This window comes from Panulirus ornatus, chromosome 68, assembly GCF_036320965.1.
Source record: "Panulirus ornatus isolate Po-2019 chromosome 68, ASM3632096v1, whole genome shotgun sequence".
NCBI lineage: Eukaryota > Metazoa > Arthropoda > Malacostraca > Decapoda > Palinuridae > Panulirus > Panulirus ornatus.
The window spans coordinates 8698382-8802826 of record NC_092291.1 but is presented as its reverse complement, the minus strand read 5'-3'; the positions used below and the strand labels follow the sequence as shown (position 1 = coordinate 8802826).

General features: G+C 40.0%; 4 protein-coding genes across 8 annotated transcripts; 2 read left to right on the top strand and 2 right to left on the bottom strand.

Annotated features, from left to right (window-relative positions):
- Positions 1-1273: 1273 nt before the first annotated feature.
- Positions 1274-4985, bottom strand: LOC139747389 (uncharacterized). Its single transcript, XM_071659678.1, has 4 exons — positions 4768-4985; positions 2733-2799; positions 2370-2543; positions 1274-1975 (listed from the first exon to the last, which is right to left on the bottom strand). Exons 1-4 carry the CDS (start codon positions 4838-4840, stop codon positions 1741-1743), a joined length of 549 nt encoding a protein of 182 aa, XP_071515779.1. The 5' UTR covers positions 4841-4985; the 3' UTR covers positions 1274-1740.
- Positions 4986-27084: 22099 nt separating this feature from the next.
- On the top strand, positions 27085-41263 carry LOC139747387 (inositol monophosphatase 3). 3 transcript variants are annotated; one of them, XM_071659676.1, is made up of 8 exons: positions 27085-27128; positions 27507-27583; positions 27890-28113; positions 30205-30351; positions 30939-31104; positions 33079-33230; positions 34395-34515; positions 34940-41263. In XM_071659676.1, exons 3-8 carry the CDS (start codon positions 27928-27930, stop codon positions 35194-35196), a joined length of 1029 nt encoding a protein of 342 aa, XP_071515777.1. In that variant the 5' UTR covers positions 27085-27128; positions 27507-27583; positions 27890-27927; the 3' UTR covers positions 35197-41263. The 3 variants fall into 3 exon arrangements, with proteins under 3 accessions (XP_071515777.1, XP_071515776.1, XP_071515775.1); XM_071659675.1 differs by lacking the exons at positions 27085-27128; positions 27507-27583 and adding an exon at positions 27621-27714; XM_071659674.1 differs by lacking the exons at positions 27085-27128; positions 27507-27583 and having other exon boundaries at positions 27730-28113.
- Positions 41264-46379: 5116 nt separating this feature from the next.
- Positions 46380-77525, top strand: Syx13 (syntaxin 13). Of its 2 annotated transcripts, none has more exons than XM_071659536.1 (8): positions 46380-46481; positions 49526-49667; positions 50354-50469; positions 50610-50772; positions 59933-60067; positions 68795-68927; positions 69383-69465; positions 71591-77525. In XM_071659536.1, the coding sequence occupies exons 2-8, from the start codon at positions 49542-49544 to the stop codon at positions 71690-71692; spliced, it is 858 nt and encodes a 285-aa protein (XP_071515637.1). In that variant the 5' UTR covers positions 46380-46481; positions 49526-49541; the 3' UTR covers positions 71693-77525. The 2 variants fall into 2 exon arrangements, with proteins under 2 accessions (XP_071515637.1, XP_071515638.1); XM_071659537.1 differs by lacking the exon at positions 46380-46481 and adding an exon at positions 46605-46664.
- Positions 77526-79614: 2089 nt separating this feature from the next.
- LOC139747344 (uncharacterized) lies at positions 79615-92816 on the bottom strand. 2 transcript variants are annotated; one of them, XM_071659538.1, is made up of 7 exons: positions 92577-92816; positions 91633-91796; positions 90571-90747; positions 90293-90358; positions 87567-87669; positions 86404-86511; positions 79615-81972 (listed from the first exon to the last, which is right to left on the bottom strand). In XM_071659538.1, the coding sequence occupies exons 1-7, from the start codon at positions 92628-92630 to the stop codon at positions 81805-81807; spliced, it is 840 nt and encodes a 279-aa protein (XP_071515639.1). In that variant the 5' UTR covers positions 92631-92816; the 3' UTR covers positions 79615-81804. The 2 variants fall into 2 exon arrangements, with proteins under 2 accessions (XP_071515639.1, XP_071515640.1); XM_071659539.1 differs by lacking the exon at positions 92577-92816 and adding an exon at positions 91976-92352.
- Between the last annotated feature and the right edge of the window lie 11629 nt (positions 92817-104445).

Genomic DNA, 104445 nt, shown 5'->3' with positions numbered 1-104445 from the left:
GCAACACGACAACGTCAGGATTCCTCGGTCATGTAGGAACCTCCTAGTCTTCCGCAAGGCTTCTGTACTCGGACCTGTCACAAACACCACTCTTCTAGGAACATGTGAGTAGTTACAAGGACCAATTTCATCAGTCCTGAGGGTAACTTTTACCTCAGGAGGGCCCCCCCCCCCCCATCTCCTCAGCGTTCTCTGCCATCATGCAACTTTTTTTTCCACATTCACATACTTTCACCAGTCACAGGCGCACAAGGGCTGGGTGGGGAGGGTGGTGACCCCCGGCCGTGGCACAGACGGTGGTCAAGACAAAACGTAAAATCATTTTATGTTTGTAGATAACTTACGCTGGTTGTTGATGGTAGCCGTGAAAGCCACTCCCACAGCTTGAACCAAGACCTGGTGCTGGGTCTGCTGTTGTTGCTGTTGCTGCTGCTGCTGCTGCTGCTCTGTGCTGCCATCTGGCGCTGTTGCAGCTGCCATGTGGCGCTGTTGCAGCTGCCATGTGGCGCTGTTGCAGCTGCTATGTAGCGCTGTTGCAGCTGCCATGTGGCGCTGTTGCAGCTGCTATGTAGCGCTGTTGCAGCTGCCATGTGGCGCTGTTGCAGCTGCCATGTGGCGCTGTTGCAGCTGCTATGTAGCGCTGTTGCTGCTGCTATGTAGCGCTGTTGCTGCTGCTATGTAGCGCTGTTGCTGCTCCTCTTTATCACCCACGTCTACACTCTATTTGAATTCTGTGCCACAACTGATTTCTTTATGCCTTCCATCTTTTCCCCTCTAAATCTTTGGCCGTTCGCTCATTCAGAGCAGCAGTTGTTTGCTTGCCTTTATTACTTTCCCTTTACAAACGCATTATGCATCACTCTCAAAAGACGTAACCCAAAGGAAAATTCTACCTATCAGAAAACGTAATCTGGGAGGTTCAGGTTTGTACTTTTATCTCAGGGATTTACCTGGTGGTGAGGTTCTTCTCGCTAGAGTTTCGTCTTTAGAGTCTGGACGTCTTCGTGATCTCTCTGTCTGCTGTGGTTAGGAGAGATAGATAGATAGATAGATAGATAGATAGAGATAGAGAGAGAGAGATAGATAGAGAGAGAGAGAGAGAGAGAGAGAGAGAGAGAGAGAGAGAGAGAGAGAGAGAGAGAGAGAGAGAGAGAGAGACGATGGCGTTCGCTGACAAGAGTGAGATGCTGTCAGTGAGAGGTCAAATGAAGTCCTGTAGAATTCTACACGAAACAAGTCGTAAAGTTACAATAGGTGGGATAAAAAGGTGCTCTTTAATTTTTTTTAAGCATTTTTTTAAGTATTTTTCAAATTCACAAAAGTAAAATTTTTGATTGTGCTGTCGAACCGAATGTCTACTTAGCAACGTGCAATACAGTTGACCCCGGCAATGTCCGACACCCACACATCCTACGTGCTAATTTGTCTGCTTCACGAACCACTTATTGAACCAGTCATGGACCACTCATGAACGAGTCATGAACCACTTATGAACCAGTTATGAATCACTCATGAACCAGTCATGAGCCGCTCATAGACCAGCCATGAAGTTTTCAAGAACCGTTGATAGACAACTCATGAGGTCTCATGAACCAATCGTGAACTACTCATGAAGCAGTCACGAATCACCTAGGAACCACACACGAACCAGTCAAGACATGATCGACGGGTAATAAGAAAAGATGTGTGTGTGTGTGTGTGTGTGTGTGTGTGTGTGTGTGTGTGTGTGTGTTTTGACCCTTATTGATTTCCCGTATTTGGCTTATTCTTGGGCTTATTGGGTGTGGGTTTCTTTGTGGGACTCCTGATAGGTTCTTGTGGGTCGATTTCCATGCATATCCCGACCTCCACTGACGGAATCTGGCCCTCTCCACACTCCAAGTCACGGGTGGTCTGGTAGACTGGGTACCTGGGTATGATCAGGTCACCCAGTGAGGTCACCCTAGTAAGAGGGTGAGGGATCACGTCCTGGCACCTGCGGAAGGACAAGGAAATAATCCAAAAGTCTTCCATGAATTTCAGTAAATTGTCAGGTACAAGAGCAGCTAATCTGGTTATAGGATTCAGAGAGAGTTGTGGAAAATGTTCAAAGTGTTTTCACACTAAAAGGCACTATAGCCCCGCCACTAGGTGGTCTTGGAGAGCTAATGAAATCTCTCTCGAAAAGATGTAAATAAACCAGTAGGTCTTGACCTACATGAGGCTCATAGATGTTGCTAGAGAAGGTTAATGTGCTGAGGGAGTGGGAGAGGTCAGTCGCCACACCAAAACGTAGTGAGAGAGAGAGAGAGAGAGAGAGAGAGAGAGAGAGAGAGAGAGAGAGAGAGAGAGAGAGAGAGAGAGAGGAGGGGGCGGGGAAGGAAACTCACATATTGAGTGCGAGGTTGAAGACCTGTCGAGGACCACAGTTTGGGGCGAGGAAATACATTTGCCTTGGTATAGTGGGCACCACGCCGGCCTCCTCCGAGCCTACCACACTCTCTTCTGATGACTGGCCCTTGTCCTGCCGAGCACTGAGGGCCTCCTGCAACACCGGACGACACCTGCAAACCGTAAAGCCGTGTTACATCCAAGCAGCCGTGATTGTCCGTCCACAGCCATGATATATTCCCATAACCATGTTACACCCCAATCACTCAACTACAGGTGTAGGTGTACGTGTGTGTGTGTGTGTGTGTGTGTGTGTGTGTGTGTGTGTGTGTGTGTGTGCCACAGCAGGTGTAGGGACTTACCTATATGGGTATACAGGGTCGTCACCAGCCAAGGTGCAGTCCAGAGTGGTGGCTCCAGCCGCATAACCTGTAACACAGACCGTCACACATCACTACAGTCTCCTGTGATACATACAACAGACCGTCACACATCATTACAGTCTCCTGTGATACATACAACAGACCGTCACACATCACTACAGTCTCCTGTGATACATACAACAGACCGTCACACATCACCAGAATCGCCTGTTATGCTGTTCGAATCCCTATTTCATCAGTACGATTATATTCATCTTTTGATGGAAATGTAATGAATAACATTAATCATTATCATAATAATGATGTGGCGCGGTAAAACACCAATAGTTTTATAGTTTTAGCATAGTTTTGAAGAGCCAAGTGTATTTCTGACGGAAATACTGCAAACACCTTTACCTTCAACTTGTCTGTGTTATGTTATTTCTCATCCTGTACTCCTGTCCATCCTTCACATCTACACAGCGTACAGTGTAAACATGAAGGAACATGGGAACACCACCCATTCTCAATATACACTTTTTCCCGTTTTTTTTTTCTTCTTGTCCTTATGAACCCACCCAACCACTGACTTCCCAGACATTTTCACCGCTATTTTCCTCTCTATTCAGTGTCATAAGTTTCTCCGTGTCTGGGAAATTCGTAGACTCGATTTGTTTTTCTTTTCAGAACCTTACTAGTTTTTCTTTCCATTGTGCATACCTGGTCCAGAAATGCGCCTCTCCAGGCGTTCCACTGCTCTCTCTCTCTCTCTCTCTCTCTCTCTCTCTCTCTCTCTCTCTCTCTCTCTCTCTCTCTCTCTCTCTCTCTCTCTCTCTTACTGTTCCTTGTATATTTTCCTCAGTTTCTCTTCTTTCTCTGTCTCAGTTTACGTTTTCCATAACCGAATTCATCTACGCTCATTCAAATTCATTGTTCCATCTCCTAGACTAAAAAAAAGAATAAGTGTAGTTTTCAGAGTTAGTGCCTCATTCCAGGAGTCCCTCTGGAACATTGCCCCATTCCATGGGTCCCTCTGGAACACTGCCTCATTCCAGACAATTTAGTGTTAAGCTGTTTGATTCTAAGCAGTCATCTCGTACAGCGCATCATTCCAGACTACTTTTTATGCTGAAAACAAATCTGGGGTTGAAATATTGTTTGAGGGTCATTAAGGCCTGGAATTTAATTATTACCTCTAAGAGATTATGTCATTATTCTCTTCGCATTTACTGGGTTTCTGTTGGCTAGGGAAATTGTCATATTTTCCCCGATTCTTTCGAACATGGAAGCGTTTCAGTGCGCTATATCGCAAATTTGAAGGAATGATTTTTTTGGGGGCAAAAAAAAAAAATTTGGAATTTTTGGAAGTAAAATAGATTTGCTTGAAAACCACAATAAAGGTATATTTTTCACGCTGAATACGAATTTGGCGTTGAGATATTGCCTTGGAGTGGTGGTGGGTGGGGGTCAGTAAGGCCTTTAATTCAATTATTACATTTCGAAATAACTGTCACTATCAATTTCGTATTTACTGTGTATCTGTTGGCTAAGGGAAGAATTATGATATATTTTCCATGAATATTTCAAGTACAGAAGCGTTTCAATATGATATAATGCAAGTTTGAAATGAATAATTTTTGGGCTAAACAAAAAAAAATCATGCAATTTTTGGCATTTTTTGGGAGGGAAGCAGATTTTCTTGACAATCTCAGCATAAGGACTATTTTCCATGCTAAATACGAAAGCGGGAATGATATTTTGTTTTGAGGGTCGTTATGCTTGTAATTAGATTACTAAATTGTAAAGAATTGTGCCATTTTTAAATTCCTATTCATTTGGTATCTGTCGGCTAAAAAAGAAAAAAAAATTGGAGATATCATCCATTAATATTTCAAGTATAGAAATGTGTCAGTATAGGGTATTATAAGTTTGAAAGAAAATGTTCCGTGGGCTACAAAATACACACACACACACACACACACACACACACACACACACACATGCAGACATTCCTATGATGCGGGTCAACACTCACCAGGAAGCAAGGGCGCTGGGTTGGCACTGACGCAGATCAGACAAGCCAGGAGCGTTGTCACGGTGGCGTACATGATGCTTCCTCTGCTGCTGCTGCTGCTGCTGCTGTTGAAAGAGAGTAGGGGGTGGTCCTCACACCTGGAGCTGCACTGTATGCGTAGGAGGGAGAAGGGTGCTGGACGGACGGGCGTCAGAGCACAACTGCATCAGGTTCCAGCGGCGTTGAGCCTATATGTTAACGGCAAAGGGGTCTCCCCTCTCCCTGTGCAAGTCCCCCGCCCTCCCTACGCAACCTAGTGGCGTAGCAACCATGGGGTAGCTTAACGTTTGTCGATCACACGGCTGCCAGGAGGGGTACTTTCTCTGGTATGCTAGGGGTGAAATCAGGTCATCCGATGACCTATTGAGATGAGAAGTACCTTATATTGTTATGGTTCTGGGTTATCTATCTATCTATCTATCTATCTATCTATCTATCTATCTCTGTACTCGAGGTTACACCGCGAGTTAAACAGTTGACTAAATAAAGTACAGTCTCGTCAAAGAACTTTTCGCGTCATTGGAGTCCATTCTTGTTCCTGCTACTGATTGTAGCGCAGTCTCTGAGCTGCAGGAACAACCTAGGAAGAGGGTCCTGGGTGACAACGAGCCTCTTCTTGTATTTAGTGTTTCCTCACCTCTGGTACGATCTTTGGTTGCCTTCCTCTACACCTTCTCCAGCAATTCAAGCTCTGCCTTGACTGCTATGGCCGCAGTGGCAATGGCTACTCCAAGCATGTCTGATATATGGCCATGCATAGCCATCAGAACATTTCTCAGCCTCCGTATCCACGTCCTTGAGAGCAAATTTGATGTTGACTCATAACTAATTTGCTTTGTTAGCAAAATGGTCTGGATGTGGTGTTCTGGGGGAAAGCTGGGGACTATGTTAATCCTCAGGTTCCCTTCATATATGATGAATTCCTACGCTCTCTCTCCTGGAAAACGGCGGCCATAGTTAGGCGTTTCACTCTGCCCTGTCTTCTTCACTTTATACTTAGGTTGAACTTGGCCAGCCGTGCTCACCAGAGCTGGAGCCTTGCCAGGTCTCTGTGCAGCCACCACACTCCGGAAGACTCCAAGGTCTTGTGTTTTCCGCGTTATGCGAAGATACGTAGTCAGGTATGATTCCATTTAGTCCCTCTGGATAATCGTTTACGTAAACCAGAGATAGCATTGTGTGTGTGTGTGTGTGTGTGTGTGTGTGTGTGTGTGTGTGTGTGTGTGTACCACGAGTGGCCAGATATGTGATGGTCATTGACCTGAGAACCTTCAAGCCACCACGTGATCCAGACCCGAGCCACAGACGCCCCCCTCAGAATCGCCTCCTGGAGGAAGGACTCACCTACTTTCTCCCATCGTAAGACCTCAGAAACTTTGGACTTCTCCGTGGCACGCGGTCCACCGACGCTCAACCCACAGCAGCAAAAGGGGTCGACGCCCAGCGGAAAGATGATATGTAAGAGTTACAGACACACGAAGCCAAGCCATTGTCAAAGACCTGACACCAGATATCGTATGTAGACGGTGTGGGGGAACATGTTAGCAGTACACTGAACACCGTATTGATAAATGTCCTCATCTTGCCAACATTAAGGTCGTCTGGCATCTGACCGAACCTAACCTAACCTCTGTGATTGTCAAGGGACTTGCTGTTGTCTATGAGGTTATAATACTAACCCTTCCTAGAGTTTGCTGGTGCCAAGAGGATCGAAGCGTCTTCCATTACTGAATTCATTGTCCTTGATATTACCTACGTATACTGGTTTACGATGAACACTGTACATGTGCCCATAAGAAGCGGGAACGACCAACAATTCAACCAGTAGTATAAATAGTGAAGTGCAGTCGAAATTAGTTCCCAGACAAGTATCCATTACACACACTCATCGTGGAGGGATATCCTTCAGGAGTTTTGTAGAAGACATCAGCGACGCGAGATGAATGTTTGAGTATCTTCAGGTATTGGAGTGATTTTGCCTCTCTGAGCCTCATCTCTATTTAGGTTGGGTTCAAGTTATCAGAGGCTGAAATTGTCGTACAGACGCCGTAACTGTCTCACATCGTGAGCAAGTCTCGCACTAAGTGTTTTGATGGATTGCTGCTCATTGATCAGGGGATTGTTCTCCTCCTTCCTCCTCCTCATCAGCCAGAGTGGAACCGAAAAGCTTCCCGTTTCATTAATTCTCCCGCCATCATCACCGCCCCACAACCATGCCTCTCTGTCCACCGTGATGGTGTTGCTGCCTTCTACGTGTTTCTACAGGTATCATTTCTTGGCCACTTGCTCTGGTGAGCTGACTGCACGCGTTCCTGCCACTAGGTGACTGGATCTTCAGCTGCTTCCCATGGTTGATGTGTGGAAACTGACCAGACGAGGATTGACCGCTGTGATTTCGTCATTGTTCCCTCAGACAAAGAAACTGTGGAATCTTATCTTATCTTTCGTCTATCTGGGGAAACTATGATTAACAATTTCATTCTATTTCTCATATTTCTACGTTTCTTTTCACCCGAGATGGCCTTGATTTTGCCCTTGCCATGAGGGTCGCTATATCTATCTATCAGTCTATATCTATCCCAGGCCTCATTTCTGTGAAAGTATCCTTGTGTTATTCAGGACATACCGAAAGGCTCCTGCTGTCCAAAGCTGCGTTACTTCCAGAAGCAGCGGAATGTAGACTCCTTTGGGGATGAAAAGTTCTTTCACGAGATTGTATTCCTAATTGTACAACCTTGTTAAAGGTGTCTTTTCATTTGCGATGTAACCTTGAGCAGGCGGAGTCCGGTAACACCCACTATACAGACACACACACACACACACACACACACACACACACACACACACAGAGGAGCCTCCTTAGTGCATCAATCTACCAACCCCGGTTCGAGTCCCGAGCATTGCATCGGGCTAACAGTCAACGCAGCTGTTCATCCCTCCCACTAAAGCTGGTCGATGAATGGGTACCTGGCGCAAACTGGAATGTGTATGTGTGTAAGTATACAAGGTTAAACCATGGTATACATCTATATGGATAAGAGACTCTAGGCAAAACCTATGTAAAACACACGAGTGTAAAACACACAAATACAGATCACACACACACACACACACACACACACACACACACACACACACACATACGTATTACACACTCCATCCTTAATGTTCACGTTGCGTAAAAAAAAAAAAAAAACACGCCATTTCAACATGACAAAAAAAAAAAATCTTCCGCTGATCTAGTTAGACAAATTTGCATACGGTTCGAGAGTTTCAGCGTATATGTAACGCTAGGCCCGGGGGTGGGGGAAGAGGGGGGAGGGAGAGGAGGAGGAGGAGGAAGCCAGAGGCCAGTGTAGAGGTCATTGACGGGGTACTAGCGGAGGTAAGAGGCCAGCCCGTCGACCAATGACCTCTGGTGACCCCCCCTCCTCTAGGGGCCCCAGTGCCCCAGGCAGGGTCCAGGGCACGTGTAGCGGTCTAGGTCCTTATGAACGGGGTTAAGGGCTAACACCGCCATACACCCACCCACCCACCCACCTTCCTCACACCCAATTATCTTCCAATCTGGCAACATCTCCCCAACCACCACTGCACCTGGTCAGTTCCCCCCCCCCCCCCCAATAGCACCCATCCCGCCAGGAGAGAGAGAGAGAGAGAGAGAGAGAGAGAGAGAGAGAGAGAGAGAGAGAGAGAGAGAAGAGAGAGAGAGAGAGAGAGAGAGAGAGAGAGAGAGAGAGAGAGAGAGAGAGAGAGAGAGAGAGGAGTTGATGTTGTTAACGTGCCACATGACGTCAGAAGATTCACTCCATCGCCCCAGTCATTCTCCCCCAACGTAGCCTCAAATTCAAATATATGTATGTAAACATATATTTATATTTTTTTTTGAACGCAACAATGAAAGAATGTTCTTGATTCCCCTGCATCTCTCGTGCACACACGTTCACCCATTCCTTAGAACGTCAGTCAAGGGATTGGAAGCGATCAATACGTCTCCCTCAACTATCAGAGCCGAGATCCGATCCGTTCCTCATCACCCACATGTGAACGGCAGATGCAGCGGCAAGGCGTCATTCATTACGTCACCGTTGCGCCACATCGCACGGAGGGACTGTGACGTCACACCCAGGGGTAGCCTGAGGGGGTATTATGCTCAGTACAGGGCATCATGTCCGGTGGAGACTTTTTATTTTTTTGCAGTGTTGTGAAAGGAGGTAACCTACTCCGCGTGATTTTTAAGACGTCATTTTTATTTCTTCACACCAAACCGATCCTTATTTCATCTAACTTAAAACACATCACCTAAAATAAAACCTAATATATCCACCTTACCATCAACCATTATAATTTTACATCTAAACAACCCCTCCTTAATCCAACAAGTTAAACTAGGCAAATCTAATCGAACCACCTAACTTAACTCACTCAAAAAGCGATATATGATACGAAATTTGACCATCCGACCTAACTGGCCACTCCTTGCCACACACGTGACGTAACCGACCGAAAAAACTTGGCCCCGACCTTAAGTATTACCGAGTGTTCAGCAACGTCCTGCCCAGGTACGTTCTTTTTTTGGGGGGGTTGGGGGTAGGAAAGTACCCCATCCTGCCCCAGCCATTTCCTCAGGAAGTACCGTGGACATCATGAGTGGCCTCTGGTGGCGCGGCTTCCTGAAATGTACTTTTTGACAATCCAGAGTAGATTAGGCTTTTTGGTTTTCATCATTCTTTAGATTTAACGTTTCGGAAACGCCAAGATCGCTCAGAATGACACACACACACACACACACACACACACACAGAGGGGTACATCCTCGTTAAAACAACCTCTCGCCCCAAAGGAGTCCATCATTTCCCTGCTTCCTGATTGTAGCGCAAGCTCGATGCTGCAGGAGACCCATGAGAGATGTCCTGGGGTTGTATATTAATAATAATGATAAAAATAATGATAATAATAATAATAATAATAATAATAATAATAATGATAATAATGATAATAATGATAATGATAGTAGAAACCCATGGGAGGGGTTCTGGGGTCGTACGATGATATAATAATGATGATATACAGTGATAAAGTCACATCCTTCATGAAAAACATATACATCAAAAACAATAACTCCTCCATCCAAGGGGCCATAACCTGGTCCTTCGGGAACAAGATGCAGTAGACTAATGTGTTCCAGTGTGGCCAAGTGTATAGCCAAATGTGTGGCCATGTTTGTGTCCCCTCAGCAATGTGGCCACAATCAGGTGTGGATGCTTGTTACAAATCACACGTTCTCTTGATGTTTCTCACGTGTTGTGTGGGAAGCTGGTCTGCTGACGAAGAGGCTACCAGCCAGTCAGAAAGAACGGACAGACGGATGGACGGACGAAAGGACGGGTGGACAAAAGTACAGAGAAAGTCAGGATGTCGGGGAAAGAATCTGAATAGAGATGTCTCTCTTGCGATAATGATACTCATAACTAAACGAAAATGACTTCGCCTGAGGGTAATCATGTACGCATAAGCAGTAAGGACCAAGAGGAGGCCCTTAGAAATCGAGTTTATGTAGCTTGATGAGGGAGTGTGGTGCTGGGGGGTCGCTTCACCCCACACCCCCAGATGCACCACATGAACAGAGGGACTGGGGAAGGGCATCGTGGCTTGTCCTGATGCCGGTAGCTTGGCTTCGTGATCCTACAGGAGTGTGTTGGAGACGTCTCTGATGTTCCCTCCCTCACCCCCAAGCAAGGAAGGTGGTGGTGGAGATGGCTATGGTCCTCCAACGGTCGGATGGTGGTGGGGAGATATACCTATTTCCTCCAACACATGCATAACAAAGAATGCCACTCTCCTCTAAGGAAGTTGTTGGAGATGTCCTGCTCCCTCCAGCAGTCGCATGACGAGGGTTCCTTCTCCCTCCCTCACGAGAGACAAGGTCGTCAACAGGGTTTTCCTCTCACCCATCCATTCTCCCTCTCTTATATGGAGCTCTCACCTAACGAGGTGGTAAAGACCTATGGTAGATTTTTCCTCGCCCTGTGAGGAGGGTCACTCCCTTGGGTATCAAGGACGCGAGGTGACTCACCCTGAGAATCCAGAACGTAAGCTGGCCCCTCCCCGGGGCGGGGCAGGGAGGGGCGGGGCATCCTCGCCTGCCTTACGACTATTAACAACCCCGTGACGATCCCTGGGAATTGCCCTACATTCTGAGGTCTGAGGTGCAGGAGTGGCTCGGGCTGGCGAGGCAGAGGAGGAGGACGTACCGCCTCGTGGAGATGGTGGATGACGCCACTAGATCACAGTCAGCGCGGGAGGATTGTGTTCCCGCCCAAGATGAGGTCCGCCCGTCACTCACCAGCCCCAACAGTTCTGTGGTATGGGACGTCTTCGCGGTTTGGGAAGTACCCCGCATTTTTGGAAGTATGGGAACTTGACTCACAATATCGGATCAGCCCAATAATATGGGACTTTCCCAGTAGTCTGGTTCAGGCCTCCTAATACGGGACGTAGTCTGGTACATTCCTCCTAGTAAGGGACCTACTTCATAATATGGGACTGGCTCCACGGTATGAGATGCCACCAAGATATAGTTGGGCACGCCATCTCTCTATCATTCCTCTAAACGCCAATTTTTGCACTTCGAGAGAGCTTAGTGGTTATCCCTACGCGGCTTCTTTCTCCTGAGACGGGAACTGCTTCGCTGGCCATGATGCCTCCTATTGCGCTGAACGCTTAACGTATATCATTGGGGCTGAGATGGAGTCTAACATCCCTTCTTCCATTCGTTTTTTCTCCTCTGGTTTCTGCCTTATGAGGGGCAAAGTGTGCCGGGCCATGAATCTCTCCCTTCCTCTAAATCCTACGCCGTTCTCATGAGTGTTCGGTCGTACCGCCGTGCTCAAGGGTCGCACTACTGTACGTAATGGGTTAAGTTGCTCAAGCTTGTATGTATGCCTTATATATGAACGTGGTCATCATTAACGCCCAATACTATGGAATATGTTTGTCGTACAAAGTGATGGTTTCGTCAAAAGACGTTGAAGCAGATGAAGCCTCTGTGTTGTTCTGAAAAGCCTCTATCCCCTCTGTGTCACGAGAGGCGGCGGCCATGGGCCAGATTCATTCCTGGACCTCATGTTCAGGAAGCAACAGATATACTGTCACACGAGTCCAGTGAAGGATGATCTCATTATCACGACTGGGCGAAGGTCAAGGCGCTGAACGCCTCGTGAAGATGAGCCAGTCTCTTGTTGTCTACGTAACTAAGGGTTAGCACACCAGAGGGTCAAGACGTCTTCATCGCACAGCAGCGCCACAGATGATCCCGACCATCACAATCTGGTCATAATGAGTTTTGAAGAGCATGATGTCCCTCGATTCATCTTTGCCTTCGACATGCAGCTAGTAGGCACTCCCCCCACCGCCCTTTCTGTTTCACTGTTGTCCCTCCTGGCAAATTACCTACGCCCAGAAATGTCCAGTTAGTATGCCGTCTCTATGAAGTTCAAGTTTCTTGTCCCACTTGGCGTGAAAGGCTGCAGGGGTGAGGGTGGCAAGTGTGGGGGGGGGGAGGTACCAGCCACCGGTCCGTGTATATCGAGGGGGAAGCCCCGACTCGCATTTTTTTTTGTGGAGGTTCTCTAATGTAACCTTTGCGCCATTAGCATTCAGGGAGCGGCGCATCTACGTCTTGTGCACCATTATAGCTCAAGTAACTCACACTTGTCCCTCGTTACTGCCGAACTGTGTCGTATAAATAGCATGGATGCTGTATTGTCGACCTGTGCGCCGAACAAACCTCACAGGTGTTTTTATTTTCGTCCTGTGTCGTACAAAACCGTAAACTTGTTCTACTGTTGTCCTCTGTGTCATGTTCCTGTAACATTACCAAGGACATACACCAACCACGGTTATGCCACGGTGAGGATTGGTCAGTAAAGCAGTTGTTGATCTCTGAGGATATAAGCAAGTAGTGCCAAATACCCACCACGGCTGCACGGCTGTAGACTGTGAAAACAACCATACAGGTGGCCTTGGCATAGCTATGGGTCCTTGAACAAATCTATATCCCCAGTTAGAGTGGTCGAGGAAATGCCGGTGAAAGGAATAGTTAGAGAGATGTAGGGTTATTTCACTCCCTAGCGTAACACAAGGCAAAGCTAGAGGCCAACTTCCACTAATACCTTTTTCCAAGGTGGTGCTATCCTGCAACGCCTCACCTTTGGATGAGAATACAAGGAAGATATCATTTGGTTGCTCGCTCAGCGTAGCTCGACTATACATATAAAAGATAAGTGGGTAGAGGAAATGAATGAGATGAAAGTGTGGAGAGAGAAAGATGTAAGAAACATTATGGAAGAGGAAAGCGATACACAAGGGAAATAAGACTGCCTTGCTTGACAAATACGTGTTTCTGTCAGTCTCTCTGCCCAGCATGGTGATGGCTGCTCGCCAAGGAAACGAATCAAAACTTAGTCGTTCGATCACTCACGTCTTTACAGACCCAAGTCTAAACACAGAGCAAGGGTACCTATTCCTAACCGCTGCCTGGGTGGGAGCATCACTACCTATCCCCCTAACCACATTACTGCCACAAACACCACACACACAGGCATCCTGGGTCGCCCCAGGTTCACGATCGTATGTCTTTTTATCTTCCCAGTTCTGTTTCGAAGACTCAGTTTTGTAATTCACGGGGTTGGTTATCCAGTCTTTAGACCTGTCGACTGCCACGGTCTTTTAAGCTGTCCTCCTTAATTTATGACCACCTGTCATAAATGTAAACGCCTTTTCAGTTGAGATGACTGCAAATCTATTTCCTATTTCACTTTATATACTATACGGCCCTTGAAATACGTATCAGCTGCTTATATCGCATGTAGGTTGTTTGTTGACCCACCAGTGGATGAAGCTGGGTCTATAACCCGCCCCCCTCCACTACCTCGTTAGGGGCAACTATGACAAAGGTGAACATAATGTAAACTGGATACATGTAAGTCGAAAATAGGTCAAAGTAATTTAAATGCTTATGCAAATCTAATCTAATATATATATATATATATATATATATATATATATATATATATATATATATATATATATATATATATATATATATATATATATATATATATATATATTCTTAGCAGTAACATTTTTTGTAGCATTAGTGACTTCCATAAATTAAGTTGATAAATACAATGTAGTGATAGTAAATTAGGTTGTAGTAAATGTTTAGGTCAGGGTGGCGCCCGCTGTACGATGTTCGCCACTCCGTGGGAGAGTAATGGACGACCAGTGGCCCGGTTTGATAACTGCACCCAGTCCTCATGTGTTGCTCACCCCTTGAGCACGACGAAACGGTACGATCCTTAGGTCTAATGGCTTGACCTCACTGGGTAAAGCCGATGGCTTGCCTATCATCACCAGAGATCATACCTCAGTGCCTTAAGGTCGTAAAGCCGTGCTCAGGGGCAATTGCGTCATCCTTAAGCGTTGCTCCATCCTGCAGAACAGGTTAAGCTTTATGCATTTACCAAACTTCAGAAGTTCTCTGTAATCATGACTACGATGCATTAACCTAACGTAACGCGTCTCCTCACGCTGAAATCGGTCATGAAATTTAAAATGTTACTTAGAATTCACACATTGAATATAAGATCGTTCGATTGAGACTATACGATATCTGCTGCATACATACACTTACCATCAGGTTTAACCTAGAGCCATTCCATGTTTCCCAGCCAGCGGCGACAGTCCGGATGTAGTCATGACGAGGCTTCGCATCTCACCCCCGTAAATGTGGGATAATTTTGTCTAAACCGTAACATTAGAATGTTCCACTTTCTTGTAGGGGGGAAAGTGAGATGGTCCGACGTACTCCCAGGGTTACTTTAACTTTTAAAAGTGCGGTTCGTACCGTCAAAATTCCCCTTGTCCCACTTGTCAACAGAGATACCAAATAGCCTGTCATTTACAGTTGTGTTTCTTCCGATATTTAGGGTAATGGGCGGCTCTGTGGGGCAGTGGGAGGGGTGACCCTGCTGCTGACACACCAGCGTTATGCAGCAGCAGCAGCAACACACGCTTCCCGCCACCAAGTGTAACTCGGTCTCCGCTACGCCAGCTTACGTAACCTTACACCACGTATTATCATATCAGTTATCATCATAGCATATCTCTTTTCATTGTGGTCATATCAAATATCATTGCATCACCTTATCATTATCATCGTACCAGGTATCATTGCATCACGCATCATTGTCATCATATCAGATATCATTGCATTAATCATCATAATCATATCAGATATCATCATGGTACTCTTCACTGTTGTAAGACATCACATCTCATAAACACCTTAGACAGATCTTGCAAAGGTCTCTGACCTAGCCCCTAAAGGCACGTCAAAAGACGTACTCGTGGAGTTTATAATTCTAACACCAGCCAACTTGCATTAGGTTCAGATCCCAAAATTACTATCCATATATATATATATATATATATGAAACTACCGTACGGCGACGTCTACACACACACAGCGGCAACATACAATGGCTGGATAACCTAAGAAATCCAGAATCCTCTGCTGATACACAGGGAAAAACAAAAGAGAAACGTATTACTTCAGCCTGACCTAATTCTGTCTACATAGTTACATGCGCGCGCAGCTGCGCCGCTGACAATCCCCGGCTGCCATCTCGCGCACAACTTTCTCGTATTATTCATTGCTACAGTTCCCAGAAGTTACCAATTTATTCATTTGTAAAACCAGTTTTGAAATTATCGTGATTCTTTGGCAGAGAGTGACGTGAAAGCTTTCCTCTACATTCACAGTGCGAGAAATATATATCCTCTGATCTACAAACGGAAGAAAAGATCCCTCTGCAGATATTAATGTAGAAGGAATCAGAGGAATTAGAGAGGTGCAAAGAATTTTGTTTTTGTCCAAGTGGAGAGAACCAGATTTAATCGTATTTGCATATGTTAATGTAAGTTTAATGTGATGACTAACTGTAATACCCACCGACTCATTCATTTAAGGAAACATAGACGTCGCAATTTCATACATTTGAATTACTTATAAACTCGAGCCCTCTCATCACCTTTCTCACCAAGTTGAAGATTCGCCACACCTTAGCCTAGCCCGGAGCCATGTTCTGTAGGAAACTGTTTGATTCCCATTTTCTTTCGGTTATATCATTACAAAACTATGAATATAGTTCTTGATTACTGTGTGGAGGAACGGGCTTTTGGAAGCTGAAGAATTTGGAGGAGTTTATTAGATGAATGATGAGGAACAGCAAGGAAGAGAAAGATTGATAGGACTGGACTTTCCCCAGTTTTCTAGCCAATATCAGGTTATCTTTATGCAACCAGCAGTGTATTACGGGGCGTAGGGAGACCTATAGCCCGATAGTTTTGGAGAAGGGGGGCGGGGGGTCTTGAGACAAGAGAATCTGATTTTCCTTAAGTTACCCCAGGGTTCGATACCCTAGGGGTAGGGTTGAAAATAAGGGATTCGTCTTAAATCATTCCAGGGTCCGATAGTTTGGGGCTCTATGAATGTCCCCTCATTTAAAAGGAAGGAGCAAGGAAGAATGTTTTGGCTCAAGGACCCATAACATCCTTAAAAACATGCCACCACACAATTCTTCTGGAAAATTCTGAAAAAGATGAGTTACACGTAAAGAGAATACCATTAGCTAAAAGGAATTACAGACATTGTCATCCTAATTATGTTTGTTTTTAAGACTATATCTACATTAATAAATGTAAGATGATTATATAAAGAAAATGTCTGGTTAGAAAGTCCAGACACATTTCGGTGTCCATAAATGCGATGAGACATCCAAATTACAATGGTATATTCCGGTATGGTGAATGGTAATTAATGACTGATAGTTATAAGTCAGGAGATGTTTGGTGATTACTATGATGGCGACGACTAGAAAGAATAATCGAGGTAGGAATGTTTATCGCTTCCTCTGTAATGGATGATTGCAAAGGATGTTCCAAACTTACTGTAAGGGGCGAATATCTGTACAGTAATAAGTGTTTGAGTGTCAATTTTAAGAATTTGACTTATGGGATCTTTTTAAAGGGATTTTATTTTTGTTAAGTCAGATGAATATAGACTATGATATTAAAACTGAGTCACATCGGCGAACTAATTCCATGGTTACTTATAATCGATCTCGCGTAAATGTAGCTTCGTTTTCACACTTTCTTTCTCTCTCTGTAATGGATTGAGGTCAAGTGAGGCGGATGTGCAAGGCGTCCGGCCAAAATAGCCAGCTGGCTACATAAAGCCATCTCTGAATTGCATGATCCTAGGCTGTCCTTTGCCACTCAGGCATCAGTTGATATGAGGCATGTCGAGAATGCACGCCATCCTTGGCGTGGCTCATTTCATCAGACTACTGTAATTTATCATCTTGCCTCTGGTAACAAGTTTGGACGTCCAGTTGTTAGTTTTTCTTGTTTTAATGATATAATCTGACTGGTCAGGAATCTAAATGATAGTAGCTCTCGAAATCAGGGTTACGGATTTACCGAAAACCTGCTTCCTCCATTTTATATGTGGAGGTCAGCCAGACGAGGAGTGGCCATTATGATGCCTCTTTTCTTCTATCAGTGAAGCTGTGGATATCGTCTTTTTCCTCCTATGTCTCTGCCTCGTCCTATAATTTTCCCACGTTTAAGAATCATGTCTACAAACACCTCAGTGAGGAGCTTCAATCAGTTTTACATTCGTTTTCTCACTTTCTTCCTTCGCCGAGATGGCCTCGACATGCCCATGTTTTTACCCATATCACGTTTGATGCTATGATTGAAAAAACACAGCCTTTTAAGCTCCATTTATAAAACCACTAAAAAAAATGTATAACATTTGAAACATCGGTTTAAAACAACAGCCTTAGGCGGAGACCGTTTCATTATATATGTGGCACGAGATGCAGCAACACAAGTGGGGAAAAAAAAGAGTGACACTTCAATCCAGTTCGTAATTCATGAACTGTGTGTTTGTTATGCTCCCTGAAATGATATCGAATATAATCATAAGGAAAGCCTTTGAAGGGAGGTAGCTCCTAGAACTGTGTTACGAGGAATAAAATGGGGGGGTTGGATTTTAGGGATGGGTCTTTCATAAAGCCAATATTTGTGGCCTGAGCTTGCCAAGGAAGAAAGAGCGAATCTGTGATATAGATGTTTTGTTCTTACACTGACTCGTATGAGAACAAGATTGCGTTTCCAACGTATAAGAAGCAGTTAGGAAGGGCAAAACTACATAAATGATTCTGGGTCAATTCGGAACTGTTACCCTATACTTCACTGCGTCTTTAAAACCATGGAATAGTCTGCATAATACTTCCTCGGCAAAGGAAGAGGAAATAGGTTCCAAGTCCATTTAATCAGCTTCCGATAGACAGATTTTAGTGTGCTACTTCTGACTTACTTGTAGAATCTGGCCCTGTGGTCATAGATTCAACACCTTTTTTTATGAAAGACTCACACACCACATCACGGAGGTACAGGAAAAAGTTTTCGACTTCATACTACAGATAACAAGAAAATAAATTGCGACCCAGTTGGTTGTCGTGACAGATCTCCAAGAAAGTCCCCCCCCCCCATGAGTTAACTACCCTCTCATGGGTGATGGAATAACCACAGAGTTCTGCAGAGAGAGATTACAAGTGTGAACCTTTCCATTTACTTGCGTAATGGATCGCCACATGGAAATGAAGACATCAGAGAAATTAGGTTAAATTCTTGTTTACACGTATGCCATTATGGGCAGTGACGTACATATAGATATTTACCTGTATGAACTGTGCGACCTTTGGGTACGACAGAACGACCTTTAATTTCAAACTTTACCGGACGAGGAATGGCCGAACCCACCCACGTACATATGTATATACATAAACGATCATACACACATATATACATATATATAGATTTCAACGTATACAATATATATACATACACAGACATATACATATATGCACATGTACATATTCATACTTGCTGCCTTCATCCATTTACGTCGCCACCCCACCACACATGAAATAGCATCCCTCCCCCCCACACATATACACACACCAGCGAGGTAGCGCCAGGAAAAGACAAAAACGGCCACATTCGTTCACACTCAGTCTCTAGCTGTCATAATGCAGCGAAACCACAGCTCCCTTTCCACATCCAGGCCCCACAGACCTTTCCATGGTTCACCCCAGACGCTCCACATGCCCTGGTTCAATCCATTGACAGCACGTCGACCCCGGTATACCAAATCGTTCCAGTACACTCCATTCTTTGCACGCCTTTCACCCTCTTGTATGTTCAGGCCCCGATCGCTCAAAATCTTTTTCACTCCATCCATCCATCCACCTCCAATTTGCTACCTCGCAAACGCGGGAGACAGCGACAAAGTATAAAAAAAAAAAAAAAAAAAAAAAATATATATATATATATATATATATATATATATATATATATATATATATATATATATATTCAATGACGAATAGTGGAGAAATTATAATAGTTAAGTAGAAAATAATTGATATCACACGTTTAGAGGATGGAAGACAGAAACATAAAAGAAATAATGATAAAAAAAATTAGGATAAAGTCCATTGTGAAGGTAAGGACTCGGTTACTCTCCTACCCATGACCCAAGAAGAACCACCCTCGCTATTTGCCTTATTAAGTACAATGACTGAGGGCCGATGTATGGAGGTCAGACGGCTAAAACTCACTGCACTTTCACCTCTTGACCACTAATACAGCCGGGGACAACGAAAGGTTTATGTCTTCCTTCTTCAATTGTGGAGACACGATGCGATGTGCGTGTGGCTGACCTCAAAAAATCATTTAAAACTAAAGATATATAAGGCGGGTAAACCACCATAGTCTTGATAACCACATTTTGCAAGTCATTGGAACTTTAAACTCCAGAACGTCAGAAAAAAAAAATAAATCCACTTCGTTTGAGCTGTCTCTAACAATCATAAGCTTTTGTGTGTACCGAAAGCCTCGTCAACACTCTCCATAGCCTGGGCTGGGCCGCGCCGCTCAGCCTCCACATTATATCATGGTCGTGTAATATGATATTATCCTACTTTTAGTGAGGTCGTTGGTCTAAGTACAGTGCGTCTTCTCCCGCTTACAGCGCCCTGCAATTTGACGACCTTCACCACGGCATAGACCGTACATCAACCACTGCTGAATGTTATTATTATCATTATTAATATTTTAAGTTAAACTTTTCTCAAAGAAATGTCGTCTGATTTGTATGGTTGTAAGACTGTAGCATCATCGTTACAAGTGTCATATATCTGAATCGAAAAATCTTGAACACTCTCAAATAAGAATTTGTAACAGGCAATCTATAAAACACTTGAACTTCTTTGAGGTGTTCAAACTAATCCTAAGATTATACACGTTCTCATAGTTTATGTAGGTTAGATTATGTGCCCTCCAGAACAAATTAGAAGGGAAAGAAAAAGGATGACGGGAAGAGTGCAAAAGATTAAAAAGGAAATACATAGGAGTTGGGCTGGCCTCCTGCAGGAGACGATCTCAACCAATAATGAGATAGTCTAGTTTTGATTACTGCTTATAGTCCGTATATTGAAGACAGGGAATAGAACAATCAATCAATATATATATATATATATATATATATATATATATATATATATATATATATATATATATATATTGAACCAGGGTATGTGAAGCGGCTGGGGGAAACCATAAAATGGTCTGCGGTGCTTGTTAGTGTGACAGGAGTCTAGAGAATAGATGTGAGCGAATGCGGCCTGCATATCAATTTGGTTTGCAGACGGTAGGAATTCGCTAAGACTTCTTTTTTTTTTTTTTGTCTGCCCTCTGCAGCCATCGATAAAAAGTCACTCTCCAATATTCTTGAGTGCCCATATATGCAGTGAGAGCGTGTATGGCCTTAGAATTATATTGACCACTTGAAGAATATATTTTTTTCCGATCAGAGTCGACGACCTCATTGACCCTGGAAATAGATAGATCTACAGCCCAAATAGCTTCTTAAATTCATGAAAGTCATTAATCATGTAAACCATAAACCTACGTCATAAAAGAGATGACACAATAGGAGACAAGCCGAAAAAAAAAATAAGATACTGACTGGTTCTGCTGTTGCTACATTATTAACTGTACCTAAATCTTAAGGCGAACGACTTATCTGCTGTTCATTGAGTTCTACGAGGCTGTACTCTGAGACCAATGTTTTTCGTTTGGTAGATTTATAATAAAGATTTACGAAGATCATATAGATGTATTTTTTTTTTGTCGATGACGCCAAAGATTTCTTTTTAGGAACTGTCCGGAATGAATATGTTCAAATGATAAGCCGTGAAATATTACAAGTCAGGGGAGGAACTTGTTACCCTTGAACAAGCCGTGTTCCTGATGCATGGTAGCTCTGAGGGTGTGGTGGAGATTTTGGAATTAACTTTTGCAAGCATAGGATGACGACGAGAGAGTGGCAACTTTTTTTTCCTTGTCTAACTTAACCTACTAAAACGTAACTAGCTCAGCTTAGCCTAACCTGAACTAGCTTTGGTTAAAAGTTCGATATCTTCATATTAACTGCTTCTATTTTCGTAATATCGTTCACAATCTAATGTTGATGCATTTAACATTTGACGTAGGAAACATTTTCTTATGACCTTTGGCAATTGATAGCCACCAACCTAACGACACGCATGAATACATTATGTAAAAACTAACCTTTATATACCTACTCGTTTAGACGTAAGCATTACAATAATATCCTCTTAAGCAGAGTTTTCTATATTTTTCTCACACCCACAGTCGCTTACTTCTAATCCCTCTCCTGAATTTTTACATCATTAATAACGAATAAACCCACGTATTTGACAGTAAATACTGAAATTCGTGTTTATAGATGGGTTGAAACTATATATATATATATATATATATATATATATATATATATATATATATATATATATATATATATATATAATTTAGAGAATGAATTTAAGATTCTGGCTTCATCTCTCATCCTAATAAATAACTTAGTGTCTTCCGTCGATCGTCGCCCGAGTCGGCTAACACCATCGCAACATTTGATTTTTCTCTTTCTACTCTGGTTTACTGTCATTCTGCAGCATTCACTTCCATCGGTTGTTCACGGTACCGTAAGTGTCCTTCATTTTCCACAATGGTGCTCTGGTATGTTGGTATGCGGTACTGGCGACAAGCGATCTGCTGCTCATATTTCGAAGCTTCGCGGGCCATTGTTAAGATACCGAAGACGCCAAGCTTCACCACGGCGGCTGGCTTGGCTCGGCGCAGCAACTGACTTTTAAACGAATCACATTTCTGGTATCGTCTTAACGTAAACACAACCTTTTGCTAAATGTATGCTACCTCCAATGATATTTATTATCAAGATTCAATAATGCAAATAGCGTTAAGTAATATAAGGTTACCCCTTAACTTTACGTATTATCGGTTTTCATTGATGAATAAGGCGTGACAATAAAGGTAGCTTAGATTCATTGTTGATTTTATGTCATGAATCCTGACTTCAAGACGAAGTAGATAGAAAAACAAGAAAATAGAAGTATTTACATTCCTAGCAAGCACCTAAGATCATGCTGAACAGAAGGCTGAATCCTACACGACAGACATGGAAGAGAAGGAATAGGATAGTTTCCATGAGAATTGGACAATCGCTGCTTCGGTAGTGGGTGACACACTTCCTTCATGAGACAGGAGTTTCTCAGTGCATACTGTGTTTTTATTCTCATTCCTGTTGCGTATCTGGACATACTCTCGTCCTGCTGTAGAGAAGGAGGCTACTAAAACTTCACAAAGGAATAGTTGTATGAGCATTGTAGGCGTGACCTACAAGAACGTCCGTCAGGTTGCGTACGTGGCGTAGTAAAATTGCGTCAAGCAGCTCATGTGCTTTTCTTTTAGAAAATTGGAATGATTATTCAGGGTTCTTAGCACTATCTTTTGTTTTTCAAGTATTTGCAGGTGAGAGTTGCGTCTTGTACGTCCTTGTCGCAACACCAAACTTGACGTAACTGGGGGTACGTTTATCACACTATCAGTGATATGATATCGAGGTTCGTTGACACTTGAATACCCTGCAGTCGGGGAACATCCCTGCGTCTGGATCAGCTCAAGTTTATCTCCAGCGTTAGCGGCGTCGTAATGAGGAAATGACGTCATGAACCCAACATTTGATAGCATTAGCGCCGGAGCCAGTGACGTCAGTGGTAAACTAACGTCGTTCCCTCTGAACTCCTGAATGAGACCATTAGGGCACAAGCATCTTTATCCTGGAGCAGTGTTTCGGCAAGTAGGTCACGCCAAGGCCCCTAGACATGACGTCTCAGACGTTGGCGTAGTTGGACGGAGGTTCGTCAGCCTGGCGTCGGTGGCGGCCTGCCCTACGTCAAGCCGCCTGGATCCAGCCTGTCATGCTGGATCACAGGGGGGACACGTCAGGTGGGAACGAGGACTCCGGCCTGTCGTACTGTACAGCATGTTGACGTGCGGGTGGTGGTGTGTGGCCAGGTGTGTCACACTAGTGGGCCATGATAGCCCGCCCTATGTTGATGGTGACCCATGCTTTGCAGCGGTGAAAGGTTGGATCAGTACTCCCTGCTGTGCCCTACTGAGACCTACTGTGCTAGAACACAAACACAATGTCTAATGTCTTGTACACCGTCACCTCTTTTACTTTTCTTCTTTTTCCTATTTCTTTTTTTTATGTTTATGTCGTGTTTACGTCAATTCCCTCAGTCGTGCGCCCCCCAGCAACGGTCATTGGACCAATTAGCGGTCCAGACGTGCCATTGGCTGGACCTGCACCACGCCTGACACACAAGAGGTTTGCTCCTCGTAAACAAAAAAGGGAAATTCTGAGATCGTTCAGGTACACATTGGCCGCCTTACGCCTTAAATGGTAGCCCAAGCACACACATACACCGGACCATTGCCAGTAATGACACACCCAAGAACGGGGTGTCAGTAACAACAGCCCTTGCCAAGCTTTGTCCTGACGAATCTTTGTCAACACACACACACACACACATACACACACACACTACGATTTAACGTGGGTCACATGCATGTTGAAAGCAAATGCGGTCTTAGTATAACCCCTGATATTTGAAGGTGTTTAAAAAAAAGTGGTAGGTAGTTATTACTGGATGCTGACGGTGAATCTAGCAATAGATAACTTTGAAGTCCAGTCAGTCAGATTTAGAGGGTAATGTAGGACTGGCAGTCCGAAAACCCAGGGCCATGCCTATGTATCTTGAGAACATACGGCGAACCTGCAGTAAAGGATCATGCTAAAGGCAGGAAGAGAATGAGTCTCAAAAAAGTGAATCGTCCATCGGGAATGAACACAACATTACACACTGGAATAACGCAGTTGCTCCCCAACCCAGCAAGCTAACATATTATTCAAACAGTAACAGGAAACATATTGTGTCCAGCTGCCGTACGTCACGCCTACAGCACGAGCTGTGGTCTGGTTCGTGCATATCGCCCCCCCCCCGTCGCTATGTCTGGGACTTCCCTACCTGGATGGACGTTGTCGGGAAAGTTAACTTGTGTACTATAAATACACCGGAAACTTACAGTAACTTTTCACGTGTGATATATCACCGGAAAGAGAACGGTGCTTTTGAAAGTATGACGCGCACGTATATGGCTTGCCACAATAGTAACTTTTATATGTCGAGTTTCAAAACACATCAGGCTGGGAGGAGGAGTGGGGCGAGCGTGTCAGGCAACGGTAGCGTGTGACGGACGGACGCCCCCCCTCTCCCCCTTTCTCTTGAGCCAGGTGATGCCACTCATCTGGCAACATCCTCTTCCTCCTCAGTGTTGCTACATTGTTGTGGTGGTGCTAGGAGGAGGAGGAGAAGGGAGAGGCAGACAGAAGAAAGAATAATTAATGAAAGAGATTCTCAGATCGGCATTCTTCCGGTCATTGTTGTGTAAGACCAGCTGGTCGAACTTAATGGACCGGTGGAACTGACTGGAGATTACCAACAGGTCTATATGAGGATCAAGTGTTCTCCTGGCACTGTAGTTAAAGTGGACTCATTTGCGGCTAACAGACGAGACAAAGCTTAACACCAGACTCTATGCATAACCTTCTAGATATCAGGGGATATAAATCGGTTGAGTTAGAAAAGTCCTAGTGATACTAAGACCATACACTCTCTTACTGCATATCATATGGCCCATCCCGATCCCGTTTTTGTTTCCTTTCTTGTTTAGACATTAATGTATGAATGAACTCGAGAGGATAACAAGTACAAACTTGCCGTGTGTAGAGGCTTAGATCATTAGGGGCAGAAGAATGGAAGACTTTAGAATTAATCCTTATCTATGACAGACCGAACCTATTCTAATGCACTGTACACACGACTTGGATCTAACATTATTCATAAATGCCATGACCACTTTAAATCATCCTTCTTTTGAACTTCAGAATAATGGACTTTCATGGGTAACATGAACAGTTAATGTATATGTGGTCTTAGAATTAACTTTAGGACCAGATGGTGTCAAAAGACATCTCGTTTGGTGACCTTATTGATCCTGGCAACCGATACGTGAAAAGCGTACGATGCCAGATACATATAAACGCAGGGTAAAAAATGAATATATCAATCACAATGAACAGGTATTTTTTGTGACTCCAGACGATTTATTATCATTACTAAACAGTCATATTCCAGTTATATTTGTGGCGTCGCCAAATTCAAATTACCTACTCTGTGGATTTCTTTTAAGACACTGAATAATCTGGTTGAGCACAAAAAGTGAAGAATCACCGTATATCATGTTTCGGCGTTTACCAAAAGAACGAAAATTACCAACTAAAGTGTGTCATCAAATGTTTTCGTTTTCTTAGCCATAGCGAACAAAGAAAATTTATAACATTTAGAATACCTTTTATAATCTATCACCAAAGTCGTCTTTATTCACAAATGGACATAAATTATAAATTTGGAAAGAGTATGATAAATTTTCAGTTATTACTTGTAAATATAGATATAATGCAGCAAAATAACCAACAAATATCATTTATCAAGGAGTCCAGAACGTTTGCAGCAGGTAGCCCGGTAATAAGAAAAGCCTGCTTATCAATGAGAGAAAACGGTGTATTTCTAAGGATAGCCATTTTAAAATACATCACACCTTTACTGGGTTACCCGGCACAATTTTTTACCAGGAGATTCTCTTGAGAGGTCAGAGGACAAGGTGCAAGAAAGATGGGGTACAATTTTTGTGTATTTCTTTGTTCATACTTTGGAAATACCTGCAAGGATTTATATTTCAAGAAGCTTGTGACTTTAATATGCGTTTGAAAAGTTTATGTTGATGGGTCCCCACTAGCTTAGAACTCTCGCCGTACTGTACAGTTGGTTACTAGGTTGTTAGGGTTGAGTGAATTGTCATAATGTTCTCATCACAACAATATTGAATTTTATCGTATATCAAAAAGCAACCAGTGACAATCATGTTCTTAAGACTATCATTGCACCTATAAACTTGATCTAAACGGGGAACATCATGAGAGAATTACTTACCCCTGAGAAATGTTGAGACAAACTTTGCACAATGCTTGTTTAATGGTGTATGATGAGGGTTGATATTGCAATATTCCTGTGCTAACTTTATCTGCAGCATTATCGTACTTTGAACATTCTATATAATAGATTAATGGAAAATGGTGTCAAAAAGTTTCTTAATGCGAACTCTTTTCCTAAGTGTGAATTAAGAACCATGGATTTTTTTGATGGGTGATGAATAACCATTAAAAACTTTGCATGAATGATTTTATCCTATAACGTTTGTAAAGAAAACTAAAGGCACTTTTTTATACAAAATACTCTACGCAGTACCATTACCAAGACACATTTCTCATTAGCAGTACAGCCCACAGCACCAACCTTTGCAAATTAGCAACATCACAGCTACAGCATCACAGCTTGAAAGATGTCCATCTACAGTGTATAGCAACAATTATAAACGCCTCTCTCTCTCTCTCTCTCTCTCTCTCTCTCTCTCTCTCTCTCTCTCTCTCTCTCTCTCTCTCATTTGATTCGTTCTGTGACTAAAAGTACATCCTGCATTGTAATACAACAAAGCAAGCAACCTTAAGAAGTTAATGGAGGAATGTCTGGTATGTCGTAACATTGTGTTGTCGATGAAGAAATGAAGTAGGAACATTATTACGTCAACACCCATGATAGTATGTTGACAACACAGCAGTGAGTATTTCAAACAAATTAAAGACATTTGTTGTATATGCTGAAAAATGTGTTACTTTAATTATTAGCTGCAGTTCTGTGTTTAGCATTTTAGTTTATAACATATTTCTGAATATATTTAAAAGTATCATCAATCTTTATGTAAATTTGTGATTAGTGAACACTGGGATAACGGGGATGGCGGTCTATATTTTTTCTAACATGAACAACGACCCCGAAAAGAAAATTCTCTGATAAAGATGTAGATAAGCATAGCTGTTGTTCCATACCAGAAACAACTCTGTAAAGCCTGGGTTGAGTATAGTATGGTCATATGAACTTTTTTTGTTCTGGTTGATGATGATAATATCTAAAAACCATGTCTCTAACCATTCCTAGGAAACAAAGTGTGGCCGGGATCCACGCCATCAGTGTCGCACACTTGTGTCTGGCAGACAGCTGATCGGAGTTGTCAGGTAGGAATGGCTGAATTATGACACTTGCTTCATTATACAGGTGTTCCATACACTTAATGGTTTAATTCATTAACTCGTCAATATCTGTAGTCAGTGCGCCGTGGTGTTTCCTTTAGTGTGAATGGGAGGAGGTATTATATCCGTTTCATTTGTGTTGTCCTAGTGTCTTAGTGTAGGAGGAAATGAACACAATTAGTCAATGAGTTACCTCCGTTGACAGAGTAATTGCCTCCTTAATTCGTGTGTTGTTGAAATGCCAAAGTTTTCAGTAGGTGACAGCTGAGGAAATGACTGTTGCCGTTGCAGATGAGAAGTTAGTCTGGGCTGCCAGCAAAGCGGACATTATGAACCTGGGAGCAACCATAAGAGTGAACAAGTTAGGTCTTGGCACCATCATTACGGTGCTGGCCATGATAGTCATGCTCTACAGATATGGAAACACCGCAACACTGGAGAGAAAACCGGCCATGGTCAGCCTAAAGAGCATGTTGTCAGCGGCCATAGATGCAGCACAGCGAGGCGGGAGAATAGTGAGTACACTTTCTCATTACAATTAGTATATTTAGTTTTAATACAAATTTTGTGAGAGTTTAGTTTAGCCCTGCATTGCTCTTAACTTTTGATATACTGATATTATCCCTCAATGATAATACTTAGAGAATATGATAAATATTGGGATGCACAAAACATTAAGACAATAATAGTAAGGGTTATATATATTAGGGAAAATTTGGATTTAATAAATGGAAGAGCAATTAACATACTAATTGAAAAATCAACATATCACTTAATCTTCGCAGGAGTCTAAATTTTCCTACCGTTCAGCATTCTAGTTGCCATATGCCAAGTCAAACCCACGATTGAGTGTCGCACAACTGCCTCCTATTGTCACCTAGCAAATAGACTGAGCAGCCATGCAATGCCGAGCAATGAACTAATTTAATGTTTGTGTGCTTCTGCTGTATGATTTGGGTATCAGGTCAGGTTACATACGAAACTCATTGGTGATTTTGATTTTTTTATGAGGCAGTTTACCTCGGTTATTCATTAATTAACCCCACATTTTCTTTGATTTACTTAACCCTTACAAATATTGCTTTATTTAGTATTGTTGAGTTAGATAATGCTACAAATCGTGTTTTCCGAGCTACTGTATTCTTTGAACATTACACTAGCATTATGGAACAAAATCACACGATTTCCAGATTTAATAGAATATGGAGCCAAACTAAGACTTTAATTAATCTACAAAAAAGGGTGCAGATTTACTGTAGGAGCAACACAGAAGTAACCCATGGAATTAGAAGGGCATATTAGTGGAATCGAAACAGTAGTAATCAGGACACTGATGAAATATAGTGAGAGTTTAGTTCGAAAATAAATAAGGTTTGAGTGGGAGGACCATGATGATTGGGAAAAATATGGTTTTATTGTAGAAGTTGGTGAAACTCTTCTGAAAATCAACAAAACCAAAGGAAACCACCTATTGTAATTTTCAGTGCTACAGTCAAATTATATTATGAATGGTGAAGAATTTTCACCAGAATTAGTTGGTGTTGGCTTGATGTGATTGTGTGGAAGCATACACTTGATGCACAAACATCCCACCAAGTAGATGGACACAGGAAACCAGAAAAATCACAAATTTTTTTAAGTGTGAGATTTTCATAGATTTGGGTGGTTTCTAGTGCTCTAAAGGTGTTCCTTATACCAGAAGGGGATTTGCAAATAATGTATGAATTCTATGTTGATTGATCTCATATTTTCCTCAGTCTTGATAGCCCATCATATCAAATGATTTGTTTCATACTTTATAATGAATTCTGAAGGAGTGGTCATGGCAAAAGAGTCTCCACTTATCCCTGTCCTTATATGCCTCCCTCGCAAACACCATTCCACCAAGTAAAAAATCACTTGCTTTGATTTTGGTAATCCATTTGGATGTACAGTTTGTCTTCAGGGCCAGTTCCTTCAGAATGTAATTTCTCCATAAAGAATGAGATTGTATATGTTACCTTTTCATTAAATTTTCAATGTAAAAAAATACTGGTGTCCATATCTGCCATTGAAACAGATTTGGACCAGTGTTTTGAGGTGAAAAATGTTTTTTGTCAAAAATTTATGAAAAATTTGCTTAATTACAATTATCTAGTAACTGCCACACTGTATTTCAATAAGGACAAGTGATATTTAGAAGTATGATATTAAATGCTTTGTTTATAGAGTTCTAGCATCATTTGCTCCAATAAGAAAACTGTGCGTTGGTTATGGAACTGTTTTGAAATTACACTGCAGTAGCTTTGTGTGAGATAACTGATTGTCATATATTGAAAAGAATGATGAAGATGCTGGGTATTTAACATGTTATGTATAATTTTATGGTTTATATCATTTCATGGCACTAAAGTGAGAGGACAGTTGGTAGATATATTTTACTGTTTAAAACATTGTGTACCTCACGATATTTTTTGTTGGATCATTGCTGTGCAGTTTTATGTTTTATCTCTGTTGGAAGACATATGATTAATAATGTTAGGATGACCGTAATGGATGAACTTAGAAGATATTTGGAGACTGCAATCAATCTGTTAAAAGAGTTGATACATTTTTTATGTTTGCAGGTGTACCAGGTTCGTGAAGCTGCAGATATGCATGAGAAAAGCAAGGGAAAAACAAAAGAAGGTGCAAATGAACCGGTTACAGATGGGGATTTAAAATCTCACTTGACTATGTTTTACTCCCTCAAGAAGGCCTTTCCTGGAGTAGATGTAAGTAGGATATTATATATGTGTGTATGATTTTTATAATTAACTTTGAGTTAGGTAGTGTCTGCAACAAAAGAATAGTAGTCTCAATTTCACACATCCAGTCTAGCTATCATTGTATAATATACTGAACTAGAGACTATGGTCCACACCTAAGCTGCACAGTCTACTCCAAATTTTTCGTACGTAGCTTCATGTGCCTTCTTTCAGCCAATTGATAGCATAATACCGCATCATTCCAAGTCATTCTGTCCATCACTTGCATCTTGTCCTTGTGAATGCTAAGACCTTAGTATCCCTTCTTTCCTCCATCCATCCTTTCCTCCACAGTCTCTCCCTTCCTTTTGCTCCCACTACCTCATTTGGTGGTAAAATAAGATTGCAGCTCCACCAACTGTTCTTGTAATTTCCATATGTCTGTGCTTCATAGACACATTGTGATTACAAGGAAAAGGACAGGTACAGTACATTATTTTGACTTCACAATCCTATCTCATGGTTACCTACCACCACATTACAGTGTGTTTTCATTATAACACTGTATAGCACTTATATGGATATAACTTCTAATTCTTTGTATTTTTCTGTAGATTATATCTGAGGAACATGATACTGGCAGTGTGGATGTGTCATCTGTAATGCCAGCCTCTACATTCAACATGGAAGTTAGTAGCATCATAACAGATGACATCCTTGTCCCCATCCATGATATTCGAGTCTGGATTGATCCTCTTGATGCTACCCAAGAATATACAGGTATGGAATGACTGTTCTGAATTAATATTATAAAACTGTAGTAAGGAACAAAAGATTTTGTTGTTTTTCACAAGATGACCATATAATAGTGTTACCTTGGAGTGATATAGTAACCTTAGTGTTTTGAAGCCTTAAGTCAAGGTTAGGTGAAGTATTTATTACCTGTAACCTGGAGTAAGGGAGGTTAGTCTATATGCTGCTATGAAGACAATGCTTGGTATTGTTTACCACATGGCATTAAATTCAGTTTATCCCTTTGAAACCTCTTACCTTCCTGAATGTTCAGACCCAGATAACTCAATGTCCTTCCAATCCTCTGAGCCGGTCTCTCTTGACTCATCCTCTCCATATTTCCAAACCATTTTCAGCACACCTTGGTCTGCTCTTTTTGTCAAAGTCTGCATGCCACCAACAGTCTCTCTTATATTGTCATTTCTTATACCATCATCCCTCTTCACACCAAAGATTATCCTCAGGTGTGTGATTTCCAAAACAACCACCCGCTTTTGTTCCTTTGCATTCAGGGCCCAAGACTCATACCCATTCAACACTCAGGATTACTATACCATGTCCCTTCTTTTCCCTATTGGCAGTGACCTCTCCATCCTCACACTTTATAGTGGAATCAGGAAATTTTTCCCCCCCTGTGCCACTTCATGATTCTTTTCATCTCCTATAGTTCCACTAATTGCCATGACCATTGTTAGGTATTTAAAGCTCTACTTTCTTGGTTTTCTCCAGGCATACTCGCATTCACTTAAATCTGTTTTGTCCTCTACTCAGCCTTATTACCATACTTTTATTCACAGATCAGAAGACGAGGAAATGCAAAGAGATTTGAATATTATTTATGAATTGACTGAAGTTATGGAACAATTAATGGTACAGGTCACCCCTCGTTAATGTCTTTGTTGAGTTCCTGGAAAGTGCAACTCTAAGGAAATCCATTTTTCCTTGAAGAAGCTATTTATAAGAGCTAGTTACTTTCTTTAGGAAAATTTTGCCCATAAAAGACAAAATAGTTGTTATATAGGTCATGTACATATATAGGCATAACTTTGGTATAGTAACAGGATGAATAACATGAATGCTTTCCAGAGGTTGTTGTGATGTTGGCTTTTATGAGTGGGTAGAGATGAAAGGATGAGTGGTAGAGTTTGGCAGATGAAAGACCAGGTTCACTTGCTTCATCTGCATATGAGACTGAAAGAAAACACATAGTTAAAATGGGATTGATGGACACATATAGCTTCTCTTCATGCTTTGGTTTGATCTTGAAGAAATTTTCAAAAGATAGTTGGACTGACTTTCTTGTCTTGTATGATAAATGCCTTTATGACAGTAGTAATAGGAGCTTTGAAATTGTGGTCTTTCCTAGAATCATCTCTGCTTAAAATAGTTATTTCTTTGATTAGATAGAAAGCTTCTGACATTTGTGATCCTCAAGTGTTTTGATCCTCAACCATCTCTCCATCTTTAGTTTCCAATATCAAAGGGTAGCTCAGTAAACTATTATTGAAAAACTTAATAGCTGGGTCTTTACTCTTATTTGAGAAGCAATCTAAGTTCTTGTTTACATTGCATATATTTCCATATCCTGTATTGTAAGCCAGCTACCACATTCAGAATCTTTAGATATTTTGTTTACAGAGTTTCATTACATTTAGTTGTGTAAGACATTCAAGGAGTTTTATAAGTACACTCAAAAAGATGGTTTGCTGTTCTTTTTTTGGAGCTGTTGTAAGTTATTTCTGTGAAGAATATTTGTGATGAGGAAGATTTATTTAAAACATTTCACTTACACTGGAGTGAAGTGAAGGATGCATAGAAGCAGTAATAAGAAAAGTTAATGAAGATGTGAGTTGGGATATTATGTGGATTATTCTTGTTCATTATTTACTAACCAATTTTCATATGCTTAAATCTTATAAACACAATTGTAAGTTTTAAAGCAACATCAAATATTTCATTCAGAGAACCTGAGAGAATATGTTACAACAATGGTCTGTGTGGCACTGAGAGGTTATGCTACTATTGGAGTTATTCACAAACCCTTTAGTAACTTTACTGCTTGGGGCTGGGCTGGTAAAGGTGTCTCATCAGAGCTTCAGATGTCAGTACCTCAGGTAAGTGTAGTTTACTTTTTAAGTTTAATGTAATTAATGTGCATTCTTTGAGAACAAATAACCATATATTTTCTTTGTTAGGGATTGTCACTTAAAAGTATTAGAGAATTATTGGTAGTTAGGAAATCTGGAATCCCAGTTTACTTGGCTTTATAGACTATTTTATTTGTCGTATCCCAATATATTACTGTATATTTTTACCATATATGACCTAGGACCCCTTTATGGGGCTCTTACAGCTTTAAGGCTGCACTATAGTCAAAAGAAAGTAATTGATGGACTCCCTTGGTTTGAGAGAATCCTAGAGGAGATTGTACTCTGTCTTGTAAGCTAATGATGATGCATGCAAGTTCAACAGAGTAAATATATGTGTATAAATTATCCTACTACTAGTTCGGTGTTAGTGGCCTCTGCCTGCATGAGGTTACACAGCAAGGGAAATGTCACCTTTGGTAAGGTTGTATCATCATTAATTGATGAAATAGAATACAGTTTCATGAAAGAATTTAATGCTTCAAAGTAGTCATACTGTCCCTGCTACTGAGTGTAGTGCAGCCTTGAAGCCGCAAGAGCCCTAGAGGTAGGGGTCCTGGGATTACGTGATGATTATGTTACAAGTTTGCTGTTTCCTGTGTAGTGAGGTAGTGCCAGGGGTAGATGAAGAATGGCCTCATTTGGTTACTTCTTCATTTAAGGGGATTTTTCATTTAGTGTCTGATTGACAAAACCTACTTTATCAGTCTCTTGTGTGATAATCTTTGAGACTACCAAAAAAAATATCCATAATGAATCAAAACTTATTTCTTGACAGCATCACATGAACACTCAATCCTTCTTAGTGTTTGGCCTTCCTGTAATTAGTGTGTTGGAGGTGTAATTACACTTGAATGAGAGATTCTGGTTTGAATAGGCTAGAGATCAGGTGTTGAAACCACTTGTATTTTGTATATACTTTTGTTGTTGTTTAAAGGTCCTGTCTTTGTCATCTATTGATTTTTTACATTTTAACCATAATAAGAAGCTCTACTTATTTTGCTTTTGGTTTCACAAATATGGAATTTTTGAGAAATATCATGGTATAACCAAAATCCTCTCATATTTTGAAACTGACGAGCTGAAATAGGGAAGTGTCACATGTAACTTTCAGTTTTTGCTTTTGAACAGGGAGGCCCAAAAGATGACATTCCACAAATCATTGTGTCTCGGTCACATGCTGGTGATGTTGAAGGTTTTTCCAAGGCTGCATTTGGGGAGAGAACTAAAGTTATCCCTGCTGGTGGTGCAGGTGAGTTAAAAGATGAGACTTGAATGCACATAATATCGTTTGCTGTCTTCACCTAATAATTCAAGTCCTTTACTTTAGGTACACTTTTATTGCATACAAATGTACTTTCCCTGAAAGTCTGGATAACATAGTTATAGTCCTGATATGATAGTGTCTTATAAGCTTCTGGACTGTCTTAATGTTATGCAGTTGTTAGCAAATAAATGAAGTTTCATTGCAGTATGTTTTGACTGAAGTGTCATGACTGGTGATAATACACAAACATGCAGAGCGACTTGTAGTGTTCAGAGTAGCTTCTTCTTTTCTGCCACTTCTGTACGGGAAATGTTTCAATGGCTGTTTAAAAGTTGAAGAAATAAGTTAAGGACATAATAGATGAATATTATGTACTTTTGTGGAAACCAATTTATATATTCTATTCTAGGTTACAAGACGCTGGCAGTCATTCAGGGAGATGTAGATGCTTATGTTCATGTGACCTTGATTAAGAAGTGGGATATCTGTGCAGGAAATGCTCTTCTAAATGCTCTCCATGGCAACATGACAACATTAGATGGGCTATCAATAGACTACAGTAGCCGAGAGGATTACAAGAATGAAGGTGGTGTCCTGGCCACACTGTATTTACATAAAAACTATTTACCAAAACTACAAGAGCTCAGAAAGAAAAAGCCACATTAAGATAATATTATAATATACATTGTTTAAACATTTTTTACAGAAAAATAACAAATTCTGAATTATTTGAATTATTTCTATTTATGCAGCATTTAATTTATTTTTAGTGATGTAAGAACTTTTCTTTAGGGTCTGAGTAAATCATGTATAATTTAATTTAACAGTTTGAATTATGCAAAGGGAATGTTTTTTGTTTGTTTTTTAACAAAGTCCATTAACATAATACTAATAGCTACATTGATGAATTACATGGTAGGACAAGAAATTGTTGGAATACAGTAAAGCATAGAGGATCTATTTTAAACTAGAGCTTTTCACAAATGAAAGTATTGTTTGTACAAATAGGAAATAATGTTAAGAAGAATAGTCTATTTTAGGTTGTTTTTTGCAAAATACGTTTGATCCTTAAATGCTGGGAGACTTGCAATAACTTGATTGAAATAAGCACCAAAAGCAAGGTCCTCATATTTTCTGTTTCTTAGTATAAAGTGAAAGAAATGTATGTAAAGTGAAGGAAATGTCAAAAGAAGTGAGCTGTTATACTTTATCTGGCCATGGTTATCAATGAAGTTAACACCTAGATCACCATGGAGTGGTGAAGAAATAGAGTAAGGTTCTGGAAGGTGTATATCATTCAGATTTTTTATTTTCCATTATGAAATGAGAGAAATATGTGTAAAGGTAAAGGACATGTACAAAACTGTGAGTTAACATTTTCTTATATGGCTGTGGTATGATAGTCAAATTAACATATAATCCTTCAGGGAAGTGATAAAGAAATGGTGAAGGAGGGTGTGCATCACAGTCTGAGGCATAGCTGAATTGCCACTAACAATGCCTGTGTTGGCCAGATACTTCGGTAATACCTGATAAGCATACAGATGTCGTAATGTTGGCACTTAGCTAAGAATAAGCCTTTGAAGATTAATGCTACTAATACAACTCCCAATATTCCCTTGACAGTCAGCTGCGTAAGCCTCCCAGCATTTAAGGTTTAATAGAGTGTGCTGTTCAGTGAATAATATCTTCATTTTGTCATTGTAGAATTAACTTTTTTCTTGTTATGAAGCACTGATTTAGCTTCATTACTATGGCTGTTTCATGTATCTTATCAGTATTGACTTGTTGAAAGCTCGGAAGCTTTAACTTCAATTGTTCTTCCTCATAATTCATATCATGTTATGCCTCTAATCTCATGTATGAGTTTAATGTAATTAGGGATTCCACATTCAGAATGGCTAAGTGGTGGTCTCATCAGAATGGCACTAGGATCCACCAAGTCTTATTATATTTAGTAACTAGGCCATAATTCTTTATGTACCACCTTCTTTTGAATATGAAGACCATAAAGTATGAATATATGAATAAGTTGAATATATCCCTCCAAGGGACAGCTTCACAGACATTCCATTTATTCTTTTCAGAATTATTTCACAGTATTTATCTTGATTTTATTTAGAGATGGGATTGTGTTCAGTACTGATGATTACTGAATATGGTTTACCTGTGTTGCAGTTAATAAGCCATTTTGGCTGTGGGACCGAAATATCTGTGCAGCTAATGTCCAAGTGCTTTCATATTGGTGCAATAACATTTGTTGAATGATGAGAATATTGTCTGAACACAGCTTTAATTTTTGTCTGTATAATGATTTGTAGTATATTTATACTAGAATTTTACCAAGTGTTTCCTATCAACTTAATATCAGTAAGAATATGCTTTTCAAAGCTATGTATTCAGTGTTTCTCCAGACTTAAATTTTTCTGTTTGGTTCATGGAATGCAAGTAAGAGGGTCTTGGTACCCTTACCAGAAAGATTCTTGACAACCATTCATAACAAGGCGCAGCCAAGAAAAGCAAGTTACTGCCCAGTCTGTCATTCCTACCTGAAACTGGAAAGCATTTACTCTAATTCTGTTTTAGCACCAAATCACACTCAGGTCCTCTCATTCACATGCTGCTATTTCTCACTTGTTAAGCCCTCCATATGCATATCCCATGAATATTTCCTGTATCCTTACTTCAAGAGAGTGTAGTGTACAAACCTCAATGATGGGATATTGGTAAATGACTCACACAATAATATCCTTGCTTATTTAACATGTCTTCAGTCATGATCAGTTTATTCTTGATTTTGTAAGATGATGATGAAGAGAAGCAAAGTAAAGCTGAGATCTATAAGGATAGTGAATCAGGCTTCACTTCATTTCAGCTCTTGCTTCATCCTCTAATCTGATTACTACAGCACCTGCTGCTAATGTTATGGATCAAAATGAAATAGATGAGCTTTTCTAATAGTTATGCCTTTGTATAGACGAAGAAAACATAGTCATGTTTCACTTTGTAGGAGGGAGAACATTTTGTCTTTCTCATTCGATTTCTTTTAATTCTTTTCTTCTTTCCAACTGTGAGCACCTTAATGTTGGGCTTTGACGTAACTAGTAATGTGCAGTTCAAACACCTGCGGCATTGAGGGTGTTTTGAAGATGCATTTTTGAGAATGGAGTGAAGATGTGTGTTTTTAAGGGATATGTAAAGGTGCACTTGTCAGGAATGAAGTAGATTTAGGTTGATTGGAGTTGTTTAAGATGCATTTTGTCTAGGGTTAAAGGAATTTAGGTTTATTGATGGTTTTAGGAAGATGCATCTGGTGTGTGTCTCTGTAGTGAACATGTTGGTAAGTACCTAATTATAAGTACCTACAAGAAGATTTTGCCTATAGGCATATCTTGCTCATTAGATGATGTTTTTTTTCTGTCTCTGCTGCCATGCACATTACATGAATATCAGTCCTAGGTTCATCAGGAACCAGCTTTCAACCACTAATGCAAGTTTGTAATGTTTTCTTATTAGTTCCACGTGTTTCTGCTTTTGCATGGTTGTATGTTGACTTTGTTTCCATATTAGGTATTGAACTTGAATTTTTTATATTTCGTCCCATTATTGTAGACTTGTTAATTTGTTTCTTTTTGGTGAGATGCTCTTACCCCAAAATGTTGTCCTTTTTACCTTGAATTTGCTACCATGTGTATATTATCATATAACTTTTTTGTCTTCATTTTAGGCTGTAGATTTCAAAGTCTGTCAGCCTCTTGTAATAGTTCTTATATTTTTTCCCTCAGTTTTCTCTTTGAAGTTTTTTGAATGCTCCTTTACTTGTTTACATCCACTTGTTTGGATCATCATACAGCACAGCAGTATTCCTTCATAAATATACATTCTTCACCTAATCTGCACATGTATTTATCATATCTGTGGCATACTTCAGGGTGACTGCTTGCATTTTTCTCTAATATCAAAGAGGGACCTGAGTAGGAGTACTTTAATTCATAATTTGGGATGATTGTAGATGCATTGATTGAAGTACTTACATTCTCCTCCAAGGTAATTTCTGCATGCAGTTGCAGTGTTTGGTAATTTCTGCCTGCATTCCTGTTGTTTGCATCAGTTGTTGATGCCTGGCTATATTTCTCGTGTCATTTAGCTTCTTGTTATCCTTTGACATTCAGTCTGAATTTTTAAAGCTGATTTTTTCCCCCTTTAGATCTCATGAAGTTTTCCTTCACTGTGCTCCTTAGTATTTTTTTAACCCTTCCCTGCTGTAACCAATTTCCTAATTTTCCTTGTCTTGACTTTGTTCCTTGTATTCCAGGTATTTTATTTTTATGTACATGATTTTTCCTTCCTTGTCTATTTTAATAATTTTGCTTGTCATTATCCTCTGTGTGCCTGTCATAGTTCAGAAGTATCCTCTCTGTTTATCATTGATCTGAAAATTCATGCATAACAAGTCCACAGTCCACACATCTTATTTCTGATAATATATACTTGTCCACTATATTCCTTGTTTAACATGTTCATTTATTAAGAGGGTGATTTTCAATTTTTTTTTCATAAGAATAGCATAAAGATTGTATCTTTTATTATATTCAACTGGAGAGAAGGCTTTTTGTGTTTTGTGCACCTGATTATTTTTGAGAGCCTCAGCACATTACATCATACTATTGTACCCATAATTTTTTATTTGTATAATAACTTTCCTTTGCATGGAATTGCAAGAGAATTAGTCACTGTGTCCCTTGCACTCATTAGCCCATGCTTTGCTAGTTATGTCCTGTTTGACATATACCTTTTGTTTACCTTGCCATTATTTTTGTAGATAGGGAGCTGTGGTTTCATTGCATTGTATGAGCTAGATATTGGATGTTAAAAAAAATGAGGCTGTTCTTTGTAACATACTGGTGCTACCTTGCTACATGGGAAATGTGGACTAGTATGCAAGAAAATTGAATCATGATAAATATGAGGCAGAGTCTTGCTGAATTGTCCGTGTTTTATGTATTTGTGTAACCTAAACCAGTGAGAGTTAGCAGCCAGCATATTTGAAAACATTAGCCGAGAAAGCCCATGGGTTCTTTTGTAGCAGTGTGTGCATGTATATGTTTGTCTGAGTGTATAAGTGTGTGGATACATGTTGTGTTTTCACATTATATTTTACACATACTAGATTTTGCTCAAGGTTATTGGTGTACCCCTTTGTATATATGTAGTTAATCAGTTTTGTGAATATAGAATGTATTTGATATTTTGCAGGCCAGGTCCATTCATTTAAAGCTTGTAAACATGTTGCATTTGATATTAATGATGTAGATTCATTTTTTTCCTCTTTACATATAATTTGCAGCCCTTTAAACTTGAGCATACAGAGATCTCTTTTATCTTGTCTACAAAGTGCAAGACAAGCTGTTCTTGTAGATGTGACACTGTCTTGGTGTTACTATGTTGTAGGTCTGTTTTATATCTCCTCATTAATATGACAGAACTGAAAGTTTATGTAAAGAATTCTATACCATGAATGCCTATTTCTACTTTTTTGCTCGAGTTCTTACTCAGATTTGGCTTCCTGTATTCTTTATGAAGGGTGAAGGCTTATTTTGTTTTGAAATGATTGTCCCAGACTGCATGTGCCTTGGGCATCCAGCTGTTGGACTCTTACCCAATCACATCAGTTTTTATGGCTGAGTTCTTCGCGTGATTGGTTGTTGAACTGATATATGTGAGAGGTTGTGTTGGCTATGTTTTTTTTAACTTTCATGTGCAAAGATCAAGCAGTTTTTCAGGGGACTCTAGATTCATTTTATGTAGTATGTTGGATTAACATGTTATTTTTCACATAGAATACAACTCAGCTGTTTTCTGTATGGCTAGTATCATTATTTGTTGGCACCATGACTGGATTCCTTAGAACAAGAATCACTGTGTACAGTGATGAATGTAAAATTGTTACATGAACCAGATGAAAGTTATCAATGTAGAGGAGTTGCTTTGAGTGATGATTACTGCCAAAAAATGCATAGACTTGCAGTATTTCGTAAAGGAATTTGTTATATACTGTGAAGTGAGGATATAAATCTTTTATGTATATATTCACACAGTAGCACATAAGCATAAACATATCATTATGATGAAACATATTCTTAATTATTTTCATATGCTCAGACCCATTTTATGATTGCTATGTATTTTGTTTTTTATTTATCTTCAAATACATTCTCATTTCTCATTTATTCATTATAACAGCAATGTACAAGCAAACAGCTACAGTTTCCAAGGTGACACTATGAGTGTGCATTGATTAAATACAGTATGTATAGGTATGTATTATGAAGACATGTTAGAAGCTTCAGTAATATCTAGCATCCTAATAATGGTGTAAGATTCAGATTCATGATGGCCTGTAGATGATTCTGAATATCTGAACAACTTTAATTTTGTCTGAATAATAGTACTGAATTATGTAAATTTTTGTTATTACAAAGCAATACACAGTATAGCCATTTTATTGCTTTTGGTATCTTGACTGTTGTAATAAAGTCATTAATGCTTTATGTTGAGAATTTCTATTACTGTTAATCAGGTGTGTTTTGCTTTTAGGCATGTATAGATTTTATTTTTTTAATGTGTATACCTCATATTCTGGTAGAGCATTTTCCATGTACTAAGAGTGATAAATTCTAAATGTTTTGTATTCTACTTGTTGTTTGAACTGAAATTAAAATTTTATAATGTTGGCAGTATTTTAAATGTTAGTTGTTTTCCTCTTTATGTTTCATTAAATGTTAGTGAATATATTTTCTCAAGTTTTCTGTAAACGACATACAAGTTTGGTTCTTAGTGCTGTGTTATGTACAGGGCAGCATCTGCGCATTTCATTCAGGCATCCAGTAACTGAATTGCAGATGATTTCAGCAGGGGTAGGGTTTGACTTGGCCTCGCTGTTCATTGTCTTTAAGGTAAGGTTATAGAAATGATTTAAGTTAGATGAGATATGCTGGAAGCATTTAAGCATTTCATAGAATGAAAAACATAGTAACATTCAAGTGCAAACCCATTGAAATCTTATAATACATTTTTTGCAATAAAGAATGATAAGGTGACCACCTTGCAGGACAGGGGAAGTGCGTATCTTAGGACAGAGAAGGATTATTATGAGATTCTTGAGAGCTAATTGAGTGATGGATTACCCTTGTGAGTATAATGCCTTACAAGTATAGGGAAGAGTTTCCAATGATGTATTATATTTACCTATGTATAGTTCATTTGTTCTAACTGTGAATCTTGCAAGTGGACAAGGCATACTACAGGTAAATAAATCTGGTGACTCATGACATGATGTTTTCAAGTATGGTACATATCACTTCAAGTTCTAGGCTGCAAGTATTTTGGTAATCTTTACAAAATTGGTACCATTGGAACGAATAGGATGGGATTTTATGTGTAACACCTCCTATGATAGTGAATTTTAAGTAAATCTTGCGACACTGCATGAGATTAAAGACTTTCATAGGTTTTCTTTGCTTAGATATAGGGATCAGATTACTTCATAAGGTGATCTGATCTACACGGGATTGTATTTTCCTTTATTTACTGCTTCCTAAATTCTGTTTTCCTCTTAAACTGAAGATCCCCTCCTGATAACTGTACCAATATCTAGTTATCTGATATTGAAAAATTAGTAAAGGGATTGAAAATTGATATTTCCACCCTCTTGAAGAATTGTTTTATTACAGTTATCTCCCGTCCTTACCAATAATTGCTTTAGTTATCCATTATATCTTATTCATTTTTCTGTAAGTAATATGTTCATTTTTGTAAGTTACATTATCCATGGTACATTACATTGTTTTGAAGAATCTTATTATCCTATGTTATGAAATTTTGTTTATCAGAGTGTAAATAAATTAAAAGTATATATTCTTACTATTATTACAAATTATGGAAGGACAAGACATATGTAAGAGACAAAAGAAAGTAATAGGAAACATTTGTATTCAAGAATAGGAAAAGTGCTGGCATTTGTTTACAAATGGTGAAGGCCCAGCTACCTCTCCCCATCCCTCTCTAGATCTGGACTATGAAAAGAATGATACAACTCTGTTGGGTAAATCTATTATGTTAATCAGTACACATCTCAGTTATTTCAGATACTTATAAAATTGAGGCCAGTATATTTTCCAAAGATTTGTGAAGTAAGATCGAGTTCAATGTATTAAGAGTAAAGCATTTTGTTCAGAGAGAAAGCCCATGTTTATTTTTGCTATTGTATATATTTGTAACTTTTTACCACTGTCTTTGGTATTTGACTAACATAACAAGAAAGGGAAGACTGGTTATAATTACGGCCGTCAGCTGTCAGATGTTAGCCAGATGGTAAGGGAATTTGTCTAGCCTTAATCTGTCTGTTAACAGAAGCCATCATTTTAGAGTTCTGTATTAATGGGTCTATGGGCTGATTATACACCCTTTGATGTAAGGAGTGGAGGCAGTACTTATGTATTGGTAATATTGCATTATGATATATTTTTCATCTTTATTTCAAGTATAGAAGTGTTTGAATATCTTATCTTTCAATTTTGAAACAAAAGGTTTTGGTGCCAAAAAATACCATGAACCTTCAGTTTTTGGTATTTTTCTCAGAAAAAAAGATTTCCTTTATAACCTCATTATAAGAAGTATTTTTCATGCTGAATACAAAACTGGTGTTAAAATAATGTTTTGTCCTCTTTATGACACTCAATTAATCTATTAAATGAAGTCAGTTTTAAAATATTTGTGTTCCTTTGCATCATATTTACTGGGTACGTGTCGGTAACTAAGAGCATTGTGATGTATTTTCCATGATTATTTCAAATATAGAAGAGTTTGAATGTCTCATGTTTCAATTTTGAAACAAAAAGTTTTTTGAGCTAAAAAATATCCTTCAATTTTTGTCATTTTTCTCAGGAAAAGAGATTTCCTTTAAAAACTCATTATAAGAAGTATTTTTCATGCTGAATACAAATCTGATGTTAAAATATCATTTAGTCGTCTCTATGACATTCATTTAAGCTGTTAAATGAAGTCAATTTTAAAATATTTTCTGCTCATTTGCATTGTATTTACTGGGTCTGTATTGGTAACTTATAGCATAATGATATATTTTTCATCTTTACTTTTAGTATAGAAGTGTTTGATTATCTTATCTTTCAATTTTGAAAGAAAAGGTTTTTGGTGCCAAAAAATACCCTGAACTATTACCATCAATTTTTGGTATTTTTCTGAGAAAAAAGATTCCTTTATAACCTCATTATAAGAAGTATTTTTCATGCTGAATACAAATCTGGTAATAGAATAACGTTTAATCCTCGTATTGACACTCAATTAATCTATTAAATGAAGTCAGTTTTAAAATATTTGTGTTCCTTTGCATCGTATTTACTGAGTATATGTCGGTAACTAAGGGCTTTGTGATATATTTTCCATGATTTTTTCAAGTATAGAAGTGTTTGAATATCTCATGTTTCAATTTTGAAACAAAAAGTCTTTCGAGCTAAAAGATACCCTGAAGTATTACCTTCAATTTTTGGGAATTTTCTCAGAAAAATAGATATCCTTTAAAAACTCATTATAAGAATTTTTTTCATGTTGAATAGAAATCTAGTGTTAAAATGTCGTTTAGTCGTTTTTACGACATTCAATTAAGCTGTTGAAGAAAGTCAGTTTTAAAATATTTGCTGATCCTTTACATCGTATTTCCTGGGTATTAATGGGTAACTGATGGCATTATCATATATTGTCATGATTATTTCAAGCGTAGTGGTGTTTAAATAGTAAAAATTTCATTAAAAAAAAAATTTACCTAAAAAATATTTCTGGCATTTTTCTCAGAAAATAGATTTCCTTTAAAAACTCACTGTAAGAAGTATTTTTCATACTGAATACAAATCTGGTGTTAGAATATCATTTAGTCGTCTTTATGACATTCATTTAAGCTGTTACATCAAGACGACTTTAAAATATTTTTTGCTCCTTTCCATTGTGTTTACTGGGTATGTATCGGTAATTGAGATCATTATGATATATTTTCGAAGATTATTTCAAGTATAGAATTGTTTGATTATCTTATCCATCAATTTGAAAAGAAACAGTTTTTTGAGCTAGAAAATACCCTTAAATTTTTGGTATTTTTTTTTCAGAAAAATAGATTTCTTTTGATTTTTTTTTTCAAAAGAAGTGTTTTTCATTCTTAATACATATCTGGTGTTAAAACAACGTTTAGTCCTCTTAATGACACTCAAATTGTTAAATGAAATTCAATGAAATTGCGCCCCTGGCCTGACAAAAAATGTACGTACAGTGGATGTATATAACAATATTTACAGCGCAATTATAAAGTGTTGAAGAGTTAGGCCAAACTTGAATTTATGTAAAGTCTTAAAGACTTATTTGATCAAAATTATAACAAACTCTTAAGACTTATTTGATCAAAATTATAACAAACTCTTAAGACTTAGTTGATCAAAATTATAACGTAGAAGCGGCAATGCAACTGATAGTAGCAAAATATTCCTATAGTTGAAAAGTAGGCGAGTTTGTTTTTTATCTCACAAAACCAAACCGTTAAAAATGTCAATTGGTTAGCATATGTTAAAAAACAAACCTGTTGAGTGGCGCCCCCTTTCAAGTGGCGCCTAGGGTTCCTGCCATACCCTAGATACGCCACTGTATTGTGACCAACCGAATGCGTCTTGGTTGCAGAGGAATGTGGCATTTGTGGAGGAGGGCAAATGCCAACTTTTTGAAAAGAAATGTAACCTTGTAATTTTAGACCTCTTGGATGCAGATATAATGAACATTTGTAGAAAATTTAGTCTGGAAGACGTCATTGTTCTTTACTTGAGATGTCCAAGGAGTATAGGTACCTGTGAGTCATTGATATTGTTGAGAATAAAGAATTAAAGATTCAGTTTTTTCATTTATTTTCCTGACTCGGGAAAGAGAAGAAACATGGCGGTGGTATGCCTTCATCCAATCATTGCCGATTTTTTTGTAAGTTATTGGAAAGACGAATGATTTATAGGACACACAATGTTTTTATCGCAGATGGAAGGAAGATAAGTTTTTCGGAATAGATCGAAAGAAAGTATTAGAAATATTAATAGATCAGTTGCGAAAATAGTGCTTGAGTTAAAGATACAAATAAACAAATCAGCATTCGTAATGCTGTACAATTTATACTAAAAGTTAGTGTAAGAAGATGATGGATAAAACCTAATGCAAACTTGTCCGATTTATGAAAATTTTCCTCATGTTTGTAGAGAATAGGCATGCATTATGACTGGCTACCGGTGTATATCGCCAAAGTAATGGTGACAATAAATGCTTCTAGCGGAAAAAAGAAAATGTATGGCGGACTTTGTTGAGGCCCCGAATCGGAATCAGGAACAATGAACGAATGCATTTTGGTCCGACCATCCGGATAATGATAGAGAACCCTTTTTCATATAAATATAACTAAGGAGGAGATAGTATTCTTGATATAATGGCTACTGTATGTTTATCTATCATACCCGAAAACATGGATATATATATATATATATATATATATATATATATATATATATATATATATATATATATATATATATATATATATACATATATATATATACACACACACACAAACGACAATATTTACCGTCAGCATATTATATTTTTTCCTTCTGAATCAGCCAACAATATTTTTTTACCCCCATTTCGTAGATGATTAAAGAGATCATCTATATGAAAAAGATCCGAAAATAATTTTTTTATTAAGTGGATACACATTATTTATCAAAGCTTTAAATTCCTGATAATGTTGGTGGGGGATAACAGTGTATGGGAGGGTCAGCTGATTCAAGGTCCCAACTTGTAAACTTATCGCAAACAACGAAAGTTAACACTTCTTTGTAGTTTTTCTTTCGCAGGTATGGTACCTCAATTCATGTAAGATATGAACGTAACGTATAAAGTCGCAAATAACTCATTACATGTGATGAAGGTGTTGTTATATAAGTAGTTGTGCACAAATGGTAATCGCATTGTTTAATCACATAGGCGGTGGCCGCATGGGCATCTAGGGAAAAAAAATACGTTTGTGTACAGGATTCGTAAGTCATATTGACTTTAGTTTGTCACTATTGTTGCACTGATAAACCATGAAAGAGGAAGGACTTAGAAGCTGGGGTTAATTGGGGTTACACCAGTGATAATAAGAAAACTTCTTCAAGGATTGGTCCTCCTCACCCTATGCCAGCCAGCAGGGTTGGGGACCCATGTAATATTACGCTTAATGGATACCACAAGAGACTAACGAAAGTTCAAGAAAAGTATATTTATTGACTTATACTTAATATCAGTGGTTAGTGGTGTAGATGGGTGCTGATTAGATAACATGACAAAAGTAGTTCAACCATTATAGATAAATGATAGTGGGGAGGTTCGTAAAGATCAGGGAGAACGTTTGTTGATAATTGTTGTTGTAGGTAAAATTTGTGTTGAAAGCAGTTGCAGGTAATTTTTCATTATGTGTTGAAACTATCTTTGTATATTAAGGTGAAATATTCTTCTGCAATGGTAGTGCCGTGTAGGATAAAAGCTGCATAGCATGCATAATTCTGAACATGTTTTATCCTGCGATACTGAATAGAGCAGTGGTGGTGGTGTAGTTATGAATATCAGGAAAGATATAGGATTAATTTGAACCAGGGTATGAAATATATGATGAGGGATATTAAAGCCAGCAAATAAGTAATCAACTGATACCCTTTTAGAAGATTCTTTGATTATTCGGTTCATATTAGGTATCTATCAGCTTGGGGAAGCTTTATGAGATATTTTCCATGATTCTGTCATATATAGAAGTGTTTCATTATGTCTTATATCACTTTTAACACAAAAAGGTTTTTGGGCAAAAAGATATGACCCATTACTTGCACTTTTGGTATGTGTGTGAGTAATAAAATGCTGGATAACCTTTTTTCATGCCGAATTCGAATCAGGGTTTGAAATATATGTTGGGGAACATTAAGGCCTGTAAGTGATTAATTCTTATCCTTTAGAAGATTCTCTGATTATTTGGTTCACATTTATTTGGTATTCATTAGCTTGAGTAAGCTTTATAAGATATTTTCTGTGATTCTTTGAAGTATAGATAGAAGTGTTTCATATTCACATTTCAGTTTTTAGAATTTTTTTTTTTAGCTAAAAAGTTCCTAGAACTATTACCTGTAATTTTTATTTTTTTGAGGGTAATAGATTTGCCTAAAAACCATTAATTACTATTTTTTGTGCTGAGTTCAAATGTGTGGTTGAAATATGTGTTGGGGTAGATAGAATCCTGTAAGTAAGTAATTTCTTGTTACTGTTTTTGAAGATTCTGTGATTATTCGGTTGGTATTTATTAGGCATTAGGGAAAGCCTTATGAGACACTCTCCATGAGTCTTTCAAGTATAGAAGTGTTTCATTATGTCATATTTCAATTTTAAAACAAAAACGTTTTCATGGCTAAAAAATTTCTGCCGTTTTTGGTATTTTTGTGATGGCAGTAGATTTGCTTGAAAACCTTAGGATAAGGAATATTTTCATGAGGAAGCTTTATGAGATATTTTCCATGATCATTTCAAGTATAGAAGTTTTTCTTTGTTGTATTTCAATTATAAATCAAAAAGTTTTTTTGGGTAAAAGATTCACTGAACTATTGCCTGCAATATTTAATATTTTTGTAACGGTGATATTTTTGCTTGAAAACTTTAGCATAAGGACTGTTTTTTTTGCTGAATTGGTTATTGATGGATTAGCCTCCCACCCACCCTGCCTCATCAACAGTGTAGCCCCTCAAGGATTTGTCCTGTCCCCTACACTTTTTTCCCTTTTTGTCAACAATTTCCTCTCTTCCACAAGTAACTAAATGCCTCATATGCTGACATTTCAACATTGCATTCGTCCAGTTACTCCAATTCTGCTCCTTCTTCTCTCACTTGACCTGCATCTTGTCTTGACACAGCTTCCTCCATAAACTCAGACTTGGACAGGGTATCTCAGTTGGGTAGATGAAATCTAGTTAAGTTTGATCCCTCCAAGACCCAGTTTCTACCCATTTCTCTGGAAAATTCCTAACAGCTCTTGTCTTTCCTTTGACAGTTTTATAATTCCACCTCTTGACTTGCTTAACATAATGGGTATTACTGTAACATCCACTCTTTCTTGGAAACCTCATATTACGGAAATAACTAAGTCTCTCTCTAAGAAACTGGGAGTCCTGTTTAGTTGTCGAAGCTTCTCTTTTTCTGAACAGTTGCTCTGTTTATACAAAGGACTGATTTTCCTTGTATGGAGTACTGCTCTCACATCTGGGGTGGTTGTAGCTCTGCATCCTTACTTAACAGAATTGAGTTGAAAGTGTTCTGACATATAAACTCTCCAGACTAACTCGTAAACTTGACCTTCTTTCCCTATGCTGCAATGTTGGTTCACTTCTTCTGTTGGTATTACTTTGGTTTTTGCTTCTGGGTGCTGGCTGCATGTGTGCCTACACCTCAAGCTAGATCATGCAATACTCAGAAAGCTGCTGCATCACATGATTACTGTTTGGCCATCAGCAACTCAAGGGTGGGTTGTTTTGAGAACTGTTTCTTTCTCCACACCTTGGAGCTTTGGAACTCTCTACCCTCATGTCTTTCCCAATAACTATGGCCTGGTATATTTTGAAAGACAGGTTTTACACTTCCTCCAGAATTTGTAAATACTTTCCCTTGCCTCTCTCTCTCTATCTCACCCCCCCTAATCCTCTTTATATTTCAGTTAAAGCAGTACTGATTTGTTTACTTGGGAAAACTTTATTCAAGTTAGTGATTGATGCATTTTGTTAGATGATCTTTAACCTCTGATGTGATTCAAATTTCAAAGGAATCACATGAAAATAATAAGCAGGTTAAAGCTAAATGGTGTTATTCATTTTCATCTTTGCAGCCTCCACAAGTAAACAATGGCGTCAGGGTATTCCCGTCTGAATGATGAGGAAGGTAATGGCAGAGGACAGCGATCATATGGAACTGTTGATCCAGATGTAGGATTTGCTCCTGCTTCAAATTCAGGAACTGAATTCTTTCAGGTGTGTTTGTACTAGATTTTGAATATTAAGTGTGAAGGACCTTGTGAACTTCAGAAACCAGCCAACTTAAAGTTCACTTTATGCTCAGGTCTTTAGATACAGTATTCACTGAAGTAGTTTCATTTTTTTTTTTAATTTTCCAAAAGAAGAAACAGAGGGGGGCCAGGTGAGGATATTCCAAAAAAAGGCCCAGTCCTCTGTTCTTAACGCTACCTCGCTAATGCGGGAAATGGCAAATAGTTTAAAAAAGTTTCTGAACATTCTGATGTTTTCTTAGAATTTGGTTGTGAGTAGGTAATGTGATGTGAAGTTATTAGAAAGGTGCTTAGGTTAAAGTCTTTTAGTATGGCATGGTCATGTAGAACATATGGCTGATAGTAGATTCTTCGAAAAGATTATAGCATTACATACAGGGAGGAGAGATCGACTGCAGAAGAGATGGACAGGTGTAAGGGTAGAATTGATTAGGGCTAGGGATATTTCAGCTCATGCAAAAGAGTAGTTTGTATTGGATGTAGTGGAAGCAATTTGCATACAGGAGTGGAATGAATAAAGACTTTGGTTATTCAGAGATTGCTACTACAGGAGGCAAACTCTTGTTCTGGCACAAATATTTTGACAGACATTCAGTAACTTTAGTGGGGGTATTTTAGTGTTGGTATGTTAATGTTTTGAAAATTTTGCAGCTGTGTGACAAGATTACAACACACCTTTTCACAATCAACAAAGCAACTAGTACCCTTGAACGATCGCTGAAACAAGTAGGGACGGCCACTGACAGTCAGCAGCTCCGAGACAGAATGTAGGTATTCATGAAGTATCATGGGTATCTTTATTTGTGTATTTTATTGTGGCAAAATTTTATCAAAAGGCGTTGAATATAGGACTGACTTTGCTTTTATATTTTAAAGCTTCATTTTTCTCAATTTTTATTGGATCCAGTGCACAGATCAATAGCAGTGCTGGAACATCTGTTCAGGAGACAACTGGATTGTTGCGGACACTCCAGCCACTCACACATGGTAACAAACAAAGACGTATCCAAGCAGAGAGATTACACAATGAATTTCAAGCAACTGCATCACGCTTTGCTATAAGTCAGAAGGTAAGTAGCTTAAGTGTTAATGTTCTGTTGTTTCCTTTTTTCTTGTTTTTTGTAGTAGGAACAGGTATACTCATGAAAAGAATTACCAGCATCATGTTTCCCATGCTTGTGTTTGCTTATATATTTTATACCTGTATACTTTAGCTGTTTCTTAAAGATCCCATGACTGTTGTTGCACTTTAGTCTACCATTTACCCTTTCACTTTAGTCAAGTAATCTGTATATTATTTACCATTTATCCATTCTTAGTGTCTGCTTCAACACTCCATCCTAACTGTCTTTCTGTATCTCTTATGCCCTTTCCCTCTGGGAACTCCCATCAACACAGTGGCCACAGTAAAAGATTCTCCAATTACCTCTGTCCTTACATGCCTCCCTTGCAAACACCATTTCATGCATTCTTCCTCTGTTACTCTTCCATTTTGTTTCCCCATGTCACAGGTGGTTTTTCTCTCTCACACCAACCCCTCTCATCTTATTATCATACAGTCTTCTTATAAACTCCCCATCTTGCATTCTTTCCATATGCCCAAATCTCCTCAAAGTATTATGTTTCACTCTCTACCACTCCACAATTCATTCCCTTTGCATTCCTTGCCATACCACATCTCTCACACACCCCTGCATTTATTTATTCATTCCTTCTAGTTATAGCATCAACTCTTCTCAAATAGCTCATTTCTACATCTTGGATTCTTGACCTCTGCAGCTCATCCATGTCCATGTTTTGGCTGCATAGATCAGGGTTGGGAGGATTATGCAGTGTCTTAATCCTTTCTTCATATTCATACTTACACCTCTACCCTTCATTGTTCTATTAAAGGACCCAATGAATCTTCAACCATATGCTATTTTATCCCATATCTCTCCTTCCTTATCACCAGACTTATCTAGGATAGCTCCTAAACACTTAAATTCTCTCATTTCTTACAATCTTTCTCCTGCATGTCTGTAACACAGGTTAGTACACTTTGATCTTTCACTCTGTTGAGTTTCACTAAATCTATACTTTCTCTTTATTTCCTTTCAAATGCCATTACTTTACTTTTACACACATTTACCGTCAATATCACATGATTATGCAGTTCATAAAACATGCAACCCTATGCAACCCCTCTTCACTCTCGGCAAACAACATAGTATCATCCGCAAATGGGCTTGTCACTACCCACCATACCTCACCACCACACTCCATCTCTGCACCCCTTTCCCTGGGTTTGCTTTCAACTCTTTATCACTCCTTCCACAGTAACATCACACAGCCCTGCCTCACACCTACAGGTATACCGAAACTTTGCCAAGCTGTCCATCCACTCTTACACATACATTAGCTGCTTTACAAAAGGCTTTCACACCATCCAGCAGTTGTTCCCCAGACATCCTTAATGCCTTTCATAAAGCATTCTGCTCGACTCTGTCATATGCTTTCTCCAAAGCCTTGTGTTTAACTTGTCATTATACTAAATAATGATTTCTGCTGGCTTTATAGTTCATTTATTATGTCATATAGACTGTTGACCATTGTAAATGTTATATTCATGTATGATAATTAAAACTTTTCTGTTTATGCACTATAACTTCTTGAAGTGTAGCATCATGGAACCTATTCTTCCTTTTAATCAAGAATCCAAGAATTCCTTTCCCTTTACAGAAAAACAATTATATTTATTTCATTCTTGAAAAATATCAAGACGTTTTGAAGTAGAGAATACTTCAGCATACATGATAAATAAGCTTTTTGTAATAAATAAGTATAATTGCTTCAATTTTTTTTTTTTTCTTTTTTTGCTTTGTCGCTGTCTCCCGCGTTTGCGAGGTAGCGCAAGGAAACAGACGAAAGAAATGGCCCAACCCACCCCCATACACATGTATATACATACGTCCACACACGCAAATATACATACCTACACAGCTTTCCATGGTTTACCCCAGACGCTTCACATGCCTTGATTCAATCCACTGACCGCACGTCAACCCCGGTATACCACATCGCTCCAATTCACTCTATTCCTTGCCCTCCTTTCACCCTCCTGCATGTTCAGGCCCCGATCACACAAAATCTTTTTCACTCCATCTTTCCACTTCCAATTTGGTTTCCCTCTTCTCCTCGTTCCCTCCACCTCCGACACATATATCCTCTTGGTCAATCTTTCCTCACTCATTCTCTCCATGTGCCCAAACCACTTCAAAACACCCTCTTCTGTTCTCTCAACCACGCTCTTTTTATTTCCACACATCTCTCTTACCCTTACGTTACTCACTCGATCAAACCACCTCACACCACACATTGTCCTCAAACATCTCATTTCCAGCCCATCCATCCTCCTGCGCACAACTCTATCCATAGCCCACGCCTCGCAACCATACAACATTGTTGGAACCACTATTCCTTCAAACATACCCATTTTTGCTTTCCGAGATAATGTTCTCGACTTCCACACATTCTTCAAGGCCCCCAGAATTTTCGCCCCCTCCCCCACCCTATGATCCACTTCCGCTTCCATGGTTCCATCCGCTGCCAGATCCACTCCCAGATATCTAAAACACTTTACTTCCTCCAGTTTTTCTCCATTCAAACTCACCTCCCAATTGACTTGACCCTCAACCCTACTGTAACCTAATAACCTTGCTCTTATTCACATTTACTCTTAACTTTCTTCTTTCACACACTTTACCAAACTCAGTCACCAGCTTCTGCAGTTTCTCACATGAATCAGCCACCAGCGCTGTATCATCAGCGAACAACAACTGACTCACTTCCCAAGCTCTCTCATCCCCAACAGACTTCATACTTGCCCCTCTTTCCAAAACTCTTGCATTCACTTCCCTAACAACCCCATCCATAAACAAATTAAACAACCATGGAGACATCACACACCCCTGCCGCAAACCTACATTCACTTTCCACATATATTAACCATTAATCTTTTTATGTAGTGCTTTATTGCTCCAGTTAGGTGCCACATATGAAATAAAGCACATTACACTTCGTAAAAAGTTTGAGAATGACTGTGAATGCTAATTCATATGAAATTTATACAGGTTGCACTTTGTCTCAGAAGTTTTGATAGTTTGATCCTAATGAAACCCTTCAGCCAGAAAGGTACTGCTGATTCATTGAAGTGCTTGTAATAGGGTTGTGTGGTGTCCAATTGTGACCTTATGTAACAAAATTTTATTGATTTTTTTTGTTTGTTGACTTATATAGTTGGTAAGAATAGTTGCAAAGGTCCTTGACACTAATGAAGACAGCATTTTTTGGTATTTCCATACCCTATAATGAATGCCTTAATCATACATACATGTATGTAGTCTCTGATCATAGTTTTGTTCTCAAGATTGCCAAATGGATTGTTTGTACACTTGGCACCCTCTCCAGAACCTAGAAAGTTCATGGATGACTTAAAGAAACTATTTTTAAAAACTGATTTGACTACACAATATGTGGTGATGTTCAGTGATCTTAATATTCCAAGGCTCTCCATAAAGTCTCAAGTATCTAAGGAGCATTAATACATGACACCTGTTTTAGGAATAATTTTTTGAACAGTTGGGTTTGATATTGTGTAAAAAATATACAGACCCAGCCAATCTTAGTCATATGGGAACAAGTAAACCAGTTTACTTGGAGCTAAATGTCAATGAATTGTTAAAAGTTGTTCTTAATCATGTCTGTGGATCTTATCCTTATGATTCTCCATCAGGCTTTGAGTGGTTCTTGATGGTCCTTTAACTCTAGGTTGTGGTATATGATTGGTATTGTAAGGGAAACATTTAACATGATCATGCAAGTAGTTATCCTAGGATAAACTGGGAAGATTAAAGTGTCATTTGTATGCTTAAATGTCTTTGGGAAATCCCAGTTTTAGTATGTCCCACCACTACAATTAATGCATGCAAGATATTAGTTATATTACCATCGCAATCTGTCCATCCTGTAGACTGATTCCTGTTAGCATGTGGAGATGACAAACCAATTAGATTTTGGGACTCTTGTCACATAAATTTCCATATAAAGAAAACTTTTTCTTTTTGCATTGCCAGAACTCAGGTGTGCTGACTGATGGGAAGTTCAAATTTATAATATATCTATTATGCAAAGTTTGTTGAGTATTCCTGGGAAATTATATGGAGGGTATTGATTGAGAGGGTGAAGGCAAGTACAAAGCATAAGATTGGGGAAAGCAGTGTGGTTTCAGAAGTGGTAGAGGATGTGTGGATCAGGTGTTTGCTTTGAGGAATGTATGTGAGAAATACTTGAAAAGCAAATGGATTTGTTATGTAGCATTTTATGGATCTGGAGAAGGCATATGATAGAGTTGATAGAGATGCTCTGTGGAAGGTATTAAGAATATATGGTGTGGGAGGCAAGTTGTTAGAAGCAGTGAAAAGTTTTTATCGAGATGGGTAAAGGCATGTTGGGTACATGGTTAGGAAGAGAGGAAAGTGATTAGTTTCTCAGTGAATGTAGGTTTGCAGCAGGGGTGTGTGATGTCTCCATGGTTTTTTAATTTGTTTATGGATGGGGTTGTTAAGGAGGTGAATGCAAGAGTTTTGGAAAGAGGGGCAGGTATGCCGTCTGTTGTGGATGAGAGAGCTTGGAAGTTGGGGTGGGGGGGAAAAAAAAAAAGTCAGTTTTTGTTGCTGAAGATAACAGCGCTGGTGGCTGATTCAGGTGAGAAACTGCAGAAGCTGGTGACTGAGTTTGGTAAAGTGTGTGAAAGAAGAAAGTTGAGTGTAAATGTGAATAAGAGCAAGGTTATTAGGTACAGTAGGGTTGAGGGTCAAGTCAATTGGGAGCCAAGTTTGAATGGAGAAAAACTGGAGAAGTGAAGTGTTTTAGATATCTGGGAGTGGATCTGGCAGCGGATGGAACCATGGAAGCGGAAGTGAATCATAGGGTGGGGGAGGGGGTGAAAATTCTGGGAGCCTTGAAGAATGTTTGGAAGTCGAGAACATTATCTCGGAAAGCAAAACTGGGTATGTTTGAAGGAATAGTGGTTCCAACAATGTTGTATGGTTGCGAGGCGTGGGCTATGGATAGAGTTGTGCGCAGGAGGGTGGATGTGCTGGAAATGAGATGTTTGAGGACAATATGTGGTGTGAGGCAGTTTGATCGAGTAAGTAATGTAAGGGTAAGAGAGATGTGTGGTAATAAAAAGAGTGTGGTTGAGAGAGCAGAAGAGGGTGTTTTGAAATGGTTTGGTCACATGAGAGAATGAGTGAGGAAAGATTGACAAAGAGGATATATGTGTCAGAGGTGGAGGGAATGTGGAGAAGTGGGAGACCAAATTGGAGGTGGAAAGATGTAGTGAAAAAGATTTTGAGTGATCGGGGCCTGAACATGCAGGAGGGTGAAGGGCGTGCAAGGAATAGAGTGAATTGGAACGATGTGGTATACCGGGGTCGACGTGCTGTCCAATGGATTGAACCGGGGCATGTGAAGCGTCTGGGGTAAACCATGGAAAGTTCTGTGGGGCCTGGATGTGGAAAGGGAGCTGTGGTTTTGGTGCATTATTACATGACAGCTAGAGACTGAGTGTGAACGAATGTGGCCTTTGGTGTCTTTCCTAGCGCTCCCTCACACACATGAGGGGGAGGGGGTTGTTATTCCATGTGTGGCGAGGTGGCGATGGGAATGAATAAAGGCAGACAGTATGAATTATGTATATGTCTGTGTGTGTATATATATGTGTACATTGAGATGTATAGGTATGTATATTTGCGCGTGTGGATGTGTATGTATATACATGTGTATGTGGGTGGGTTGGACCATTCTTTCGTCTGTTTCCTTGCGCTACCTCGCTAACGCGGGAGACAGCGACAAAGCAAAATGAATAATATAAATTTTTTTCTTCTCACAGATTTTTAATGAATTCATTAGATTTTTACACATATTTAACTCATGGCAGGACGTGATGGAATGCAAGTGCCTGCAGTTTTAGAAAGTGTAGGATTATTTGTTAAAAGTTTCCCATTATTAGTTTTTAATTTCATAAATATTTTTTGAGCATTTTTGTTACCACACATTATGCCTGCACTGAATCCTGATTAACATATTGAGATTGTCTCAAGTAAACTCTTTGTTGCATATATTTTTGCTCACCTGTAATATCTTCTATCTCTGATGCCCATTCCCTTTGGGAACTTCCTCAAGGGGATGCCCACAGAAAAGTCTCCATAACTAGTAAACTCCATTGCACTTTTTGGCTTAGTGCCTCACCTAACAGGCCACTGTCATAGGGCAAATCTAGTACAGTGTTTTAAGAGGCTCTTACCTAATGTTCCTACTAACTACTTTTACTTAATGTTCCAACCTGCAGCTTCTACATAATACTTCTGCTTAATGTTCCTGCATACTATGTCTACCTAATTCATCTACTTTTCCTACCTACTACATCTGTCTGCTGCACTTACCAAATAGCTAAAAGGTAGGGTTTGCACTTAGTGCTCACCATGGGAAAAACATAGAGTTATGAGGAATGAGATGTGTGAGTTAAGTGTTGTCAGTGTGTGTGTCACATGGAGAGAATGTGTATGTGGACAGGTTGCCAGCTGTCTACATTTGGGTGAAACAGAAACAAAAATCAATTACCTGAGTCAGAGGAGTGCAACCTGACAATCACTGAAGTGCTAGCTCATTACACAGCCACCATTGACCTTACTGATACCCAGGTGGGTAGTACCAATACTATAACTCCCAGGTCAGTGGCTGCCTACCAACTACTGCTTTTATACACACAGATAATGTTATATCTTATGATATGCATTAATAACATTCCAAGAAAAGTCTTCAGCAGTTGATTTACCATATTCAGAGGGAACTAGAGATTTTCATGAATTGTTGTGGTGAATGGTTGCATGAATCCTGATTGTTGAATTATTTTGCTTTGAAGGATATGAGCAGCATATTTCTGACAGGAAACTATAAAACATTTATTTTTTTTTTTTTTATTATACTTGTCGCTGTCTCCCGCGTTTGCGAGGTAGCGCAAGGAAACAGACGAAAGAAATGGCCCAACCCCCCCCATACACATGTAATATACATACGTCCACACACGCAAATATACATACCTACACAGCTTTCCATGGTTTTACCCCAGACGCTTCACATGCCTTGATTCAATCCACTGACAGCACATCAACCCCGGTATACCACATCGCTCCAATTCACTCTATTCCTTGCGGTCCTTTCACCCTCCTGCATGTTCAGGCCCCGATCACACAAAATCTTTTTCACTCCATCTTTCCACCTCCAATTTGGTCTCCCTCTTCTCCTCGTTCCCTCCACCTCCGACACATATATCCTCTTGGTCAATCTTTCCTCACTCATTCTCTCCATGTGCCCAAACCATTCAAAACACCCTCTTCTGCTCTCTCAACCACGCTCTTTTTATTTCCACACATCTCTCTTACCCTTACGTTACTACTCGATCAAACCACCTCACACCACACATTGTCCTCAAACATCTCATTTCCAGCACATCCATCCTCCTGCGCACAACTCTATCCATAGCCCACGCCTCGCAACCATACAACATTGTTGGAACCACTATTCCTTCAAACATACCCATTTTTGCTTTCTGAGATAATGTTCTCGACTTCCACACATTCTTCAAGGCTCCCAGAATTTTCGCCCCCTCCCCTACCCTATGATCCACTTCCGCTTCCATGGTTCCATCCGCTGCCAGATCCACTCCCAGATATCTAAAACACTTCACTTCCTCCAGTTTTTCTCCATTCAAACTCACCTCCCAATTGACTTGACCCTCAACCCTACTGTACCTAATAACCTTGCTCTTATTCACATTTACTCTTAACTTTCTTCTTTCACACACTTTACCAAACTCAGTCACCAGCTTCTGCAGTTTCTCACATGAATTAGCCACCAGCGCTGTATCATCAGCGAACAGCAACTGACTCACTTCCCAAGCTCTCTCATCCCCAACAGACTTCATACTTGCCCCTCTTTCCAAAACTCTTGCATTCACCTCCCTAACAACCCCATCCATAAACAAATTAAACAACCATGGAGACATCACACACCCCTGCCGCAAACCTACATTCACTGAGAACCAATCACTTTCCTCTCTTCCTACACGTACACATGCCTTACATCCTCGATAAAAACTTTTCACTGCTTCTAACAACTTGCCTCCCACACCATATATTCTTAATACCTTCCACAGAGCATCTCTATCAACTCTATCATATGCCTTCTCCAGATCCATAAATGCTACATACAAATCCATTTGCTTTTCTAAGTATTTCTCACATACATTCTTCAAAGCAAACACCTGATCCACACATCCTCTACCACTTCTGAAACCACACTGCTCTTCCCCAATCTGATGCTCTGTACATGCCTTCACCCTCTCAATCAATACCCTCCCATATAATTTACCAGGAATACTCAACAAACTTATACCTCTGTAATTTGAGCACTCACTCTTATCCCCTTTGCCTTTGTACAATGGCACTATGCACGCATTCCGCCAATCCTCAGGCACCTCACCATGAGTCATACATACATTAAATAACCTTACCAACCAGTCAACAATAGTCACCTCCTTTTTTAATAAATTCCACTGCAATACCATCCAAACCCGCTGCCTTGCTGGCTTTCATCTTCCGCAAAGCTTTTAGTACCTCTTCTCTGTTTACCAAATCATTTTCCCTAACCCTCTCACTTTGCACACCACCTCGACCAAAACACCCTATATCTGCCACTCTATCATCAAACACATTAAACAAACCTTTAAAATACTCACTCCATCTCCTTCTCACATCACCACTACTTGTTATCACCTCCCCATTTGCGCCCTTCGCTGAAGTTCCCATTTGCTCCCTTGTCTTACGCACTTTATTTACCTCCTTCCAGAACATCTTTTTATTCTCCCTAAAATTTAATGATACTCTCTCACCCCAACTCTCATTTGCCCTTTTTTTTTTTTCACCTCTTGCACCTTTCTCTTGACCTCCTGTCTCTTTCTTTTATACGTCTCCCACTCAATTGCATTTTTTCCCTGCAAAAATCGTCCAAATGCCTCTCTCTTCTCTTTCACTAATACTCTTACTTCTTCATCCCACCACTCACTACTCAATTATCTTAAAGTTCATTATTTTGAAGTGATCATTTTGAATGTGGTTATAATTGCAGAAAGTGGTTAGCACACTAAGAACTGCTCGGTTGCCAGCAGATATGGTAGCAGTGGAACAAGATACCACTCCATCCAGCACAGATACCATGATAGCATCAGAAGAACAGAAACAGACTCAGATGAAGGAAATTCAGGTAAGGCCTGACTCTACTGAAGATCAACTGCAAACTTGTGTTGTAACTAAGCACTTTTCTCTTTATTCTTATTAAGTTAGGCAATTTATTTTTAGTGTATCCTTCTAAACCTGTACTGGTTAGTGTGGAAGGGTGTGAGCTTTGGGACATATTTTAGGTTTTAGGAGAAAATCTTAAATATTCCAAACCCAGACTATTTTGACCGGGTTTGAGGTATGTACTGAGGATGGGAAGGAAAATCTTACCCCTTAACTTGTAAGTGCTGGGTTGCATCCATAGACTACCTCTATATTTAAATAAAAACATGAATTGTGTTCATCACCCTCTTTACCCTTGTAGAAATCACTCTGCATAACTTATTACCCTTCACCCCTCACATGGTATTCTTCATGAGCTGATACATCTGATAATCATTATTCCTCCTTGTTTCTTAGATCATCTAACAAATTTTGCATTTTCTGCTGGGTTGTTGTATGCCATGACCTTAGTGGTTGAGGGATTTGTTTCTGCTTTGGTTACTGTAGGGTTACTGAGGAGCACAGAATTTTTTGTGTGATTTCAGTTCAGTGGAGAAACCATTATAGGCAACTAGTGTTACTGTAAATTAGCTATTGATATAAGCAAGCACAGAAAGCTGAAACATCATATGATATTAGCTGCTGTTCTCTAAGAAAATATCTTGCATTGATGGCTGTTTCTTTATGGGTTAAAGGTAACGCTTTGACAAAATGTCCGGTGCTCAGACTGCGTTGTGGAGGATATGGCATTCAGAATGTTCAAATTTTGGTGGTTACACTGTACACATATTTTTGCTTTGTTGCTGTCTCCTGCGTTAGCGAGATAGCTCAAGGAAACAGACGAAAGAGTGGCCCAACCCACCCACATACACATGTATATACATACACATCCACACATACAAATATACATACCTATACATCTCAACGTATACATATATATACACACGCAGACATACATATATACACATGTACATAATTCATACTATCTGCCTTTATTCATTGCCATCGTCACCCTGCCACACATGAAATAACCCCCCCGCATGTGCGCGAGGTAGTGCTAGGAAAAGACAACAAAGGCCTCGTTTGTTCACACTCACTCTCTAGCTGTCATGTATAATGCACTGAAACCACAGCTCCCTTTCCACATCCAGGCCCCACAGAATTTTCCATGGTTTGCCCCAGATGCTTCACACGCCCTGGTTCAATCCATTGACAGCATGTAGACCCCGGTATACCACATCGTTCCAATTCACTCTATTCCTTGCATGCCTTTCACCCTCTTGCATGTTCAGGCCCTGATTACTCAAAATCATTTTCAGTCCATCTTTCCACATTTTTTTTTTTTTTTTTTTTTTTTGCCGCTGTCTCCCGTGTTTGCGAGGTAGCGCAAGGAAATAGACGAAGGAAATGGCCCAACCCACCCCCATACACATGTATATACATACGTCCACACACGCAAATATACATACCTACACAGCTTTCCATAGTTTACCCCAGACGCTTCACATGCCCTGATTCAATCCACTGACAGCACGTCAACCCCGGTATACCACATCGATCCAATTCACTCTATTCCTTGCCCTCCTTTCACCCTCCTGCATGTTCAAGCCCCGATCACACAAAATCTTTTTCACTCCATCTTTCCACCTCCAATTTGGTCTCCACTTCTCCTCGTTCCCTCCACCTCTGACACACATATCCTTGGTCAATCTTTCCTTACTCATTCTCTCCATGTGCCCAAACCATTTCAAAACACCCTCTTCTGCTCTCTCAACCACGCTCTTTTTATTTCCACACATCTCTCTTACCCTTACGTTACTTACTCGATCAAACCACCTCACACCACACATTGTCTTCAAACGTCTCATTTCCAGCACATCCATCCTCCTGCGCACAACTCTATCCATAGCCCACGCCTCGCAACCATACGACATTGTTGGAACCACTATTCCTTCAAACATACCCATTTTTGCTTTACGAGATAATGTTCTTGACTTCCACACATTCTTCAAGGCTCCCAGAATTTTCGCCCCCTCCCCTACCCTATGATCCACTTCCGCTTCCATGGTTCCATCCGCTGCCAGATCCACTCCCAGATATCTAAAACACTTTACTTCCTCCAGTTTTTCTCCATTCAAACTTACCTCCCAATTGACTTGACCCTCAACCCTACTGTACCTAATAACCTTGCTCTTATTCACATTTACTCTTAACTTTCTTCTTTCACACACTTTACCAAACTCAGTCACCAGCTTCTGCAGTTTCTCACATGAATCAGCCATCACCGCTGTATCATCAGCAAACAACAACTGACTCACTTCCCAAGCTCTCTCATCCCCAACAGACTTCATACTTGCCCCTCTTTCCAAAACTCTTGCATTCACTTCCCTAACAACCCCATCCATAGACAAATTAAACAACCATGGAGACATCACACACCCCTGCCGCAAACCTACATTCACTTTCCACATATATTAACCATTAATCTTTTTATGTAGTGCTTTATTGCTCCAGTTAGGTGCCACATATGAAATACATTACACTTCGTAAAAAGTTTGAGAATGACTGTGAATGCTAATTCATATGAAATTTATACAGGTTGCACTTTGTCTCAGAAGTTTTGATAGTTTGATCCTAATGAAACCCTTCAGCCAGAAAGGTGCTTGTAATAGGGTTGTGTGGTGTCCAATTGTGACCTTATGTAACAAAATTTTATTGATTTTTTTTGTTTGTTGACTTATATAGTTGGTAAGATAGTTGCAAGGTCTTGACACTAATGAAGACAGCATTTTTTTGGTATGTTCCATACCCTATAATGAATGCCTTAATTCATCATACATGTATGTAGTCTCTGATCATAGTTTTTGTTCTCAAGATTGCCAAATGGATTGTTTGTACACTTGGCACCCTATCCAGAACCTAGAAAGTTCATGGATGACTTAAAGAAACTATTTTAAAAACTGATTTGACTACACAATATGTGGCGATGTTCAGTGATCTTAATATTCCAAGGCTCTCCATAAAGTCTCAAGTATCTAAGGAGCATTAATACATGACACCTGTTTTAGGAATAATTTTTTGAACAGTTGGGTTTGATATTGAGTAAAAAATATACAGACCCAGCCAATCTTAGTCATATGGGAACAGTATACCAGTTACTTGGTGCTAAATGTCTATGAATGTTAAAGGTGTTCTTAATCATGTCTGTGGATCTTATCCTTATGATTCTCCATCAGGCTTTGAGTGTTCTTGTTGGGTCTTTAACTCTAGGTGTGGTTATGATTGGTATTGTAAGGGAAACATTTAACATGATCATGCAAGTAGTTATCCTAGGATAAACTGGGAAGATTAAAGTGTCATTTGTATGCTTAAATGTCTTTGGGAAATCCCAGTTTTAGTATGTCCCACCACTACAATTAATGCATGCAAGATATTATGTTATTACCATAGCATCTGTCCATCTGTAGACTGATTCCTGTTAGCATGTGGAGATGACAAACCAATTAGATTTTGGGGACTCTTGTCACATAAATTTCCATATAAAGAAAACTTTTTCTTTTTGCATTGCCAGAACTCAGGTGTGCTGACTGATGGGAAGTTCAAATTTATAATATATCTATTATGCAAAGTTTGTTGAGTATTCCTGGGAAATTATATGGGAGGGTATTGATTGAGAGGGTGAAGGCAAGTACAAAGCATAAGATTGGGGAAGAGCAGTGTGGTTTCAGAAGTGGTAGAGGATGTGTGGATCAAGTGTTTGCTTTGAGGAATGTATGTGAGAAATACTTGAAAAGCAAATGGATTTGTATGTAGCATTTATGGATCTGGAGAAGGCATATGATAGAGTTGATAGAGATGCTCTGTGGAAGGTATTAAGAATATATGGTGTGGGAGGCAAGTTGTTAGAAGCAGTGAAAAGTTTTTATCGAGGATGTAAGGCATGTGTACATGTAGGAAGAGAGGAAAGTGATTAGTTCTCAGTGAATGTAGGTTTGCAGCAGGGGTGTGTGATGTCTCCATGCTTTTTTAATTTGTTTATGGATGGGGTTGTTAAGGAGGTGAATGCAAGAGTTTTGGAAAGAGGGGCAGGTATGCCGTCTGTTGTGGATGAGAGAGCTTGGGAAGTGAGTCAGTTGTTGTTCGCTGATGATACAGCGCTGGTGGCTGATTCAGGTGAGAAACTGCAGAAGCTGGTGACTGAGTTTGGTAAAGTGTGTGAAAGAAGAAAGTTGAGTGTAAATGTGAATAAGAGCAAGATTATTAGGTACAGTAGGGTTGAGGGTCAAGTCAATTGGGAGCCAAGTTTGAATGGAGAAAAACTGGAGGAAGTGAAGTGTTTTAGATATCTGGGAGTGGATTTGGCAGCGGATGGAACCATGGAAGCGGAAGTGAATCATAGGGTGGGGGAGGGGGTGAAAATTCTGGGAGCCTTGAAGAATGTGTGGAAGTCGATAACATTATCTCAGAAAGCAAAACTGGGTATGTTTGAAGGAATAGTGGTTCCAACAATGTTGTATGGTTGCGAGGCGTGGGCTATGGATAGAGTTGTGTGCAGGAGGGTGGATGTGCTGGAAATGAGATGTTTGAGGACAATATGTGGTGTGAGGCAGTTTGATCGAGTAAGTAATGTAAGGGTAAGAGAGATGTGTGGTAATAAAAAGAGTGTGGTTGAGAGAGCAGAAGAGGGTGTTTTGAAATGGTTTGGTCACATGGAGAGAATGAGTGAGGAAAGATTGACAAAGAGGATATATGTGTCAGAGGTGGAGGGAATGTGGAGAAGTGGGAGACCAAATTGGAGGTGGAAAGATGTAGTGAAAAAGATTTTGAGTGATCGGGGCCTGAACATGCAGGAGGGTGAAGGGCGTGCAAGGAGTAGAGTGAATTGGAATGATGTGGTATACCGGGGTCGACGTGCTGTCAATGGATTGAACCGGGGCATGTGAAGCGTCTGGGGTAAACCATGGAAAGTTCTGTGGGGCCTGGATGTGGAAAGGGAGCTGTGGTTTTGGTGCATTATTACATGACAGCTAGAGACTGAGTGTGAATGAATGGGGCCTTTGTTGTCTTTTCCTAGCGCTACCTTGCACACTGAGGGGGGGAGGGGGTTGTTATTTCATGTGTGGCGAGGTGGCGATGGGAATGAATAAAGGCAGACAGTATGAATTATGTATATGTCTGTGTGTGTATTTATATATGTATACGTTGGGATGTATAGGTATGTATATTTGCGCGTGTGGATGTGTATGTATATACATGTGTATGTGGGTGGGTTGGACCATTCTTTCGTCTGTTTCCTTGCGCTACCTCGCTAACGCGGGAGACAGCGACAAAGCAAAATGAATAATATAAATTTTTCTTCTCAGATTTTTTAATGAATTCCTTAGATTTTTACACATATTTAACTCATGGCAGGACGTGATGGAATGCAAGTGCCTGCAGTTTAGAAAGTGTAGGATTATTTGTTAAAAGTTTCCCATTATTAGTTTTTAATTTCATAAATAGTTTTTGAGCATTTTTGTTACCACACATTATGCCTGCACTGAATCCTGATTAACATATGAGATTGTCTCAAGTAAACTCTTTGTTGCATATATTTTTGCTCACCTTGTAAGTATCTCTATCTCTGATGCCCATTCCCTTTGGGAACTTCCTCAAGGGGATGCCCACAGGAAAAGTCTCCATAACTAGTAAACTCCATTGCCACTTTTTGGCCTTAGTGCCTCACCTTAACAGGCCACTGTCATAGGGCAAATCTAGTACAGTGTTTTAAGAGGCTCTTACCTAATGTTCCTACTAACTACTTTTACTTAATGTTCCAACCTGCAGCTTCTACATAATACTTCTGCTTAATGTTCCTGCATACTATGTCTACCTAATTCATCTACTTTTCCTACCTACTACATCTGTCTGCTGCACTTACCAAATAGCTAAAAGGTAGGGCTTGCACTTAGTGCTCACCATGGGAAAACATAGAGTTATGAGGAATGAGATGTGTGAGTTAAGTGTTGTCAGGTGTTGTGTGTCACATGGAGAGAATGTGTATGTGGACAGGTTGCCAGCTGTCTACATTTGGGTGAAACAGAAACAAAAATCAATTACCTGAGTCAGAGGAGTGCAACCTGACAATCACTGAAGTGCTAGCTCATTACACAGCCACCATTGACCTTACTGATACCCAGGTGGGTAGTACCAATACTATAACTCCCAGGTCAGTGGCTGCCTACCAACTACTGCTTTTATACACACAGTAATGTTATATCTTATGATATGCATTAATAACATTCCAAGAAAAGTCTTCAGCAGTTGATTTACCATATTCAGAAGGGAACTAGAATTTTCATGAATTGTTGTGGTGAATGGTTGCATGAATCCTGATTGTTGAATTATTTTGCTTTGAAGGATATGAGCAGCATATTTCTGACAGGAAACTATAAAACATTTATTTTTTTTTTTTATTATACTTTGTCGCTGTCTCCCGCGTTTGCGAGGTAGCACAAGGAAACAGACGAAAGAAATGGCCCAACCCCCCCCATACACATGTATATACATACGTCCACACACGCAAATATACATACCTACACAGCTTTCCATGGTTTACCCCAGACGCTTCACATGCCTCGATTCAATCCACTGACCGCACGTCAACCCCGGTATACCACATCGCTCCAATTCACTCTATTCCTTGCCCGTCCTTTCACCCTCCTGCATGTTCAGGCCCCGATCACACAAAATCTTTTTCACTCCATCTTTCCACCTCCAATTTGGTCTCCCTCTTCTCCTCGTTCCCTCCACCTCCGACACATATATCCTCTTGGTCAATCTTTCCTCACTCATTCTCTCCATGTGCCCAAACCACTTCAAAACACCCTCTTCTGCTCTCTCAACCACGCTCTTTTTATTTCCACACATCTCTCTTACCCTTACGTTACTCACTCGATCAAACCACCTCACACCACACATTGTCCTCAAACATCTCATTTCCAGCACATCCATCCTCCTGCGCACAACTCTATCCATAGCCCACGCCTCGCAACCATACAACATTGTTGGAACCACTATTCCTTCAAACATACCCATTTTTGCTTTCCGAGATAATGTTCTCGACTTCCACACATTCTTCAAGGCCCCCAGAATTTTCGCCCCCTCCCCCACCCTATGATCCACTTCCGCTTCCATGGTTCCATCCGCTGCCAGATCCACTCCCAGATATCTAAAACACTTCACTTCCTCCAGTTTTTCTCCATTCAAACTCACCTCCCAATTGACTTGACCCTCAACCCTACTGTACCTAATAACCTTGCTCTTATTCACATTTACTCTTAACTTTCTTCTTCCACACACTGTACCAAACTCAGTCACCAGCTTCTGCAGTTTCTCACATGAATCAGCCACCAGCGCTGTATCATCAGCGAACAACAACTGACTCACTTCCCAAGCTCTCTCATCCCCAACAGACTTCATACTTGCCCCTCTTTCCAAAACTCTTGCATTTACCTCCCTAACAACCCCATCCATAAACAAATTAAACAACCATGGAGACATCACACACCCCTGCCGCAAACCTACATTCACTGAGAACCAATCACTTTCCTCTCTTCCTACCCGTACACATGCCTTACATCCTCGATAAAAACTTTTCACTGCTTCTAACAACTTTCCTCCCACACCATATATTCTTAATACCTTCCACAGAGCATCTCTATCAACTCTATCATATGCCTTCTCCAGATCCATAAATGCTACATACAAATCCATTTGCTTTTCTAAGTATTTCTCACATACATTCTTCAAAGCAAACACCTGATCCACACATCCTCTACCACTTCTGAAACCACACTGCTCTTCCCCAATCTGATGCTCTGTACATGCCTTCACCCTCTCAATCAATACCCTCCCATATAATTTACCAGGAATACTCAACAAACTTATACCTCTGTAATTTGAGCACTCACTCTTATCCCCTTTGCCTTTGTACAATGGCACTATGCACGCATTCCGCCAATCCTCAGGCACCTCACCATGAGTCCTACATACATTAAATAACCTTACCAACCAGTCAACAATACAGTCACCCCCTTTTTTAATAAATTCCACTGCAATACCATCCAAACCTGCTGCCTTGCCGGCTTTCATCTTCCGCAAAGCTTTCACTACCTCTTCTCTGTTTACCAAATCATTTTCCCTAACCCTCTCACTTTGCACACCACCTCGACCAAAACACCCTATATCTGCCACTCTGTCATCAAACACATTCAACAAACCTTCAAAATACTCACTCCATCTCCTTCTCACATCACCACTACTTGTTATCACCTCCCCATTTGCGCCCTTCACTGAAGTTCCCATTTGCTCCCTTGTCTTACGCACTTTATTTACCTCCTTCCAGAACATCTTTTTATTCTCCCTAAAATTTAATGATACTCTCTCACCCCAACTCTCATTTGCCCTTTTTTTCACCTCTTGCACCTTTCTCTTGACCTCCTGTCTCTTTCTTTTATACATCTCCCACTCACTTGCATTTTTTCCCTGCAAAAATTGTCCAAATGCCTCTCTCATCTCTTTCACTAATACTCTTACTTCTTCATCCCACCACTCACTACCCTTTCTAATCAACCCACCTCCCACTCTTCTCATGCCACATACATTGTAATTTTAAATTTTGCATGTTGAAGCTTTTTTAGAGAGCTGTCATACATAAAATTCTTTGCAGGATCTGGTGTTTGAAAATGCCATGCAAATGGAAAGGGAACAGAGAATCCATCAATTGGAGTCAGACATAATTGACATTAATGAAATCATGCGTGATCTTTCCTCCATGGTTACTGCGCAAGGGGAGGTTATAGGTGAGTTACAGTCATTGTTATTAGTCCATGATGCATCGGTTTGAAATGCCATGTAAGGATAATAGGTATATATCCTGGCTGTTTTTAATTGCAGTAGACCTTTTGTTGTTCTTAGAATAGGTTATGCTCTTCAGAATTTTGGTAGAATACTGTAGGAATACTTCCATACCTTTATAATTTTTATATACCCATATATTTCTTTTGCACTTAATTGCTGTGTCTAATTGTAGTTCATCTAAACATGATTAGGTGTAATTATCCCATATTCTTGCTTTTAGCAAGTCTATTCCATTACACGACACTATTTTTGAATCAGTATAACTCATTAGTTGTCTCTTGTACTTTTCTGTGATAATGGTAACACCCATTAATTTCTTGCCATTGCTGATAAAATGAAAAGATCATCTTTCATGATATCATGAGCCATATGTTTTGAACCCTAATTATGTTTTCAGATTCCATAGAGGATAATGTGGAAAGTGCACACAGCAATGTCGAGGAGGGCCGTGGAGAACTGGTGAAGGCTGCACAGCTTCAGGTGAGAACATTGTGGGGTATTATGATTAAAAGGATTTGCATGAATATGGGTTGACTGGTATTACAAGAGATTTCCCAGTAACCAGTCTTATTTTTTATACTTTCTTATTTTTCTCTACCTCACAAAGTAGCACAAGGAACAGAAAACTGAGCCTTTAAGGAAAACATCTTGCTTGGCTCATTATTTTGTTCCTACTGACTGGAAGTGATAATACAGGAGGGGAATGTTTACTGCCCACTCTTTTCTATTCTTAGTTGGTTTCCACAGCACAAAGGAGATGTGATAAATTTGCTATCGCCCGATCCTATTTCCTTTTCCAGAATCTTAAGAAGGTTTGCTGGTCTAAAGCACATGGATCCCTTTATGTTATTGTGTCTTTAGTGGGGAAGAATAGGTCCTAAAGTCCTAAGGTAGCATACCTCAATTAATGTACTGATAATACATTAAGGTACTAATCCTTATTATCACTTAGAGTTCAGGACAGGAGCTAAGTAAACAATTTTTCGTATCTTGATGGCTAAATTGTGCTTCAGGTGCTACCTTGCTGAGGTGGAAAAAAGTAAATGTTGAAGACCCAGGAGCAATTTTAGAATGCTTGGTGACAGTTCTGTACTTCTGTTTCACTGTTAGTAGCTGAAGCATTTTCCAGTTGTTTTTACAGTACTGTTTGAATTATGATGTATATAAAGAAATGTGAATAAGAGCAAGGTTATTAGGTACAGTAGGGTTGAGGGTCAAGTCCATAGGGAGGTAAGTTTGAATGGAGAAAAACCGGAGGAAGTAAAGTGTTTTAGATATCTGGGAGTGGATCTGGCAGCGGATGGAACCATGGAAGCGGAAGTGAATCATAGGGTGGGGAAGGGGGTGAAAATTCTGGGAGCCTTGAAGAATGTTTGGAAGTCGAGAACATTATCTCGGAAAGCAAAACTGGGTATGTTTGAAGGAATAGTGGTTCCAACAATGTTGTATGGTTGCGAGGCGTGGGCTATGGATAGAGTTGTGCACAGGAGGGTGGATGTGCTGGAAATGAGATGTTTGAGGACAATATGTGGTGTGAGGTGGTTTGATTGAGTAAGTAATGTAAGGTGAGAGAGATGTGTGGAAATAGAAAGAGTGTGGTTGAGAGAGCAGAAGAGGGTGTTTTGAAATGGTTTGGTCACATGGAGAGAATGAGTGGGGAAAGATTGACCTAGAGGATATATGTGTCAGAGGTGGAGGGAATGAGGAGAAGTGGGAGACCAAATTGGAGGTGGAAAGATGGAGTGAAAAAGATTTTGAGTGATCAGGGGCCTGAACATGCAGGAGGGTGAAAGGCGTGCAAGGAATAGAGTGAATTGGAACGATGTGGTATACCGGGGTCAACGTGCTGTCAATGGATTGAACCAGGGCATGTGAAGTGTCTGGGGTAAACCATGGAAAGTGTGTGGGGCCTGGATGTGGAAAGGGAGCTGTGGTTTTCGGTGCATTATTACATGACAGCTAGAGACTGAGTGTGAACGAATGTGGCCTTTGGTGTCTTTCCTAGCGCTCCCTCACACACATGAGGGGGAGGGGGTTGTTATTCCATGTGTGGCGAGGTGGCGATGGGAACAAATAAAGGCAGACAGTATGAATTATGTACATGTGTATATATGTATATGTCTGTGTGTGTATATATATGTGTACATTGAGATGTATAGGTATGTATATTTGCGTGTGTGGACGTGTATGTATATACATGTGTATGTGGGGGGTTGGGCCATTCTTTCGTCTGTTTCCTTGCGCTACCTCGCTAATGCGGGAGACAGCGACAAAGCAAAATAATAATAAAAAATAAAGAAATGGAGCTTTATCTGTAAAAGCAAGTTGAATATCGTAAACAAGGAGGCAAACAGAGGTAGAGAAAATATCAATTAAGATTCTTCATAGACTACTATTTGAAAATGCATTTAAATAAAGATACTTGCTTGGGAAAGGGATGTAAAGGTGAAACATTCAACCACTGAAAATCATTTTGCCACCTTTGCCTCAGTATTTCCATGCATTGAGGAAAGCAACCATCTTTAGGATTTGATTTATATAATGTGCAGATCTGCTCATATGTTTTACAAATATGGTAAAGGATATTATCATTCATGATTTTCAGAACAAAAGTCGGCGGCGCATATGTATCTGTATCCTCCTCCTCATCATTGTTCTTACCATCATCGGCATCATTCTTGGGCTTCACTTCACCAATCCAAAGTAGAGAATTACTGGTTGGGTATCACTTATCTGAAATGCCTGGGACCAGAAGTGTTTTGGAATATTTGCATATGCATAATGAGATGTGTGGAAAACAGAATGGTATGGAAACATAGGTCAATGTTTCAACGACCTTCATTAGGAGATACTGATTCCAGCATTCAGTGGGACTGTGTTCCTCAGCAAGTGATGGTCACCCGGTGGTATGCCTTGGCACATCGCTGTGCGACTGGATCGCTTGTCCTGCTGCCTCCACCTGTTCACAGTGATCTCCCATACCTGACATGACCAGCAGATGAACCCAAACCTTATGTTAACATTGTTCTTAACCCCATCCTCTAGGTAAGCTCTCACATTATCACTAAACAATTGATGCCAAGGCAACTATAGGCAAGTGACTACTGTTTAGTGATAGTGTGAGAGTTTACCTAGAGGAAGGGATTAAGAACAACGTTAGCACAAGGTCTGGGTTCATCTGCTGGCCACGTCAGGCAGCAGAGAATGCTGTGAATGGGTGGAGGCAACAGAGAGCAGAGAGCAACACACCAAGGCATCTGACTGGTTGACCATCACTTGCAGGGGTACACAATCCTGCTGAAAGCTGGAATCAGTATCTCCTGAGGAAGAGCATTGAACTGTCAAAACATTGACATATGTCTCAGCTTTAACCTGTTTGTTTCATACTATCCTATGTTTCACATTTGTCATGAGATGTCTTGGGGATGGGACCCAAGTCAATACAAGATCCATTTGTTTCATAGACAACTTACACACATAGTCTGAAGGTAATGTATTCAATATTTTTAGTGATTTTGTGCATGAAACTAAAGTTTGTGTAACACTGAACCATCAGAAAACTAAGGTGTCACAGCGTCAGCCGCCCATGTGGACAGTCTGTGGTTGTTTGGCATCACCTTCAATCCTGACTGAATTTACATGCTGCTGATAAGCAGCCATTTTCTTACACTTATTCACACAGAGCAGAGAATAAGCAAAAAAACACTGAGTAATGCACGTAGGTCTGGCAGTGATGATGGTTTGTAACAAATTGTCACCAGTAGAGCGTCAGAGCCCAGCGTGGGCAAGTGAGGTCAGGTGTGGAATTTTCCACTTGTAACATCATGTCACCGCTCAGAAAGTTTTGGATTTTGGAGTATTTTGGAGTTTGGATTTTTGGATTAGGGATGCTCAACCTGTAGTTGAAGAAAGTTTGCTACTTGCTCGGATTTTTGTATTAGGGATGCTCAACCTGTAGTTGAAGAAAGTTTGTTATCTGCAAGTTTTCTCCATTTGTGTATTAACTGAATGCTCTAATTCCAAACCTTTTATGTATGGCATTCATAACATTTTCTCATTTTTTTTCATGATAATTTTTGAAGATTGATTGTTGAATTACCAAAGATATTTCATATAGAGATACTTTTCTAGTCACAGTATACAAACCTATAGCTATCAGAATGTTTCCTAATTGGAAAATCAATAATATCTTAGAATTACAGAAAAAAGGGAAGATGTAGATTTGGTTGTACTGTATAGGCTCTAGCAATTTTTTTATTTCTATGAATGAAAAAGTGTTTGCAAGAAATTCAATGAATGAATTGAGTGAGTTTAATGAATATACAAAACTTAATAAGAGATTTTGGAAGCTACAAGTTCTTTTGCCTTATTATGCAGGGCTTGTGAAAAAGTTACATTATGGGTACAATGATGGTAATACAGAAATGTTAGATGTTATGAAAATTGTGTCATGAGATCATTTCAGTTTAAGGCATAAGTTTTATGTTTTCTTACATCTTACTTAGGCAAGTGATATTTCTAGGAAAAATATAGAGGGAGACTGTTTGTCTTATTTATTTCTATTACACTGTCCTAGGGCTCCTTATAGGGGACTCCTGCTTCTGCAGCTTTGAGGCTGCACTTGCAGCAGATTCAGGAAAAGCTTTCATCCTTATTGTTAGAATAGATAACCAGAATTATCAGACATTCCCTATACTGTTTCCTGCCATGCAAGATGGTTTAACTAATCCCCATCTGTAATATAACTGTGACAGGTTCTCTTTGTGCCATTACCATGAATGCCCTAACAATCATGCCAGGCTGCAGACATGAAATTGTATTTTATTGGTTGTGAGTGGTGAGTGTTACAATTCTACTTTAATTTGTTAATGGAGATTAGAATCAGATGTTGTAAGGTTACATGAAAACAAGGTACTCTTAGCTGGTGGTGTTATGCTTCAAGCTGTAATGTAGTAGCCTGTGTAGTTAATTTATTTGATCATACAACCCTAGGACCCCTTTTATGTGGCTTTTGCAACTTCGAGGTTGTGCCCCAATCAGAAGGGAAATGATGGACTCCTTTTGAACAAAAGGTTCCTAAGATGAGACTGTACTTCTTTTTTGACCAGTGCTGATGATGCAGCCTTGCTAAAGGTGACTTTTCACTCACAATGTAACATCTTGAAGGCATAGTCCTGGTAACACCTTGTCCATGTGCCACGTATTATATTGAGGGAAAACTTTTAGCAATTAAAAGATTTCATAAACTTCAAGCTCATACATTTCACGAAAATTTACAATATTGTTATGTATAGGTTGTTTATACTTTGAACATGGGGTTGTTGTTATTATGCGTTACTTAATGTCGTTAATTATAAACTTTCATTTATCAATCTGTCAGTCTTTCATTGATTGTAGAATTTTGTTAAGGTCATTTTAGTTTTTCAGTGCATACTCACATTTAGATCCACCTCCAGATGATTAACCGTTGAAGGTTAAGATGTATGTATATTTGAGATACTTTTACAGTGGTACAAGTTGAAGTGTCACTTGAGGGTGCTTTTCCTTTCAGTACTTACTTTTTAATGTTGTAAGTGATATTAATGTGATAATAATGTGGAGGTGGAAAGCTGTGTTATATCTGATGCAATATTAACTGGAACCTTGCATTTATGAATATCTTTGTGAAAATATTTTCTAAATAGTTTTTATGGTAAAATGTTCTCAATACATGTAATAGCTTGTCATTATTGGCTTTATCTTAAGTTTTTCATGTTCTTACACATGATTTTGTTGAAAGGGTGCCACTTTTATCTATGCATTTTAGGTATTTTTAGTTACTGATTTATAAGTGCTTGGTATCTGATTAGGAAAAATCCAGCTAATTGGACATGGTAACTGTTTTGAGTAACATGAAACAGATAGTGCAGAAGTTTAAGCTGAACTTGATCTTATCACCCTATCACTACAAACCCTTCTTTTCCAAACATAACTGCACATACATGGATGCATGTTAGATACTGTTTACACAAAGTTGCAGGGTTTACAGAGGCTCTTTTCTTCATTTTAAGAGTATGGCACACCAAAGGAGCCTTGCCCTTGGTTGGAGAATATGACAATTCAGAAGTGCTTGTTTCCATAGATTGGTGTAGTGAAAAGCAGTGGTTGGATTAAGGAGGTAAAAGGTTTGTTTTTTATTCTCATATGCTTCATAGGTAGCAATGTACCATGTTTTTTACAAAAAGGAATTTTGATATTGCAGACCTAAGTGCTGAATACTCAAGTGATTTTGGGAATTACTGTTCCATCAGAATGAAGCACTGTTATGAAGCATATTTTATTTTGACAACATTGTCTTGTTTTCGTCTTTTATGTGCAAAACATTCCATGCTTCCTGTATGCAAAAGAAATATACATACATATCTTAATTTACATTGTACTGTAAAGCTGCTTTTTATATAATTTTGTAGGTTACTTTTTATACTCCCATGATCCAGATACAAAAATTCAGGGTTTTCATAATTGTTGTTTCCCCCCTATCCATGCAACATTCACTTTTCACTCAGAACATTTACATTATCACTGTACCTCTACAGTGTTTGCTCTGAGATCCAACTCTGGTGCTTACATTTCCTTAATTTTGTTTTGAGATGATTGTTTTGACTGTCTCAAAATATCCCAGATGTAATTTTGTTAATGCATTAGTTTTATAGTGGATTACGCAACCCTTACTGTACATTTTATTAGATTAATTTACTTGAAAATGTCTATTAGAAAGATTCATATTTAGCATTCTAATTCCATTCTTTAGATTAAGGCACATTCTAGAAATATACACTATCTGTCTATCTATATCTCTGATGCATGTTCCCAACTAGAACTATCTTAAAGCAGTGGCCATGGCAATAGTCTCCATAATTAGTTAACTCCAGTGCCACTTTGCCTTTAGTGCCTTGCCCTTAGCAGGCCAGTGGCAGAGGGCAAGTGTAGTGCAGTGTTTGCAGAGGTTCCTGCCTAATGTTCCTGCTGACTACTTTTACCTAACGGTCTTGCCTAATGTTCCTACCTACTACTTCTACATAATGTTTCTACCTAATCCTCCTTCCTATCTTTTTCTACCTACTACTTCTGTCTGTTGCTACTAACATTTTTCCAAAAGGCTGGGCAAGTGCGTAGTGCTCACCACAGGAAAATCAAGAATTACGAAGAATGAGCTGCATGAGTTATGTGTTGTCAAGTGTTATGTACGACAAGGAGAGATTGTGATTTTGTGGACAGAATGCCAGTAGTTCACTTAGGGATGAAGTAGAAAGGTAAGACAGCTACCTGGGTCACAGGAATCACTAATCCTCCCGATACCGTGGTGGATAGTACTGGTAATGTACCTCCTTGGTTGTTGGCTGCCTACCAACTACTACCTGTTACCTAGGTAGGAAATATACACTTTATCTGCCAATCTATTCTAAAATTATACACATTGAAAAGATGAATTATTTCATTGTTTATAGATGTTGCATATCCTACTTTACTGTTGAGTCCAACACTGCCCTGAAAATGTACTCTGCTGATGTGTTCTTTTTAGGCAGTTGCAGTACTAGATATAGCTACATGATATACTTTGATTTACACTCTAAGGAAGAGGAAAAGTTTCATCTGAGCTAGATTTCTGTAACATCATTGAACTTAGTTTTGATTGTAATGTCAGTAAATGACCTTTCACTCATCGGTTAGTTTCAGTAGCAAATTCAAGTTTAAGTGAGAGAGGCTTTGTATTGGAGTATTTTCAGTGAATTCTTCTACTTGTGGTTTCATTTGATTTGTTTGCAACCAAAGGTTTTTACTTATTAATTCAGATTTGTTTGTTTTTGCTTATTCATTACAAAGAATGTGATTTTTAGTTATACTGTCTCATCTTGTGCAAAAATTATTCTAGTGGTATGTGAGTAAAGACTGCTTTTTGGTGTTTCTCAGGGGAGTACATCTTGTATTGATTTACAGGATATTAGGTATTAACTGACATCAGTTTTAAAAGATTAGATGTTACTAATATAGTTTTAGAATTTAAAGTATGGATTCATGTTACACTTTACATGAATTTCGTATTGACTGTGATAGATACTCATCTGATTCATTTCTTTGAATGTAACATGCTTTTAGTTGCCTGCAATGCTGTATAGACAAATAAGGACCTCTTTGTTGTGTTTGTTGTATAAATATATGGTGACTTCACAATTGCCAAAAGGTTGGCCTGTTTTTTAGATTATTGGTTACAGCTAACCTTAGTGTAGTGTGTTGTCACTTTTTACCACAGGATCATTCCTGTGGTGGATGACTTCCATCAGTGAGTGGCATGGCAGGTAATGTGAGCTTTAAGGAATACCGTCTTTTTTTTATATATATATATAATGCCCTTAATGTTGTAAAGAGAGGATGTTATCTTGGCACAGTCTTGATAATATTTTGGTAAAAAACAGTAACCCGTATGCAGTATAGATTCTTTTGTTATAACTTTTTAAAAGCTTCTTTTGAATAACTTATAAAATATCAAAGTGATCTGAGCCCCCCCAAAAAAAAAAAAAAATTTACGTTTATTCCCTTCAGTTTTTCACATCATGATGTACAGAGTAGAAATTTGATAATCTGGTCTTAGATTTGTTAAACTATCATCTGACAACAAGAAAGACAATGTTTTATACACAATGATCATAACAGAGGTACCCTTTTGTCAGTGTGCTGATAAACTTGTATTTTTCCGATTATTTTGTGACAAACAGAAGCACACCCTTACTTTATATAGCAAAATAATAATTGTGTATAAGCTGTCATTTATGTGACTGAACATGGATCTATATACGAGATCTTCAATAAATGGGTTGTTAGGTATGCATTCACAAATATAGTTTATAGCAATTGTGTTTGTAAATTGTTGAAAGAAAACCAACAGAATTACTTGTTCAATTTTTCTACTCTTATAAGGTACGATTGCTAAATGAACACTGTGATTGGCTTGAGTTTTGATTGTGAAATATGGATACATATCAAACAGTGGTGGCTGTATGTGAAAGATTTCTTGGTGTATTCACCATATCAGTACGTTTCAAATTATGACAAATTTTTCACTTAGCTTTCATCCATAGAAATGTATGACTTGCACAATGTTTGACTTGGCTTATGTTGCCCTATGAACATTTTTTATGTACTATTCTTGTAAATGCACATATGCTCAAAATGACCTGGGTATGCTCCTGTGTATTTGAGGAGTGCTAGAACTTTGGATATACAGAAACTTATTTTGTGTCTATTTCCTTATGATATGCCTTAAGTCATCATTTATATCTTAATAATTGTAGACTTTAACAGTAATTTCCTGTACATGATCAGAAGGTTTAATGAATTAGAATATAGAAACAAACCAAACTTACTGTATGCTGATTTTTTGTGGGGTACGTTACTTGCTGTAAGCTACTAGATGTCAAGAAATGATGTTCAGTGTTTTGTGCAGCTCCCCATCTTTAGGAAAATAATCTTTGCGAGACATCTTTTATCTGTTAATGTACATTTGTTCTTTTTACATTGTTTTCTGGAACATCACCTTTACCTGTTTTTATGTCTTCTAAAGCTAAATCTGCAGCCATTTTATAGGGAAGTCCAGTTAAATGCTTACATCATATTTAAAATTATCATTCCTCACTAAAAAGTATATACTTTGAACCATTTTACTCCCAGGACCCCTTTTTATGGGATCTTGGCAGCTTCAAGGCTGCAATTCATGGAAGACCATGTTATAAAAATCCCAGGTCCAAGTGGAAAATTATTGTTCATTCCTCTTAAAACTATAGGTTTCAGACCTCCTGGGCTGTCATGTGCCTTTTGAAACACCGGAGAAAAAGATAAATTAAGCAGTATAGCACATAGAGTAGGAATTGTTATTTTGATTGTGTCTGTTTTCAGTTTAGAGTGAATTTTATATTGATATTTTATACCATTCCTTCTTAGAAATGGTTTTTATGATCCAGTAAGTGGACTGGAGGCATTAGAACCATAGGTGTATTTTTTTAAAGGGAATCATAAAAGATCATTACCATCTAGGGATGGTGCATGGTTGTTAGAAAAATAGGTGGTTATCTGATCCAAGAACATAATTTAGTATATTAAGTGAATTGAGTTGTAATTTGCTGAGATTAGTAGAGCTTCAGGCACAACATTTTTGCAGATTTATGAGTATTGTGTCCTTTGTAACAAATGATTATCCTTAATTTCCTGTAAATCAGCATTAGTGACTTAGTCTGTGATTTTCCCATATAACACCAAACTCACTGTGTATATGGTGAATAGGTATGGTGGTCAGTCACTTGAATGTCTATATGAAGCTAGTTTGTTCACTATCATGTGCTATTTTCCTTTTTTTTCTTTTGCAGTCATCTTTGTGCCCATAGAAGCATATCCTTTTTAGTTTTTGATGCAATATTGTTTTTTTTTATTAATCTTAATTTTTGGCTTGTGCATGCTTCTCTCGTAAATGATACGGCCAGGGCTAATCGTCATTAATAATTACTTATCATTGTTATACTTGAAATGGTAATTTTTGTGGTTTTTTTTTACATGTGCAACTTTTTAGAATTTACCATTTGGTCAAGAAAAATGTATTGCTTTGATGGCCTGCATATAAGATTTATCTGTATATATTTTTTCACAAACTCTATGATGAGCATCATCACAAAACATTTGGAAAATAGGTATGATCTTTATGAGAACTATACATGTGTGGAATGATTAGGCAGCACAGTCATGTTCCACTGTGTTAGATGTTGCAGTCTAGGCAGCAAACAGACACTAAGATGACTTGTTCCAGGCAACAGTAAACTCTGCTGTTGGTGTACAGTTATTATGGTAACTTTTTAAACCTTTTATACAGTTTTGCAGTTGTGTACATATTCTGTGTTACCAAGATGTTTACACATTATTGAAATATATATTTCATATCCAATTTTATTGTATTGTCCATAGCTCTAGTAAGTGAAAAAATAATTATAAGAATGATGTAATTTTGCATAATAAATTTGATATACATTTGTTTTTCTTATTTTCTTATATAAATCTCTATGTGTCTATCGCAAGGGACAGAAGTGTTGATCTGGTATGCAACACTGCAGTAGCATTACTGTTTTCTATTTATCTATGTATCTAGCCTGTGCACAAGGCACTTGCAAATCTTATACTGTACACAATGCACATTTAAAAACATGGGAATAGCTCAATTTTGGGTTATAATGGAACTGTGCATACCCCCACAAAACTGCAGGCCTGACATTCACGAGGCCACAAAGCAAGTCCTTAATCTTATATTTCAAGTTCATCTTTCAGTTACCATTTCGTTTAAATAACTTTACTTGTACACTGCACACCTAAAACTTTAGCTATACAAGAGCACTTAGTTTCATACCCAATGGCACTAAAACGAATATTTATTCTTGTCAGCTGGACTAAGTCCTCTCTATATCTGTGATGCCAGGAACACTCTTGAGGGGTGTCCACAGCAGTGGAGTCTCCATAACTAATGCAGGAGGCAATTCTAGTGCACTGTTTGCAGAGGCTCCTACCTAATGTCTATACTGGCTATGTCTAACTAATGCTCGTGCCTAAATGTTGCTACCTACAACTTATATCTATTGCTCCTACCATTTTGCCAAAGGACAGGGTTAGCACAGTGGTCACCACAGAAAATTTAGAGTTATGAAGAATGAGCTGTGAGATAAGTGTTATTAGGTGTTATGTATGACAAGGAGAGATTTTATGTTTGTGCACAGAATGCTAGAAGTCCTCATGTGGGTGAGGCAGAAAGAAAAGACAGCTACCTGGGTCAGAGGAGTGCAACTTGATAATCCCTGAAGTGCTGGCCCATTAGGAAGCCATCACAAATCCCCCCGATGGTTAGGGACGGCTTCATAGTGAGCCAGAATTTCAGTGGTTGTCTAAATGCAGTCCACTGACTAAAGTAGCTGTCTTTTCCTTCTGCCTTACCTACATGTGGACAACTAGCATCCTGTCCACAAACATACAATCTCTGTTAATACACAATACTCATGCAGCTCATTGTTCGTAACTAGATCTTCCTCTGCTGAGCTTATCTGCTAGCCCTGAAGTTGTAGGTGGGAACACTTAGGCAGGGGCAGTGGGTAAAAATATTAGACAGGAGCATTCTGTAAACATAGTCAGTAGGGACAGTACTTACGAGCCTCTGCAAATACTGCGGTAGAGTTGCCCTCTGCTAGTGGCCTGTTAAGGGTTAGGCACTAAGAGGCTAAGAAGTGGCATTAAAGTTCACTGGTTATGGAGACTGTTGCTGTGGCCACCCCACTTGAGGGAGTTTCAGGTGGGATCAGGCATCAGAGATACAGAGACAGGACTTGCCCAACTGACAAGAATCAACATTCCTTTCTGTGCCACTGGGTATGAAACTAAAGTGCTCAGGCTATGTCAAATTAACAGTTGAATGACCACCGGTAAAGGGACAATGGAAAATAATGATGAAGTCATTTGAAGGTAAATGTGAATTCAATGCATTACTCTAGAATGTTAAAAATGCAATGCAAACATTGAGTAAATTAATTCAGGTGAATGCATGAAATACAAACATTGTAGTGATATTTCACAAAACTTGCAAAATTCTTTACAGAATTAATAGATGGGAAAGACAATACAAGTCTTGAAAAGAAAGTTATTGATGAGTGTCTTGGGAATTATATAGTCATTCAATACGGATATTGAGTATTGTAAAAAATTACAATAAAGGCCCCCTGAATGTTCCTGGCAGTATAATATCAAATCTTGTTGACAAAATTACTGATAAAGAAGACCTTTATAGATAATGGCAGAGATAACCACGATACCTCTATTATCCTCTTGAGCATCCTGAGTATCCTCTATGGACTCCCTGGTTTCTGCAGAGTGTGAGGACTTACTTTCACTGTTAACTTTGAGAGTGAAGCTTTCTGCTTTACGATAATCCTGTAGAAAGAAAATAAGAAAACATTTAAATATTAAATCAGTCACAGTAGTAAATTCTACATGATATATATATATTTTTATTTTATAAAAAATTATTTTTATTATACTTTGTCACTGTCTCCCGCGTTTGCGAGGTAGCGCAAGGAAACAGACGAAAGAAATGGCCCAACCCCCCCCATACACATGTATATACATACGTCCACACACGCAAATATACATACCTACACAGCTTTCCATGGTTTACCCCAGACGCTTCACATGCCTTGATTCAATCCACTGACAGCACGTCAACCCTGGTATACCACATCGCTCCAATTCACTCTATTTCTTGCCCTCCTTTCACCCTCCTGCATGTTCAGGCCCCGATCACACAAATTCTTTTTCACTCCATCTTTCCACCTCCAATTTGGTCTCCCTCTTCTCCTCGTTCCCTCCACCTCCGACACATATATCCTCTTGGTCAATCTTTCCTCACTCATTCTCTCCATGTGCCCAAACCACTTCAAAACACCCTCTTCTGCTCTCTCAACCACGCTCTTTTTATTTCCACACATCTCTCTTACCCTTACGTTACTCACTCGATCAAACCACTTCACACCACACATTGTCCTCAAACATCTCATTTCCAGCACATCCATCCTCCTGTGCACAACTCTATCCATAGCCCACGCCTCGCAACCATACAACATTGTTGGAACCACTATTCCTTCAAACATACCCATTTTTGCTTTCCGAGATAATGTTCTCGACTTCCACACATTCTTCAAGGCCCCCAGAATTTTCGCCCCCTCCCCCACCCTATGATCCACTTCCGCTTCCATGGTTCCATCCGCTGCCAGATCCACTCCCAGATATCTAAAACACTTCACTTCCTCCAGTTTTTCTCCATTCAAACTCACCTCCCAATTGACTTGACCCTCAACCCTACTGTACCTAATAACCTTGCTCTTATTCACATTTACTCTTAACTTTCTTCTTCCACACACTTTACCAAACTCAGTCACCAGCTTCTGCAGTTTCTCACATGAATCAGCCACCAGCGTTGTATCATCAGCGAACAACAACTGACTCACTTCCCAAGCTCTCTCATCCCCAACAGACTTCATACTTGCCCCTCTTTCCAAAACTCTTGCATTTACCTCCCTAACAACCCCATCCATAAACAAATTAAACAACCATGGAGACATCACACACCCCTGCCGCAAACCTACATTCACTGAGAACCAATCACTTTCCTCTCTTCCTACACGTACACATGCCTTACATCCTCGATATATATTATTCTTTGTTGCTGTCTCCCGCGTTAGCACAAGGAAACAGACGAAAGAATGGCCCAACCCACCCACATACATGTATATACATAAATGCCGTGTACATATACATACCTATACATTTCAATGTATACATACGTATACATACACAAACATATACATATTTACGCATGTACATATTCATATTTACTGCCTTCATCCACTCCTGTCACCACCGCGCCACACATGAAATGGCAACCCCCTTCCCCCTCACGCATGCGATGTAGCGTTAGGAAAAGACAACAAAGGCCACATTCGTACACAGTCTCTAGCTGTTGTGTGTAACGCACCAAAACCATAGCTCATACACACACACACACACACACATATATATATATATATATATATATATATATATATATATATATATATATATATATATATATTCTTTCTTTCGTACTATTCGCCATTTCCCGCATTAGCGAGGTAGCGCTATGAACAGAGGACTGGGCCTTAGAGGGAATATCCTCACCTGGCCCCCTTCTCTGTTCCTTCTTTTGGAAAATTAAAAAAAAAAACGAGAGGGGAGGATTTCCAGCCACCCGCTCCCTCCCCTTTTAGTCGCCTTCTACGACACGCAGGGAATACGCGGGAAGTATTCTTTCTCCCCTATCCCCAGGGATAATATATATATATATATATATATATATATATATATATATATATATATATATATATATATATGTCCCTGGGGATAGGGGATTAAGAATACTTCCCACGTATTCCCTGCGTGTCGTAGAAGGCGACTAAAAGGGGAGGGAGCGGGGGGCTGGAAATCCTCCACTCTCTTTTTTTTTTTTTTTAATTTTCCAAAAGAAGGAACAGAGGGGGCCAGGTGAGGATATTCCAAAAAAGGCCCAGTCCTCTGTTCTTAACGCTACCTCGCTAACGCGGGAAATGGCGAATAGTTAAAAAAAAAAAAATATATATATATATAGGCATGTACAGAGCATCAGATTGGGGAAGAGCAGTGTGGTTTCAGAAGTGGTAGAGGATGTGTGGATCAGGTGTTTGCTTTGAAGAATGTATGTGAGAAATACCTAGAAAAGCAAATGGATTTGTATGTAGCATTTATGGATCTGGAGAAGGCATATGATAGAGTTGATAGAGATGCTCTGTGGAGGGTATTAAGAATATATGGTGTGGGAGGAAAGTTGTTAGAAGCAGTGAAAAGTTTTTATCGTGGATGTAAGGCATGTGTACGTGTAGGAAGAGAGGAAAGTGATTGGCTCTCAGTGAATGTAGGATTGCGGCAGGGGTGTGTGATGTCTCCATGGTTGTTTAATTTGTTTATGGATGGGGTTGTTAGGGAGGTAAATGCAAGAGTTTTGGAAAGAGGGGCAAGTATGAAGTCTGTTGGGGATGAGAGAGCTTGGGAAGTGAGTCAGTTGTTGTTCGCTGATGATACAGCGCTGGTGGCTGATTCATGTGAGAAACTGCAGAAGCTGGTGACTGAGTTTGGTAAAGTGTGTGGAAGAAGAAAGTTAAGAGTAAATGTGAATAAGAGCAAGGTTATTAGGTACAGTAGGGTTGAGGGTCAAGTCAATTGGGAGGTGAGTTTGAATGGAGAAAAACTGGAGGAAGTGAAGTGTTTTAGATATCTGGGAGTGGATCTGGCAGCGGATGGAACCATGGAAGCAGAAGTGGATCATAGGGTGGGGGAGGGGGCGAAAATTCTGGGGGCCTTGAAGAATGTGTGGAAGTCGAGAACATTATCTCGGAAAGCAAAAATGGGTATGTTTGAAGGAATAGTGGTTCCAACAATGTTGTATTGTTGCGAGGCGTGGGCTATGGACAGAGTTGTGCGCAGGAGGATGGATGTGCTGGAAATGAGATGTTTGAGGACAATGTGTGGTGTGAGGTGGTTTGATCGAGTGAGTAACGTAAGGGTAAGAGAGATGTGTGGAAATAAAAAGAGCGTGGTTGAGAGAGCAGAAGAGGGTGTTTTGAAGTGGTTTAGGCACATGGAGAGAATGAGTGAGGAAAGATTGACCAAGAGGATATATGTGTCGGAGGTGGAGGGAACGAGGAGAAGAGGGAGACCAAATTGGAGGTGGAAAGATGGAGTGAAAAAGATTTTGTGTGATCGGGGCCTGAACATGCAGGAGGGTGAAAGGAGGGCAAGGAATAGAGTGAATTGGAGCGATGTGGTATACCGGGGTTGACGTGCTGTCAGTGGATTGAATCAAGGCATGTGAAGCGTCTGGGGTAAACCATGGAAAGCTGTGTAGGTATGTATATTTGCGTGTGTGGACGTATGTATATACATGTGTATGGTGAGGGGGGGGGTTGGGCCATTTCTTTCGTCTGTTTCCTTGCGCTACCTTGCAAACGCGGGAGACAGCGACAAAGTATAATAAAAAAAATAAAAATATATACAATGTATACATTGAGATGTATAGGTATGTATATGTGCTGTGTGTGGACACACAGACATATACTTATATACCCATGTACATAATTCATCCTGTCTGCCTTTATTCATTCCCATCGCCACAGTCACTCCCTTTTTTAATAAATTCCACTGCAATACCATCCAAACAGTGGAAAATAAGGTCAAGAAATATGATTTCTATGTCTACCTGTCTTTTCAGGAGCTGTGAAACACATTCACACCACCTCCATGTGTTCACTTAACACTAGATCAGACCAACACAAAGGTAATAATGTGACTGTGTATTTTGTTACTTATGAATGCTAATCTGTCTGTTCACAGGATTTTTTCTGCAGTAATTATTAGAGTTTTTCAAACATAACAGCCATTTTCAGTTTAAAAATGACATTATACATTGATGCTAAATGAAGTAGCGATGTAACTTTATTGTTCATTAATATGGATAATATTACAGATAGACCTACTGATATTACTTTTCTTAAAACAAGAAAATGCTGAAGTGTATATTGTTTATAAAATATGACTCATGTGTCATGCTTATACCTGCATTGGTAAGTCTGCTAAAGGATTGTTTGCTACATGTACTACATACTGGATTGAATCTTCCCTTGAGCCCACTGGACAAAATGTCGCAGAAATTCAATTCATTCTTCCAAATAATCATCAGGGTTGTTTATTCATGGGGATACTTCATAGTTATGGGCTGGACTGTTTTCAGTGACCCACCTTGGTACACCATTGGTGCTTGATGGGCAGTGGCATTGGACTTTCCAGGATGAGGTTCCTTGGCCAGATTGAGGCAAAAATGCAGTCATCAGCCACCTGCACGTTTACCTGCAATATCATCAAGGACTAAGCTTTGTGGTCTGAAGAAAAATAGTCAGGCAAATTATATGATGTGACATTATGTATTATGTCTGCTGTCATAAAGACACAAGACACAAAGAATTATGGCATTTCTTTGAATGGATCAGGTGACTTTCAAGGGTTGAAAACAATAGACAAATATTCTTAAGCAGACTGTTAAAAATTAAAAACCAATTAGTCCATTATCTTACAAAATTTAGTATACAGTAATCTTTGTCTAAAATGTATATGTTAAATATTTGAACTTCCAAGTCAACTATGTTAAATATTTGAACTTCCAAATCAACTATGTTAAATATTTGAACTTCCAAATCAACAAGCTTTCTTTAGTTATTGAATTTGAAAAAAATCCTCTAAATAAAAGGCAAAACATTTTACAATTATATGGCCTAAATTTATAATTTTATCATATACAGGTTACATATTATGCTAGTACAAATCTTTTTTTTTCATGTCCTGTTCTTGAGTGATCTTGCTAATAAAAATATATCAACAAACAGACACATGCATGGTGACAACATCACATCCTGCAAACACTATGTGTAGTGTCAGGATATAGAATGAAATGTCCTGGGCTCAAATTTTGTTTCACTTATTAGAGAAATAACAAATGCCCTTCCTAGATACCACTGCCATATGTATATTTCCCTTTGTTGAATGTGAATGGGACAGCAATGCATGACATCAACCAATGCAATAATACTGAGACAGTAATGCATATTGTCAGCCTGCGCAATAGTGCTATATATCAAACAGTTTTGGAGATTATTAATTTTGAAGCACAAACAAGATAGTTAAACAAGCAACACTACAGTAAAGAAAGAAACACTATAGTGAAACAAGGAATATTACAGAGAAGGAAGGAACACTGCAATAGAGCAAGGAACATAACTATGAAACAAAAAATATGACAGTGAACCAAAGAACACTACAGTAAAACAAGGAATACTACAGTGAAGCAAGGACAACCATCAGCAGTTCAGTACCACAATAATGTCAAAGTGGGAGAATCAGGAACTTACTCTGAACAATTGATTAGTGTGGATGGCTGGAAAATTTTCCCCATCTAACACCACTCGTTCCATAGCTTTCCCCTCATGATCTGTGCCACCCAGCACCACACGTCTGCCAAAGGAAGATGCACATTTATAGCTTTATGAGGTAGGTATAATGCTGGAAATTTAAATGATGAGGTGTAACTAGTAAATTTCAAATAAGACCAAAGTTATAGTTGGCGACTAAACACAAATGAATGAGAACTAAATAGTGTTAAAAACAAAATGTGAACTAAATAGTGTTGAAAACAATATCAGTTGTTAAGCTATGTCATCTAAAGGGAGTAAAGGTGGACTTACTGCAGGACAAGATGTGAGATTGTTATTAATGAAATGACAAGCAGGTTGAAAGTATTAAGGGAGCTTGAAGTAAAGTATCAATATTAAAGTTAGTCATAAGTGGTAAACATATTACATTTAAACCTTAAAAAGCCTTTAGAGTGAAATTCAAAAGTGCATAAAGAGACTGAGCTTGGACTTAATAAATATGTGTGTAAAGCAAGAGTTTGGAAGCACCTCACCTCAAGTGGATGGTGGATGGAAGTGGGAGATAAAGACAAGAAATACGAATTTTTACTGAAGTAATTATTATAATCAAAGGATAAACCTGGGGCTACAGAAACACTGACGTTTGAAAGAGAGAAATAATGAAAACATCACTGACTGCTAGGAACAGAAGTGGGTTAAAGTGCTGTATAAAAGAAATACAAGAAAGACCCTTATGTCATAGATGTAACAAGAGTATATACCACTTCTGCTATTGTAAAAAAAAAAAGCCTTAGATTAAATTTTTGTAATCAGGTAGTCAATGCTGTGCAGTCATTGATTTTCTAGTTTTTTTTCACAGATTTCAAGGTTTTGCCTGAAATAAGCCTTTTTATCCATGTTCCGTTTCCCTTTCCTAGCTTGTGTAGAGAGAAGTTTAGGCCAGTTTACCAATGGCTGTATAAGATCATGTATATTTTTTTTTATTTTGCTTTGTCGCTGTCTCCCGCGTTTGCGAGGTAGCACAAGGAAACAGACGAAAGAAATGGCCCAACCCACCCCCATACACATGTATATACATACACGTCCACACACTCAAATATACATACCTATACATATCAATGTACACATATATATACACACACAGACATAGACATATATACACGTACATAATTCATACTGTCTGCCTTTATTTATTCCCATCGCCACCTCGCCACACATGCAATAACATCCCCCTCCCTCCTCATGTGTGCGAGGTAGCGCTAGGAAAAGACAACAAAGGCCCCATTCGTTCACACTCAGTCTCTAGCTGTCATGTAATAATGCACCGAAACCACAGCTCCCTTTCCACATCCAGGCCCCACAGAACTTTTCATGGTTTACCCCAGACGCTTCACATGCCCTGGTTCAATCCATTGACAGCACATCGACCCCGGTATACCACATCGTTCCAATTCACTCTATTCCCTGTACGCCTTTCACCCTCCTGCATGTTCAGGCCCCGATCACTCAAAATCTTTTTCACTCCATCTTTCCACCTCCAATTTGGTCTCCCACTTCTCCTCCTTCCCTCCACCTCTGACATATATCCTCTTGGTCAATCTTTCCTCACTCATTCTCTCCATGTGACCAAACCATTTCAAAACACCCTCTTCTGCTCTCTCAACTCAACCACACTCTTTTTATTTCCACACATCTCTCTGACCCTTACATTACTTACTCGATCAAACCACCTCACACCACATATTGTCCTCAAACATCTCATTTCCAGCACATCCACCCTCCTGCGCATAACTCTATCCATAGCCCACGCCTCCCAACCATACAACATTGTTGGACCCACTATTCCTTCAAACATACCCATTTTTGCTTTCCGAGATAATGTTCTCGTCTTCCAAACATTCTTCAAGGCTCCCAGAATTTTCGCCCCCTCCCCCACCCTATGATTCACTTCCACTTCCATGGTTCCATCCGCTGCCAGATCCACTCCCAGATATCTAAAACACTTTACTTCCTCCAGTTTTTCTCCATTCAAACTTACCTCCCAATTGACTTGACCTTCAACCCTACTGTACCTAATAACCTTGCTCTTATTCATATTTACTCTTAACTTTCTTCTTTCACACACTTTACCAAACTCAGTCACCAGCTTCTGCAGTTTCTCACATGACTCAGCCATCAGCGCTGTATCATCAGCGAACAACAACTGACTCACTTCCCAAGCTCTCTCATCCACAACAGACTGCATACTTGCCCCTCATATCTATGGGGATATGTATTGTACAAGACAACAAACAGCGGTAGCAATGATGGCACAGAAATTCTTCCATTCCGAATTATCATTTCTTAACAGTATTAACAGAAGGAGAAAAGTGAGGATTTTTCCTCGGAGGCTTAGTTCCTACTGCTACCTCTGGAGAAGGAAAAAGGCGAGCACATATAAAAGCTGAGTGGATTCATGATATTCAAGTGGAAGTAGGGTGGTTAGGAAACTCAAAATACTCTTTCTTCATTATTAGTTTCCTTATGACCAAACCTTCTCATATATAAAATTAATGATAGAATAAAATCATAATAGGAGTATCACTAATTACAGTGTTCACATTGAGGTAGGCATGAATAAAAGAAAATGAGAAATGCTGATGTAACAAGAACTGATAAAAGTAATGGTAAGAGGCTACAAGAGGCATTAAGAAATTCTGTATTACCTTTCTTCGAAGTTAGACTTCATATGGAAGATTTGCTCAAGGTCCCGGAAGATCTCCAACTGGAAACTAACCACAATGTGTCATCAATTATCAAAGTTCAATGAACCAAGACTGAAAATTAGTCAAAGTAATGTTTATATGAAATCAGCCATATTTTAACCAAGATTTTACCAAAGTTTAAGATTAACTTTAAAGTGTACCAACATCAGAATTTGATCTCTTTTACCTCTAATTCCATATTCGGAACCACGAGTCAGCCCCTGAATACCTAAACTTACTCCTGTTCTTCATGTAGAGAAAATATGACCTCTACATGAAGCAAATGCTGATCAGGCGCTGGGATAGTCACTTGATAAGGAACAGCTTGGGAACTATCATCCACTAGCCGGGTTAGTGTATTCTTCTGAGCTTTGACTTGGCTTCTGTACAGGGACCAGATCAATGGTATGGCCATCCTAAAAGTGGGAAAGGTAGCCTCAGTATTGGCAGCAATACATGTCAAAGGTCATTTACAGTAATATACTCTTTAGTAATCCATATGCAAACATATGCACACATTACTAACAAACACATGCAACAGATGCACATACACCTCTCATACTCCCAGGCACTAACATGTTTACAGTACAAAGTATCCTTTCTAACTCTTCAAAAGCTTCTGCACAACACTTTCTTATATACACACTCATAACATCATAGGTGTATGTACACAATCATCTTAGTACATAGGTACATTAAACATGATTTCTCTCCTTTCACACACACACACACACACACACACTCTTGCTTCATGATATATAAAGTGAAAAGTTCTTCAAAAGACAGGGGAGTAGAACAACCACAGGTCATAACATGAAATTTAACTGGAAACTTGTGATAAAATATTTCATGAAGCACTGTTATAAGCCAATAGTGGTGGATGACAGATAAAGTGGATGATGAGACTGAATGTGGACTGCATACAGAGGTTAAAAAAGTTGTGAAGCTCCCTCCATGTACCATAGAGATATTTATGTAAAAACTAACAGGTTGTTTCACACACAGACACACACACAGTGACTGCTAGATAAACTGAAGCTGCTTTCTTCTTACTGACCTCAACAATGCTCATAACTTTTCCTTATCCACTAATTTTAAACACAATACCATACACTTCCCTCTCACATCCAATATTTTCACTAGCACTGCTAATAACTTTGAACCTTTGACTTGAACTTAGAACCACTAATTTCCTTTCTCACTTTCAGTAACTTCAATCTCATGACCAGTGACTTCCCATTCACTAGCAATAAATTTCCACTCATGAATCCCATGAACATTAGAACCACAGGGCTACCCACTCGCTAACGACGAGTAGCTCATGGAGATGTAGTTTGTCTGACTCTACCAGCCTCTTGAGGGTGGAGTAGTTGTTGAACCAGAGGTCCCGCTGGGCGCTCAGACCACCAAAACTCTCCTGCATGGATGTGATCAAGGAGTCCACGCTCGGTGCCACACCTGAGGCCTGTTAGGAAAAGGTATCAGTCAGGTAGCGGGTGGTGAGGAGGGTCAGGTGGGTGGTGTGGTGAGGATGAATGATGGATGGGATAAAGAAGGCACTTCAGATTCGTGTTTTCACTACAAATAGTATTTCACAAGTGTTTATTTTCACGATAGGACGACCATTAAGGAGAACAGTACGACCCTATACAGTGCGGTCTTTGAGCACGACGGCACGACCCGTGAGCACGACGGCACGACCCGTGAGCACGACGGTACGATCCTTGAGCACGACGGTACGATCCTTGAGCACGACGGTACGATCCTTGAGCACGATGGTATGATCCTTGAGCACGACGGTTCGACCCGTGAGCACGACGGTGCGACCCTTGAGCACGAAGCTGCGACCCTTGAGCACGACGGTACGATCTTTGAGCACGACGGTACGATCCTTGGCTATGATATAGCCCCTGGCCTTCGATCTTCACCTGAAGAGCCTAGTCAAAATGCAAGGCATCGTACCCGAGTGTAGGTACCGTCGTGCTCATGGGAATCGTACCGTCACGCTCAAGGAATGAACCAAAACATCTGACCGTCAACAGAACGGTTAACATTATAAATTCACGGGTCTGTAGAGGCGGTACACACTATTACATGAACTAGTTACATGTGGGGGAGAGATACCTTTGCGTCCAGGGGACGGAGACAAATAAACTGGATATGACCTCGGCGTAATATGTGAAACATATTCCGCGTATGACCGGCCCTAAGGCAACAACGATACACTGATATACTGCTGACATACCTGGCCCACGAGGTAAGATCCCTGAATGAGAACAATGCACATCAACATCTTCATTTTTCTTATTGAACTCCGACCACGGAAGGGCCTCGAGGGTGTGAGTGCGTCTGAGGACTCCCCAGGTGGGTGTCTTGTCTTCTCCCAGGGCGTGACGTGGGCGGGGTGTCCTCGTCCCAAGACGGTGGTACTGTCTACTGAAGGAGGGGACAGAGAGGGAGAGAGGGAGGGGCGTCATCACACCCCACCAGGGCAATGGTCAAGATACGGTTATCTTGGGTTATGATTTGTCTTAAGATTATCTGTGCCGTGTTATCTTGGCCGGTGGACAGCTGTGTTATCTCTGTAACACACAGCAGGTGAACACGTGTGTTACGGGGAGGGAAAGTAACACTCGTGTTACACCGTCGCTTGAAGTTGAGTGTGTTTGTGTGTGTGTGTGTATATATATATATATATATATATATATATATATATATATATATATATATATATATATATATATATGAACCATGTCTTCATGTATATACACATATATACTCAATCCACCAGAAGCCTGGTACCTAATCATCGATCAGCCTCTCTAATTGGGAAGATGAACAGGTGGGTTGGGTGTGGGCTGAATGCCCGATAACCTGTCCTGGATTCGAACCTGGGCCCGTTAGATTGGCAAGTCAAAACGCCAGCTATGAAGGCAGGTTGTTACATGTGGTCAACCATACCTCGAACCCTGTGTACCATATATCTAACCTGGGTTCGAATCCTGGACAGAGTAGCGGGTTTCCGGCTCACAAAATGGTAATGTGCAACTTCTAATTTCTATTCATGTCTCTCTTATCACCATTCCCTAGTTTTTGAGGATTACAATGGTAGTGGATTGAATCTTCTGTAATTCTATGAAATGTGTGTTATACATAAAAGGATTTTTTTAGGTCTTATTTTTTCATACATTCCATATGAGTTCCTCTATGATCCAACCTATCTTGTGGCAACACCAGCCGCCATCCTCAACTGCCAGAAACTACCAATTACTCTTGACTTTTCCACACTTGTAGCCTCTCTCTCTCTCTCTCTCTCTCTCTCTCTCTCTCTCTCTCTCTCTCTCTCTCTCTCTCTCTCTTTCTCTCCAACGATAGAATATACAGAACAAAAAAAAAAAGGGGGGGGAGTGGTCATGATTAACGACCCCATTAGGCTTCTACGAAAGAAAGAGAGAGAGAGAGAGCTCCAATTTGGATATGAGAGAAAGCTGGTTGGACTGTGTGTATACCCAAACTCACGGAATGCATTTGACACTGCGCCGCACAGGAAGCTGGTACGAAGGGCAAGTCAGAGAGAGAGAGAGAGAGAGAGAGAGAGAGAGAGAGAGAGAGAGAGAGAGAGAGAGAGAGAGAGAGAGAGAGAGAGACTAAGGGACCGGCACCACAGAGACGGATAACCTGACAGCAGTGGACGTGCCGTCTAGCGAAGCGCAAATCACTGTCCCAAGGCCCTCGGGTTGCTATGCCGCTACCAGAAACGATGACGAGATAAGATAAGACATCACAAGATAAATTTCTTTCTCCCTATCTCAGGTGGCTGCTTGCTACGCCGGACATTTAGAGATCTAAGACCTCGTCATCTTAACACTGAATACCCGACCCCAGGGTCAGGGCCAGGAGAAGGCGATCAAAGGTTCAACATCAATCAATCAACATGCGGGAAATATATATATATATATATATATATATATATATATATATATATATATATATATATATATATATATATATATATATATATATATATCTTTTCTTTCTTTTAAACTATTCGCCATTTCCCGCGTTAGCGAGGTAGCGCTAAGAACAGAGGACTGGGCCTTTTTTGGAATATCCTCACCTGGACCTCTCCTCTGTTCCTTCTTTTGGAAAATTAAAAAAAAAAACGAGAGGGGAGGATTTCCAGCCCCCCGCTCCCTCCCCTTTCAGTCGCCTTCTACGACACGCAGGGAATACGTGGGAAGTATTCTTAATCCCCTATCCCCAGGGATTATATATATATATATATATATATATATATATATATATATATATATATATATATATATATATATATATACACACACAAAGTTAGACCCTACGGTTTGAGAATGGGGTTCATACATATTATAGTCCGATTCTTTGAAAATATCATTTCAGCTAGGCTTGGACCTGGGTCTGTATAACTAAGTGGAACCCATATTGCTCTTTCTTCTGTGCATGATCTGCTTAAGATACCTTGGTGCTGAATTAAGAAAAAAAAGGCCTTCATTTTTATATTTTTTTTTCTTGCTCAGCTTAGAGAAATGATCGTTCACTTACTATCCAAACTGGTAACTGCTCTGTTAAAATGTCGACACGAAATTTTCGATACTGATTAAAGTCTCTTGCACACGCACATAAATGTCATATGGAGGGAATTTCCACCTTCATAATCAAAACTATCAATAGAATTTTCAAAATAAAGTCCAACAACACTAATTAGTAGAAGTTAAATGACACGTGCTATTCAACTGTTCGCTGGAAATAATGTCCGCCAGAAGTCGTTGACAAGACTGACTCGCCCGTGAGCCAGGGGGCGGTCGCCACCTGGACATACTCGCCGCCATAATAAAACGCCATTATTGTCACCAAATAAATACATTTTTAAAGTTTATCTGACCTTCTGCGAGTCATTATTTCGCTAGACTATCATTATAATTATTTATATGTCACTTTAACATGGTGTCTGAATTCACCTTTGCTGGAGCGGTTGAGTTAGCTATAAATATCTGCACTTTTTTTTTGAGATTATAAATGACAGCAGGTGAAGGATATACCGCTGGTATTATTTTCTTAATTCATAATTGGTAACTGAACATGAAGAGCCTTAATCAAACGTTGATATAAGTGTTAATCAAAATCTAAATCTACACCGGATAGGTGGTCTGGCCTCACATTCGCCTGCTGGGGGTCACTTCATCCCTCGATTAAATTCTTTTATTGGTAATAACAGGAATTATACTCACCTGCACTATGTATAATATAATTATATACCATGGGTCACTCGAGCCATAACTCTCGCTCAATTTCGCTCGCCGCGACGGTTACAGAACAAACGCCTTCTGCGTAAAGTGTCGTACGAACGGTAAAGAAAACGCGGGCTTTCTCATATTACCCACAATACACCTGAATTTTCATGGCGTATAATTACGATATTTAATGCAACAATGGATATGGATGACTTTTTGTGGACAATGCTCGTATATAAATAGAGCCCAGTGTGTACGAGAGGGCAACTTATTTATATATATTGATATTTAAGAACTATTTTATCATTCTCGCAGTATTTATTGAAAATGGTATTTACCCGAGGGGAAGGTCACGGCTTTTGAGGGGGGGGGGTTAAGTTGCGGTACCTGAACCCCCCACCCCATCCCCTCAACCCAAGGACGGTGCTGTAACCTCCCCCCCCAAAGCCGGTACAGTACCCAAAGACTGATACTGTACCCCAGGCAGCTCCTGTACCAGCACCGTCTCTGCCCCCCAACACCGACATCTCTCCATCTTGACGGCAGATAATTCCCTGGATACCTGGAGTGCCACAGCCCTTCCTGCCTCCGCCCCATTTCACCAAAATCTCCCCACAATCATTCCCTTTCCTCAGTGCCATCTTTCTAATCACTTTCATCTTCATATCCCTGCCTCTCTCTCTCTCTCTCTCTCTCTCTCTCTCTCTCTCTCTCTCTCAAGCTGTGGTAACCATATCAGACACTTCATATATAAATATATATATATATATATATATATATATATATATATATATATATATATATATATATATATATATATTCGCAACTAGTTCTCATACATCGATCTGTCCAAACACATAAATCGCCTCAAACAAACTATTCATTATGTTTAAAAACGCAAGTACGTCAATTTAAGCTCTCGAGTGTATGACAAACTCTCTCGCATGTTCGTCTATCATAACATCAACGTATCTACGATAATACCCATGTACGTTAACAACATGCAGAGTACGATGACCCTGTACAACATAAGTGCTGCTAGACTGGGCAGCAATCGAATTCTGAGTGATCCCAATCTAAAAAATCAAACATACAAACACTTTAGACAAACATCGTGGAAAAAAGAAAGGCAGTGTCCTCTCATCGTTCGAGAACACACGGAGTATAACATTACCAAATTACGAACGAAACATACGACAGAAAATTATGAAGGACGGCATGAAAAACCTGTGTACGATGACAATCCCAAGCGTACGATAACGTAGTCCCTCTCGTGCCAGATACTTCACGTAATTACACTAAGGAGGTTAATGACGTAAAGCGTTTCGTAAACAATCATAGTCTCCCGAGGTTTTACCAGACTAAACAAATTACAATATGACCCTGATTTACCACTCGAGGGTCGTCGTTAAACTAATTTATTATATTAACCGATTTAACCCAAACTTCTGCCAATCACGCAATATATATATATATATATATATATATATATATATATATATATATATATATATATATATATATATATATATACTTTACTCCGAAATTCGAATCTAATTCGTATAATTGTTCTCTATGTTTAAACGTTATAGTCACATGAGAGAGTGAAGGGAGGGAGCTAGCTAGCTAGCTTTCCCTGGGGGTTAAGTGCTGTTTGTGTAGAGGTCAAACTTGCTCGTGACGGAGGACCTACATACAGTAAACGACACGAGGCACGTCGTTCGCTCCCCCTTGTGGGGGCGAGGGGGTGTGGCAACACTGGGCATACAAAGGGCAACTAGCACTTGCTGCATTGGTAACGCTGGGGACCTGAGCGACAACCTATCGCTACACTGGTAACACTGACTCCCCCCCCCCCCAAGAAAGACAAGCTATCGCTACACTGGTAACACTGACTCTCCCCCAAGAAGGACAAGCTATCGCTACACTGGTAACACTGACTCCCACACCCCCCCCCCAAGAAAGACAAGCTATCGCTACACTGGTAACACTGACTCTCCCCCAAGAAGGACAAGCTGTCGCTACACTGGTAACACTGACTCTCCCCCAAGAAGGACAAGCTGTCGCTACACTGGCAACACTGGTGGCCTCCTGAAACGACCAGAACCATGGTCGTCGACTCCCTGACTCGGCCGAGCGGCGCCAGACGACGACACGTCGTGCACACAACCAGCTGTCGTTGGCGACATTGGTCGCTATTGTCAGCCACGCGAGTAAACATCAAAAGTATACAAAAGACTTCTAAGAAAAAAAATTGAAAAGTTTGAAAAGTCTGTAAAAGGGAGTAGGTGTGGGAGAGGGGGGTGGGGTGATGCCAGAAAGTCACATTAAACTTTTTCAAAAACTAAAATTGTCTGAAATGTGTCAACTTGAACAATAATAAGCAAAAAAAAAAAAAAAAAAGGGTCATTTTTTTCTATCATTATTGGAAGAATTTCACTGTTCCTTGAACATGCCAGTACGACCCGCTGAGCACGACGGTACGACCACTGAAACGACGGTACGACTCGAGCACGACGGTGCGACCACTGAACACGACGGTGCGACCCTTGAACATGACGGTGCGACCCTTGAAGACGATGGTACGACCCTTGAACACGACGTTACGACCCTTGAACACGACAGCACGACCCTTGAGCACGACGATACGACTCTTGAGTACGACGGTACGACTCTTGAGCACGACGGTACGACCACTGAACACGACGGTACGACCCTTGACTATACACACTACGCTGTACAGAAATACGTCACAAATGTTTCCGTAAACATCCACCACTGTGACGGGCAGATAACAAATGTGACGGTGGGCAAGTACAGGCAAAGTGGGGGATCTGTGACGGTCAATGTGGTGTGTGACGGCGAGATGGGTGAGCTGTGACGCCTGGTGTGGTGTGTGACGGCGAGGTGGGTGCTCTGTGACAGACGAGTGTGAAATGTGACGGAAGAGATGGCCTCTCTTACGGCCAGGGTTGGTGTGTGACGGGCCAGGCGGGCCGCGTGACGGATACGTGTGTAGCGAACAGGTATGATGAAGGATAGAGAACCTGATGGATAGAGAAGCAGTGGAATGATGAAGTACTTAGTTGGACAGATGACTGGAGGATAGGCGAACTGTAGCGTCCGGATAGATAGGTAGACGTAAGGAAGGAAGGCTAGGCAATAGATATACGGGAGAGAAAATGGTGTTTTGGCCGAGTGGATAATATGAATATAGATATAGATAATATGAATATAGATATAGATAATTAGGACTGCATAAAAAAAAAAAGATGGATGGAAAAAGACATACTATACCAAATGGCAAACTGGATAGAGGTAATATTCGTCCCAAAAACATTCGTAAATTTTCCCAACGAAAATAATAAGGGATACGATGTCGGATGATTCACTCCGTCAACAACGAATATATACAGCTCAAAAAAAAAAAAAATGTCAAAAACAAACTCTTAAAAACGACAAGAATCGAGTTCTGCAACCACGATCCTTCTCCTTCTGGTGTAACGTAAACGCGGGTTCGATTCCCCGTTCACGAAATACCTTGTAAACACCCGGTATCGAGAGGTAATGGGGGAAAAGTGAAGAAAAAAAGAAAAATTAAGTTCTCGAGGGGTGTGTGGAAGCTGCTGCAGGGGGCGCTGGGTCAAAGCACATCGCTAAGAACAAGTTGGTGTAAGGCGTTTATTATCTTGGGCAATCGGCCAATAAGAACAGGCGATGAGGTCGACGAGTCACGCTGATTGGCCAAAACATTCCCGACACGGCGTAAATCTTGCGCTCCGTGACTCTTAGGCTAAGCGGGCGCGGGCTGAGGTTTTCAGAGGCGCAATAACATGGCCATTAGAGGCAATTTGCTGCGTGTTCCCGGCAGGCGCCGGTATTTGACCTCTGACCCAAGTCACCTGGGTAATGGTGACCTCTTGCAAGAAACGCGGTCATGATATACAGCGAGAAAGTCGGACGATTTTTTTTTTTTTTTTTTGTCTTTTCAGTTTGGACGCGAGGTTGGGTGTGTCACCATCAGAGTAGAAAGCTGGAGAGAGAGAGAGAGAGAGAGAGAGAGAGAGAGAGAGAGAGAGAGAGAGAGAGAGAGAGAGAGAGAGAGAGAGAGTATGGGCAGCTATTACGGAGCCCTGCTCTAAGACACCCGCCGGAAACACACAAAACCACACACACACACACACCGGCTGGGGTCACCAGCGACGTGCCTCAAGGTTCAGTCTTGGGACCACAGCTCTTTCGTATGTATGTAATTCACTTGCCAGAGGGTCCGGCCGGACATACACCTGAACTGGTTTGCAGATGATGCCATGGTCATGACGGAAGCACAAGGTGACTGCATCAACTTACAAGGGGACCTAGACAACCTCCGAAGTCGGCCTGATACAATGGACAAAGGGCAGTGGAATGAGGATGGGTCACGACCAATGGCCGTCACATGTAATACCTGGCAGGAAATTAGAATCTGTTCGTGGGGTCTTTTGGGCGTCATCTTATCAAAATCATTAATGGAGTATATGGAGAGGTTGTAATACCCAGCAACATCTTCACATCCTACGTTAAACCAAAAAACAGAGAGTGCTTCACATATCTAGTCACCCAGCCGACAGAAACATAAAGGTGCAGTGGAGCGCAAGTGAGAAGCCTCCTCTATGGATACACAAATACAGAATAACATACACACACACACACACACACACACACACACACACCACTCTTATATTCTCCCATCTCTCTCACTCCTCCTCTACAGCCTCTCACATAAACTTGCGTATGAAATCCAACCCCGAGAGCACACTAAATCGTCCCGGTTGAAAACACCCGCTTGTTCGTCGTCCAAAACACTGCCAGGAAAATTCCTTCCGAAGCTAATCTTTTAATGCCCCAGCGTTGAAAATCGTTCCAGTATTTCCCAAACCGGCAACCGAGACGTATCAGACCAGGTGTCATGTCGTAAATATTGTGCAAATTATATGATTTAATTTTCTAATCATCACATAACAAAAATACTAAAATGAAATTAGATATTTTTATCTTAAGTATTTGGCGTTACTTGGCCACTGACAAGGGAGGTACTGTGACCCATTTGGCGGTGCAGTGGCGGCTGTCAAGTTCCCCTCCTAGCCCCAAGTTGCCGTCTCTTCTTTCAGCCTTATATAAATGTGGGATGCCGTCATTCTGTCCACACACACACACTATACTACCTCAATATCATATCTTCCTGCGGTAAGCGGTACGCGTTGGCGTGGACGAGCGGGAAAACTTCGTCATGGGCGAGGAAAGTTCAAGGGGGTGGGGCGACCCCATGATCTAGACCCCGTCCCCCGGTCCACTATTACTGTCCCAACATGTATACACAGAATGAAGATAACACAGGTAATGGTGCTAAACGCAGGAACTTGGTGTCAACAGGCCGAGAAATCGCAGTCTCTGTCTTACGAAACTGATGTGGCATCAATCCACAAGAGTATACCAAGTCTATTGACAATAATAAGAAACGTATATTTGTGTACATATCGTTAACTCCTGGGGGAGGGAGGGGGGAGACGGTCGCTTTCTCGTGAACAGGTCGTCATATCTATGGCTCGGATCGCTATCTTCACAGCTCCTACTGTCCTGGGCAAGAGATCGCAAATCAGAGAGAGAGAGAGAGAGAGAGAGAGAGAGAGAGAGAGAGAGAGAGAGAGAGAGAGAGAGACTTAACATAGTCTCCCCTTCCTCGCTCCATCTAACAGAAATCTGGTCTTCACCACAAAAAGAAAACGAGCGCTGATGGGCGGGGCCGAGGGAGGGGTTCGCCTAGCGTGCGCGGGAGTCCAGCTTCATGCCCTTGCGTTCTAGCGTGCGCAGGAGGGTCCTGTATCATTACCCCCCACCCTCCCCGTGCATTCAAGCGTGCACAGAGGGTACTGCATCGCGTCCCTGCGGTCTAGCGTGCGCTGGAGTCCTGCATCACCTCCCTGCGTTCTAGTGAGAGCGGGAGACCTGCATCACGCCCCTCTCTGCATTCTAGCAGGCTCAGGACTTCTGTAACACCTGCCTGCGTTCTAGCGTGCACGGGGCTCATGTATCACCTCCCTGCGTTCTAGCGTGCACCGGGCTCCTGTATCACCTCCCTGCGTTCTAGCCGGCCTCATGACAACAATTAAGCTAATGATGGCGTTTTTAGCCTAGCTGATTATTTTCTCCCGCGCGCCAGCCAGCCAGCCAACCAGGGGTCAGGGGCCAGACGCGGCGGCTGCCACCTGGGGTGAGAGAGAGAGAGAGAGAGAGAGAGAGAGAGAGAGAGAGAGAGAGAGAGAGAGAGAGATAACAGCCAAGATAGATAGAGGAAGACAAAGTACACAGTGGATGACATACTGAAGATAGACAGGTAATGATAGATAGATCAAAACAAAATAAGATACCAGCTGATTTTCGTGGAAAAAGCTGCTCTCAACTGCCTGCTATGCCACTACCTGTTCTCCTCGCCCCACTACCTGTTGTTATCCGGGTCATCCCACTTCCTGTGCAGCAGTCATCAAGACCCCCACTACCTGTGCCTGCGTGCATGTGGTCCTGCCGTATGACAGGTGACCCAATCCTATGAAACAAAGATAAGGAGTTCCATACCTAGAACTGGAACTGGAATTACGAACCTGGAATTCCAGACCAGAAACTGGAATTACGAACCTGGAATTCCAGGCCAGAAACTTGGAAAAACCTTGACTTTCATTAAGATACATAATGTAACTGGAGATTCTTCTGATTATATTACATACTATCAGAAAGGGAAGAGTTTGAAGTAATTACTATGATTATCTTACCCTAACCTAACCTAGCCTAGCTACGCCGTAAGGTTGGCTCAGCGGTAACAAAGCCTTTCCCACAATACGGGTTAATAAGCTGAATAACTATTGGAACAAGGGACAGAACAGTGCGGGACGCCACCGCAGATCACATTTCTATGGCTGGAGGCGTCAACTGTTCCTCCAAACCCGTCCCAAATTTCCCAGAAGAATATGTATAATTGGGCGAATTGTGAGAAGGAACCTGCAGCGTCACTGGTCGCACAGAGAATCGGACGTGAGAGAGAGGAGGCGTTCAATCCCTCGCTAGTGGGATGGAAGACCTTCCGGGTAGGATATAATACCACTCACGTCTGTGGGTTCATTTTCTTATAGTCTAAAAGTTTGTTTACGAAACCACTTTGGGTGGGTTCGAGGACTTGGTCGTGAGGCTATGGTGAAAGACGCAAAGTGATTTAAAACCTTGTTTATACAACGCTTTGGCCTTCCAATGGGTAATCACTTTCTATCTAGTCGTGTGTATAAACAGTATCTTGGTGGATAATACACCACCGATTTCAGAAGCTAGAGAGAGCTATCTATATAAGAAGGCAGAAAACAAAGGACTGAAACACTGAGCTGCCTTTGTCACGTCGTCTATAGCTAGTCCAATGAAAGCTTTGGGGACTATTGCAACGACCCTCTCTTGTCTCTCTAACGTGCCGGCTCTTTAAAGTTAGGCTTTGTGGCGCACCCTTATCTAGGCTCTAAGCTCTATCAAGCACTTGGACTAATGTTCTGAGTTCTGTGAAGGTCCATGGTTCAGTTTTCATCTAAGCTCTTTGGAACGCCATCTTCTTCCTTATAGATGCAACCCAGAATGCTATATTGCGCAGATACAATCAGCTATTATTCCTTACTCAACTATTAAGTCTTCAAACACCAAGACAGTAATGATGCACACTTCCTTTCTTCTATACATTCGTTCATATCATCTCTCGTGTTACCGTGAAATACACAGATATGGCAAAGGGGGGGATACCAGTCTTTTTTTTCTACAAGTTTCTAAAGACTGTTAACCCCTCTGAGTACGACGGTTCTAAACCTTAGGGTCTGATGGCCTCGCCTTTGACCTGGCCTATAAGGGTCAGGTCAAAGGTGAAGGTATAATACCTAATACTGACCATAATCCCGGTGTAATAACCAACCTCTGTACACCTGTTGACTGCACGTGTCACAGGTGTGAGAATAACATTATAAGCTCACTTACCTCGTCTGAGGAAAGCGTCCCATTAAACTCTACGTCTGCTGACTGCCACACTTCAGCCACACACGATAATCTCGCCATACGGACCTCGAGCACAGCAGCTCTGCAACCAGGGATGATGGACGACTCAAAACTTGTCTCTTCAACCTTGTGGATGTAATACAGCAACATCCACATGGAGCAATGTATATAGATTAATTCAACCATGATTACCGTTATACATGTGAGCCATCTCAAGTGCTACTTAAAATAATATACATGTGATCAATCTCATGTGCTATCTAAAAGAATGTGGATAAATGGCTTCCTAAGGGAGTCTAAAAAAAAAAAAAGAAGTATCAAATTTCCAGCAAGGTGTTGAGTTAGGGGCAAACTCAGTCGAACAACTTCAGCCTTCCAGACACTTCATATCAACATTAACTGAGCGGGACGTCTGCTGCATTAACGGAGGAGACTGTCCTAGTTAAGATTAACAACGAATTGTACAACTGAAGCACAATACGTACAGTATATATCTAAAGATATAATATACGTTATGTCAAAAAGATATGAACAACTATAGCTGTGCCTATATTCAGCCATACACCAAATACAACGAAAAGGCATTCCTATAGGAAAGAGGAGCGATCAAGACGATGCGACTTACATCTGTATAATCAGTTTTATATTATTACTTGTACAGCGTACACCTTCATGGTGAACAGGGTCAGTTGATGAAGAATGAATGGTCAAATGAACATCCAGAGGTCGCTGGCCACTAAATTCGACCCACCCTGCGCCATTAATCATAATTTCCGATGTTGTATGTAAACA

Excerpts from the sequence above, each read along its gene's own strand:
- LOC139747389 (XM_071659678.1), bottom strand. The coding sequence starts at position 4,840 with ATGTACGCCACCGTGACAACGCTCCTGGCTTGTCTGATCTGCGTCAGT. Across the intron at positions 2,544-2,732 it reads GACCCTGTATACCCATATAG|GTGTCGTCCGGTGTTGCAGG; the intron begins GTAAGTCCCTAC and ends TACGGTTTGCAG. Across the intron at positions 1,976-2,369 it reads TTCAACCTCGCACTCAATAT|GTGCCAGGACGTGATCCCTC; the intron begins GTGAGTTTCCTT and ends GTCCTTCCGCAG.
- LOC139747387 (XM_071659674.1), top strand. The coding sequence starts at position 27,871 with ATGACTGTTGCCGTTGCAGATGAGAAGTTAGTCTGGGCTGCCAGCAAA. Across the intron at positions 30,352-30,938 it reads AGGCCTTTCCTGGAGTAGAT|ATTATATCTGAGGAACATGA; the intron begins GTAAGTAGGATA and ends ATTTTTCTGTAG. Across the intron at positions 34,516-34,939 it reads TATCCCTGCTGGTGGTGCAG|GTTACAAGACGCTGGCAGTC; the intron begins GTGAGTTAAAAG and ends ATTCTATTCTAG.
- Syx13 (XM_071659536.1), top strand. The coding sequence starts at position 49,542 with ATGGCGTCAGGGTATTCCCGTCTGAATGATGAGGAAGGTAATGGCAGA. Across the intron at positions 49,668-50,353 it reads CAGGAACTGAATTCTTTCAG|CTGTGTGACAAGATTACAAC; the intron begins GTGTGTTTGTAC and ends AAAATTTTGCAG. Across the intron at positions 69,466-71,590 it reads TGAAGGCTGCACAGCTTCAG|AACAAAAGTCGGCGGCGCAT; the intron begins GTGAGAACATTG and ends CATGATTTTCAG.
- LOC139747344 (XM_071659538.1), bottom strand. The coding sequence starts at position 92,630 with ATGAAGATGTTGATGTGCATTGTTCTCATTCAGGGATCTTACCTCGTG. Across the intron at positions 90,748-91,632 it reads GAGCTACTCGTCGTTAGCGA|GATGGCCATACCATTGATCT; the intron begins GTGGGTAGCCCT and ends TCCCACTTTTAG. Across the intron at positions 90,359-90,570 it reads TCTCTACATGAAGAACAGGA|TTTCCAGTTGGAGATCTTCC; the intron begins GTAAGTTTAGGT and ends CATTGTGGTTAG.